At 44.7% G+C, this 121,896-nt stretch overlaps 1 protein-coding gene and 1 pseudogene across 2 annotated transcripts; one reads left to right on the forward strand and one right to left on the reverse strand.

Annotated features, from left to right (window-relative positions):
* Positions 1-23,205: 23,205 nt before the first annotated feature.
* On the reverse strand, positions 23,206-121,466 carry ccdc170 (coiled-coil domain containing 170). Of its 2 annotated transcripts, none has more exons than XM_068044452.1 (13): positions 121,267-121,466; positions 109,748-109,824; positions 103,533-103,560; positions 95,197-95,325; positions 89,250-89,506; positions 86,014-86,158; positions 75,462-75,647; positions 60,884-61,201; positions 42,488-42,688; positions 41,171-41,344; positions 39,311-39,553; positions 37,078-37,314; positions 23,206-30,392 (listed from the first exon to the last, which is right to left on the reverse strand). In XM_068044452.1, exons 1-13 carry the CDS (start codon positions 121,390-121,392, stop codon positions 30,111-30,113), a joined length of 2,403 nt encoding a protein of 800 aa, XP_067900553.1. In that variant the 5' UTR covers positions 121,393-121,466; the 3' UTR covers positions 23,206-30,110. The 2 variants fall into 2 exon arrangements, with proteins under 2 accessions (XP_067900553.1, XP_067900554.1); XM_068044453.1 differs by having other exon boundaries at positions 109,748-109,837; positions 121,267-121,318.
* On the forward strand, positions 38,027-38,203 carry LOC137376820 (U2 spliceosomal RNA; annotated as a pseudogene).
* Positions 121,467-121,896: the final 430 nt, after the last annotated feature.

The raw sequence follows: 121,896 nt of genomic DNA on the forward strand, positions 1-121,896 counted from the left end.
TGTCTATATGGACTTTAGTAAAAACTTTGACAAGGTCCCGCATGGCCGACTGGTGCAAAAGGTGAAGTCACATGGGATCAGAGGTGAGCTGGCAAGATGGCTACAGAACTGGCTCAGTCATAGAAGACAGAGGGTAGCAGTGGAAGGGTGCTTTTCTGAATGGAGGGATGTGACTAGTGGTGTTCCGCAGGGATCAGTGCTGGGACCTTTGCTGTTTGTAGTATATATAAATGATTTGGAGGAAAATGTAGCTGGTCTGATTAGTAAGTTTGCGGACGACACAAAGGTTGGTGGAGTTGCAGATAGTGATTAGGATTGTCAGAGGATACAGCAGGATATACATTGGTTGGAGACTTGGGCGGAGAAATGGCAGATGGAGTTTAATCTGGACAAATGTGAGGTAATGCATTTTGGAAGGTCTAATGCAGGTGGGGAGTATACAGTAAATGGCAGAACCCTTGGGAGTATTTTGACAGGCAGAGAGATCTGGTCCACAGGTCACTGAAAGTGGCAACGCAGGTGGATAAGGTAGTCAAGAAGGCATACGGTATGCTTGCCTTCATCAGTGAGGGCATAGAGTATAAAAATTGGCAAGTCATGCTGCAGCTGTACAGAACTTTAGTTAGGCCACAATTAGAATATTGCGTGCAATTCTGGTCTGCACACTACCAGAAGGACGTGGAGGCTTTGGAGAGGGTACAGAAGATGTTTACCAGGATGTTGCCTGGTCATGAGGGCATTAGCTATGAGGAGAGGTTGGATAAACTCGGATTGTTTTCACTGGAATGACGGAGGTGGAGGGGGCGACATGATAGAGGTTTACAAAGTTATGAGCAGCATGGACAGAGTGGATAGTCAGAAGCTTTTTCCCAGGGTGGAAGAGTCAGTTACTAGGGGACATAGGTTTAAGGTGAGAGGGGCAAAGTTTAGAGGGGATGTGCGAGGCAAGTTCTTTACACAGAGGGTGGTGAGTGCCTGGAACTTGCTGCCGGGGGAGGTGGTGGAAGCAGGTACAATAGTGACGTTTAAGAGGCATCTTGACAAATACATGAATAGGACGGGGATAGAGGGATACGGTCCCCGGAAGTGCAGAAGGTTTTAGTTTTGGCAGGCATCAAGATCGGCGCAGGCTTGGAGGGCCGAATAGCCTGTTCCTGTGCTGTACTGTTCTTTGTTCTTTGTTCGATGTACACTAATCTTTGATGGTGAATGGACAATTTGAGAAGGCTGTTAAAAGAGAATATGGGATCACTGGCTTTATTAATACGAATGCAAGGAAATTGTGCTTAACTTTTATAAAACACTAGTTAGGCCTCAGCTGGAGTATTGTGTTCAATTCCGGGTACTGCTCTTTAAGAAGGATGTCAAGGCCTTGCAGAGGATGCAGAAGAGATTTACTAGGGATGAGGATCTTCCGTTTTTTGGAGAGACTGGAGAAACTGGGGTTGTTCTCCTTACAGCAGAGAAGGTTAAGAGGAGAGTTCATAGAGCGATTCAAAATCATAAACTGTTTTGATGGAGTAAATAAGGACTAATTGTTTCCAGTGGCAGAAAGGTCAGTAACCAGAAGTCATAGATTTAAGGTGATTGGCAAAAGAACCAGAGGCGACATGAGGAAACATTTTTTCACACAGCGAGTTGTTGTGATTCGGAATGCTCTGCTTGAAAGGGTGATGGGAATAGATTCAATAGTAACTTTCAGAAGGGAATTGGATAATTATTTGAAGGGAAAAAACTTACAGGGCTATGGAGAAAGAGCAGGGAAGTGGGATTAATTGGATAGCTCTACCAAAGAGACAGCACAGGCAAGATGGGCCACATGGCCACTTCCTGTGCTGTATCATTGTATGATTCTTGCTCTCCGCATTAAGGCAAGCAGCATTTTCAGCAACATTTTTGCATAGCCTTCCAACCTGTTTTCAAGACATGAATGTCCTTCCATGTCCTTGGTGCAAATGATTCGGAACAAAATTAATAGGCACATGGACAAATGCGGGTTAATTAAAGAAAGCCAGCATAGATTTGTCAAGGTAATATCGTGTTTAACTAACTTGCAGCAGTTTTTTGATGAGGTAACATAGAGGATTGATGAGGGAAATGCTGTTGATGCGTTGTACATGGATTTTCAAAAGGCATTTGATATAGTGTCGCACAACAGACTTATGAGCAAAGTTATAGCTCATAGAATAAAACAGATGAAATTGGCTGTGTGACATGAAACAGAGAGTATGATTAATGGATGTTTTTCAGGCTGGAGAAAAGTTTATAGTGGAGTTCCCCAGGGGTCAGTGTTGGGACCCTTCTCTTCCTGATATATATTAATGACCTGGACCTTGGTGTACAGGGCACAATTTCAAAATTTGCAGATGATACAAAACTTGGAAGCATTGTGAACTGTGAGGAGGGTGTGTCGAATTTCAACAGGACATGGACAAGTTGGTGGAATGGGCGAGCAAGTGGTAGATAAAGTTCAATACGGAGAAATGTGAAGTGATTCATTTCGGTAGGAAGAACACGGAGAGAACACATGGAATGAGTTTCTTCACAACCTGCCTCCTGTAAGGACTCCATTCCTTTCTCCCAGTTTTTCCGTCTCCGACGCATGTGCTCTGATGATGCTACCTACCATGACAGCGCTTCTGATATGTCTTCCTTTTTCCTCAACCGAGGATTCCCCCCCACTGTGGTTGACAGGGCCCTCAACCATGTCCGGCCCATTTCCTGCACCTCTACCCTCACCCTTCCTCCCAGAACCGTGAAAGAGTTCCCCTTGTCCTCACTTTCCACCCCATCAGCCTCCATATCCAAAGGATCATCCTCTGCCATTTCCGCCACCTCCTGCGTGATGCCACTACCAAACGCATCTTCCCCTCCCTTCCCCTGTCAGCATTCCGATGGGATCGTTCCCTCTGTGACACCCTGGTCCACTCCTCCACTACCCCCACCACCTCATCCCCTTCCCACGGCACCTTCCCCTGCAATCGCAGGAGGTGTAATACCTGCCCATTTACCTCCTCTCTCCTCACTATTCCAGGCCCCAAACACTCCTTTCAGGTGCAGCAGTGATTTCCTTGCACTTCTTTCAATGTAGTATACTGTATTCGCTGCTCACGATGTGGTCTCCTCTACATTGGGGAGACCAAACGCAGACTGGGTGACCGCTTTGCGGAACATCTCCGCTCAGTCCGCAAGCAGGACCCCGAGCTTCTGGTTGCTTGCCATTTCAACACTCCCCCCTGCTCTCATGCTCACATCTCTGTCCTGGGATTGCTGCAGTGTTCCAGTGAACATCAACGCAAGCTCGAGGAACAGCATGTCATTTACCAATTAGTACACTACAGCCTGCCGGACTGAATATTGAGTTCACTAATTTCAGAGCATGACGGGCCCCCCATTTTACTTTTATTTTTAGTTATTTTTTCTTTTTTTGTGTGTTTATTTTATTTAATTTCATCTTAGTTTGTTCAGTTTGCCTACCCACTGTTTTTTTTCATGTTTGTACTTGTGGCTGTTCAGTTTTCAGTCTGTCCACACCTTATCTGTATTAATGCTTTGTCTTTCAACACACCATTAACATATTGTTTGCCTTTGCTCCATGAACTTCTGGTCAGTTATTCTCTGTGACCTTGTCCTATCTACACCTTCTCCTTTGTTATCTCTTGCCTCACCTCCACTTTACTTGCTTAAAACTGATCACATTTCTAATATTTGCCAGTTCTGAAGAAGGGTCACTGACCTGAAACGTTAACTCTGCTTCTCTCTCCACAGATGCCGCCAGACCTGCTGAGTATTTCCAGCATTTCTTGTTTTTATTTCAGTTTTCCAGCATCCGCAGTATTTTGCTTTAATATTAGAACATGGAGAGACATTGGCCGGGATTTTACCCTTGGCAGACGGGAGCCGTCCACTGACTGAAAAGTCGGTGGCGAACCTGCTTCCACCTGGCCTGGGAATCCAACCTGTATTTTGTGGGTCCCTAGCCTTTAATTGCTCTGAGGCAGGACTTCCACCTGCTTGAGGCAGGAAGTCCCGCCGAATAGAGCTGCCGGCCAATCAGTGGGTCGGCAGCTCTTAGTCCCAGCAGTGCCACCGGAAGCGGTGGCGACTGCTGGGACTGCAGCTCAGCTACCTGAAGAAGATGTCGGGGAGCCTGGAAACAAGGTAGGTTTTGGTTGCCTTGCCGGGGGTGATCGGTTGAGCCCTGGCGAGGCAAGGGTGGTCAACTGGGGGAACAGGGGGCGTATTGGGTTTTGGGGATGTTTGGGGCAGCAGGGACGGCCCGATCATGAGGGCACCCCCAGGCTGTCAGAGAGCCACCTGCTTTTGTCAGGCCTTGATTGGTCTGGGACAGGCGTGCTGGTTTTCGCCATCACCGTCCTGCGTAAAGTGGCGGCAAAGGTGGGAGTGGGTCGGGAAGGGCGCCCCCGAGCCTCCCGCTCCATTTTAGGCTCCTCCCCACCACCACCTTCTTGCTGTTTGGGGAGGAGGGTTGTAAAATTCAGCCCAATATAATATAAAGGGTACAATTCTAAAGGGAGTGCAGGAGCAGAGGGACCTGGGTGTATATGTGCATAAGTCATTGAAGGTGGCAGGACAGGTTGAGAGAGCAGTTAATAAAGCATACAATATCCTGGGCTTTATTAATAGGGGCTTAGAGTACAAGAGCAAGGAAATTATGTTGAACTTGTGTAAGCCACTAGTTCGGTCTCAGCTGGAGTACTGCGTCCTGTTCTGGATGCCGTGCTTCAGGAAAGATGTGAAAACTTTGGAGGGAGTACAGAAAGTATTTACAAGAATAGTTCCAGAGATGAGGAACTTCAGTTATGAAGATAGATTGGTGAAGTTAGGAGTGTTTTCTTTCGAGAAGAGAAGGCTGAGGAGATTTTATAGAGGTATTCAAAATCATGAGGGGTCTGGACAGAGTAGATAGGGGGAAACTGTTCCCACTCATGAAAGGATTGAGAACGAGAGGGCACAGATTTAAAGTATATAGCAAGAGAAGAAAAAGCAACATGAGGAAAAACTTGTTCATGCAGCGAGTGATTAAGGTCTGGAATGCGCTGCCAGAGAGTGTGGTGGAGGCAGGTTTACTTGAAGCATTCTACAGGGAATTAAACTGTTATCTGAAAAGGAAGAATGTGCAAGGTTACGGGGAGAAGGCAGGGGAATGGCACTAGGTGAATTGCTCATTCGGCGGGCCGGTGCAGACTTGATGGGCCGAATGGCCTTCTTCTGCACTGTAACGAGTCTATGATTTTGTGATTCACTGTTGCAATGGTCCAGCTGCCAGACACTTTTAGTGGGTAGCATGTGTACAGTAGCCGAGTATTTATAGTAGAGGATCAGCAGTCCAGTGATTGTGAGTTCAAATCCCACAAAGGCAAGTTATGAATTTGAATTCAATAAGCTGTTAATTTGCGGACTGGTGTTAGAAAAACCCAACTGGTTCACTAATGTCCTTTCAGGAAGAGAATCTGATCTGGCCTGCACATGACTAATTCCGTTTCTCTTATGCCAATTTTTCCTAAACGTATTAATATTAGCAACACTAGAAATTCAAGGGCAGGAATATGAAATTCCAATTACCCCTCACTGAGGCAGGAAAATGGAGTTCAGGCCACAATCAGATCAGCCATGATCTTACTGAATGGAGGAGCAGACTCGAGGGGCCGAATGGCCTACTCCTGCTCCTGTTTCTTATAAAGCTTTTACCCCTCCGCTCCCTGTTGAATTAGCAATCAATCCTTCCCCTTTGTGAATGATTCGATCAAGCTTGCATTCACTGCATTGAGTAACTGCCTATTCTATAAATTAACAAGTGTAACAAATTACTCCTCAAGTTACATTATAGCTGGCTCCTTGGTTCTCACATTCTGTTGGCTTCTCTACATCAGTTTGACTATATTGACTGAGAGCTTGGCTCAGGCAGTTTTGCTGCCCACCTAACCCAAGACATAAGGTTGTGGGTTCTAAGCCACACACAGGACTTAAACATAATCCAGGTGTTTTTAAAAAAAAATCATTCCCTGGATTTAGGCATCACTGGTGAGCCTGGTATTTACTGCCCAATCATAAGTGCCCTTTGAACAACTGAGTGGCTTACAAGGCCACTTCAAAGGGCACTTAAGAGTTAAACACTTTGGTGTTGAACTGGAGCCACATGTAGACTGGACCAAGTCAGGACGGCAGGTTTCCTTCCTCGGAAGACATTAGTGAACCAGCTGAGTTTTTCCGACAGTCTGACATCTTCAAGGTCACTTTTACTGTTACCAGCTTTTTATTTCCAGATTTTTCAAACTGTCTTTTTAAAACTTCAATGCACTATTTAGGGATTTGAATATCATCAGAGGTACTTCAGACAAGATATTTAGATAAGACATTAAACTGAAACTTCCATCTGTCTAGTTGTAGTTGGATGCAAAAGAAAACACAACTATTGCCTGTGGCTTATCTGGTAGCATTACTACTTCTTCATCCAAAGGTTGTGGATTTAAATCCCAAACCAGAGCTTGATCACAAAAATCAATGTTGACACCAAGGCCCTGTCTGCCGCCTCAGGTGAACATAAAAGATCCCATCGCAGTAATGCAAAGAAGAGCAGGGGAGTTCTCCCCAGTGTCCTGGCCAATGTTTATCCCTCAATCAACATCACAAAAAACACAGATTGTCTGGCCATTACCACATTGCTGTTTGTGGGAGCTTGCTGTGTACAAATTGACTGCCACGATTCCTACATTACAACAGTGACTACATTTCAAAAGTATTTCATTGGCTGCAAAGCGCTTTGGGATGCTCTGTGGTCACGAAAGGTGCTATATAAATGCAAGTCTTTCTTTCACTGTTTCAGGAAGAGCTGGGGAGATTGCATGGTCAACATTCATTACTCAATTAACACTATTTAAAACTAATTATTTGACCATTTATCCGATTTGCTGTGTGTGGGATCTTGATATGTGCAAATTGGTTGCTGTGTTTGAATGCAAAAGAAGAGACTAAACTTCCAAAGTAACATTGGGACATTCAGAGAAAGTGTAAAGCTCATTATAAAGTTCTCTCTTTACATCAGTTCTTTCAAATCCTTTTACAATGTTGTTGTAGAACTTCAAAAGGACATAGACAGGCTGGTGGAATGGGCGGACAAGTGGCAGATGAAATTTAATGCAGAGAAGTGTGGTGTGATTCATTTTGGTAGGAAGAACAGGGAGAGACAAGATAAAATAAATGGGGTTGCAGGAGCAGAGGGACCTGGGCGTTCATATGCATAAATCATCGAAGGTGGCAGGATAGGTTGAGAGCGGGGTTAAATAAAGCATACAGCGTCCTAGACTTTATCAATAGGGGCACAGAGTACAAAAGCAAGGAAGTTATGTTAAACTTGTATAGAACACTGGTTCAGCCTCAACTGGAGTTCTCTGCGCACACTTTAGGAAGGATGTGAAGGCATTAGAGTACAGAAAAGATTCACATGATTGGTTCTAGGAATGGGGAACTTTAGTTATGAAGATAGACTGGAGAAGTTGGAACTGTTTTCCTTGGAGAAAAGAAGGCTGAGAGGTGATTTGATAGAGGTATTCAAAATCATGAGGGTCTGAACAGAGTAGATAGGGACGCGACATAAGGAAAACCTTTTTCATGCAGCAAGTGGTTAGGATCTGGAATGCACTGCCTGTGAGTGTGCTGGAGGCAGGTTTAATCAAGGCATTCAAGAAGGAACTGGATAATTATCTGAAAAGAAAGAATGTGCAGGGCTATGGGAGAAGGCGTGCGAGTGGCACTAGGTAAATTGCTCCTTCAGAGACCCAGCGCAGATACAATGGGCCAAACGACCTCCTTCTGTGCTGTAACAATTCTGTGATTCTGAGATTTTCATTTTTAAAACTGGAGTCATGTTATTTTGCAGTCTGATTGTTTTCTCTCTGGATGAGAGTACTTTCCAGTAGCTCAGTGATCTACAACCTGCAAATATCTTTGCTGCTTTTTCTTGAACGTTTTCCAATGTCGAAATGTCTTTTGGTAAGTTCACTGAACAGATTTGAACCATAACACTCCATGGGTGGTCTCTCTAATGTTTTGTAGACAATCATCACCACTTGGAATGGCACTTTGAATCTTTGGTCATTATTTTGCTCCTATTTAATAAAACTGAAAATCCCCTGTCTACTTTTTAGACCTGTTTTCATTAACTTAAATTACTCAATGTATAGTCCCATCTCCTATTGATTAGCCAAGCTGTCAGTCTCAGTACATCTCTTTGAACTTGAGGCAATGCCTCGATGTTAAAATTTTCATTCTTGCTTTCAAATCACTCCATGACACTCCCTATCCCTGTCACCTTCTCCAGCCGTACAACCCTCTGAGATTTCCACCTTCCTCCAATTCTGGCCTCTTGCACATCTCCGATTTTCATCGCTCCACCATTGGCAGCAGTACCTTTAGCTGCCTGGACCCTAAGCTCTGGAACTAGCTCCCTAAACCTTTTCACCTGTTTCTTGTCGTTGGACGTTTGTTTAAACCCACAACTTTGACCACCCATCCTAATATCCTCTTTCGTGTCTTGGTGTCAAATTTTGCTTGTTAATCACTCCTTTGAAGAACTTTAGGATGTTTTACTACATTAAAGGCGCTACATAAATGTGAGTTGTTGTCATTGTCTCAAAGCACTTCACAATCAATGAAGTAATTTTGAAATGTAGCCACTGTTAAAATGTAGGAAACATTGCGCCCCTGAAATTCTGGCCTCTTGTGCATCCCCGATTACTTGGCTCCACGATTGACGTCCTTGCTGTGCTGTATAACTCTATGACTTTATGCCTAGGCCTAAGCTCTGAAAGTACTTGCCTAAACCTCCCCACTTCTTTCTCCTCCTTGGAGATGTTCCTTAAAACCTCTGCCCTAAGTTTGATAATTGGACTGATGAGAATTTACAATTTGCTGCACAGAGGATATGTTCTGATTGCTAGGACGTATTCCATGAATTAAATGTTTAGACTGCATTAGCTGAGCAATTAGAATATTAAGAACCAAACACAAATAGTTTAAAAAACAAATCAATCGGCAGACTGTGAACCAATTGGACGAAGATGGCTGGTGTACCTGAGAGAAATGGTGAGGGAGCTGTTCTCAAGGGTTCTAAGCTAACTGGGTTGGAAACAGACAAAAGAAAGATTTGCTTGTATTAAGTGCCTTTCACAACCTCAATGCATCCAAAGCACTTTACAATCAATAATATACTTTTGAAGTGTAGGAAACACTGCAGCCAATTTGCACACTGCAAGATCCCACAAACAGCAACATGATAATGACCAGATCATCTGTTTTAGTGATGTTGGTTGAGAGATAAACAATGGCCAGGACATCAGGAGAACTTCCCTGCTCTCTTCCAATAGTGCCATGGGACCTGTTACATTCATCTGAGAGGGCTGATGAGGCTATGGTTTGACGTCTCATCTGAATGGTAGCACCTTTGCCAGTATAGCACTCCCTCAGTACTGCCTTGAAGTGTTTTGTGCTCAATTCTCTGGAGTGGGGCTTGAACTCACAACCTTTCAGGCTCAGAGGTGAGGGTCCTATGGCGAACACCCACTTAATAGGCCACCTATGAAGTGGAGGACAATGCCTAACATTCAGGGGAAAGAATGAGAAACAGAGCCAATGGATAAGGCCTGGCAGGGAAAGGGACATCTGGTAGAAATCTTGATGGCATTCATTGCTTGACACAAAGAAATTCAAATCCAATTCAGACCCAAGTCTATATCTAAATCCAATTTCAAATCTAAGTTTAAGACTGCAAACTACCTCCTACACCCCCACCATAACTTCTCCAGAACTGCAATGGGAACGTCATTTAGGTGCAGAATTGGTAGTTTTCTTCTGCAGTTCTGCTGAAGCTTTGGCGGTGGTGAGAGGGGGGGGGGGGGGGGGGGGGTTGGGATAGGGAGTGGGGGTGAGGGGTGGTTGTGGGTGTAATTCCCAGTAGACCAACAGAAATTGTCCAATAGAAATTACTGACTCTGTTTTAGCCACATGCACCAATTTTAGTTAAAAAATGCCTTAAATAGTCACACGATATTGGTAAATATACTTCAGGTGTGTATATTTACATAACAAACATCTACCACCATTCAGTAACCAAGAAGTCAAGCACCCTCAATGATCAAAAAAACACTCACATACTCTGCTTTTTGTCTTACCATTTTACCAACAAACTCACAAAAAGGTTAAAGTACACAAGCACATGCTGTGTGAAAATGCACGTCTATTACTCATTTTTACTTTATTAATCAGAAATGCAATTCGCGACATGTGGATTCCTAGTTGCCCACATGCGGCTAGTGATTAATGTATTTGACAACACTGGTCTAGACTCAGTCAAAGTCTAGGCTAAGTCAAGTTTCAATATTAATCTAAGTCTTAAGGAGTAATGCTTATCAAACACAATGGATGGAAAATCATGCAGCCTGTGGACCAAGTACGATTCCCTTGCCCATGGTTGAATTCCCAGTATGCGTCCACCATGCCAAGCTCTGCACACAGGCACTAAAGTTGTGTCTAAATCTAGCATTGCAAACTCATGGATGAAATAATCTCTACAATATACTAAACCTATTTAATGTACATCAAGTGTACAAAATAATTGCTGGTCCAAAAAAGAACGAGTTAATAGCAAATGTGAGAAAACTATTGTTTCAGACTTTTAATCGAATACCCTCTCTTCCAATGATTAGTGATCTCACAACCAGCTCCACGCTCAGAAAGTAGCCTTTGAGTTTATTTCCTTTTGAGGTACAGCATGACTGGAATCTTTGTGAACTACAGAGAAACAAAAATCTTTGAACGTTTGATTTTTAAACCACGGAGAAATCAGTCTTTGAGACCACATGCAAAAGTAGCTCTTGCCCATAATGACCATCAAACATTAGTCCCAACAATAACATAGCACAGTCCAAGAAGAACAAACCTGCTTATAATAGCCACCTGCAGCCAAGATCACAAAAGTCTCTGTCCACACATCATTCTTCACAGTAATGGTAACCTGTTAAAAGTGATCACAGCCCATCAGGTTATCACTTCAAAGGAACCCGGGTGCCACTTTGCTTGGCACATCAGACGCTTTTGCATTCCAGCTGAACAAACAAAATGTACTGGACCCGAACTCTGTATGGTGTTACCATATAGAACACAGTGTACCGTACCTTACTGTACCATTTCCTACACGTAATGAAACAGACCAAGGCTGAGAAGATGGAGTCCATAGTGCAAATTCAGGGTTCCCATTCTAGAGTAGACTCCAATCCATGTGCACCAAACTTAATCAATGTTGATCTAATTTATCCTATAAAACATATATCTATTAAATAGGCATGCGCAGTAGAAATAATACACTATTTTGTAACAAATACCCCACCTAAGTCTTGGTCTTGTTTATCACATAAATTAAGGCACTCAGCTTGCCACGTATTACTGAGATTTGTCAAAAGGGAAACTATTTTGTGCTCTCAATGGTTGGAAGCAATTACTCAGCATACAATATGGCATCAAGCTAAACTAAGGCTTAAATAGACTCCAGCTGCCTGTGTTAGTGAGCTTTGAGTGGAGCGGAGTTCTTACGCAGAGCAGTTGCTTGTAACAATGATTCTTTGAATCGAGTTCTTAAAGATCTTGCTGAAAAATGAGATTGCAGAGATCGGCGAAGACAATGTCCTCTTCAGGGAGATAGTGTTGTCTTTCTCCCTCTTACTCTGCCGTCATTTTAACTGACTATCACGTAAAATGCTAATTATTTGAGAAATGTAATGTCTAGATAGCTGAAGGCACAGCTGCCAATGATGGGACGAGGGATGTTGGCCTGGGACGCACAAGAGGCCAGAGGCAGCGAATTGTTTTTTTCAGTGACCAAAATCTTGGTGCATTTAGATTTATGTATTGTTGCTTCAAAGGTTATTTTTTTTAAGATTTCCATATTTAGAAGATGGGTCTGTTATTTTGCAGGCTCTCTAACACAAGAGTTTTCCTCGTGGGATTTGTAACTTAATGAACTCCAGTAACGCGTGTGAGCTGACTCTCACCCTAGAGTGCTTTTCGTAACTGACTTTCAGTGATGAGATGCAAATTGTGAAGTGTGACATTTACAACCAGCACTATATGTGTTTTTCTATCGTGTTGGATCATTTTACTGCTGTTCATTACATAACAAACAAAAGCAGAAGAGGAAATTATTCACAACAATAAAGCAGTGTACAGCTCCTATTGCTCAGTACTTTTACACACGACATGACTGTACTAAAGCAAACTACATTGAAAAGAAATACTTGCATTTATAGGGGTGGATTTTACCAGCCCAATAGGGACAGGCTGGGAGGAGGCGGGCGGGGGGAGCCAGTACAATGGCAAGGGAAGGCGGAAGGGTGGGGGTGGAGTGCCTGTCACCTTCCCATCACCATGGCATTTTACCAGTGGTGGGCGGGCCCTCTTCTGTGTGGGATGACCACCTCATGAACTCTGGCAGCCTCCCTGGGGGTTCGGGAGAGGGGCCCTCCTAATTGGGCACTCTGTGGCCTATGGTGGGGCCCCTCCCCCCAGTGGCAATGGCTGCCCCCGCAGCAACAATCACCCCTCCACCAACCTCCCCACCCCGCCAACCCCACCTTACTGGGGCCTGCCGTACTAGCCCGAGTGACCTCCAACCCTAGTCATCTTGTGAGGGTGGTGTCCATCGCTTTGTCCTCTCAGCTGGTTGCAGTTCCAGCAGTGGACACCATGCTCAGTGGTGCTGCTGAGACTGAAGAGCTGCGGCCCTCTGATTGGCTCGCAGCTCTTGGCAGAGGCTCTTGTCCATTAAAGGGACGGAAGCCCTGACAGTAACTAATTACATCTGGATATCCCAGAAATAGCTGAGGTGTGGTTGCCCCTGGATTTCAGGCCCATCATTGGGGCCCATACTGCCCCGACAAAAATCAGGCCATACAGTGCTTTTCACTGTCTCAAGTGTCCCAAAGCACTTTAGAATTTAGAATCATAGAATAGTTACAGTGCAGAGGAGGCCATTTAGTCCATTGTGTCTGTGCCGGTTTCTGCAATAGCAATTCAGTTAGACCCACGCCCTACTTTTTTCCTGTAGCCCTGCAAATGTTTTCTCTTTAGGTGCTCAGCCAATTCCCTTTTGAAGGCCTCGATTTAATCTGCTTCCACCACACTTTCAGGTAATGCAGTCCAGATCCTAACCTCTCACTGCATAAGAACAATTTTCCTCACATCGCCTCTGGTTCTTTTGCCAATCACCTTAAATCGGTGTCCTCTGGTTCTCCATCCTTCCACCAATGGGAACAGTTTCTCCCTGTCCGGACCTCTCATGATTTTGAAAATGTCTGTCAAATTCCCTCTCAATCTTGTAGGATCGGAATCCCCTCCAACTGGGAAAATTTATGGACTGTAAAATTCAGACACACAGACATGCTTTGACCCCATGTTTGCATTACAGTACAAAAAGCCAAGCTTCAGCCAGCAGCACAGGCTGGGCAGAGAAGGGTTAATTTGGACATTCAGAAAGACAGTGGCCGGAATTTCATGTTGGGCGGACGGGAGCCGGCCACCAACTGGAAGGTTGGTGGTGAATCCGCTTCCACTACGCGATGTGTTTCAACCTTCGGCTACCTCGTCAAAGTCAAAGCCAACCTATTGTTTCTGCAGGAGTGTGGAATACCACACCTCAGCACCTACAGGCAATGGTTGCGATGGTGATCCCACGGGGCATCGATCTGGTCAGGGGGAAATGATTCCCGTTCCTCCAGCCTGGGTATTCTGCTGCGGGGAGGTAACTTCACCATCTCCGAAGTTAAGGAGATGGTGGGCGGTCGCCTCCTCGTAGCAGATGTAATGTACAACAATGCTCCGCTCTGGTTGATCAACGTGTACACCCCGGTACAACGCAGCGAGCGGCTGACCGTCTTCCAGCAGCTCCCACTGCTGCTGGCGACATCCAGGCCGGTCATCCTAGGCGGTGACTTCAACTGCATCATCGATGCAGCTGGACGATCCGGCAGTGACGACAGCAAACTGGACGCTACGTCCAGATTCCTAATAGAAACAGTTAAAAATTCCAAACTGCACGACGTCTTCAGCAAACCTGCAGACTGAGTGCAGCGTAGATACATATGGTCAAGACCGGACGGGTCTGCCCATTCCAGGATTGACTTCCTGTTTGTGTCCTGTGCTGTCACGGTCAGATCCACCGACGTCAAGCTGGTGTTCTTCTCCGACCATTGCCTCTGACTGGCCAACTGTCACTTACAGGACGACCAGCGGGTTGGCAGAGGGACGTGGAAGCTCAATGCTACACTGCTGACCCCAGAGAACGTTGAGGAACTCAAAAGGGATTACAAAGGTTGGAGAACTGTGAAACCCCTCTTTGAGTCTCTGGTTCACTGGTGGGAGGTGATCAAGGAGAACATCAAGAGGTTCTTCATCGACAAAGGTGTTGAGAGGGCAAGAGAGAGACAGAGGGAAATGTCCCGACTCCAGAAAAGAATGTAAAATCTGCTCCGGCTGCAGTCGATGGGGGTCGAGGTCGAGGAGGATCTCCAAGAGGTGAAGAGCCAGCAGGTTTCGCTCTTTGCCACGGAGGCCTCCAAGATCATCTTCCGGTCCAGAGTCCGCTCCGTTGAGCAGGATGAGACGTGCTCGCGTTACTTCTTCCAAAAGGTACACACAGAGAGCTCTGTTATCAGCAGCCTGAAGGAAGAGGATGGCTCGGTAACGTCTTCACAGTCCGACATACTAAGGATCAGCAAATCCTTTTATGCTGGGCTGTACGACGTGAAGCCCACGGACAGCGCGGCTTCATAGTCCCTCCTGTCATCTATCAAGGAGGTGTTAGATGACAGAATGAGGGTGAGACTGGACAAACCGCTAACTCTGGACGAGCTGACAAAGGCCGTCAGGTCCTTTGAGACGAGTAAAACTCCCAGGAGCGACGGCTTACCGATTGAGTTGTATTCGGCTCTATGGGACTGGCTCGGCCTAGACCTGCAAGATGTATACGAGAGTATGCTTCTGGCCGGCAGCATGTCAGAATCCATTAGGACAGGCATCATCAACCTCATCTTCAAGCGGAAGGGGGAGAGGGCGGAAATCAGAAATTGGCGGCCCATCTCACTGTTTAACATTGACTACATGATTCTGTCCAAAGTCATCGCCAGTCGGGTCAAGTCTGCTCTGGAGTTGGTGATTCACCCTGACCAGACCTGCACTGTACCCGGCAGGAAGATCTCTGATAGTCTCGCGCTACTCAGGGATACGATCGCCTATGTACAGGACAGGAGGGTGGACACCTGCTTCATCAGCTTGGACCAGGAGAAGGCTTTTGACAGGATATTGCACACATACATGATGGACGTGCTCTCCAAAATGGGGTTTGGGGAGGGAATCTGCAATTGGATCAAACTGCTCTACACAAACATCAGTTTGTTTCATCAGAGCAGGATGAGACGTGCTCACGTTACTTCTTCCATAAGGTACACAGAGTGAGCTCTGTGATCAGCAGCCTGAAGGAAGAGGATGGCTCGGTAACCTCTTCACTACCGCCATACTAAGGATCAGCAAATCCTTTTATGCTGGGCTGTACGACGTGAAGCCCACGGACAGCATGGCTTTGCAGTCCTTCCTGCCATCTATCACGGAGGTCTTAGATGATGGCACGAGGGAGAGACTGGATAAACCGCTAACTCTGGATGAGCTGACCTTTGAGACGAGTAGAACTCCCAGAAGTGATGGCTTACCAGTTGAGTTGTATTTGGCTTTGTGGGACTGGGTCGGTCCAGACCTGCTGGATGTGTACGAGAGTATGCTTCTGGCCGGCAACATGTCAGAATCCATTAGGAAAGGCATCATCACCCTCATCTACAAGCAGAAGGGGGAGAAGGCGGAAATCAGAAATTGCTGGCCCATCTCACTGCTTAATGTTGACTACGTGATTCTGTCCAAAGTCATCGCCAGTCGGGTCAAGTCTGCTCTGGAGTTGGTGATTCACCTGACCAGACCTGCACTGTACCCGGCAGGAAGTTCTCTGATAGTCTTGCGCTACTCAGGGATATGATTGCCGATGTACAGGACAGGAAGGTGGACACCTGCCTCATCTGCTTTGACCAGGAGAAGGCTTTTGACCGGATATCGCACACATACATGATAGATATGCTCTCCAAAATGGGGGTTGGGGAGGGAATCTGCAATTGGATCAAACTGCTCTACACAAACATCAGTAATGCAGTCTCAATCAATGGGTGGGAATCAGAAAGTTTCCCGATCCAATCTGGAGTCAGACAGATCTGTCCTCTCTCCCGTCTTGTTTTTTTGCTGTATCGAACCTTTTGCTGAGTCCATTAGGAAGGATGCTGGCTTACGAAGGGTGACAATCCCAGGCAGTGGAGGCACTCAAGTAAAACCCTTCCTGTACATGGATGACATCGCCGTCTTCTGTTCGGATCTGCTATCCGTTCACAGACTGATGAGCACCTGCGACCAGTTCGTACTGGCCTCGGGAGCCAAAATCAACCACGGCAAGAGTGAGGTCATGTTCTTTGGGAACTGGGCCAACCGATCCTTTGTCCCCTTCACCGTCAGGTCAGACTACCTGAAGGTGCTGGGAATATGGTTCGGAAGGGTCGGGGCATGCGCCAAAACCTGGAAGGAGCGAGTAGCCAGGGTACACCATAAACTGAGTATGTGGGAGCAGTGATCTCTCTCCATTGTGGGTAAGAACCTGGACATCAGGTGCGAGGCGCTCACGTTGTCGCTGTATGTGGCGCAAGTGTGGCACATACCCCACTCCTGCGCCGTGGTGGTCACCTGAGCCATTTTCCACTTTATCTGGAGATCTAAAATGGACCGGGTCTGGAGGGACACGATGTTCAAATCTCTGGATAAAGGTGGGAAAAATGTACCCAACGTCGCCCTCATCCTGATGACCACCTTCGTCTGTGGCTGCAGCAAGCTGAGCGTAGAGCCCCAGTACGCAAACACCAAATGTCACTACATGCTGAGGTTCTATCTGTCCCCGGTGTTGCAAAGGATGGGTCTGGTCACTTTGCCACGGAACGCTCCATCCAGTTGGACCGTGCCGTACCACCTATCCTTCGTGGGAAAGTTTCTGTGGAAAAACACCTTTGACCACCAATCCATCAGGCAGTGGTCTGCACGGAATGTCCTCAAGGCCCTACGGGAAAAGGAGATGGTGGATCCTGTCAGATGCTTCCCCGAGCAGACCGCCAAAGTCATTTGGCAGAATGCCTCATCACCAGAACTTTCAAACAAGCACCAAGACTTAGCTTGGCTGGTGGTGAGAAGGGCCCTCCCCGTCAGATCCTTCATGCACACCTGGGGCTGAGTTTAGTAAACCACTCCCGATGGTGCTGCTGGAACTGCTGGCCCTCTGTGGCTTAAAGGGCCAGGGACCCTTGGGGCCGGGCAGTTAATTGCTCGAGTGCAATTAAATACAGATGGGGTGTCCTCCAAAGGGCTGAGGCGGGGTTTTCCTTGTCTTTTGTGCCCAGTGCCTCCCCCCCACCAGCTGCATTAAATCCAGCCCAATAAAATTCTTCCTTTAATCTAATACTATTTTAACTTCTGTTGTTAGTCACATTCGTACCACATTTCCTTGGAGTTTTTATTCCTTAAGGGATTGTATAATCATTACAAATTATGAATTAATTCTTTAAATGTTTTCCATTACCTATCTACCATCATATCTTTTAATTGAGTTTCCCAATCTACTTTAGCCAACTTACTCTTCAAATCTACATTGTTTGTCTAGTTCAGATTTAAGACCCTGGTTTGGAATGAACTAAATTATTCCCAAACTCAACATAAAGTTCTATTACATCATGATTACTCATCCCCAGAGGTTCTTTTACTACATAGTTATTCATTAACCTTGTCTCATTGCACAATACTAGATCTAAAATAGCCTGTTCCCTAGTTGGCTCCTCGACATACTGATCTAGAAATCTATCTTGAATGTATTCTATGAAGTCATCCTCAACACTATTACTGCAAATTTGGCTTGTCCACTCTCTTGACTCCTCCACTGTTGCTAAATTATCAGACAACTTATCCAACAAGCTTTTTTAAAATTCATTCATGGGATGTGGGCGTCGCCGGCTAGGACAGCATTTATTGCCAATCCCTAATTGCCCTTGAGAAGGTGGTGAGCCGCCTTCTTGAACCGCTGCAGTGTGTGGGGTAGGAACACCCACAGTGCTGTTAGAAAGGGAGTTCCAGGATTTTGACCCAGTGACAGTGAAGGTACGGCGATATAGTTCCAATTCATTGGAACATAGGAGCAGGAGTAGGCCATTCAGCCTATCAAGCCTGATCCACCATTCAGTACGATCATGGCTGATCATCTACTTCAATGCCTTTTGCCCACACTATCCTCATATCTCCTTATGTCATTTGTATTTAGAAATCTGTCAATCTCTGCTTTAAACATACTCAATGACTGAGCTTACACAGCCTGCTGAGGTAGAGAATTCCAAAGATTCACAACCCTCTGAGTTAAGAAATTTCTCCTCATCTCTGTCCTAAGTGGCTTCCCCCTTATTCTGAAATTTTGTCCCCTGGTTCTAGACTCCCCAACCAGGAGAAACATCTTACCTGCATCTACCCTGTCTATCCCTTTAAATATTTTGTAGGTTTCAATGAGATCATCTCTCATTCTTCAAAACTCTAGAGAATACGGGCCCAGTTTCCCCAATCTCTCTTCATAGGACAGTCCCGTCATCCCAGGAACAAGTCTGGTGAACCTTCATTGCACTCCCTCTATGGCAACAATATCCTTCCTAAGGTAAGGGGACCAAAACTGCACACAGTACTCCAGGTGTGGTCTAACCAAGGTTCTATACAACTGAAGCAAGACTTCACTACTCCTGTACTCAAATCCTCTTGCAGTAAAGGATAATATACCATTAGCCTTCTTAATTGCTTGCTGCACCTGCATGTTAGCTTTCAGTGACTTATTGACAAGGACACCCAGGTCTCTTTGTACATCTATACTTTCTAATCTCTTACCAGTTAAGAAATACTCTGCACATCTATTCCTTCTACCAAAGTGGATAACCTCACATTTTTCCACATTATATTCCATCTGTCACATTCTTGCCCACTCACTAAGTCTTTCCAAATCCTCTTGAAGCCGCTTTGCATCTTCCTCACAACACATATTCCCACCTAATTCTGTGTCATCTGCGAACTTGGAAATACATTTGGTCCCCACATCCAAATCATTGATATATATTGTGAACATCTGGGACCCAAGCACTGATCCCTGCGGTACCCCACTAGTCACAGCCTGCCAACGTGAGAATGACCCGTTTATTCCTACTCTCTGTTTTCTGCCTGTTAACTAATCCTATTACCTCCTATCCCATGTGCTTTAATTTTGCTAACCAACCTCCTGTGGGGGACTTTATCAAAGGCCTTTTGAAAATCCAAGTATACCACGTCTATCGACTATTCTTTATCAATTTTGTTTGTGAGATCCTCAAAATACTCCAACAGGTTGGTCAGACATGATTTCCCATTCATAAATCCATGTTGATATGTGGCTTGGAGGGGAACTTGCGTCTGGTGTCATAGAGTCATATAGTTATACAGCACAGAAACAGGCCCTTTGGCCCATCGTGTCCATGTCGGTCATCAAGCTTATCCATTCTAATCCCATTTTCCAGCACTTGGTCCATAGCCTTGTATGCTATGAAGTTTCAAGCGCTCATCTAAATACTTCTTAAATGTTTTGAGGGTTCCTGCTTCTACCACCCCTTCAGGTAGTGTGTTCCAGATTCCAACCACCCTCTGGGTGAAAAGATTTTTCCTCAAATCCCCTCTAAACCTCCTGCCCCTTACCTTAAATCTATGCCCCATGGTTCTTGACTCCTCCGCTAAGGGAAAAAGTTTCTTCCTACCTACCCTATCTCTGTCCCTGATAATTTTGTATACCTCAATCAGGTCCTCCCTCAGCCTTCTCTGCTCTAAGGAAAACAACCCTGGCCTATCCAGTCTCTCTTCATAGCTGAAATGCTCCAGCCCAGGCAACATCCTGGTGAATCTCCTCTGCACCCTCTCCAGTGCAATCACGTCCTTCCCATAGTGTGGTGACCAGAACTGTACACAGTACTCCAGCTGTGGCCTAACTAGCATTTTATACAGTTCCATCATAACCTTCCTGCTCTTATATTCTATGCCTCGGCTAATAAAGGCAAGTATCCCATATGCCTTCCTAACCACCTTATCTATCTGTGCTGCTGCCTTCAGTGATCTCCGGACAAGTACACCAAGGTCCCTCTGACCCTCTGTACTTCATAGAGTCCTACCATCCATTGTATATTCCCTTGCCTTGTTAGTCCTCCCAAAACGCATCACCTTACACTTCTCAGGAATAAATTCAATTTGCCACTGCTCTGCCCATCTTACCAGCCCATCTATATCGTCCTGTAATCTAAGGCTTTCCTCCTCGCTATTTACGACACCACCAATCTTCGTGTCATCTGCAAACTTACTGATCATACCTCCTATATTCACGTCTAAATTATTAATGCACACTACAAACAGCAAGGGTCCCAGTACTGATCCCTGCGATACACCACTGGTCACAGGCTTCCAATCGCAAAAGCAATCCTCGACCATCACCCTCTGCCTCCTGCCACTAAGCCAATTTTAGATCCAATTTTCCAAATTGCCCTGGATCCCATGGGCTCTTACCTTCTTGACCAATCTCCCATGCAGGACCTTATCAAAAGCCTTACTGAAGCTCATGTAGACTACATCAACAGCTTTACCCTCAACTACATGCCTAGTCACCTCCTCGAAAAATTCAATCAAATTTGTTAGACATGATCTCATGCTGACAAAGCCATGCTGACTATCCTTGATTAATCCCTGCCTCTCCAAGTGGATATTAATCCTGTCCCTCAGAATTTTTTCCAATAGTTTCCCTACCACTGATGTTAGACTCATTGGCCTGTAATTACCTGGTTTATCCCTACTACCCTTCTTGAATAATGGTACCACATTCGCTGTCCTCCAGTCCTCTGGCACCTCTCCTGTGGCCAGAGAGGATTTGAAAATTTGTGTCAGAGCCCCTGAAATCTCCTCCCTTGCCTCAATAGCAGCCTGGCATACATCTCATCTGGGCCTGGGGATTTATTCACTTTTAAGACTGCTAATACCTCCTCCCTTTCAATGCTAATTTGTTCAAGTATATCACAATTCCCCTCCCTGATCTCTACACCTACATCATCCTTCTCCATAGTGAACACAGATGTAAAGTAATCATTTAAAACCTCATCTACGTCCTCCGGCTCCAGACACAAATTGTCACTTTGGTCCTTAATGGGCCCTACTCTTTCCCTGGTTATCCTCTTGCCCTTAATATACTTATAAAATGCCTTGGGATTTTCCTTTAGCTTGCCCGCCAGTGTTTTCTCATATCCTTCTGCGCTCTCCTAATTACTTTTTTAAGTACCCTCCTACATTTTCTATACTCCTCTAGGTCCTCTGCTGTTTTCAGCCCTCTGAATCTGCTATAAGCCTCCTTTTTTTTTCTTATCCAATCCTCCAGGGTTCCCTGGACTTATTGGTCCTACCCTTCAGCTTTACAGGAACATGTTGGCCTTGAACTCACACTGGTGGTGTTCCCATGCATCTGCTGCTCTTGTCCTTCTAGGTGGTAGAGTACTGCATGAGCAGAATTCCTTCAATTAAATATTGGGGAGACAGAAGGGCGGCACAGTGGTTAGCACCGCAGCCTCACAGCTCCAGCAACCCGGGTTCAATTCTGGGTACTGCCTGTGTGGAGTTTGCAAGTTCTCCCTGTGTCTGTGTGGCTTTTCTCCGGGTGCTCCGGTTTCCTCCCACAAGCCAAAAGACTTGCAGGTTGGTAGGTAAATTGGCCATTATAAATTGCCCCTAGTATAGGTAGGTGGTAGGGATGTTTGGTAGGAATATGGGATTAGTGTAGGATTAGTATAGATGGGTGGTTGATGGTCGGCACAGACTCGGTGGGCCGAAGGGCCTGTTTCAGTGCTGTATCTCTAAACTAAACTAAACTAAGAAGCCAAAGCTTTTAGTCCCCACTCCAAACTCCATTTCCTAGCTGCCAACTCCACTCCTCCCCTGGCAACAGTCTGAGATTAAGCTAATTTGTTCACAACCTTGCTGTCACATTTGACCCCGAGATGAGCTTCCAAGCTCATATTCGTGCCATTATTAAGACCGTTATTTAAACCTCCATAACATCATCCACCTTCACCTCAGCTCATCTGCTGCTGAAACCCGCATTTCTGTCTTCATTACCTCTAGATTTGACTACTCCAATGCACTCCTGACTAATCTCTCACATTCTACTCTCTGTAAGCTTGAGGCCATCCAAAACCCTGCTGCCTGTATCTTAACTCGCACCAAGTTCCGTTCCCCTATCACTCCTATCCTCACTGACCTACACTGGCTCCCAGTCAAGCAATGTCTTGCTTTTAAAATTCTCATCCTCATTTTCAAATCCCTCCATAGCCTCGCCCTTTCCTATCTCTGTAATCTCCTCCAGTCTCAAAACCCTCCAAGATATCTGCATTCCTCTAATTCTGGATTCTTGTGCTTTCTTTGCGGAGATGGGCTGGGTCCTGCATGAATTATATTTGCAGTCATGGGTGTAGAACCTCTCCAATGCTGAAGAAACGAATGATGATGAGCACCTTTCAAAAGAGGCCACGAATGCCCCAGGAAGAAGTATGTCCTCATGTCTAAGAAGACGTTGAAGGTCTATTTGCGTGTTTTTGAAAAGCACCGAAGCCTCCTCCTGGCCACATTCCTTGGAGAAATAGTTCTGAGTTACACAACAATGGTAGAGCATGTCCTTCAAAGTCAAATTATTACAACCGTTTCAAGGTCTTTCAAATTCCTACAGAGATACTCAACAAAACGGAAAGTGTTTCAGACATTAGGATGTAAATCTACCAATTGGAAGGGAACAGCCTTGTCTCTGATTTAACTTATTTTTTAAAATTACCTTTCAATGATTCAAGATTTCCAATTTCTTTCTCATTTGACAAGCCCACCCATTCGGTGATATATGCATATGAAGGTACCATATAATTTAATTAAATTCTCCACAAAAAATACATTTTAGATTCACAGATGAAAAACAATACTTTATCCTCATTTGTTTTAACATTCCCGTTCTCTGTATCTATCGATAACATGCTATTGTTGTGTTCGGATTGGAAATAATGTACCAGCACTTTTCATTAGAAATTTATGGGCGCAATGCAATATAATTACACCAATTACAGATGCCCTATTTGATTTATTTCATTATATTCACTTTTCAACTTTCAAATCCTATGTTACTTTGTTCACATTCAAAAATATTATAAATGAACTCCAAAATAAATTAAAACGTTATCACAAAAGTTATTTCACTATAGTACACAGTTCATTGTCTTGTTCACAAAGTTACATAAATGGCACTTCTGCATGGAAATTAAAAAGGGCTAAAATAAGTCCAGTTATTGAACTCCAGGTAGTGGCTGTGTACATTCTGCCGGGGGCACCTCCAGTGGAGGGGTCACATTTGGAGGGGTCAGTGCGTTGGAGAATAGGGCTATGCTCCATCTCCGACCTGCAACCCCTGGTTCTCAACCCCTGTCGGGAATGTCCCTCAGATGTTTTATGAAAGAAAAAACTGAAAATCATCTTTTAATTGCATCAAGTAAATAGTAGATGTCAGGATTATAAACAGAAATTAAGAAACTCAGGATTATTATATATAATCGAACAAATGAAAATCATTAAACAAACAGAAAAATCAAAATTCTATGGTAAATCTAAAATGCTGAATTTCTCCTCCAAACAAGCCATGTTTAATTACCAATATTCGCTGCTCTTGGATAACAGCGATTTTACAAGGCAGTAATGTAATGAAAAAACCCAAAGAATAAAGGAGTTTGAATTCCCTCTGTTTTTCTGGTGTTTCCACCAATCTTCCACCAAAGTCACAACAGAAGATCAGGAAAACCCTGTTAGAATTACTGGCACAGGAGTGGTGTACTTTCCACCATAAGGGTAAGAAAGTAATATTGATTTTCTGCCCAAAGTTAGAGATTAAACTGTGCCTAACACATGCAGCAGCATTGCATCAGCTACACAGGGTATCTACACTACTCTATAGTCATCCATTCTCTCCAACTACTGTCCCATCTCCAACCTTCACAATATTCTGGAACGTTCCGTTGCCTTGCAATGACATCCCATATCTCATCATTCCTTGTGTGAAGCACTCCAATTCTTCTCCATCCTGGACAAAGCAGTCCACTTGATTGCCAGCTCATCCACCATTTTAAACATGCACTCCCTCCACCACCAGTGCACCATTCCTGCAGTGTGTACTATCTACAGGTTACACTGCAGCAACTCACCAAGGCTTCTTCAGCAGCACCACCTTCCCCTGTGACTTCCACCACCTAGAACGACACGGGCAGCAGGAGCATGGGGACACCATCATTTCCAAGCTCTCCTTCAAGTCATACATCATTCTGATTTGGAAATATATTGCTGTACCTTCATTGTCGTTGGGTCAAAATACTGGAACTTTCTAGCTAACAGCACCGTGGTTGTACCTGCAACACACAGAGCGCTGTGGGTCAAGAAGAGGCCCACCATCACCTTCTCAGGGCAACTAAGGATGGGTAATAAATGCCAGCCTTGCCAGTGACTCTCACATTCCAAGAATGAATTTTTAAAAAAATTTAAAATTGGCAGCAGAACCAAACCCCCGTTTTGGTCCTTGCCAGTACCCACGAGGCTCTGGCCTTGACTCTATCAGTCTCCTTGGCTCCCATCTCAGCAGCTGTGCTGCTTACCCCTGAGCTCAGCTCCTTCCCCACACACACTTCATTATAAAGAGCACCTTCTTCCACCGCCGCAAATTATCTGCCTATCGTTTCCACACCACGGTCAAAACCCTAGTCCACTGGACAGAATTTCCTTGATGTGATTTGCCTTTATATCCACAACTGGCAAAGAGAGGGAGACATTTGCAAGTTTCCTAGCTATGCTTACTTGCATATCTAATAATATAAAAATTGGTGTAAAATGGTTGTAAGCCTCCAGGCAGTTACTGTGAAGTCTTTTCAAAGCACTGCTCAGCCTGCACTTTTCAGTAGCATTCCTGAGACATGCAGGTTGAGTCACAAACACTGCTTCTCTTTCATTCCTCTCTCAAATTACTTCCATTAATTTCTCAACAATATCGTGAACTGATTTTGGCGACATTATGACCAGTCAAATAGCAGCTGTGCCCAGAGGGCAAGACTACAACCAAGAGAAGTATCTAGAACATTTCTGATGAAGACCTCCTCATCCTCCTAGAATGAGATTGAAGCCAGGAGGGCACAGACTACTGGGTCTGCGACCCACTAAACTGACCCGAATGCCAGTCTTGCCACCCGGAAGGAGGTGACCCTGGCACTCACTACCAACTCCCTCACTGCAGAGAGAAGTTCAACAACTTGACCAAGGATGGAAAGGTAACGCATTCATCACACTTTCCCTTTCATCCTTGCCCACCCAGGGCACCACCAGTCTTAACTCTCGTCAAGCCACTTCAACCTTTCACATTTCACTTTGGTTAAGAGAACCTCTACCTCCCGATCCTGCACCATGGCTAGGTGGCTTCACACTCCCATCTATTTCCCATGCCTCTTCTATGCCACTTGCCACACACACATTAACTCCACAGCTTTGCTCTTATTTACTAATCTCTTTGTGGGAGAAGTCGGTGCACAATGCCTAGAAAAGGTAGTCCACTGGAGTGAGCATTCCCACTTTCAAACCCATCACCCTCTCCAAGGACAAAGCCAGCTCATGTGCACGAATATGGTTGTTGCTGTGACTGATATTGAGATCGATGGTGTCTTGCCAGTGCTGGCTTAAGAAATGAGCCACTATAACGTCACCCAGGCAGGCCTCTAGCACTGCACACACCCAGCCTTCTATCCCCTTCATCCCAAGGCCGTCATGATCACTCAATCTTACCTTCAGTCATCCAGCCCTGCAGATCCACCACAGCAATGGAGGATTCTGCTGGAGCAAGATCCTGCTGAGGAGGAGGAGGAGGAGGAGGAGGTGGAGAAACTGGGGCCTTTCTCTTTGTTGCATACGGACGTGATGATGATAAGGAGCAAGAGTAGCCCAGGCGGTACATCCACCTGACCCGACACACGTTGTCGACCTTCACCCAAACCCCTCCAAGTTACTCCTTGCGGAACTTGCTTCCTCATTCTACTGGAAATAGTGCGGGGATTCATCTCCTGTCAAGATCATCAGATCGAGATTCAACTTGTCCAACAGTCTTCCCAACCTTCATGTTGCAATTCATTCAGAATGTCAAAGCCCTGTGTCCTCACCCACACAAAGTCCCACAAGCCCATCATCTCCCTCTCCAAGCTCCAATGACTATGCAATTCGATATTTCAGCCAGACAGAAATGCCGCACCCCTAATGGGAACAGCCTATGTTTATACAGATTTTTTAATGAAGAAAAATGTCCCAAGGAGTAGCACAGAGGCGTAATCAGACAAAAATGGAGGCCAAGACAAAGAGGCAGATATTGGGGGAGGGGCGCAGGGAGGGAGTGAACAAAAGCTTAATAAAAGAGGTGGGTTTTAAGGACGGTCTTGAAGGAGGAAAGGGTGATGGAGAAGTTTAGGAAGGGAATTTCAGGTCAGACCGCTGAAGATTGATGATGGGGAGGGAAGGAAAATCCATGAGACCAAAGGAGGAGGAACAGAGAGATAGTAGGCAGCTTGTAGGACTGGAGGAGGAAACAAACAAGACCATAGAGGGATTTAAACACAAGGATGAGGATTTTAAACTTGAGGCATTGGAAGTCAAGCCAGGCAGCCTGATTCTTCAATAGAACCTGGTATTAAGCCTGGAATCCTTCCCACTCGAATCTAGTTAATTCTGCATCACCTAATAGGTAGCGGGGCCTGAGCTATATAAGCAGTTGCTAAGCTGTGCAGTCTTACCCAGTTGCACTGCTGCTGCAGACGCAGGTACTCGTGGGATCCTTACGCCCAGTCTCTTGCGTGAGTTCTATGGACTTTGGAAAGCAAAGGCTTCTTGGGTGAAGGGGAAGCATTTGAACTCCATATTGGGCAAAGAGAATGTCTAACTATACAGATTTCTCAGCTGTTTGCAGACTCCTTAGCATATCTTCCACAGCCTGCCCACGTTACCTTAGAAATCTCCTCCAAATACATATACCCCACATGTGCCCTCCAACTCATACAAGCATGCATACAAACATACAAATTAGGAGCAGGAATAGGCCATTCAGCCCCTCGAGCTGCTCTGCTATTTGATAAGATTATGGCTGATCTGATTGTGGCCTCAACTCTACTTTCCTGCCTACCCTCTATACCCTTTGACTCCCTTTCAATCAAGAATCTATCTTCCTCAGCCTTAAAAATCTTCAATGACCCTGCTTCCACTGCTCTCTGGGGAAGAGAATTCCACAGCCTAACAACCCTCTGAGAGAAAATATTTCTCCTCATCTCCATTTTAAATGGGATACCACTTATTTTTAAACTGCATCCCCTGGTTCTAGTCTTTCAGCATCCACCCTGTCAAGTCCCCTCAAGATCTTATATGTTTCAATAAGATACCTCCATTCTTCGAAATACTAATGGGTATAGGCACAACCTGGTCAACCTTTCCTCATAAGATAACCCTTTCATTCCAGGAATCAGTCGAGTGAACCTTTTCCGAACTACTCCTCATGCAATTATATCCTTTATCAAGTAAGGAGACCAAAACTGTACACAGTACTCCAGATGTGGTGTCACCAGCATCCTGTACAACGGTAGCAAAACTTCCCTATTTTTATATTCCATTTGTCTTGGAATAAATGACAACATTCCATTTGCCTTCCTAATCACTTGCTATACCTGCATACTAACCTTTTGTGATTCATGTACCAGGACACCCAGATCCCTCTGTACCACCGAGTTCTGAAATCCCTCTCCATTTAATACACTACTTTTCTATTCTTTCTGCCAAAGTGGACAAGTTGACATTTTCTCACATAATACTCCATCTGCCAAATATTTGCCCACGGAGGTAGTGGCATAGTGGTAATGTCACTCGATTAGCAATCCAGAGGCCCAGGCTAATGCTCTGGGGACATGGGTTCATGGCAGATGATGGAATTTGAATTCAATTAATAAAAATCTGTAATTAAAAAGCTAGTCTCTGTAATGGTGACCATGAAACCATTGTCAATTGCCATAAAAATCCATCTGGTTCACTAATGTCCTTTAATGAAGGAAATCTGCCGTCCCTACCTGGTCTGGCCTACACGTGACTCTAGACCCACAGCAATGTGGTTGATTTTTAAATGCCCTCTGAAATGGCCAAGCAAGTCACTAAGTTGTATCAAACCGCTGGAGAAAAGTCTAAAATGAGTGAAACCTGACAGACCACCCGGCATTGACCTAGGCACTGGAAATGACAACGATATACTTAGCCCTGCAAAGTCCTCCTTACTAACATCTGGGGGCTTGTGCCAAAGTTGGGAGAGCTGTCCCACAGACTAGTCAAGCAACAGCCTGACATAGTCATACTCACCGAATCATACCTTACAGACAGTATCCCAGACACGACCCTCACCATGCCCGGGTATGTACTGTCCCACCAATGGGACAGACCCAGCAGAGGTGGCAGCACAGTGGTGTACAGTTGGGAGGGAGTTGCCCTGGGAGTCCTCAACATTGAGTCTGGACCCCATGAAGTCTCACGGCATCAGGTCAAACATGGGCAAGGAAACCTCCTGCTGATTACCACCTATCGGCCTCCCTCAGCTGATGAGTCAGTGCTTCTCCATGTTGAACACCATTTGGAGGAAGCACTGAGGGTGGCAAGGGCACAGAATGTATTCTGGGTGGGAAACTTCAATGTCCTTACCAACAGTGGCTCAGTAGCACCACTACTGACCGAGCTGGCCGAGTCCTAAAGGATACATCTTTTAGACTGGGTCTGCGACAGTTGGTGAGGGAACCAACAAGAGGGAAAAACCTACTTGACCTCATCCTCGCCAATCTACCTGTCACAGATGCATCTGTCCATGTCAGTATTGGTAGGAGTGACCATCGCACAGTCCTTGTGGAGACAAAGTCCCGTCTTCACATTCAGGATACCCTCCATCGTGTTGTGTGGCACTATCACCATGCTAAATGGAACAGATTTTGAACAGATCTAGCAACGCAAAACTGGGCATCCATGAGGCCACCATTTTGCCTCTAACATCCTTCTGTGTGTGAGCGGCATGTTAGAAATATCATTTAGAAAGAAAAGAAACCTGCATTTATATAACATCTTGCACGACCTCAGGACTTCCCAAAGTGTTTCACAGTATAACTTCTAAAGTGTATTCACTTTTGTAATGTAGGAAATGCGGCAGCCAATTCACACATGGCAAAGTCTCACAGAAAGCAATGAGATAGTGACCAGATAATCTGTTTTAGTGACATTGGTTGAAGGATAAATATCAGCCAGGAGAATGTTCCTGTTCTTCTTTGCAATAGAGTCATAGAATTTTACAGCACAGAAACAGGCCCTTCAGCCCAACGCGCCTGCGCCGACCATCAAGCACCCGTCCTAACTAATCCCATTTCCCGCACTTGGCCCGTAGCCTTGTATGATGGCAATAGTGCCATGGGATCTTTTACATTCACGTGAGAGGGTAGATGGGGCCTCAGTTTAATATCACATCCGAAAGATAGCACCTCCAACCATGCACCACTCCCTCAGTACTGCATTATGAGTATCAGCCTAGATTATGTGTTCAAGTCTCTGGAGAGGGATTTGAACCCATGACCTTCTCACATAGGCGAGGGTGTCCTGCCTGTGCCATGGCTGACCATTTATGTTTATGGTTGCAAGATCATCATGGGAAAAGAGGGGTGCGGAGATATTTTGAAATAATCAATATGCACATTATTGGGACTTTGCTCACTAACATCCTTCTAATACCAGTATAACTCAGATCTATAGAGTTTGTAGGCCTTTCACGATGAGCCACTCTTCGGTCTTCGTGCTGGCAATGCAGTCACTGGCTTGGGGCGTGGATGGTTCAGACTGCCGGCCAACCTTTGCCTGGCCTCATATCCTGCTGCATAGCCCTGATGTAGGTTACCCAATGAGTTTTCGAGACACAGTGTAGTCACCGCGGAAGCATGGTGAGCCTGGGCCAGCTTTTCAAGTCGTTTGATTATTTCATAGTCAGGAAGTGCAAGAGCGTTAACGTTCAGGCCCAGTATCCGTGAGACAACTTCTCTGAAATCCAACAGCTGAAATAACAAATGTGCAGTGTTATGTTAATCACCTACTAAATACATACACACAGTTAAAGGTCTAACATTAGACCAAGACGCCACCAAAATTATCAGGGCACAATTGAAGTATATCCCAGTGAGAGATCCCTTTCAGAGCATATTGAAAAATACAGGTTAAAAAGTAAGTGGAAATAGCAAAACTACAACTTGCAATTATATAGCACCTTTCATGTAGTAAAACATCCCAAGGCACCTTACAGAAGTGTTATCAAACAAAATTTGATACAGAGCCATATAAGGAAAATATTAGGACAAGTTGGTCAAAGAGGTAGGTTATAAGAAGATTATGGACAAGACAGCTGAAGGCACGGCCCCCAGTGGTAGGCCGAATGAATTGGGGATGGACAAGAGGCCAGATTTGGAGGAAAACAGAGTTCTTGGTGGGCTGCAGGTGGTTACACAGATAGGGAGGGGCTAGGCCATGGGTAGATTTGGACAAGGATAAGAATTTTAAACTTGAGGCCTTGCTGGACCGGGAGCCACTGCAGGTTAGCGAGCACAGGAGTGAAAGGGACTTGGTGTGAGTTAGGAAAAGGGTGTCAAGAGTTTGGATGAGCTTAAGTTTACACAGGGTGGAAGAATGGAGGTCGGCCAGGAGACCAGACGTTCTCCTGCAAGAAGGTCCTGATGAAGAAATTTGTGAATATTTACTCAAACAGTAGGCAGAATGAAGTAAGACAGCAACGTGCAGAGATGTACAAGTCTCATTAAAAGATATAAGGCACGATTGAAGTTAGGAAGAAAGCATTTTCTCATTGTATCAGAGAAGGTTAAGGGGGAAGCTAATGGAGGTATACAATATGATGAAGGGCTTGAGACAGGAAACTGTTAAAGATTATTCCCACTGGTTTGTGAATCATTAACAAGGGTGTACACGCTCACTAGAGGAATGAAAGGAGTAGTAGAAATGTTTAGTTTAGAGATACTGCACTGAAACAGGCCCTTCGGCCCACCAAGTCTGTGCCGACCATCAACCACCCATTTATACTAATCCTACACTAATCCCATATTCCTACCACATCCCCACCTGTCCCTATATTTCCCCACCACCTCCCTATACTAGGGGCAATTTATAATGGCCAATTTACCTACCAACCTGCAAGTCTTTTGGCTTGTGGGAGGAAACCGGAGCACCCGGAGAAAACCCACGCAGACACAGGGAGAACTTGCAAACTCCACACAGGCAGTACCCAGAATTGAACCTGGGTCGCTGGAGCTGTGAGGCTGCGGTGCTAACCACTGCGCCACTGTGCCGCAGTGGTTTTGACACAGAGGGTTATTCGAACAAGGAAGACTTTAGCACAAGGAGAGACTAAAAGTATTTAAAAGAGAATTGTGTAAGTACTGGGAAAGAAAAAAAAATAAAGGTCAAGGAAAAGGGCAGAGCAATAGGGCTGAAGTAGACAGCTCCAGTTGAAGAACTAGCACTGGCACAGGGACGATGACCCGAATGGCCCCCATCTGTGAAATTTTGGCGATTCATCTTGCCCTAAGTAACCATATTAAGTCTGAAATGTTCATTGATATGTGAAATGGGCGGCAATACCCAGCAATACCAAAGATAGCAGGTCCTTACTGCTTGCCGTCACTATAATTGGAGATCAGTGGAATTCACAGAGAAAGGGTGTGGGTGGCCATTTGATGATGTGACGAGGGAAATTTGGGACAATCACCAATGAAAGTTCAGGGCACACAGGCCGGAACTAACAGCTGGTGATATAAGCGGGTGACACCTCAAAACAACGCAAATAGAGGAATGCTACTGGAAAGGTTTTCCAACTAATATCAACAGTGGTGATTTCTACTCTAGTGGTATTTCAAAGATCATATTTTGAGGAGTTGAGGAAAGTTGTGTTGAACACAATAAATACATCAGGAATCTAGAAAGAAACAGCGAGAAATATTTAACTGTCAGTTGGACACATACAGGACAGCTGAGGTTCATCACAGTGGAAATGGCAACCGAGGCCACTGTGGTTTAGGTAGGAATGCAAAACCATGCATAAGGGATAAGCATTCAAAGTATCTGGCGAGAAAAGGGAACGGGGAGATTATAAAAGCAAGCCGAAGGAAGATAAAGAAGCAGAGAAACATAAGGAACAAGCATCAAACTGCAGCAAATAACTCAAATCATGAATTTTGAATAGATTTCCAGTAACAAAATGGCAAATATTTTTGCATTTAAGCATGGCATTGCTATATTTTAATTTCTGGCCCACAGTCATAGAGCCATTGCGGCACAAGAGGCCATTCAGCTAATCGAGTCCATGCAAGCTCTCTGAAGGTCCTGAAATTCTATAGAGAATGTCCAGATCTCCCACTGTCACCTCTGCGCACTTAAAGTGTCTCTAAGAAGGTTAAGGGCAGATTCAATAGAGATGTTCAAAATCACAAAGGGTTTGGATAGAATAAATAAGGAAAAACTTTCCACTCGCCGAGAACACAGATTTAAGATAAGTAGGAAAAGAACTGGGGAGGGTGGGAGATGAAGGAGTTGCTGGGATGGGGAGGGTAAAAGCTGATGAGAATTTTTTTTGAAGTAATGAGTTGTTATGATCTGGAACGCGCTGCTTGAAAGGGTTGTGGAAGCAGATTCGATAGTAACTTTCAGAAGGGAATTGGGAATACAAGTACGCTTGAAAAGGAAAATTTGCAGAGGGGAGGGGGAACAATTGGATAGTCTTTCAAAGAGCTGGCACAGGCAAGGTGGGCCGAATGGCCTCCGTTGTGCTATATGATTCTGTGAAGTAAACTGAAAATACAGCACATGGAAATAGCAAGTCTGCTTAACTGTGGAGATAAGAGGGAAGAGATCACAAAGAGAGGCTTTATTAGGATTACATAAACGCTGTTGAAGAGTCACTTAACCATCTTTATAAATGAGGGGCAAGGTGCCCAAGGGTGGAGTTTGAGAGTGGAGTCTCCTGGGGTCGAGCCTTGATCGATGGGAGCACGGATCAGTGAATCGAGGATGGAGGTCCCTGTGTCCTAGTCATTAAAGTGACGCACCTGAAAATGGGGAACTGTGTGAATGGCAGGGGGGTTGGGTGGGGGAGGCAGCTGGGCCTGATTATGATCCTGAGCTCCTGCTGACCAACACACCTCACTACCAGTGGAGCTCGGCAACTCTATCTTGGACATCCATGTGTGGCAGAAATGAGGGAGGCAGCTGTTGGGAGGCTAGGCAACATATGGATAAGAATGGAAGGCTTGAAGCAGTCAGAATCTTAATCCCAAAGAAACAAATACTTGCATTTATACAGCATCTTCACAACCTCAGGACGCCTCAAAGTGCTTCACAGCCAATCAAGTAGTGTAGTGTAGTCACTGTTGTAATGTAGAAAATGTGGCAGCCAATTTTCACATAGCAAAGTCCCACAAACAGTAATGTGACAGTGTCTAGGTAATCTATTGTAGTGATATTGGTTGAGAGATAAATATTGGTCAGGACACCAGGGGAAACTGCCCTGCTCTTCTTTGAATGGAATCTTTTAAAACCACCGGAGGGGGAAGATGGGACCTTGGTTTAATGGGTCATCTGATACGTGGCACCTCTGACAGTGCAGCACTCCCTCAGTATTGTACTGGATGTGACAGCCTGGATTTTATAGCTAGGTGGGGATTAGAAAGGGGGAAAGTAACAAGTAGCAAATCCTTAAAGATACAGAAAGCAGAGAAGTCGAGTTGCAGTACAAAATATTGACCAGCCTCATTTTAAAATCGTTCTTTTTCTTTGATGCCTGCTAACTTGTTTGCAGCAGGGGTCAGTGTTATGTGAGCAATATCACATAGGGTGTGAAAGACATGGTGTATTGTCCAATTAGTGAGCACGATCGATTTCTCATCTTGCTACAGTGTTGGTGTACTAATGTTAATTGAAGAACAGAAAGAGCCTACAAGGAACATTTCAGACTGCTTAAGCTTTCTGTCTCTGTGAAACTTGGACCTCTTCTCTTTATTATGCCATTTTTCCCACGTACAGTTGAGCCTTTCCAGATTCCAGGCTTCAGAAGAACTGAACTCCCCCCTTTCAGACACGCATACAGGTTCACACACTCAGTCACTCATGCCCACATACACTCACACACATGGAGCTTATATAGAGAATAACCTATTACCAGGAGAGATGACACTGTATTAAGGAATTCAGGGCATGCCACCCGTTAAGCAAGGATTATTTTATCAAATTGCACCCCTGACATGAAGCCTCATCCACTGGGAGTACAACCTGGGAGTTCCAGCAGGTGATCGATCCCCAGCTGTATCTGATACACACTCCTGACAAACAAGGCTCTTTCCAGGAGCAGAACTTTGTGAAATTGCCCTTACTATTCCTTTCAAATCTCCCCACCGCCCCCATGCCCACCCCACCAATAACCAGTTAATTGTAGCTTACAGTGAATGGACTCTGAAGTAACTTCAGAGACAGTCATTTGAAAGTGGCTTGAATACCTAAGAGGATAACTTGCATTGAAGTAGTTTATTCCATCACTGGTGTCTGAAGTGCTTCAAATCAGGTGGGTGAAACTTGACCTGGTGGTGTTCATTTCCAGGTACACCCCAGTCCAAATTAGGAGCCAACCTCCTGAGCTCGAATATTATCAGATACACATCTTGATGCCATACTGATTCAGGCGCTGTAGAGGTATTCCTAGCAACCTCCTAAGACAGGCTTTGGCCCCATGATTCGGGGATTTACACCAGTTTCAGGGACCTGAACCAGAAACTGGTTTACCTTGATACAACAGGGGACTATCCCCCACCCGATTGCCTCCACCCCCCCCCCCCCCCCCTCCCAATTGCCTTCAACCTCAGGTCACCCAGGTTCTGCCTTGGCACAGAAAATACCCACACATCCCACTGATTCTCTAAAATGGCCTTAAAACATCAATCATCGCCACTGTCCCTCCTGTTCTCCTTTACAATATGCAGAGGAAGTTGTACAAATCCTCCCTCAAGGTGTGTCTGCAGGTTATCCTGCTTCACGGTAACACAGACCTATCATCTTGTAGTAAAACACTCCCTCTTCTGGGCAAATGAGACAGGAAAAGAACTACTAGTATCAACTCCAGCTCAGGAAAGGTCATCGATACAAGCCACATATATTGTTTTAGAACTAGCGTATTGGTTAAAGAAAGAAAAAACTTGCATTTATAAACTCTTCAGAGTTTAGATGTTGTTGATAAACTATTAAAAGGGCATTTTTTTTGTCTCTGCGATCCTGGAGTGTGTACAGGGATATTGGACGCATGGGGCGTACAGTGTGCCCATTACATAGTCGCCTGAGCCAACCTCCATTAAGAATATATCCTCATGGAAAACCCTGCCCTGTGCCAGGAATGGGGATAAGAACATAGGAACAGGAGGAGGCCATTCAGCCCCTCAGACCTGCTCCGCCATTCAATTAGATCATGACCTTAACACTGTTAACCCACCTTAACTCCACGTTCCTCAATTCCCTTACCCTATAAAAATCTATCTAGCTCAGCCTTAAAAATTTCAATTGATCCTCAGCCTTTTGAAGGGAGAGAGCCCCAGAATTCCACTATCCTTTGTGTGAAGAAGTGCTTCCTGACTTCACCCATGAATGGCCTGGCTCTCATTTTAAGATTGCCCCCTTGTTCTGGAATCTCAAACCAGAGGAAATAGTTTTCCCGCATCAATCAGAAGACCTTCTAAACGCAAGGCAATACAAGCGAAGATTATGCACCAGTCCCCACAATTTAACCCTTTAAGGATGGGGGAGGTAGACTCTACCAGAGAGGAGCCTTGCACAATGGCAGGGCAGAGTGGACAGTCAAGAAGAGGGTGCAGCAGTCAGTGTGAATAATTCAAGGCCCTCCTGATCTTCTGAGGAATTTTAAGCAAGAGAATTTGGAGGGTGGAGCCACATTGATCTTTGTATTTAATTGTTGGCCTGCCCTCCCACTGGGCTCCACTCTGGCAGCACAACCCAGTATTAGTTCCCACAAAATGCCGTTTGAGCCGTTTGAATGCACTTCTGCCTGTCATCTGGTTTTCCACATAAACGTAACTGTGAACACCACCACCATGCACCCAACCCCTGCCCACCACACAACTGGCAGCTGTGCTTCACCCCTAGTCTGTATTAAAGAAAGAAAAAACTTGCATTTATAAATATCCTTGCACAGCCACAGGCTCAGGACATCCCAAAGTACTTTACAGCCAATGAAGTATTTTTAAAGTCTAGTCATTGTTGTGATGTAGCAACCGCAACCAATTTGTGCACAACAAGATCCCACAAACAGCAATGAAATAATGACAGGATAACCTATTGGTTGAGGAATAAATGTTGATCACCACTCCAGGAGAACTCTCCTGCCCTTCTTCAAATAGTGCCATGGGATCTTTTTGCCCTGAGAGGGCTGATAGAACCTCAGTTTAACATCTCATCGAAAAGACATCATCTCTGACAATACAGCACTCCCTCATTACTGCACTGGAGTGGGTGTTGAACCAACAGCTAGCTGATTCAGAGGCAAGAGTATGACCACCGAGCCACTGCTTACACCTGCTAAACCTTGTATGGAACACTTCAGTGCTGCTGGAAATGGGAAATATTCCATTTTCCCATCATGTCACTCTTCACCTTGATAAGCACAAGTACGAATATCTCTACCTGTCTCTCTCTTTTGCCTACTTCCTCCAGGGTTTGTTTGAGCGTCTTAAGTTCACTACCCACAGCCTCCAGTATGTTCCGGGCACGATCTTTCTCCTCCTTTGCCTCAAATTCAGTGAAGTCAAGTTCTGATTTTGTGGAGTTTAACTTGACTAGAGCCTCCGCCTTCAACTTCTCCAGCTTCTTCACAGATTGATCCAGCTCCTCTATTGTTTTGCTTTGCTCCAGTGTTTTAATCTACAGAGATATTGGAGGGGAAGACAGTTCTATCAAATGGAATTGAGCACACTTTAGAGAGATTTACCCAACAATAAGACTTACTATTAACTTAAGAGAAGTGTGTAAATGCTCATCTGATGTGTAACTGTAGAGGCCGATTTGCATCTCAGCATCAACCAACCAATTAAGGCTAATGGTGCAGTGGTTATGTTACTAGACTATTAATCTAGAGAAAGTGAGTTCAAATCCAACCATGGCAGCTTGAAAATATGAATTCAGTTTCAGAAAACAGGCATCAGTAAAAGTGACTAGTTCATAAAATTCCAACTGGTTCACTAATGTCCTTTAGGCAAGGAAACCTGCTGTCCTTATCCAGTTTCATCTATAGATGACTTCAACGTGTTTGACTCCTAACTGTCCTCTGAAGTGGCTTCGCAAGCAATGCAGTTGTGTCATTACTTTCACAGAAATACTAGGGATGGGCCCTAGTTGCTCGTGTGTGCATTCTTTGCAATGGCTCAGCCAAAGCGAAAGGCTATGCTGCACTGCACCATGCTGCACTACGCAGCACATATGCCTTTCATCTTGGTTGCAAGTCCGAGCAACAAAATGATCTCTTGCTCAAAGACCGCCATCGGTTCTTCACACCTACGCTCAGCCACCCGCGGCTAGACTGACGTAGGGGCCAGAGGTCGAGCAAGACGGGCACAGGAGCCCAAGTTTACAGACTATTGCTTCTCAGCCTTTTGGCTAAGATCAAGTGTAGTATCTGTTCTTATCAGTTTAATTTGCTGTGGAATGCAAATGTACATTGTAGGTAAAATGGAATGGAAGGGTTGTGAGGCAACTCATGTTCTGTAATGAAGGAAACTGATTTCTTTTGCACTTACTGGAATGTCAACTTGGAACTGTTTTGAACTGTTTTGTAATTTTTTTTTTTACAGATTTTTATGAACAAAATATATTTTGGGGAAAAAAAAGGATTGGTCAATGAATGCTGCCCTTGCCAATAGCGTCCACAGCTTGAGAATGAAAAATTTTAAAAATGTCCTTGAACACTAAGATCAAGATTCTTTTTCAGATTTCTAGTTATCTCTGCCTACTTGATTTTAATAACATATACGATGCAAAGAGTCAATTCATTAATCCAATGGTCCCAGTGTGGATTCAACTGGGTCGAAATAAGGAGTACACAGTGCAACAATGATTCTTCACTGAAAGGGCAGTTCAGTGAAGTTACTAATAAAAACAGAAAATACTGGAAACCTCAGCACCCGGCAGCATCTGTGGAGAGAGAAACGGAGTTCATGTTCCAGGTCAATGACCCTTCGTCAGAACTGAGAAAGGTTAGAAATGTAATAGATTTTAAGTGGATCAAACGGGAGAGGGTGGAAAAAGAACAAAAGGGAAGATCTGTGATAGGGTGGTAAATGGGAGACATTAAATGACAAAAATGGCCCACCAACTCTTTTGTCATTTAACGTATTTTGTCTTTCACCTTATCACAGACCTTCCCTTTTGTTCTTTGTCCACCCTCCATTTGACATACTTAAAACCTATTACATTTCAAACTTTTCTCAGTTCTTACGAAGGGTCACTGACCTGAAATGTTAACTCTGTTTCACTCTCCACAGATGCTGCCAGACCTGCTGAGTATTTCCAGCACTTTCTATTTTTATTACCGATTTCCAGCATCTGCAGTATTTTTCTTTTGTATCAATGAAGATACTGTTCATGTTATAATTTATAACCTCACCCGGCCCTCTCTTCAACGTGAAGAGGAACTTGGCGGCAGGTACCGAACTAGTAAACATCCAACATCTACAGTGAACAGTCAAGTGGCAGTCAAACTCACATTGTCGAACTGCTGGAATTCCTATTCCGTATAACCTATCCAGTTGCAGTAACCCTCAAGGCTAATGGTTGTGAGATAGTAACTCCACAGGCAAATTATTAGAACAGAAGTCAATAGCACACGGATCAACGGTAAAAGGGCTGGGATTTTTGGAATTACCTTCAGTTCGTGAGTGTCGGAGAGCTTTGCTTTCAGATCCGTGCTGGAGGTGTGTGCTTTATGGAGTTCCTTCTCAAGGCGTTCCACCTTTTTCTGCAGCTTCCGCACAGTTAAGTTGGCCTCGTCCCTCTCCACTGCCAGCGCAGTTTGCGTCTGTTTCTCCACATCCAGTTGGGTAATTTTTCTCCTCAGCAGGTCCATGTGCAGCTCTTTGCTAACCAACTTCTCTTTCTGAGCTTTAAGCTGGAAGAGCAAAGAGCATTAGTCCTTTCACTTTTTGTATTCTCTCAGACTGAAAATGATTCACTCTTTAACGTGTCAGCCTTCAGTCAGTGTATAGTACTCTAGCCTTTGAGTTCAAAGGCTGTGGGTTCAAATCCCACTCCAGAGACTTAAGCATGCAATGCAGGCTGCACTTCAGTGCTGAGGGGGTACTGTGCTCAGAAGGTGCAATCATTTGGGTGAGAGGTGGCTGTAAAAGTTCCCATGGCATTTAACTCATTGCTGTTTGTGGGAGCTTGCTGTGTACAAACTGGCTGCCATGTTTCCTGCATTATAATAGTGATTATACTTCAAAAGTGCTTCAGTGGCTATAAAGTGCTTTGAGTCATCCTGGGGTTTTTCTTTTTTTCCAACTGAGTAGAGGGAGTTTTGTTGTACATCTATCTGTGCTGTTCCTAACCTGGGAGTGCTTGATACTGAAATGGGATGAATTCCATTCCCCAGCATCAGCATCCATTACCTTGATGAGCACAAACATTTTTTTAAAAAGAGAAAAAAAAGCCTGAGTTAAGCAGTTTGAATTAAGTAGCTCTGAAAAAGCCTCGAGTGAAAATGAATTTACAAGCCTTACTGAAACCCAGTGTAAATCAATTCCCATCCTGGCAGGCTCTTGATTACCATTTCCCCACATGTAGTTGTGTTGGATGAATTTTGCTGCAGATTTAGGTGTTAAATCCACATCAGCTGGATGTAACAGTAACTCGCAACTTCCTGTCCCTGTTAATGCCAAGTGAAACACACAAGAGGTGGCTTGGTGATTGTGGGGGGTGGTGAATCAGATACTATTTTCAATTCAAAATGTAAGCAATAATGAGTATCAGAGTACACTCAGCAGGAACTGTAGGTCAAGGTGCTGGGAATGCAACTAGACTTGGTTATGAAGTATTAGTTCCAATTCACACACAAAGGACTGATTATACATGCTCCCGCCTGGCATGAATGGGGTGGTCGCCACCTGAAAATGTACGCTCTCCCCACCACAGACTCTACTAACCCATTCAATCTCCTTCTGCTGGCCTTGTACACTCTACCCTATCATGAACTCTACCTACGCATTCAAATATTTAGATTGGAGCTTTATTCTTATCACTGTTCATGTGTGCTGTAAAGATATCGGAGTAGACTTTTGTCTTCACTGCCTGGTCAGTAATCTCCTGGAATGGATCACTCACACCCTCTGACTTTCATTCCACAGAAATCAATTAAGTGAAAATCATAGGGATTCTATGAAGGGGCAAGCAATCTACTTGCCAGATTACTGCCCTAGGATGTGAAGGTGAATATCTATCCCATAAACAGACAGAGAGACTGACAAATAAATAGGATCAAGACAGATAGGTTGGATAGAGCAAGGAAGTCCATGATAAAGTAGATTGTACTTGGGCTGTGGAAGGAGATTGAGTGTTAAGCAACTATGAGTGTTAGAGTGTAGAAGGATTGTGACTGATGAGTCATTTGGCCTTTTATTGTTCAGAACATAACTAATAATATACCACCTCACAGATTTCACCATTGTACTAGGAAATCAGTAAGATTGATTTGACAAGGCCGAGAATTGGATATTTCAGATTACTCTACCTTTCTCTTTAGGCTGTATGTAAGAGTTTTGTTCTCAATAATGGCCTCATTCTCCATTTTAACCAGCTGATCAGCTCGGGCAAGAATTGCATCCAGCTGCATATCGAAGCCAATCTCTGCTGTCATCCTCTCCAGCTTCATTTTCTCTGCTATGTCCTCCAAGAATTTGAGATACTTCATAGAAAATGAACATTTTTAAGAATTATTTTGTATACATTTTTACTATGTGTTTGCAAATCCTTTTTAACCTTCCAATGAAGATGCAAAAATATTAAGATAACTTGTCCCAAATTTAATTTTCACATTGAGATCAAATTACATCACATATATAGAATCTGGGCTCCTGACTGGCACTCACTCCTAAACCCAAATACTGAATCATAATGCATCCTCAAACCCAGCCTCAGGTCTCAGCACCTTTGCCACTTCACCAAAAGCAATGATTTCATGGTATGGAGTCGAGGTGAGGGCATGGCTTGTTTCATTCCCTTGTCTTGGCAGTCCAGTGAAGATGGTGCCTTCAAAGGAGGACCAGCCATCCTATGAGAAATGCATCCTTTGACTAGCAATCTAGGGGCTGAATTCTGCTTACCAATATACTTCTATATACCAATATATAATCTACCCAATGCCCACAGATTTTCCAGAATTAAGAACACAACTATCCCAAACAGAGAGGAAGCCAAGGACAGTCTGAGAGCTGTAGTAGTTGAACATTAGCATTGTGCTTGGGCCTCAGTTTTAATCCTGGCATTCAAATTTGCCTACTCTCTGTGGGTAAGTTTTAAGAAGACTTAGCTGAAGCAGGGAGAAGCAGTACTAGTGGACTCATGAGGAGGGGGATGCACTGGACATGACACCTATTCATTTAGGAAGAAGCGAGTGGTAATGACCTGGAACTTGATGCCCACGAGGATGGTGGAAGTGGAGATAATCAATGATTTCAAAAGGAAATTGGATGGGCAGTTGAAGGAAATAAACTTGCAGGGCCATGGGGATTGAGCAGGGGAGTGGGACTGACTGGAATGCTCCACAGAGAGCTGGCATGTACTTGATGAGCCGAATGGCCTCCTGCTCTGCTGTAAATGACTCTATCTGGTGCCTACAATGTCCTGCCCCTTGGCATTAAGGAGAAGACATTCTAATACTAGGGATGAAAGTGAACAGGTTGCAAGAAAACCATACGAAATAAAATAGTCCCATTCTGTTCCCTCACAGCAGATGGGACAAGTGCCAAGACTTTTCATTAGATGCTATAAAAGTAATTTAGCTGCTGAAATAATGAAAAAATAAACTTGATCCAGCTGTGCCCCATACTTGCTGTTTGTCTTGGCTCAGGCTATCACAAAGCACGTCTCCAGTTAGCAGATTTCCCTCCAAGCACCGAACCTTCTCCTGGAGCTCTGATAGCCTCTGCTCTGCCTTTGTGCAGCGCTGCAGTGCAGCTTGGTGCAGGTCCACCTGCTTCTCCAGCTGCTCCATTAGTTTGGTTGTGTTCTCTTCCAGCTGTGATGCTGTCTGGCAAAGACATTAGCAACGTACAATTAAAGCCGGTCATCGCTTTTTGCTACCGATGGTAGCAATTGGAAGTGACCATCTTTGTCCTGTGGTCAGAATGTGTCAGCATCACATTTTTACTGCATTCCAATGCATTACACCGGCAGTAAATTTTCATGTGATGTGTAAACTAACAAATACAATGGGGCTCTCAGGGAAAACACAAGTCAACTATTCTCACGTAAAACCTCAAGGCAAAAGTTGATGGAGACTCAAAACAGCACCCCAATACAAGTGCACACTAAACCAAATGTACAGAAAGAAAGATGGACTACAGGCCTACTCTAATTGTGTACCTCTTCAACTAAAATAGCTGCATATCAAATCCTCTTTCTGCTAAGTGGCAAAAGTAAGCAAACAGTGCACCTTGGGAACAATAGGAACAGGAGCCCCTTGCGTCTGTTCTGCCATTCAGCTAGATCGTGGCCGATCTGTACCTCAACGCAATTTACCCGCCTTGGTTCACGATCCCTTGAGACCCTCACCTAACAGAAATTTATCAACCTCAGTCTTGAAATTTTCAATTGACCCCAAGCATCCATGGCGTTTTGCAGGGGAGAGTTTCACATTTCTACTACCATTTTTGTGTGAAAAATTGCATCCTGATTTCACTCCTAAATGACCTAGCTCTAATTTTAATGCGCCCCCTTGTTCTGGATTCCCATATCAGAGGAAATAGTTTCTCGGTGTCTATCCTATCGAGTCCCTTTGTACTTTTAACACCTCAATTAGATCACCCTGGAATCTTCTAAACATAAGGGAATACAAGCCAAGGGTGTGCAACCTGTCATCCAAATTTAACCCTTTAAGGCTTGGCATCATTCTGGTGAATCTGCATTGGACCCCCTCCATGGCCAATATACCTGTTCTGGATTGCAGTACTACAGCTGGGGTATGATGGAATCAGTAAAGAGAAAGGTTAATGCTTCAGGTGTGTACCCATCATCAGAACCGAAGGCTGAAAGATAAACAGATATTTTAGTAAAGCTTGAAAAAATACAAAATAGAAAACATTTAATACACTCACACCCTCTGTGATTGGTATATCTGTGGATTCTCTCCTCTCCCTCTGCGCCATTTCTCTATTTTTACAGCCTTACTAAAATGCATGCTTATCTTTCAATCTTCAGTTCTGATGAAGGGCACACAACCAGCACATTAACCTGCCCTCTTCTCTTTACCCATCGACGCAGTGCATTTCCAGCATTTACTATTTTAGTTTCGGGTTTGCAGATTTTTCAGTTTTTCCTTTTTTATTTTGCTGTGGAATGTTTTAACAGCATTTATGAGCACTTAAGTGCTGTCTGGCTGAAGTGGGGGCCGTATCCAGATAATAACCTAGATCTGGGTTACTCCCACTTCCAACGTACTGAATAAATAAATTCAGCCCTCTTCAAACATTGTATCATAGTCACAAAATAATACTGAACATGTTTTCATTTCAGCGACCCCCTCATGGCTTCAATACGATCATTGTCCCAGACAATCAATAAAGATTTTCCAGCTGATAATGCCCAGCACATGCAAAGACAGCAAGGGGTACGGCAACCTTCTCTGGCTCATTTGTTTGTTTGGTCATTTTTGTGGTTGCCGGTGTCATTGGGTTGATTTTAAGAGCCCCACCCATTGAAAGGTTTTCTGGCTGGAGACTCAGGAGGAGTGTGTACCTGGATTCCCGACATCCGACCTCAGAGGGAAAGGGTCTGCACAGGTAACTCTGCCAGATCTATTGGGAGACCCATGCTGTTCAAACAAGTGAATGGCATAGAACTTTCGGCCTCAGTTGAACTTGATCTCTCAAAGGCTGATCATACGCCTGGACTCTCATCTTGCATTTTTAAACTACAGTGCATCATTAAACAAACTGTAACAAGACTATTCCTTTTCTAGACAAACACTGAGCTCCACAGATTGGCACCTGAGATTAGGAACTCAACGCCTACCCAGGAAAAAATAAAATCAGCTGGCATTCATAAGGGCCTGGCACCAAGGTATTAGTCTTGCAATTTCTGCCAAATACCGAACTTGTGCAATTGGTGAGGTTTGGCCCATTTAGAAGCTCCCTGCTTCATTTGTAGCTGTAGACCACTGAGAAGAAGGTGGAGGGGGAGGAAACTACGTCAGTATGCAACCTTTAAAGAGCTGCAGCAAAGGGAATGTGGCTAGTTAACGGTAAGTGGCCACACAGGGAGCCAAAATCATTTTCAAAAGTCGTAAACAATCTTCAAATATTTTTCAGTCTTTCCAAATCCTCCATAGAACTGTAGAAAAAGTACAGCACAGAAGGAGGCCTTTCAGCCCAATGTGTCTGCGCCGGCTGAATAAGTTATCCGCCGAAACTAATCCCACCTTCCAGCACCTGGTCCATAGCCCCGCAGATTACAGCACTTAAGGTACATGTCCAGGTACCTTTTAAAAGAATTGAGCATCTCTGCCTCCAACACCGTTCCTGGCAACGAATTCCAGTCACCCACCACCCTCTGGGTGAAAAAGTGTCCCCTGATGTCCACTCTAATCCTTCCACCAATCACCTTAATACTGTGCCCCCTGCTAACTGACCTCCCCACCAGGGGAAACAGGTCCTTCATGTCCACTCTATCTCGGCCCCTCACAATTTTGTACACCTGAATTAAGTCACCCCTCAGCCTCCTCAGTTCAGGGAAAACAACCCTAGCCTATCCAATCTTTCCTCATAGCTGCAACCTTCAAGCCCTGGCAACATTCTTGTAAATCTCCTCTGTACTCTCTCCACAACATTTATGTCCTTTCTGTAATGTGGTGACCAGAACTGCACGCACTACTCCAGCTGTGGTCTAACCAATGCTCAATACAGCTCCAGCATTACATCCCTGCTTTTGTACTCTATACCTCGGCCAATAAATGAAAGCAGTCCATATGCCTTCTTCACCACTCTATCCACCTGTCCTACCACCTTCAGGGACCCGTGGACGTGCACTCCAAGGTCTCTCACTTCTTCTACCCCACTCAATATCCTCCCATTTATTGTACATTCCCTCGCTTTATTTGCCCTCCCCAAATGCATTACCTCACACTTCTCTGGATTGAATTCCATTTGCCACTTTTCCACCCACTCAACCAAACCATTGATATCATTCTGGAGTCTACGGCTATCCTCCTCACTATTAACTACACGGCTAATTTTTGTGTCATCAGCAAATTTCCCAATCATGTCACCCACATTTAAGTCCAAATCATTAATATATACCACAAACAGCAAGGGACCCAACACTGCGACCTGTGGAACACCACTGGAAACTGCTTTCCATTCACAAATACATCCGTCGACTACTACCCTTTGTTTCCTATCACTGAGCCAATTCTGGATCCAACCTGCCACCTTCCCATGGGCTTTCATTTTACTGACCAGTCTGCCATGCGGGACCTTGTCAAATGCCTTACTAAAATCCATGTAAACCACATCCACTGCACTACCCTCATCAATCCTCCTTGCCACTTCCTCAAAAAAGTCAATCAAGTTAGTAAGACATGACCTTCCCCTAACAAATCCATGCTGACTATCCCTGATTAATCCATGCCTTTCTAAGTGACAGTTTATCCTGTCCCTCAGAATAGATTTTAACAATTTACCCACCACCGAGGTCAGACTGACTGGCCTATAATTACCTGGCTTATCCCTCTCACCCTTTTCAAACAATGGTACAACATTCACAGACCTCCAATCATCTGGTACCTCACCTGTATCTAGTGAGGATTTGAAGATGATCCTCAGCGCATCTGCTATTTCCTCCCTGGCTTCCTTTAACAACCTGGGATGCAAGCCACCTGGTCCTGGAGATTTATCCACTTTCAGGGATGTCAGACCCTCAAGTACTTCCTCTCTCACTATGCTTATCGTATCTAATATTTCACAGTCCTCCTTTTTAACTACAATGTCTGCATCAACCCTCTCCTTTGTGAAGAGAAAGGCAAAAAACTCATTAAGAACCCTGCCCACATCTTCTGCATCCATGTATAAGTTCCCCTGTACATCTCTGATAGGCCCTACCCTTTCCTTAGTTATCCTCTTGCTCTTCTTAATGTACTGCTAAAACATCTTCGGGTTTTCCTTGGTTTTACCTGCCAATAATTTTTCATGTCCTCTCTTTGCCTTTCTAATTTCCTTTTTTACTTCACCCCTGCACTTTCTATAGTCCTCTAGGCTCTCTAAAGTATTAAGCCATTGGTGATAGTCATAAGCTTTCTTTTTTGCTTTAACTTACCTTGTAAGCTTTTAGATAACCAGGGGGCTCTAGATTTGGCAGTATCACCCTTAATCTTTGTGGGCACATGTCTACACTATGACCGTAGTATCTCGCTCTTGAATGCCTCCCACTGGTTTGCTACTGATTTTCCTTCAACTAGCTGTATCCCAGTCCACTTTTGCCAGGTCACCTCTCAGTTTTGTAAAATTTGCCTTCCCCCAATTTAGGACCTTTTCTCCTGTTTTATCTTTGTCCTTTTCCATAATTATGCTAAAATTAACTGTATTATGGTCACTATCTCCAAAATGGTCACCCACTTTTACTTCATCCACTTGCCCAGCTTCATTACCGAAGACTAAATCTAGCATTGCACCTCCTCTCGTTGGGTTCCATGTGGGGAAGAAATAACTGGCAAAAATGTACAGATGGCCAAGTGAATCAGAAAACAACAAAGTTGGTAAGCATTTGAGCCCTTTTATCATGTCAGTATAAGTTAGATAAGACAGCCAGAATCTGTGATCTGCTGTGAAATGGACATGCATAGCATGCCCTCAAAGGGTTGTATGGCAGTCTGAGTGTGATACACAGGACAACTGTCAATGTGTAAAGTGATGTGAGCAATTAATATGCTATTTAATCTTTTTTTAGGGCTTGTGATGTTTCTTGGGACTGGAGTGAGGTTCAGCTGAGTTTAGTACGGTATAAGGCAGAGACAGAGAGACAGAGGCTGCAGCAGGCTGTTGAACATAAAGGCTTATTTTTTATTCTGTGTTTAGTTTCATTATCCCTTTGCTAGCATGTGTGCTCTACAGCAGCCTCTAGAGTACACAAAGCATAATGCAATTTCAAAACATTGCAAAACTACAGGGCTCATCAATGGCCCAGAATTGAGCCTGTCCCTGCCCTCATCCAACATGGGTTCAGCTGGAACAATCAGAGGCTTATCTGGCAGAACTGCTGATGGAACATGAAGAGGGAAAAGCTGGAGAATTGCTCAAGTCCACTGCGCCAACCAACTGCCCCCACCCCCAGACCTGAATTTGGTCCACTAGGGGAAATGGGCAGTAACCTGACAGACCCTTGTATTCCTCTCCCCTCTGAAAGCATGAGGGGACACTCGCTGGCCTTGTATAATACCAGTACACAGCAACTTTCCAGACCTACTGGGAGGTTCATTCAAGCATGGCATACAAAGCTTTCCCTTGAGTAGGATCAAGGTTTTCCAACAGAACTAAAATCTCCCAATAATAACACCATTGTTTGCAGTTTTAATGCAATACATCATCTCAACCCAAACAGGAATCAGTTCCTCCAGTCAAACTTACAAGGTCCCAGGTATTGTAAGAAAGCAAGGTTTTGTGTTTCTTTTGCCATTCTATATGTATAAACAAAGATCAAATTGGTCACAGTAACCTTTGAAACCATCGGAGCTGACAATTTAGCATGAAGAGAATGGTTTACATTTAAAGACATATGAAAATATTTTAGAGATTCTTTTCCACTGACATCAACACTTAGAGAATACTGTGCACAGTTCTGGTCTCCATATTTCAAAAGAATATTGAGCCACTGGAGAAGCTGCAGAAATAATTTAGAGGGATGATACCAGAATTGAGAGGTTATACCTATCAGAAAAGATTAAGAGGCTGAAGATCTTTTTTTCTGGAACAAAGAAGGCTGAGGGGTGACCAGATAGAAGTCTTTAAAATTATGAAGAGGTCTAATATGGTAAATGTAGAGAAGATATTTCTACTTGTGGGGTAGACCAAAACTAAGGGCCATAAATATAGGAGTCACTTATCAATCCGTTAAGGAATTCAGGAGAAACTTCTTTACCCAGAGAGTGGTTAGAATTGCTATCACAGGGAGTAATTGAAACCAATAGCATAGATGCAGTTAAGACATAGCCAGGTCAGAATGGAGGAAAATGGAGTAAAAGAATATGCTGATAGGGTGAGATGAACAGGGGTGGGAGGAGGATGGTTGGGAGTATAAACACTGGTATATCCCAGTTGGACCAAATGGCCTGTTTATGTGCTGTAAAATTCAATGTATTTCTATGTAACAGAAAAGAAAACGGGCATGGTGTAAAACAGGCTGCTGATTCGCTATCACCCATTTTTGCTACCACCGAAGACACTTTTCACAACCACTGACTCTTCCATACTGAGCGGCACATGCCACTGAAAACAGCCCCTTCATGGAGCTTTCAGATATAAAGATGTTGTTGTGAATTAACTATTTATGAGCACAAAGTTAGCAACACGAAAGAAGCCCACATGGGAAGGAGTTAACAAAATGGCAAATAGCACCTTTCAAATATTCATTGGGACCGGTGTGAAGTTGAAAGGTGTGCATTTATTGGGGCCCTTTAATATAAAAAAAATCCTGAGGCGCTTCACATGAAGGGGCAGGGAGAGAAAACAATAAACAGAAATAGGTAGCAGAAATAATGGACCCCAGGGTTGGGGAGAGATGGATAAGGAGTATTAAACTCAAGCCAGGTTGCATGAGGTAGATTTTGAGAAGAGATGGCTTTAAAAACATGGAAAGAGAGTTGGACGGGCAGAAGGATTTCAAGAGTCCCAGGATGTGGGAGAGAAACAGTTTTAGGCATTGCCAGCAATGGTGGGGAAAGAGAAAGAGAGGAGGCAAAAAGGGCCAGGGTTGGAGGACCGAAGTGTGTGGGAGGGGAATGTAAAGCTAGAGAAGGTTCCAGAGAAGATTAGGATGTGGGTGGACAGTAGAAAAACACATTTAAAAACAACCTTGATGCTATCTTGATGCGAGTCTGACAATGGGTCATCGACTTGAAATGTTAACTCTTGTTTCTCTCTCCACAGATGCTGCCAGACCTGCTAAGTGTTTCTAGCATTTTCTGTTTGTAATTTGGATACTAGGTTAGGTATACACATGAAAAGTGGAGCCAACTGGAATAATGGAACAATTGCTATTTTCAAAACTTCAAACTAAACTTGCCGAGTCCACTTTCTAAGCATGTTAAATCAAACAGTACAATTCCAAACAGTACCTTGTAACTATAAAGCAGTTTATAGATTGAAAGATGTTTGGTTTTGGTCAATAAATGGCAATCCCAGATTATTGACAATAATCTTACTATACAATCGTCAAGCTCCTGTGTTATTGCAAGCAGGATGTGAAAACCATGACGGTGGGGGTTGGGGGCGGTGGAGGTGTAATTCTTGACCTCGGGTAATAGTGTAAGACAGGTGATATTGGATATCAGCCATCCGATAGCCTTCTCTCCCAACTTTCATTAGCACTAAAGTCAAAAATACACCAGCACAAGCAGATGGAATTCAATCTGCCCTTATTTTTATATAATAATTCAATGTTAATATTATTCATAATTAAATAGAAAATCTTACTCTTCAAGTTTAGGAAACAGAAGTAGAGTTGGTTGGAGCGAGGAGTTTCTCTGTTGAGGAGCTGGAAGATGTAAAACTGAAACCCCACAGCACCACTACTGACAGGAGGGTGGAACCGCACCATGACGTTTACATAGGCAGTTTCCATAATAAATGTAGATGCAGGGATTTATAACGCGAAATGCTGCCATAGGAGAAATTAAAGTTTTGTAGACAGGAACTGCCTACAGATAGAATATTTTTAATATATGATAGATGACTTAGCATAAAACTGCGGAGGAAACCAAGCTCCATAAAATTATGGAAAATCTTTGTGGAGTTTGGAAAGTTAAATTGAAGATTTTTTTTTTTAAATTGTCCGTTTTCTAAACAAACCTGTTTTGGAGCGCGCACCCTTCTAAATGAGGACAGGTTGAAAATATAATTTGATGCTATAATTTTACAAGTGCTAACTACCACACTCATTCAAATACTTTTCTGGGCACTTGTTCAGTTTAGCACGCTTGCCTCTATGGCAGCAGGTAATGAGATACCAGCAGAGAATGTGGCATTGAGGAAGAGTAGCTCTACAAGAGACACTTGGATCATTTGGATGAGACATTAAACCGAGGCTCCACCTGCCAGTCTGGTTGGATGCAAAAGATCCCATGGCTATGTTTGAAGAAGAGCAAATGGAGTTCTCCTAGTGACCCGGCCAGCATTCCTCCCTCAACCAACACCACAACAACTGGGCGTTCATCCCATTCATTGCTTGTTAGACCTTGCTGAGCACAAATGGGCTGTCATATTTGCCTTTCTAACAAGACAGGCTGGACTTTAAAAACAACACACTGGTTGTGAAGGGCATTGAAAAATCCTTGATTAAATGCAATATAAATACAGATTCTTTCTTTCATACATTAGGCCACTGTGGATGCCATTGGGATATATTCCCGGAGACCCTTGCAAATGCTGACTCATTCCTGGGAATCCTTGCAAACACTGACCACTGCAAACGCTGGCTCACTCCCGGAGACCCCTGCAAACACTGAGTCACTGTCAGAAATGGCTGCAAACACTGACTCATTCCTGGGTAACCCTGCAAACACTGGGGGGGGGGGGGGGGCGGGTGGCACTGAAAACACTGACTCACTCCCAAAGACCTCTACAGACACTGACTCACTCCCAGGGAACTCTGCAAACACTGACTCACTCCCAGGTACCTTTACAATGACTCATTCCCAGGGTCCTCTACAAACACTGACTCATTCCCGCGAACATCTGCAAACACTGACTCACTCCCAGGGACTCCTGCAAACACTAAATCACTCTTGGGGAGCCCTGCAAAGACTGACCCACTCTCCGGACCCCTGCAAACACGAACTCACTCTCCGGACCCCTACAAACACTGACTCACTCCCAGGGATCCCTGCAAACACTAACTCACTCTGGGGACCTCTGCAAACACTGACTCACTCCCAGGAACCCCTGCAAACACTGACTCATTCTGGGGAACCCTGTAAACACCAACTCACTCCTGGGGACTGCTGCAAACACTGACTCACTCCTGAGGAACCCTGTAAACACCAACTCACTCCTGGGGACCCCTGCAAACACTGACTTACTCTCAGAGACCCCTACAAACACTGACTCACTCTCGGGGAGCCCTGCAAACACTGAATCACTCCTGGGGACCTCTACACACAGTGACTCATTCTTGGGGAGTCCTGCAAAGACTGACTCAATACCGGGACCACTGTAAACACTGGGCTGAATTTTACAGACCTCCCCACCACCCCCGACATCAGGGGTCGTCTTGGGGGGCCAGAAAATGCCTCCGGCAGAGGCCCGCCATCGACCTTGAAGCCAGGAAGGCTTGGCCTGATATTGCTGGCAGCAGCGAGGCCTCCTGGCAGCTCTCCCACACCAGCCACTCAACGATGGGATGAAAACATTAAATATGTTAATTTAGTAAAATAAATGAATTAGTTACTTACCCGCTACCGCCATCCCTTCCTGTGCCATATTGGTGCCGGTGGCCAGCAATCCCGCGTCTTCAGATCTCCGTCCGGAGATCTAAGGCGGAACACTGGTGGGCAGGGGGGAGCAGGTGAGTTTCTCAGTGCGGGGGTCGGGGAGTGGGGTAAAACTAATTTTATTGGTCTGGGGGTGGTGGGAAGGGGTAAAGTTTAAAGTTGATGAACTTTGGGGAGGGTAGGTCGGGAGCACAAGGTGTTTTGGCGGGGGGAGAGGGCAGGTTATTATTTCCATGGTTATTGGGGAGGGGGGGAGGTGGTTGGGAGAGGGTCAGGATAAATTTATTTCATTTTTTAAAAGCACTGTATCTTTAAAAATTTCAATTAAATGGAAGGGCACAAAGCCTTTAAAAATGGCATCAGTGCCTGCGCAAAGGCTGCTAACACCAATGCTGGGGACGGACCACCCACCCCCTCCACGTCATCGGGGGGGACGGAGGGGAGCAGTCCGCTCCGGCCATTTAAATGAGCCACTGTGCTGAATATCGCGGCGGCTTCACGACATGCGGCCCATGCGGGCGGAATCCAACCCATTGACTCACTCCCGGGACCACTGTAAACACAGACTCACTCCCTGTCCTATCTCCTGAAGAAAGGGTAAGTTATCCAAATGAAAATGCCTTTATTTATGTAAAGCTGACAATACCAAAAAATAGAGAAACTTTACGATTGAGAGACAGAAATTGGATGATAGAGGAACTAGGTTTTAAAATCTCTGCCGAGAATTCAAGTTAAAAAAAAATTCTCGTCGGAAATGGTTAATTTGGATTACCAGGAAATTTTAAATCCAGGATTATTGATGACTTCCGTTCACTCAACCTTTTTAAACCCCGTGACCAATTCATAAAAGTGAAGACAATCATTAATCGGAGCTGAATTACCAGGGACGTTTTTGCAGGAAAAAGGGTGTGTTACACGTTCTGTAGAACAGGTGAAATCCAGACTGAATAACAATGAAAGAATATTGCTACCTGGTGGCAGAATCCCGATGTTGCCTTAAACATGCATCGATTGAATTGAGGAAAATTCCCACCAGACGGAAACAGCAAAGAAAGAAACACTTGTATTTATACAGCGCCTTTCAGAACCTCAGAACGTCCCAAAGCACTTTACAACCATTATTGTTATTAGGGGGTGGGAAAGGGGCAGGCAACTTGTACACAGCAAGCTCCCACAAACAGCAATGAGATAACGACAAAATCATTTTTATTTTACTGACATTGGTTGAGAGATAAATATTGCCCAAGACACCGGGGAGAAGACCCCTTCTTTTTATCTGACAGTGACCAGGGGATCTTTTACGTCCACCTGAGGGGACAGACGGGGCTTCAGTTTAATATCTCATCTGAAAGACGGCACCTCTGACAGTGCAGCACTCCCTCAGTACTGTCCTGGAGAGTCAGTGGAGATTATGTGCTCAAGCCTTTGGAGTGAGATTTGAACCCACAATCTTGTGACCCAGAGGTGAGAGTGAAACCACTGAACCAAGGTCTTCATGGAATGAATTAGAAGTAAGAAAGAAAGAACTTCGAGTTATAGAGTTATACAGCACAGAAACAGGCCCTTCGGCCCATGGTGTCTGTGCCAGACATCAAGCACCTATCTATTCTAATCCCATTTTCCAGCACTTGGCCTGTAGCCTTGTATGTTATGGCATTTCAAGTGCTCATCTAAATACTTCTTAAATGTTGTGAGGGTTCCTGCCTCTACCATCCCTTCAGGCAGTGCGTTCCAGATTCCAACCACCCTCTGGGTGAAAAATTCTTTCCTCAAACCTCCTCCCCCTTACCTTAAATCCATGCCCCCTGGTTGTTGGCCCCTCCGCTAAGGGAAAAAGTTTCTTCCTATCTATCCTATCAATGCCCCTCATAATTTTTTATACCTCAATCAGGTCCCCCCTCAGCCTTCTCTGCTCTAAGGAAAACAACCATAGACTATCCAGTCGCTCTTCATAGCTGAAATGCTCCAGCCCAGGCAACATCCTGCTGAATCTCCTCTGCACCTTCTCCAGTGCAATCACATCCTTCCTATAAGGTGGTGCCCAGAACTGTACACAGTACTCCAGCTGTGGCCTAACTAGCGTTACCTCCCCATTAATATTGGGGCTCAAGATTTTGCAGTAAACAAAAATGCTGTTATTATACATAATAAATTACAAGTTCTTCTAAATTCAAAATGCTCGATTACATTCCACAAATACAACCTTTGTCATTCACTGAAGGTTATTCAGTCTCCATCTATCTGTTTATACTAAGATTGGCCGATGGGTCACAACATTTTATTTCAAAACACATTGAAAACCCCTATGCCAACGACTTTTTCATTTTTACAAGTGCCTACATTTACCTGCAATACCTGTTATACTACGATTGGAGGGGAGCTTTCCAAAATTAAGTGTTCTGCTATTAAACTAACGGTACATGAATTCGACCTCCCCCAAATCTCACAAATCAGGCAGCCTCCAAATCCCAGAAAGTGGAATGTCTTCTTAATCCAAGAGTTGGGACCTTTAAAAATGTGAGAAGAAACAAAACCAGTACAAACAACTTCTCCCCCACTGAAGTACTTTTCCTCCTATTCCCACTGCCAGTGTTTTCCACCACTCTGTTCATCCCCTAGTTTTCCTCCTGTCCCTTGTCCTCAGCCAAGATTGCCCCTTTCCATACCCTCCTTCTGCTGATACTGTTTTGCATGATCACCCAGTCCAGATTCCTCATTCCCCTGTTACTGAATTAGTTTCCCAACCCTCACACCCCTTTGACAAGGTAATGCACCGCAAGCTAATTTCCTGGACTCCTCTCTGTGCTGAGGTTATTTATCGTTCCCAACTCCCTACAAAAGAAGTCTATCTGAGGTGCAATCCTTCTATACCTTCTCTGAGTTGGTTTTATTACCTTCCCCGACTGAGGTAGTTTCCTTTCAGCCCTCCTCCTCACTAAGGTAGTTTCACTACAAATGCCCCTCCCCTGCTAAAATGGTATGTCTCTCTCTTCCCCATGCGCCACACCCCAAAGTAGTTTTTCAGCTCTCTCCCCTACACCACACCCCCTCCCCAACATCCCCACCCACCCCTCCCCAATCAGTGAACCAATTTTCTGGACTCTTTGTCACTGATGTTGTGTGGCATTACACCCCTTTGCCTCAGTTGAGGGAAACTTACTGAGATACTTTCCTTCCACCGATGATGTGTTCTTGCTCCCCTCCTTCCCTCTTGGTCCTTGGTCTTGCACCTTGGTCCAATTACCATTCCCCCTCTCCCATTAGTTAGTTACTTCTCAGGAGAATGAGTCAGTCTCTTCTTGATAGCATCTCTAACTCTCTCAGTCTCCAAGTTTCCCAGATTCAGTTCCCCCCTTTGACTCTTCCAGGCAGTCTGCCTGTTTTTCCAAGCTTCCTATATTCTTTCGCTCTACTCCTTCTCTGTCTCCCCTAAGCAGTCTCCTCTGTCCCAAAAGAGAGGAAGAGATCAGAAGTAGGAGGACCAGTCAAATATGCTTGTATAATAGTTGAAACACACTAGCAAGCAGTATAATCGGACACTTTCAAAAGCTAAAGGGGAATTGTCATGGTAGTGACATAATATTGCAACACCTTTTCATTTTCATTTCTTCTAGATAAGGCAAAGCCAAAGGCTACTGAGGAGCAAGAGGAAGAAAAAGAAGAGTGGCCTTCCACTCTTACCTAAACAGCCACAACCTCACCCATGCAATCATTTTCCCATTCTAACTTAGTCAGCAGTCCAGAGAACTCCACCTAGAGAGATATAGATCGCTCCATTAATGGTTCGTGAATCAAGAAATGAAAATGGGATCAGAAAATGGGGAGTCTGAAAATTCTAGAGTCCATTATCAAAGATTTTATAGCAGAGCACTTGGAAAACAGTGGTAGAATCGGACAGAGTCAGCATAGATTTACGAAAGGGAAATCATGCTCGACAAATCTACTAGAATTCTTCGAGGATGTAACTAGTAGAATTGATGAGGGGGAGCCAGTGGATGTGGTTTATTTGGACTTTCAGAAGGCTTTCGACAAAGTCCCACATAAGAGATTAGCATGTAAAATTAAAGCCCATGGGATTGGGGGTAGGGTATTGCGATGGATAGAAAATTGGTTGGCAGACAGGAAACAAAGAGTAGGAATAAACGGCTCTTTTTCTGAATGGCAAGCAGTAACTAGTGGGGTACCGCAGGGCTCGGTGCTAGGACCCCAGCTATTCACAATATATATTAATGATTTAGATGAGGGAACTAAATGTAATATCTACAAATTTGCAGATGACACAAAACTGGGTGGGAGGGTGAGTTGTGAGGAGGATGCAGAGAGGCTTCAGGATGATTTGGACAAGTTGAGTGAGTGGGCTAATGCATGGTAGATGCAGTATAATGTGGATAAATGTGAGGTTATCCACTTTAGTAGCAAAAACAGGAAGGCAGATTATTATCTGAACGGCTATAAACTGAGAGAGGGGAATATGCAGCAAGATCTGGGTGTTCTCGTACACCAGTCGCTGAAGGTAAGCCCCCCCACTACACCACAAATCTAAGTTCCCCCCTCCCCCACCACTGTGGCACCTGCTTTCCCCAGACAGGAAAGTGAAGGTACGAGTGCCGGCTGCCGCTCAGAAGATTGCGGCCCGATGGTAAGGTTGGAGTCAATTTTATTTAAATGTATGCATTCTGCTAATTTGAATATTTTAATCCAGGTCCCATCGCCCAGCGGCGAGGGCGCCACTGAGCCTCGCCACCGCCGAGAAGATCGGGCCCACCCCTCCCAGCATCGGGCTCCGTGGCAGGCTGCTGCCGGTACAATCTTCTGGCATCACCCCCCACCATCATGGAGCCCAATGTCAGGAACTTTGTAAAATCCCAGCCATTGACTGGGGGATAAATATTAGTCAGGACACTGGGGAGAACTTCCATGCTCTTCTTGAAAATGGGGCCATGGGTTGTTTAACGTCCACCTGGTTGGAAGTGAATGAACACCAATGTGGGACAGATACAATCGGCAAGTTACTTTTCCACTACACTCCGACGTCAGCCATGGCTCATTGGAAACACTGAGTCAGAAGGCTGTGGATTTAATCCCCATCGCCGAGGCTTGAGGACAAATTCCAGGTTGAAACTTCAGTACAGTACAGTCCTGAGGAAGTGCTGCACTGCTGGAGGTACCATATTTCATGAGATGAAGACCTGTCTTCCTTCTCAGGTTGATGTAAAAGATTCCATGGCACTATTCAAAGCAGTTCAAGGTAGTTGTCCCAAGTGTCCTGGTCAACATTTATCTCTCAAATAACATCATTATAACAGATTATCTTGTCATTTATCTCATCATTGAACCTTGCTATATACAAATTGGCTGCCACGCTTCCTGCATACAATAGTATCTACACTTCAAATTGTACTTCCCTTGTCTATGAAGTGCTTCTGGGGCATTTTGAGGTCATGAAAGGTACTGTCTCAGTCTTAATTTCTTTCTTTCCTGGTGCCCATGGAGTTTGGTGCTCAAGAAATGGTGAGTGTGGCCAATTGCAGCTCTGTTTGCAGTTTTCCACTTGGTGGAATTATTTACATTAATGTTAATGTTAGTGAAGAGTGCAAAAGAAGCCTGTCTTTTTCCCAGATACACTCGTTACACTCTATCAGTCCCTCCAGGGCTGAGTTGGAGTTACAGGCCCTGGTATTCCCTCTGTATAATTCTCCTGGAATGTTAAGCAGAGGAGAAAGGGACAGAGGCCCTTTATAGTGTGTCTCCACTCCATTTGCACTGGACGTACATTTTCTGGGGAGTCTGTTTCATGTTTTAACACCAAAATCAGATCGCCCCTCAATCTCCTAAATTCAAGGGAATATAAAACTAAGTTTGTACAACCTGTTCCAGTAAGCTCCAGTACCATTCTGGGGGTTCCCCAGACTGACTACCATAACAGTGGTGGAAATCTGGTTTACATGGTGTGCATAGGGTTCCTTCCAAGGTGTGTACCAATTGGGGGAACCGAGGAAAATTCTTAGATTAAGTGGTGAAGGTGCCACCTCAAGGATGAGACTGATATACCTAAGAATGTTCTGTTTCTCTCCACAATAGCTGTATAATAAGACATCGGAGAAAACCTCAGGCACTCACTCAAAGCAAATAATCCCCTGTGGCTGTTTTTGAAGAACCGTTGCCATAGAGACACACATGTCCTGGCTCAGAGATGGGTCTGCCACTGACATTATCCTCCCTATTCACTCTTGCTTCTTTTAAGCGCATGCTCAGGTTTAGCCATCTCACATTGCAGAAGGTCACTGAGTCGCTGAAGCCTCTGCCTCTCTGACCTTCCGTGAAAGCCACTGGAGACAGTAAGCATGACTGTCAGGAGAACATATAGGACTCCTGCAGCTGATGTAGAATTTCAAGCAAGGTTCAACATCGAGCAGCAAAGGACTTTCTTAATTGGCAGTGACACTGGAAAGAAAAAAGCTTTTGTTAAAGCAATTCTTCTGATGTGGTGATTGTAGATTCTCTCACAACTTAATTAACTCACATTGCAACTGATGTCCAAAACACTGAAGATAACCAACTGAGGATTACCTGGGGAGGAAAGGTCTGGATTGTGCTCAAAAGACTATTAAAGTTTAAGATTGTGCTTTGATTATTCAAGCTGACGTAAAGCTCATATCGAGTGTAAAATGAACAAAGCAAATTTCAGACTGGTATCTCTTAGCTCCAATGCTGGAATATGCCAGATTGAATTGTGGGAAAAGAACCAAGAAACACAGATTCAAACTAGTAGAATGTAATTTTATGACTGATATCGGGAAATACTTCTTTCTTCAGAGGGGGTAACTTTGACGTTTGTGTAGTAAATAGAATTAATGACCGTGTACATATTCGAGGTAATTTTGCTCATTCAAAGATATAATATCACAAGTATTGTGGGATTCTTTCGCATACATGAAAGAAATGCTGAATGCCCCAACACTGATGTATTATCTCAAGATTGTTTCCCGAATTGCCTTCCACCTTATTGCCTTCTACCTTAAGTTAATCAGACCCTAAACATAAGTATTGTAATCCATCAAACTGGTTATCTGTAAAGAGGAATATCTCTTAATTCGATAACACCAGTATGTCCAAAGTTGCATTTAAAGGAAGACTTTTTTAAAGAGCTCCTTTACCATGTTGGTAGTACATTAAAGCATTAGTCCAATACAGTCATTCACTTCTTACCTCTAGCTTCCAACCTCTCTCAATGCAGCACTCCCTCTGTACTGCACTGGAGATTATGCAATCAATCTTCTAGTCGCATTAAGTAAGTAAAACAAAAATAATAAATATATGCATGTAATTATATAACTAATGTTTATACAGATAAAGAAGTTGTGTTGTGTTACAGGGAGTTCTGGGAAATTTTTATGACACGGGAGGGGGACCTCAGGAGCAAAAAAGGTTGAATACCCTGATGTAAGCTATTCAGCAAGTCCAAGACATCGATTTACAACAAAACCTAATCACAGGAGCATGTGAGTCTGTGCAACAGGCTGGTACAAGGCCCTCACTGGCCTGCCCATATTCTAATCAAGCCAGGTAATCTGTTCAGTCCCAATCAACCTGAAGTGTGCTGTGCCTGGCCTCATCAAAGCATGTCTGGATTGCGGGCTCAGATTACAAACATGGCCCTCAGAAACCCATGGGGCAGGCCTGGTGTGCACTTCCCTATCCCTCCCACCCCACTCTCTAACTGTGGGGAGTGGGAGGGGAGGGGAAAGAGGGAGCCCACTTCTTCCAGTCACCCCTCAAGTCCTGCTTGTGATCCAACAGGAAAAAGAAACAGGAGGGGCACAACGCCCGCTCCTAATTCATGAACATGTCAGCCCCTAGCCTGCTGCTTTGTAGGTAGCAGCACTCTTCCCCCATTCCACTTCCCCTTTTCAGGAGCAAAGGTAACTTAGAAGGGAACTGACATCAGGTGTTATGGGTCTCCACACCCACTTCCTATGATTGGTGCCCAGGGTTTTGTATTTCACAAATGTGGTGTACATTTGAAGAATATAAAAACATAGGAATATTAGGACTAGGTGTAGGCCATTCAGCCCCTTGTGGCTGTTCCATCATTAAATTAAATCATGGCTGATCTGTACCTCAAATCCATTTCCCCCCTGAGGGATGAGGCCATGGAGAGATGAGAATTCTAAATATGAGGTGTTGCTGTACTGAGAGCCAATGTCGGTCAGCAAGCACAGGGCTGATGGATGAATGAGATGGTGTGAGTTAGGATATGTGCAGCAGAGTTTTGGATGAGCTCAAGTTTATTGAGGATGGAAGGTAGGAGGCCGACAAGGAGAGCATTGGAATCATCGGGTCTGAAGTATAGATGAGGATTTCAGCAGCAGATGCACTGAGGCAGGAGCCGAGATGGACAATATTATAGGGGTGGATCACCACCTCACCCCACTCTCCATCCATACAATTTCCTGGGTGCTACCAATTTCTACCACTTTATCTTTCACAACCTTTTTTGTCCCTCAATAATGTGTAGAAACCACTTACCCTTTTATTATTTTCCTCACTATTACAAATTTCACAGATTCTTTCTTTGATAGCCTCTTCAGTGGGTTGAACTATCACATTTGTTTTGCCAAGCAGTGACGCCAGTTGATGCTTGAATGCCTCCAGTTGACTATGAACTGCTTTGGCCTCACACACACTGGTCAGCAAACTCCCGTCCAGCTCTTTGGAACGCTGTTCCCAGCTCCCCATCTCTAACTTTGAGGCCTCCCAAGCTCTTTGGGTTGAGTCCAGCCTGTCCTGTAGGATTCTGTTCTCTCTTTCAAGCTGGTATTTAGCATGCAGTGTGTGGTCTAATTCCTGACAGAAACAGAAACAAATATACAAACAGTTATCAGAAGCAATTGTTTACAGTTACAGTCTGAGTAGGAAACAGGAACTAACATTTGGCAACCTTATTGGATGATTAAGGTGTAGGAAGGAGCTGTACCAATGGGACAGGCTCCACTTGAACTGGAGTGGGACCAGCACCCTAGTGGAAATGATATCTAGGGAGGTGGCAAAGGCTTTGAACTAGTAAAATGGGGGGAAGGATCTACAAGAAATGAAACATATAAATGAAATAAGTATAAATAAAACAGGAAAGGAGAGCATTGGACAGGCTAAACTAAGGGAGGGCATTAATGGCCAAATAATAGAGTTATAGAACAGGAGTTAAAAAGATCATTGGACAGACACCAAAGCAAGGTGTGAGCCGAATAAAAATGGCAGATACTAGTGAAATGAAACTCAAGAAATGAGAATATAAACACGAGAGGGGAGGTTTTTTCCACCCCTGCTGCCCAGTTACCCTACAACAGTGACCATAATAAAATAATAAATGAGGACATTAGGGTACAGACAACAATATTGGCAAACAATGATACAGAACAACAATGGAAACATTTAAAACAGTATAATACTCAAATTCTGTACTACCGAACGACTATTTAAAACAGTGTTCAACAGAGTGCAGGCAAAATATATTCCCCTAAAAAACAGGAACATTAATGAGATACCACGGATGAATAAAGACATAAGGGACAAACTGAGGGTGAGGAAAGTAACATACACTAAGTACATGGACAGCAGGGAAAAGCATGACAAGAGAAAATACAAAGAGATTAGAAAAGTCAAAAAATTAGGAAGGCGAAAGGCAATGAAATTAAATTAGCAAGGAACTTAAAACATAATATTAAAATAATCTACAGACACATAAATAAAAGAGGAAAGTCAGGATGGGAATAGAGCCACTAAGGGATGGACAGGATAAAATCACAGGCAGCAATAGTGAAATGTCAGAAATATTAAATAATTACTTCGCTTCACTATTTACCAAGGACACAGATCAGGTGGACATGATATCAGAAGATGAGATTAGAAAAGATATAACTATATCTAAAATAAAAAGAGGAACAATATTAAATAAACTAATCATACTCAATTGGCATAAAATTTCAGGTTCGGACAGATTACATCCACACATTTTAAAATAGGGGAGAGATAGCAGAAGCATTATTACACGTATTTAATAATTTGTTAGAAAAAGGTGGATACCTAACGTAATACCTATATTTAAGAAGAGAGATAAAACATGTCCAGGGAACATCGGTGGTAGGAAAAATAATGCAATACCAACTAAAGGGGAAAATAGAAAAACATCTACAAACCAAAAATTTAATCATGAATAGTCAGCATGGATTTCAAAAGGGAAAGTCTAGCTTGACCAACCTCATTGAATTCTTGAATGACGTAGCAAAGAGAGTAGACAAGGATAATATAGTAGATATAATTTATCTAGATTTCAAAAAAGCCTTGGATAAGGTGCCACATAATAGATTCATGACTAAGGTCAGAGAATGCGGAGTCAGGAGATACGTAGCCAAATCAGTAACTAGCTGGCTGCAATACAGAAAGCAGAGAGTAGAGGTAAACGGTATCTATTCAGAATGGGAAGAGGGTGGAAATTGGGGTCCCATAAAGACCAGTGCTGGGACTACTGTTGTTCACAATTTATATTAACAATTTAAACTTTGCAATTAAAACACAATTTCTAAATGTGTCTCTTCTTCTTCTTTGGCCTCCTTGTCTCGAGAGACAATGGGTAAGCGCCTGGAGGTGGTCAGTGGTGTAAGACACAAAATTTGGGAGGATGGATAGTAAATACTGAGAAGGACATTAATAAACTTGCAGAATGGGCATATAATTGGCAAATGAATTTCAACAGATATTACATTTTAGTAGAAGATCATATATTGGAAAAGAAGAATCTAAATTTGGTAGGGGAGCAAAGGGATCTTTGTAAACAAATCCCTCTTGTTGGAAATGGCCATTGACTCTCAATTATATGGCATGAATGTTACCTGCCACTTATTTGCTCAAACCTGGATGACGAGAAACTCAACTGAACCAGCCATGTAAAGGATACTAGAGCTGGGTATTCTGTTGTGAGTTCCTAACCTCCTGACTCTGAAAAGTCTCTCCACATCCTACAAGTCATATCATGAGTGTGATGCGATACATACTAAGGTTTTTTTGGTAGCACCTCCCAAATCTCTAACCTCCATCAACCAGAAGGACAAGGGCGGCAGATGCATTGGAACACAACCAACTCTAAATTCGCCTCCTTCATTGCTGCTGGGACAAAATCTTGGAATTCCCTACCAAACAGCACTGTGGAAGTATCTTCACAGCACTAGGTGTAGCATTTCAAGAAGAAGGCCCACCTTCTGAAGGGCAAGTAGAGATGGGCAATAAATGCCAGTCTTGAGAGTGATGCTCACATCCCAAGAATGAATTTTAAAAGAAAAATAAACAGAGCATATAGGATAAATTCAATGATCCCACACTCTTAATTCTTAATTTACAGCATTGGGAGTGCTACCTTTGATTCATATGCTCTTTGAGACTGAATGTATTCTCATCCAATTTTCACCCACGCCAATGGCTCAGTGCAGAACTGTGTTATGTCGAATGATTCTGAGATAAACAAGCCAGGGAGGCCCCTTGACTTATGCTCAAATAGACAATCTCAGCGGGAAAACAGATCTGTTTAGCAGTGTGGTACTTCAGTCACTAAAGAGAAAGAAAATGGGATTCTTCGTGGATGCTCCTCAGTCTGATGTACCTCAATCACACCCCAAAGCTACTCTTGCCCTCAGTGATCTCAAGTCAATTTGGTACTGAGGACTGAGGAAGCACTGGGAGTGAATGACATCTGACCTACATTGCCAAACACAATTGTTCTGAATGGAATCAAATGGGTCCATAAAATCAAGTCAGCTAATAGGGAAGAGGATTGGCACATTATAGGGTGGTTTCTTTTTTCAGAAAGGGCACTCCAGCACCATGGGAGACACTCTTCACAAGTTTGTAGAAAAGGTCTATGCCAAGATGGTAGAAAGCATGAGTCAAAAAGCCATGGCCTCAACTCTGCATCTCCTCTTGAAATATGATTAAGATCAAGAACCCTCTCCACTGAATTCCCCAGTAGCCCTTCCATTTCTTATGGTTCATTTATCCACACTGAGGGCTGGATTTTGTGGTGCCGCAGCAGAAAATGGTGGTCGTCCCGCACTGGGCCTGGGCCGCCACAATTTTACGGCAAACGGCCGCTTAAAATATTGACAGCGGCCGCTCCCCCCCAATCATGTGGTGGGGGCAGCATCAGCGACGCCGTAACTGGCGTCACCTGATGTGGGAGCAGTTGCTGGTGACATTTTGAAAAGGCTGCCAGCCTTGCAAACAAAATGCAGAGATGCCCCCATTCCCCCCCCCCCCAATCCAAACACAGAATGAAAAGTTGACCCCTTCACCCCCCCCATCTATATACAGAATGCAGAGTTGACCTTCCCCCACCCCATCAATACAAAGAATGCAGAGTTGACTCCTTCCTCCAATTTATACATAGAATGCAGAGTTGACCCTTTCCCCACCCCCATCTATACACAGATGCAGAGTTGACCCCTTCCCCCATCTATACACAGAGTGCAGAGTTGACCCTTTCCCTCAACCCCATCTATACACAGAATGCAGAGTTGACCCTTTTCCCCCATCTATACAAAGAATGCAGAGTTGACCCCTCCCCCATCTATACAAAGAATGCAGAGTTGATCCCTCCCCCATCTATAGAAAGAATGCAGAGTTGACCCTTTCACCCCCAATCTACACAAAGAATGCAGAGTTGAACGTTCCCCCATCTATTCACAGAATGCAGAGTTGACCCCTCCCCCATCTATACACAGAATGCAGAGTTGACCCTTTCACCCCCCCATCTATACAAAGAATGCAGAGTTGAACGTTCCCCCATCTATACACAGAATGCAGAGTTGACCCCTCCCCCATCTATACACAGAATGCAGAGTTGACCCCTCCCCCATCTATACACAGAATGCAGAGTTGACCCCTCTCCCCACCTATACAAAGAATGCAGAGTTGACCCCTCCCCCGTCTATACAAAGAATGCAGAGTTGACCCCTCTTCCCACCTATACAAAGAATGCAGAGTTGACCCCTCCCCCATCTACACAAAGAATGCAGTGTTGACCCCTCCCCCATCTATACAAAGAATGCAGTGTTGACCCCTTCATCCCCAATCTATACTCAGAATGCAGAGTTGACCCCTCCCCCATCTATAGAAAGAATGCAGAGTTGACCCCTCCCCCATCTATACAAAGAATGCAGTGTTGACCCCTTCATCCCCAATCTATACTCAGAATGCAGAGTTGACCCCTCCCCCATCTATAGAAAGAATGCAGAGTTGACCTTTTCACCCCCAATCTATACAAAGAATGCAGAGTTGAACGTTCCCCCATCTATACACAGAATGCAGAGTTGACCCCTTTCCCCCCATCTATACAAAGAATGCAGAGTTGACCCCTTTGCCCCCATCTATACAAAGAATGCAGAGTTGATCCCTCCCCCATCTATAGAAAGAATGCAGAGTTGACCCTTTCACCCCCCCATCTATACACAGAATGCAGAGTTGACCCCTCCCCCATCTATATACAGAATGCAGAGTTGACCCCTCCCCCATCTATACACAGAATGCAGAGTTGACCCCTCTCCCCACCTATACAAAGAATGCAGAGTTGTCCCCTTCCCCATTTAGACACAGAATGCAGAGTTGACCCCTTCCCCATCAATACAAAGAATGCAGAGTTGACTCCTTCCTCCAATTTATACATAGAATGCAGAGTTGACCCTTTCCCCACCCCCATCTATACACAGAATGCAGAGTTGAACGTTACCCAACCTATACACAGATGCAGAGTTGACCCCTTCCCCCATCTATACACAGAGTGCAGAGTTGACCCTTTCCCCCAACCCCATCTATACACAGAATGCAGAGTTGACCCCTTTCCCCCATCTATACAAAGAATGCAGAGTTGACCCCTTTCCCCCATCTATACAAAGAATGCAGAGTTGACCCCTTTCCCCCATCTATACAAAGAATGCAGAGTTGACCCTTTCACCCCCAATCTACACAAAGAATGCAGAGTTGAACGTTCCCCCATCTATTCACAGAATGCAGAGGTGACCCCTTTCCCCCCATCTATACAAAGAATGCAGAGTTGACCCCTTTGCCCCCATCTATACAAAGAATGCAGAGTTGATCCCTCCCCCATCTATAGAAAGAATGCAGAGTTGACCCTTTCACCCCCCCATCTATACAAAGAATGCAGAGTTGAACGTTCCCCCATCTATACACAGAATGCAGAGTTGACCCCCTCCCCCATCTATACACAGAATGCAGAGTTGACCCCCTCCCCCATCTATACACAGAATGCAGAGTTGACCCCTCCCCCATCTATACACAGAATGCAGAGTTGACCCCCTCCCCCATCTATACACAGAATGCAGAGTTGACCCCTCCCCCATCTATACACAGAATGCAGAGTTGACCCCTCTCCCCACCTATACAAAGAATGCAGAGTTGACCCCTCCCCCGTCTATACAAAGAATGCAGAGTTGACCCCTCTTCCCACCTATACAAAGAATGCAGAGTTGACCCCTCCCCCATCTACACAAAGAATGCAGTGTTGACCCCTCCCCCATCTATACAAAGAATGCAGTGTTGACCCCTTCATCCCCAATCTATACTCAGAATGCAGAGTTGACCCCTCCCCCATCTATAGAAAGAATGCAGAGTTGACCCCTCCCCCATCTATACACAGGATGCAGAGTTGACCCCTCCACCCCACCTATACAAAGAATGCAGTGTTGACCCCTCCCCCATCTATACAAAGAATGCAGTGTTGACCCCTTCATCCCCAATCTATACTCAGCATGCAGAGTTGACCCCTCCCCCATCTATAGAAAGAATGCAGAGTTGATCCCTCCCCCATCTATAGAAAGAATGCAGAGTTGACCCTTTCACCCCCCCATCTATACACAGAATGCAGAGTTGACCCCTCCCCCATCTATATACAGAATGCAGAGTTGACCCCTCCCCCATCTATACACAGAATGCAGAGTTGACCCCTCTCCCCACCTATACAAAGAATGCAAAGTTGACCCCTCCCCCGTCTATACAAAGAATGCAGAGTTGAACGTTCCCCCATCTATACAAAGAATGCAGAGTTGACCCCCTTGCCACCATCTATACAAAGAATGCAGAGTTGACCCCCTCCCCCGTCTATACAAAGAATGCAGAGTTGACCCCTCTTCCCACCTATACAAAGAATGCAGAGTTGACCCCTCCCCCATCTATACACAGGATGCAGAGTTGACCCCTCCACCCCACCTATACAAAAAATGCAGAGTTGACCCCTCCCCCATCTATACAAAGAATACAGTGTTGACCCCTCCCCCATCTATACAAAGAATGCAGTGTTGACCCCTTCATCCCCAATCTATACTCAGAATGCAGAGTTGACCCCTCCCCCATCTATAGAAAGAATGCAGAGTTGACCCTTTCACCCCCAATCTATACAAAGAATGCAGAGTTGAACGTTCCCCCATCTAAACACAGAATGCAGAGTTGACCCCTTTCCCCCCATCTATACAAAGAATGCAGAGTTGACCCCTTTGCCCCCATCTATACAAAGAATGCAGAGTTGATCCCTCCCCCGTCTATAGAAAGAATGCAGAGTTGACCCCTCTCCCCACCTATACAAAGAATGCAGAGTTGACCCCTCCCCCGTCTATACAAAGAATGCAGAGTTGACTCCTCTTCCCACCTATACAAAGAATGCAGAGTTGACCCCTCCCCCATCTATACACAGGATGCAGAGTTGACCCCTCCACCCCACCTATACAAAGAATGCAGAGTTGACCCCTCCCCCGTCTATACAAAGAATGCAGAGTTGACCCCTCTTCCCACCTATACAAAGAATGCAGAGTTGACCCCTCCCCCACCTATACACAGAATGCAGAGTTGACCCCTCCCCCATCTATACAAAGAATGCAGAGCTGACCCCTTCACCCCAACTACACAAAGAATGCAGAGTTGAGCGCTTCACCCCCATCTATACACAGGATGCGGAGTTGACCCCTCCACCCCACCTATACAAAAAATGCAGAGTTGACCCCTCCCCCATCTGTACAAAGAATGCAGTGTTGACCCCTCCCCCATCTCTACAAAGAATGCAGTGTTGACCCCTTCATCCCCAATCTATACACAGAATGCAGAGTTGACCCCTCCCCCATCTATACAAAGAATGCAGTTGAATGTTCCCCCATCTATACACAGAATGCAGATTTGACCCCTTTCCCACCACCTATACAAAGAATGCAAAGTTGACCCTTTCCCCCATCTATATACAGAATGCAGAGTTGACCCCTCCCCCATCAATACAAAGAATGCAGAGTTGACCCCTCCCCCATCTATACACAGAATGCAGAGTTGACCCCTTAACCCCCATCTACACAAAGAATGCAGAGTTGACCCCTCCCCCATCTATACACAGAATGCAGAGTTGACCCCTCCCCCATCTATACACAGAATGCAGAGTTGACCCCTCCCCCATCTATACAAAGAATGCAGAGTTGAGCACTTCACCCCCATCTATACAAAGAATGGAGTTGACCCCTTCACCCCATCAAAACAAAGACTGGAGTTGACCCCTTCATCCCCATCTACACACAAAATGCAAAATTTACCCCTCCCCCCATCTGTACACAGAATGCAGAGTTGACCCCTTTCCCCCCATCTATACACAGAATGCAGAGTTGACCCCTCCCCCCTATCTATACAGCAAATGCAGAGCTGACCCCCCCCATCTATACACAGAATGCAAAGTTGACCACTCCCCCATCGAAACACAGAATGCAGAGTTGACCCCCTCCCCCATCTATACACAGAATGCAGAGTTGACCCCTCCCCCATCTATACACAGAATGCAGAGTTGACCCCCTCCCCCATCTATACACAGAATGCAGAGTTGACCCCTCCCCCATCTATACACAGAATGCAGAGTTGACCCCTCTCCCCACCTATACAAAGAATGCAGAGTTGACCCCTCCCCCGTCTATACAAAGAATGCAGAGTTGACCCCTCTTCCCACCTATACAAAGAATGCAGAGTTGACCCCTCCCCCATCTACACAAAGAATGCAGTGTTGACCCCTCCCCCATCTATACAAAGAATGCAGTGTTGACCCCTTCATCCCCAATCTATACTCAGAATGCAGAGTTGACCCCTCCCCCATCTATAGAAAGAATGCAGAGTTGACCCCTCCCCCATCTATACACAGGATGCAGAGTTGACCCCTCCACCCCACCTATACAAAGAATGCAGTGTTGACCCCTCCCCCATCTATACAAAGAATGCAGTGTTGACCCCTTCATCCCCAATCTATACTCAGAATGCAGAGTTGACCCCTCCCCCATCTATAGAAAGAATGCAGAGTTGATCCCTCCCCCATCTATAGAAAGAATGCAGAGTTGACCCTTTCACCCCCCCATCTATACACAGAATGCAGAGTTGACCCCTCCCCCATCTATATACAGAATGCAGAGTTGACCCCTCCCCCATCTATACACAGAATGCAGAGTTGACCCCTCTCCCCACCTATACAAAGAATGCAAAGTTGACCCCTCCCCCGTCTATACAAAGAATGCAGAGTTGAACGTTCCCCCATCTATACAAAGAATGCAGAGTTGACCCCCTTGCCACCATCTATACAAAGAATGCAGAGTTGACCCCTCCCCCGTCTATACAAAGAATGCAGAGTTGACCCCTCTTCCCACCTATACAAAGAATGCAGAGTTGATCCCTCCCCCATCTATAGAAAGAATGCAGAGTTGACCCTTTCACCCCCCCATCTATACACAGAATGCAGAGTTGACCCCTCCCCCATCTATATACAGAATGCAGAGTTGACCCCTCCCCCATCTATACACAGAATGCAGAGTTGACCCCTCTCCCCACCTATACAAAGAATGCAAAGTTGACCCCTCCCCCGTCTATACAAAGAATGCAGAGTTGAACGTTCCCCCATCTATACAAAGAATGCAGAGTTGACCCCCTTGCCACCATCTATACAAAGAATGCAGAGTTGACCCCCTCCCCCGTCTATACAAAGAATGCAGAGTTGACCCCTCTTCCCACCTATACAAAGAATGCAGAGTTGACCCCTCCCCCATCTATACACAGGATGCAGAGTTGACCCCTCCACCCCACCTATACAAAAAATGCAGAGTTGACCCCTCCCCCATCTATACAAAGAATACAGTGTTGACCCCTCCCCCATCTATACAAAGAATGCAGTGTTGACCCCTTCATCCCCAATCTATACTCAGAATGCAGAGTTGACCCCTCCCCCATCTATAGAAAGAATGCAGAGTTGACCCTTTCACCCCCAATCTATACAAAGAATGCAGAGTTGAACGTTCCCCCATCTAAACACAGAATGCAGAGTTGACCCCTTTCCCCCCATCTATACAAAGAATGCAGAGTTGACCCCTTTGCCCCCATCTATACAAAGAATGCAGAGTTGATCCCTCCCCCGTCTATAGAAAGAATGCAGAGTTGACCCCTCTCCCCACCTATACAAAGAATGCAGAGTTGACCCCTCCCCCGTCTATACAAAGAATGCAGAGTTGACTCCTCTTCCCACCTATACAAAGAATGCAGAGTTGACCCCTCCCCCATCTATACACAGGATGCAGAGTTGACCCCTCCACCCCACCTATACAAAGAATGCAGAGTTGACCCCTCCCCCGTCTATACAAAGAATGCAGAGTTGACCCCTCTTCCCACCTATACAAAGAATGCAGAGTTGACCCCTCCCCCACCTATACACAGAATGCAGAGTTGACCCCTCCCCCATCTATACAAAGAATGCAGAGCTGACCCCTTCACCCCAACTACACAAAGAATGCAGAGTTGAGCGCTTCACCCCCATCTATACACAGGATGCGGAGTTGACCCCTCCACCCCACCTATACAAAAAATGCAGAGTTGACCCCTCCCCCATCTGTACAAAGAATGCAGTGTTGACCCCTCCCCCATCTCTACAAAGAATGCAGTGTTGACCCCTTCATCCCCAATCTATACACAGAATGCAGAGTTGACCCCTCCCCCATCTATACAAAGAATGCAGTTGAATGTTCCCCCATCTATACACAGAATGCAGATTTGACCCCTTTCCCACCACCTATACAAAGAATGCAAAGTTGACCCTTTCCCCCATCTATATACAGAATGCAGAGTTGACCCCTCCCCCATCAATACAAAGAATGCAGAGTTGACCCCTCCCCCATCTATACACAGAATGCAGAGTTGACCCCTTAACCCCCATCTACACAAAGAATGCAGAGTTGACCCCTCCCCCATCTATACACAGAATGCAGAGTTGACCCCTCCCCCATCTATACACAGAATGCAGAGTTGACCCCTCCCCCATCTATACAAAGAATGCAGAGTTGAGCACTTCACCCCCATCTATACAAAGAATGGAGTTGACCCCTTCACCCCATCAAAACAAAGACTGGAGTTGACCCCTTCATCCCCATCTACACACAAAATGCAAAATTTACCCCTCCCCCCATCTGTACACAGAATGCAGAGTTGACCCCTTTCCCCCCATCTATACACAGAATGCAGAGTTGACCCCTCCCCCCTATCTATACAGCAAATGCAGAGCTGACCCCCCCCATCTATACACAGAATGCAAAGTTGACCACTCCCCCATCGAAACACAGAATGCAGAGTTGACCCCCTCCCCCATCTATACACAGAATGCAGAGTTGACCCCTCCCCCATCTATACACAGAATGCAGAGTTGACCCCCTCCCCCATCTATACACAGAATGCAGAGTTGACCCCTCCCCCATCTATACACAGAATGCAGAGTTGACCCCTCTCCCCACCTATACAAAGAATGCAGAGTTGACCCCTCCCCCGTCTATACAAAGAATGCAGAGTTGACCCCTCTTCCCACCTATACAAAGAATGCAGAGTTGACCCCTCCCCCATCTACACAAAGAATGCAGTGTTGACCCCTCCCCCATCTATACAAAGAATGCAGTGTTGACCCCTTCATCCCCAATCTATACTCAGAATGCAGAGTTGACCCCTCCCCCATCTATAGAAAGAATGCAGAGTTGACCCCTCCCCCATCTATACACAGGATGCAGAGTTGACCCCTCCACCCCACCTATACAAAGAATGCAGTGTTGACCCCTCCCCCATCTATACAAAGAATGCAGTGTTGACCCCTTCATCCCCAATCTATACTCAGAATGCAGAGTTGACCCCTCCCCCATCTATAGAAAGAATGCAGAGTTGATCCCTCCCCCATCTATAGAAAGAATGCAGAGTTGACCCTTTCACCCCCCCATCTATACACAGAATGCAGAGTTGACCCCTCCCCCATCTATATACAGAATGCAGAGTTGACCCCTCCCCCATCTATACACAGAATGCAGAGTTGACCCCTCTCCCCACCTATACAAAGAATGCAAAGTTGACCCCTCCCCCGTCTATACAAAGAATGCAGAGTTGAACGTTCCCCCATCTATACAAAGAATGCAGAGTTGACCCCCTTGCCACCATCTATACAAAGAATGCAGAGTTGACCCCTCCCCCGTCTATACAAAGAATGCAGAGTTGACCCCTCTTCCCACCTATACAAAGAATGCAGAGTTGACCCCTCCCCCATCTATACACAGGATGCAGAGTTGACCCCTCCACCCCACCTATACAAAAAATGCAGAGTTGACCCCTCCCCCATCTATACAAAGAATACAGTGTTGACCCCTCCCCCATCTATACAAAGAATGCAGTGTTGACCCCTTCATCCCCAATCTATACTCAGAATGCAGAGTTGACCCCTCCCCCATCTATAGAAAGAATGCAGAGTTGACCCTTTCACCCCCAATCTATACAAAGAATGCAGAGTTGAACGTTCCCCCATCTAAACACAGAATGCAGAGTTGACCCCTTTCCCCCCATCTATACAAAGAATGCAGAGTTGACCCCTTTGCCCCCATCTATACAAAGAATGCAGAGTTGATCCCTCCCCCGTCTATAGAAAGAATGCAGAGTTGACCCCTCTCCCCACCTATACAAAGAATGCAGAGTTGACCCCTCCCCCGTCTATACAAAGAATGCAGAGTTGACCCCTCTTCCCACCTATACAAAGAATGCAGAGTTGACCCCTCCCCCATCTATACACAGGATGCAGAGTTGACCCCTCCACCCCACCTATACAAAGAATGCAGAGTTGACCCCTCCCCCGTCTATACAAAGAATGCAGAGTTGACCCCTCTTCCCACCTATACAAAGAATGCAGAGTTGACCCCTCCCCCACCTATACACAGAATGCAGAGTTGACCCCTCCCCCATCTATACAAAGAATGCAGAGTTGACCCCTTCACCCCAACTACACAAAGAATGCAGAGTTGAGCGCTTCACCCCCATCTATACACAGGATGCGGAGTTGACCCCTCCACCCCACCTATACAAAAAATGCAGAGTTGACCCCTCCCCCATCTGTACAAAGAATGCAGTGTTGACCCCTCCCCCATCTCTACAAAGAATGCAGTGTTGACCCCTTCATCCCCAATCTATACACAGAATGCAGAGTTGACCCCTCCCCCATCTATACAAAGAATGCAGTTGAATGTTCCCCCATCTATACACAGAATGCAGATTTGACCCCTTTCCCACCACCTATACAAAGAATGCAAAGTTGACCCTTTCCCCCATCTATATACAGAATGCAGAGTTGACCCCTCCCCCATCAATACAAAGAATGCAGAGTTGACCCCTCCCCCATCTATACACAGAATGCAGAGTTGACCCCTTAACCCCCATCTACACAAAGAATGCAGAGTTGACCCCTCCCCCATCTATACACAGAATGCAGAGTTGACCCCTCCCCCATCTATACACAGAATGCAGAGTTGACCCCTCCCCCATCTATACAAAGAATGCAGAGTTGAGCACTTCACCCCCATCTATACAAAGAATGGAGTTGACCCCTTCACCCCATCAAAACAAAGACTGGAGTTGACCCCTTCATCCCCATCTACACACAAAATGCAAAATTTACCCCTCCCCCCATCTGTACACAGAATGCAGAGTTGACCCCTTTCCCCCCATCTATACACAGAATGCAGAGTTGACCCCTCCCCCCTATCTATACAGCAAATGCAGAGCTGACCCCCCCCATCTATACACAGAATGCAAAGTTGACCACTCCCCCATCGAAACACAGAATGCAGAGATGACCCCTTTCCCCCCATCTACACACAGAATGCAGAGATGACCCCTTTCCCCCCATCTATACAAAGAATGCAGAGTTGACCCCTTCACCCCCCCGCCCATCTAAACACAGGATGTACGGTTGACCCCTCCCCCCCACCTATACAAAGAATGCAGAGTTGTCCCCTCCCCCCATCTTTACAAAGAATGCAGAGTTGACCCCTTCACCCCCAATCCATACAAAGAATGCAGAGTTGAATACTCCCCCATCTATACACAGAATGCAGAGTTGACCTCTCCCCCATCTATACAAAGAATGCAAAGTTGACCCCTTCACCCCCAATCTATACAAAGAATGCAGTGTTGAACGTTACCCCATCTATACAAAGAATGCAGAGTTGCCCACTCCCCCCATCTTTACAAAGAATGCAGAGTTGACCCCTTCACCCCCCATCTATACACAGAATGCAGAGTTCACCCCTCCCCCCATCTATACACAGAATGCAGAGTTGATCCCTTCCCATCCTCGGTGGCACCAGCTTCTCATGGACGGGAAAGTGAAGGCGCGTGAATGCCACACATCGAGCTCAAGATCGGGAACAGATGGTAAGATCACGGTGTATGACACTGAAATTTAGGCAGAGAGGTATTTTAAATATTTAAGCTTAGGGTTATGTCGCAAAGCGGCAGTGATACCACCGTGGAGCTTCCCTACCCCCGGGAAGATCAGGCTTGGCAATCCCGGTGTCGGGTTCCATTGCGGCCGCTGCCGCTCCAATTCACCAGCCTCTCCCCCACCACCACCCTAGCCATGGAACCCAATGTCAGGCCAAGCACAAGATCCAGCTCTCATTTTCCAATTATGATTTTACAAACATCTTATTATTCAGTCTAATTAATTAGACAAAGTCACTCATCTTCTCCATACCTTACGGAGGGTGTCCAATTCCTGCACATTGGAGGCGACAGCTTTCTGTTCCCTTCCCAACTCCGACACGAGTCTCATGATAGTTTCCCGGCTAGCCTTCGACTCCATGTCATGGGCACTGATAGTCTCCTCAAGGCTTCTAATCTGGAAATTTTTCCTGGTGTTCTCTTTGTACAACTCCCCGACCTAAGAAGGAAAATGCATCAAACAGAATCACAAAATTGTTACAGTGCAGAAGGAAGCCATTCGGCCCATTGTGTCTGCACCAGCTCTGAATGAGCAAATCACTTAATGCCATTCTCCCATCGTCTCCCCCATAACCCTGCTCATTCTTCCTTTTCAGATAACAGTCTTTTGAATGCCTCGATTGAAGTTGCCTCCACCACACTCACAGGCAGTGTAGCCTTGTTGTACCCTTTATGTAATAATATCGTTCCATGTTCTTCCTACCAAAATTAATCATTTCACATTTCTCCGCATTGAACTTCATCTGCCACTTGTCCGCCCATTCCACCAACTTGTCTATGTCCTTTTGAAATTCTACACAGTCCTCCACACAGTTCACAATTGTTCCAAGTTTCGTATCATCTGCAAATTCTGAAATTGTGCCCTGTACAACAAGGTCTAGATCATTCATATATATCTGGAACAGCAAGGATCCCAACATTGATCCCTGGGGAACTCCACTACAAACCTTCCTCCAGCCCCAAGTAGAGGTGTGCAAAGGAAACCCGACCCAAGTCTGAATGCTGGACCCGGAAGCCCGACCCGACCAACCCAATCCCGACACATGCCGTCGGATAGCAGGCCTTTACCCATGTACTGATGTAAAGTCCTGCCACCCGACCTGACCCTAACAGGTCCTGACGACATGTGTCGGGTTCAGGTCGGACTTCCGGGTCTGGAATTAGGGCTCGCGTTGGGTTTCCTTTGCACACCTCTAGCCCGAAGAACATCCATTAACCGCTACTCTCTGTTTCCTGTCACTCAGCCAATTTCGTATCCATGTTGCTACTGTCCCTTTTATTCCATAAGCTATAATTTTGCTCACAAGTCTGTTGTGTGGCACTGTTTTAAATGCCTTTTGGAAGTCCATGTACACCATATCAACAGCATTTCCCTCATCAACCCTCTGTTACCTCTTCAAAAAACTCCAGAAGTTAGTTAAACATGATTTTCCCTTAAAATTTCCACGCTGGTTTTCCATCATTAACCCACATTTGTCCATATGACTATTAGTTTGTCCCGAATTATTGTTTCTATAAGTTTCCCCACCACCGAAGTTAAACTGACAGGCCTGTAGTTGCTGAGCTTTTACACCCTTTTTTGAAAAAAGGTGTAACACTTGCAAATATCCAGTCCTCTGGCACCACCCCTGAGTCTAAGGAAGACTGCAAAGTTATGGCCAGTGCCTCTGCAATTTCCACTCTCACTTCCCTCAGTATCCTTGGATGCATCGCATCCAGCCCTGCTACTTTATCAACTTTAAGTATAGACAGCCTATCTGATAGCCCATCCTTATCAATTTTAAATCCTTCTAGTGTATTAATTACCTCCTCTTTCACTGTGGCCCGGGTTGCATCTTCTTCCTTGGTAAAGACAGATGCAAAGTATTCATTTAATACCTCAGTTATTCCCCCTGCATCCAAGCGTAAATCTCCCTTTTGGTCGTTAATTGGCCCTACTCCACCTTTTACCACCCTTTTACTATTTATATGCCTATAGAAGACTTTGGGATTCCCTTTTATGTTAGCTGCCAGTCTCTTTTCATACTCTCTCTTTGCTTCTGTTATTTGTTTTTTCACTTCCCCTCTGAACCTTCTGTAGTGAGCCTGGTTCTCCATTGTATTATCTACCTGACAACTGTCATAAGCACATTTTTTCATCTATTCTTCATCTCTATCACTTTTGTCATCCAGGGAGCTCTGGATTTATTTGTCCTACCTTGCCCCCTCAAGGTAGCCCATTGTTCAGTACCGTTTTTCCTGCCAACCCTTGATTCCAATTTATTCGACCCAGATCCATTCTTACCCCACTGAAGATGGTCTTCCCCCAGTTAATTATTCTTACTCTAGATTGTTCTTTGTTCTTTTCCATAACCAACCTAAACCTTATGATACAATGATCACTGTCCCCTAACTGTTCTAACATTGATATTTGATCCACTTGGCCCAGCTCATTCCCAAGAAACAAGTTCAGCAGTGCCTCCCCTCTCATTTGAATGGAAACATACGGCTGTAGAAAATTTTTCTGAACACACTCTAGGAGCTGTTGCATCTCTCCGTCCTTTACACGACACATGGATTGAGAACTGGTTAACAGACAGTAAACAGAGAGTAGGAATAAATGGGTCATTTTCGGATTGGCAGGCTGTGACTAGTGGAGTACCGCAAGGATCAGTGATTGGGCCCCAGCTATTCACAATCTATATCAATGATTTGGATGTGGGAACTAAATACAATATTTCCAAGTTTGCAGATGGCACAGAACTAGGTGGAAGTGTGAGTTGTGAGGAGGATGCAAAGACGCTGCAAAGGAATTTGGAGAGGCTAAGCAAGTGTGCAAAAATTTGGCAGATGGAATACAATGTGGAGAATGTGAGGTTATCCACTTTGGTAGGAAAAACAGAACTCGAGAGTATTTCTTAAACGGTGAGACTGGGAAGTGTTGAACTTCAAAGGGACTTGGCTGTCTTTGTTCGTGAGTCACTGAAAGCTAACATGCAGGTACAGAAAGCAATTAAGAAGGCAAATGGTATATTGACCTTTATTACAAGAGGATTTGAGTATACGAGTAAAGATGTCCTACTGCAATTATATAGAGCCTTGGTGAGACAGCACCTGGAGTGTTGTGTGCAGTTTTGGTCTCCTTACCTAAGGAAAGATATACTTGCCATAGAGGGAGTGCAACAAAGGTTCACCAAACTAATTCCCGGGATGGAGGGATTGTCCTAAGAGGGAAGATTAAATAGACTGGGCCTTTATTCTCTGGAGTTTAGAAGAATGAGAGGTGATCTCATTCAAGCATACAAAATTCTTACAGGGTTGATGCAGGATGCTTCCCTTGACTGGGGAGTCTAAAACCAGGGGACACAGTCTCAGAATAAGGGGCAGGCCATTTAGGACTGAGATAAGGAGGAATTTTTTCTCGCAGAAGATGGTGAATCTTTGGAATTCTCTGCCCGAGAGGACAGTGGAGGCTCAGTCATTGTGTATGTTCAAGACTGAGATCGATAGATTTCTACATATTAAAAACGTCAAAAGTTACGGGGATAGTACAGGAAATAGCGTTGAAGTAGAAGATCAGCCATGATGTCACTGAATGGTGGAGCGGGCTCGGAGGGCTGAGTGGCATACTCCTGCTCCTATTTCTTATGTTCTTATGTACAACTATCCCAGTCCCCGATTATAACTACTCTATAATTCTTGCATCTCTCTGTAATTTCCTTGCACATTTGTTCCTCTTCATCATTTCCACTTGTTGGTGGCCTATAGACTACACTGAACAATGTAATTGCACCTTTTTTGTTCCTTAGCTCTAGCCAAATAGATTCCGTCCCTGAGCCCTCAAGGATATTCTCTCTCCAGCACTGCAATGCTCTCCTGATTCAATACTGCCACTCCTCCCTCTTTTCTTCCTTTTCTATCTTTCCTGAACACCTTGTATCCATGAATATTTAACATCCAATCCTGCCCTTCTTTGAATCAGGTCTCTGTTATAGCCACACAACATCATATTTCCACATGGCAATCTGCACCTGTAACTCACCAATCTTATTAACAACACTCTGTGCATTCACATACATGCCCATTAACCCTGATTCAGACTTTATTACTTTCTCCCTTACTCTGACCCCACCTAATAACTTACTATCCATTACTCTAATGATATATATCTCTCCCAGAATTCTGTTCTTCTTGGTATTCCTCTCTGATATTTCTTCCTGGTTCCCACACCCCTGTCAAGTTTGTTGAAACCCTCCCAGGTAGTATCTGGCTTCATTACATATCTGACATCTCACCAAAGTCAGTGATAGTTTGAAGGAATTGCATGGCCCAGACTGAAAAAACATGACATTGTTTTGGAAAATGTACTGTTTGCACATATAGGTTTCTGCTGGTCAGGGTTTTGTACCTCATTTAAAAGATGGTTATCTTCTAAGCATGAGGTTATCTGCAGTCTCTTGGGTTTGTTGGGAATGATCTTGCAAGGTCAAACACTGCAGAAGTCCATGACCCAAGCTGTGCAGTTCTGCAAAACAGCTCTCTCTGTGGCATACATTGCAACTGTAGGGCTTCTTGAGTGAAGCCCATCACCACGGCACCCCGCCCTTCCATCCCACTCTCTGACTGACTCGAGATTCTCTGGCCCCGATATTTATCACAGGGTGCTGAGACAGCAGGGAAGAGAAACCTGAAGATCCCAGAAATAAATGCAGCTCCTGCCCAATTTAACTGCAGGACATCATTATAATTTTTTTACTCTCTTTACTGCCTGGCAGCCAACCAGCTTGACAGGGCGGCCTGCCGGCTGCCAGGAGGAAAGGCCAGCAATAGACAGCCGCAGCTGGGGAACATTAGTGATGGTCCCTGGCAACTGGAGAGGATCGGGTGCTGTTGCTGGAGGGGTAGGGGGATGTCGGATCGCCAATCTGGAGGAAGGGAGGACTGAGAGAGATCAAGGGGGTGGGAGTCAGACTGGAAATTAGGAGGGAGGGAGGAATGGTTGTGGGAGGTGGGATTAAAAATTACCCCCCCCCCCCACCCCCGCCAAATCTCTCACACTTTCAGACTGCCTTTCCAGAGAGAGAGAGAGACAACGATATCTTCTGACCTTCCAACTCTGGTGAAAAGGTTTGGTTCACTGAGCTGCCAATCAGAATTACCCCCTTAGTGTGGAAGTTTGTGCCACCTTTATGTCTGTTCAGCTAAGCCCACAGCAAGATATACTGAATCAAAAGCATTCCATGATAATGGCGCGAGGTACTTAATCCAGTCCTTTAATGCATGGGATAACTCCAAGCTGACCCTTAGGACCAAGCTGATGTTTTATAAGGCCTGTGTTCTCAGCACCTTGCTGAATGGCTGTGAAACATGGGTGACTTACAGCTACCAGGAAAAGAAGCTCAATAATTTCCATCTTCGCTGTCTGCGGCACATTATGGGTATATCCTGGCAGGACAAAATCACAAATGTGGCAGCCCGGTCAAAGGCTGTGTGCTGGCACTAATCGACTTCGGTTGATCGAACTAGTCCGCAGGATGGAAGACGGTCGCATACTCAAGGACCGCCTCTATGGTGCCACCTTTATGTCTGTTAAGCTAAGCCCACAGGCTGGCTGGGCCTGACAACCAGTGGGGCACCCAAAGCTTTGCTTCAAGGATGCTTGGAAGCGTGACATGAAGGCACTAAATGTCGACCATCACACTTGGGAGTCACTAGCTGGCAAAAGAGGGAAATGGCAACACATCCTGTGGACTGGTGTGCACTACCACGATGACCAGTTGCAACAGCAACTTGGCAACAGGCGACATCATCAAAAACAACAACAAAAACAACAAAAGCATCAGTTGGCAATTTTCACATGCAGCACTCGTGGCAGAACCTACTTCTCAAGGATTGGCCGTCACAGCCATCAAAAAGGATGCACCAAGAGAAGACACGCCAACTAAATGGATTGTTTGCTGCGTGTCCATCATCTTTCGTGGATGGAAAGATGCCAACCAACCAAGAGCTCTCATTGTTTCATAGCTAATCTAGCATTTGGAAGTAATCAAACTGATGTCAGAGATGCCTGTTCCACCCCAGGCCCCACTCAGAAACCATCCTAATCCACACACTAAATGGCTTGTGTTATCTCTTTGGAAACTAAATCTGAAATTATATCAAAATCATAAATTCAAATAAAATCCTTCCTGAGCCTTATCTATAAAAGTTCAAAAATGTTACAATTGTGGTAGCCTATGTAGTGCAGTGGGCAATGTCAGACCACAACACAGTGCCCTTGTGCACACAATTCTTATTAATGGGCAGGTCCGCCACTTAGGAGAACCTAGGGTGTGTCTATTGCTGTCCGCAAAGGTGTTTAACTGGGAATCTCTTCCAGGTCAAAGCAAGTCCTGCATTGCCCTTGGGGTAACTAAGCATATGGGCCTCCTCCTCCAACTATTCCTCAGTGAGGTTTCACTGGATGGCAAAGTTGTGCTGCATGTGTTATTCCCCATTCATTACTATTGCCATATTATTTTGTTCAACCCATATAAACCAAATAAGACTGATATCATAAAGTCACTGGAAAGGCTGGCCTTTATCTCAAAAGGAGCAAATATTGGGCTGAATTTTGTGTTCAGGGTGAAGGTCACAGATGAGGCACGGGAAGCAGGTGCCATTTATGCTTGGTCGTTAAGCAGCCGGCCGCATGTGATCTCACAGCGGCCAGCCAGTTAAGTAACGCGAGGCATGGAGCTCGTCCAATTCAGGGCCCAAGGCAGAAAGTCAGGTGGTGAGGACAGCGTCAGATGATGCCACAGCAGGTGCTAGCGCCATATTTAAAGGGCTGCCAGCCCTGCATTCACTGCTGCCTAAACAAAGGAGTTCTTCCCTTGACTGAAGCCTCAACCAGCTAGGTGCTGCTGCTGCTCTTGACTGCAGCCTCCAACCAACCAAGCAGCTGGCCTGACGGCTAAACCACAAATGGCAGAATGAAGACCCCGAGTGGCTCCACAGTTCAATGATGCCTCCGTGCAGCTTCTCCTGGCTGCAAGGACAAAGCGGGAGGTCCTCTTCTCCAGGGACGGGAGGAGGAGAGGGCCCTGTTTAACTAAGCAAGCCTGCACCGAGATGGCAGAGACGTTCTGCAGTCAAGGGGTCATCACCATCACCCCCGCCCCCGAACCTGAATATAGTGCCGCAAGCACGTCAATGACCTAATCCGGTCTGCCAAGGTGAGTACGTCACCCTCTTTTTCTTTTGGGGCTTGCATGTTGCAACACGAGAGGGTGTGTTTGATGACAAGGGGTCAGGGATGTTAAGAATCTGAAGTTCTGTTAATGGATGATAAATACCTGGTGGTTCAAGATAATAGGGTAACAGGTGTTGGGTTTTAATTAGTTAATTGTATTCAAGTGTGTATATATAAAGAGCCAGCCAGCAATGGCTGCTGGTGCTGTTTGGTGAGTAGAGGGTGCATCTGGCACACATGAGGCATAGTGCTCATGTGACCAATGTTGGACACATGGAGTGCCACAGCAAACATAGTTGAGATGAGGAAATGGGAAGCACTTAACTCTTAAATATTTATGTTCTCTCACGCAGGTCCAGGTCAAGCTGAGACACAGAGTTCCAGAAACCAGGGGCCAGCTGTACACTTCCGAGGGTGCAGCGTCACATCAGCCCCCCGCACCCTCCACCAGCACAGATACACTCACATCGGTGGCTATGCATTCGCAAGTAGATTCAGTGTCACAAGCTGGTGAGCACAACAGACTAACCCGAGCAGCTGCCGAAGGCTGTGCCAGCCGAGGCCACTGAGAGTCAGAGGACTGTGGGAGGACAGGCCCAATGTGAGCCCCAGGATAATGTGCTTTTGGAGTCAGCTGCCAGAAAGGAACTGCGGCAGCTGCAGTGAAGAAACATCTGTTGGGTGTTCCAGAGGCAATGCTCATCCTTGTGTGGACGACGGAGGAGTGCATCCAGGCCAAGAGTGCTGACATGTCTCTGGCATGTGTGTACATGGCTTCCTCCATGGAGAGATTGGCAAACCTCATGGAAAGCCTGATCCAGCAGACCACTCAGTGGATGCTGGAGATGTGTGCAGATCTGCATGCCATCGCCTTGTGCTTGAGCTCAATGCAGCAGTGGCAAAGCAAAGGGGGAATGAGGTGCCTGGATTCTCCACCAGGTCCTCATCCTTTTCAGGTTAGCAGGGAGATACAAGTGTGCCTTGTAAGGAAGGAGGAGAGGCTGTCTTCTGCTTCTGCGGGCTCCTCTCAGGAAGCTCCTGGTGTGGGTAGCGGCTCCTCAGTTCCTCAGTCAGTGACACTATCGCCTCAAGAAGCCACACCAAAAGAGGTGGGTCCTGCACCTGTGCAGGATCCCCTCAGTATTCAGGAACCCTGCAGGTCTCGAGCAGCCAGAGGACACCCACCAAAGTCATCCCAAGCCACAGGGCAGCACGATCAGTAGCCTGCCTTCACCTCAGCTTCCAGTGCAGAGGTAGCCCATCGTAGAAGCACTCGTAAGAGTTAAAAAGATAATCTAGGGTAAAAAGGTCACAGGAAACAGCTCTGTATTCGGGATTCCAAGCCTCCTTTGCATGTATCTCATTGCACCTTGCCTGTGGTCCAAGGGATCCTATCATCTTGCAACACCTGGTTAGCTGGCCCCTCCACATCCTCATCGGTGGAGGAGGTATTGCTATTAAAGGCCTGCTACCCGACCCGAACCTGACGGGACCCGACGACATGTGTCGGGTTTGGGTCGGGTCGCTCTTCCTGGTCCGGCTTCCAGACTCTGGTCAGGTCCGAGTTGGACGCACAAAGTAAGTATTGCTGGTAAGTGTTAAAAGTAAAAAAACCTACCTGAGCTTGGAGTCTGGAACGTCAAGGAGGGGAACTCTGAGTCTGCGCAGTGAGAGTCTCTATGATGTCATCACGCTCATGCTGCAGCTTCCTGCAGATTCGGAGTCGCAAGGTAGGTAAAGGGAACATTCCGGTGGTCAGGTCGGGTCGGGCTTGGATCCATTGTGGTTCTGTCGGGTTCGGGTCAGATTTTTTTCGTGACCTGAGCAGGCCTTTAATCACGATCAGCGATGTCCTCATTGTTCAATGCCTCCCCCCTCTATAGTGTTAAGTTGTGCAGTGCACAACCACAACACACGCAAAACCCTCGCCGGGCACGTAATGAACGGCTCCACCGGATCAGTTTAGGCATTTGAATCGCATATTCAGAAGTCCAATCGCCTGCTCGATGGTCGCACTGGTTGACCCGTGGCAGGTGTTGTGCCTCTCCTCTGCACCTGTGCATAGGGTCTTCACAGGTGTCAGCAGCCATGTCTTTAATGGGTAGCTCCTGTCTCCAGGTATGCATCCCTGAAGGCACATGGGTGGGCAGAGGAGCTCTGCACCGAGGACTGCCAAAGTATGTAGGCATCGTGGCTACTTCACAGGAACAGTGCACACACCTGAAAGATCCACTTTCAGTGGTTGCAATCTAGTTGGACATTGATGGAATAGAAGCCTTCCTATTGGTGAAGGCTGCTGTTTGTTCTGGGGGAGTGTTAATGGCCACATGCGAGCAGCTGAGGACACCTTGCACCTGGGAGAATCCAGAGACTGCCCTGATAGGCATCTCCGCCTGATTTTATGGATCGGAGCGGTGGGGTACATAGTCACTGGTCCTCTTGAAAATTGCATTGATCACCTCCTTAATGCACCAATGGGCTGTAGACTGGCAGATCCCACACGACCTCAGTATATCCCTGGAAAGAGCCAGAGGTGTAGAATTTGACAGCCATGGTGATCTTCAGCGCCACTGGCATTGGATGTCCACTAAACTCTATGGGTCTCCATTCACCCTGTAGCATGGCGCATAAGTCAGTGACGGCCTCCCCGGAAAGCCGCATCCTTGCTGACACTGCTGCTCCAACGTTTGGAGAAAGTTCAGTCTCGGGTGGTATACTCTTTTCTGGGGATAGCTTCTTGTGCACGCAGGTGCCTATTGGTGTGTCCATCTGCGCACTTCTGCGTCAGGCCCACTCCAAGGCTGGCCCTCTTGCTGCTCCTGAGGTTACTGATGTGCCCCCGCCAGTGCCTGGACCTCCCTCCCGGTAAGCTGCCCCTCCTCCTGAATGGGGGCCCCCCAAGGCCTGGCTGGATGAGGCCCATGGAAAGTGGCCTCTCTCTTAGGCCAAGCCTTCAATCCAGATGGCCCCTCCACCCCACAAACCTGCCCCCGAGTGCTTTCCTTGGAGCAAGTACCACTGCCCCTATGTGACCCTGGTAACATGCCTCCATAGTCCTGGCACCATCTCCTCCTTCTGCCGATGTCTGGCAGTGCCTTCTGTGCGCCACCCTTCCTGCCACTGCATGCTGGCTCCCAATGGCTTCCTGAGACAGCCAGCATTTGGCCCCCACTTTCTATAAGGGAGCTGCTAATCCTTTACTTCTCAATGAATTAATTAAAAAGAAATGTTATTGCTGATAAACAACAGACTTGATCTCATACTTTTTTTATTCCAAATGAACATGGAAATCTCTGAGCCTTGAGTGAGACAGAATGTTCCAGTTGATTGATATCAGGCTTTGGTTGTTCATTATAACCTGCTGGAAGTCCTTGTGATGTGAGGAATAGGATGTTATCAATCTTCTAAAATAAACTTCAGCAGTTTGCCAAAGAGTAAAAAGTTAAAACACCCGTTTTGTTTTTTTTCTGTTCATTATTCTGTTCCTATTCAGTTAGTTTCCTGGACAGGATGTGAATTTTGGCTCATGACGTGGTGTGATTAATCATTATTTGGGATATTGTCCCTTTGCAGTAAAGTATGATCGATATACCTGTGACACAAGCAAATCCAGATGGTGTTCTGCTCCTCTACAATCCACATTAATGGCAAGGGTGAGCTTCTCCAAAAATTCATCATGCTCTTTCATTCTTCTCGTGTCTTCCTGCTTGGCCTCATCCCATTCTGTTGAACATTTCCTGACAAGTCAAATATTAAAAAAGACAGAACGTTAAATGTTAAGTTTGTTAATGTTTTTAAATCAAGTCTGTGGCAATTTAAATATCATAATTCTAATGTCAACTGATAATTTCACTGAACATGACAATTATTATGTCATCTACATCATATATATATATATATATACATATATATATATATGTCCTTTTTTTCTCTATACATATCTGTGATATCTGCAGTTTTAATGGCTCATATGGTAAGTCAGAGAATATCTTTGCACTCTTAGTATCTGTTGCTCTTCATTTTTCTCTTTGTCGCTCTCCTTCTGGCTCAGTCTCTCTCTTCTGCTTCTTTCCCCTTAACACGCCCCTCCTCTTCTGCTGTCCTTTTCTGCTTTTCTCTTCTATCTTTTTCTCTCTTTCCTTTCAGGCGGGAGGTAGTGGGTAGCGTGGTATGGAAAGGCTGTATTTTCCAGTAGTGAATTGCAGGGCTAACGCAGCTCTTAGCTGCTCCATTCCCAACCTCTTGCAACACATGCTTCCCCTCACTTGCATCACGTCCCTATCCCTTTACTTATCTACTACCCCTTCTCCTTCTACCATTCTCTTACTTCCACTGCTTCCCTGTTCATGCACATTGTTATCTCTACCTTTTTCCTTTTCAACTACCTGCTCAAACCCAGTGTTTTGCCATTGCTGCACTGTCATTCATCTCATACTTATCTCTCTATCCACGCCCACACCTTATTCACAGACATTCCCACAAGAGGTCAGTGGTTACCTCACCCTGTTCCCACTCCCTCCTATCAGTTTCCATAAAAATTTAATTTATCCACTTTCTTAAAAAAAAAAAATTAGAATGAGGAAAGATGCTAGGTATGTCTGTCTCCTTCGCTTCCCACAGGTGAGTTACGAGAATGTTTACACTGTCTACGTGTCAGCAAAGCGCAGCTGACAAAATCTGAGGCATTCAGCTTTCTTCAAAATTTATATTGTGCTTTTTTAAAAAACCTAACTAAAGTTAGGACAAGGAAAGGCATTGTCTTGCGCGAGCTCTCTCAATTTAATGGGGGTTAAATTGTACAGCCCCCATAAACAACAATTACTCCATACCTTTATAATGTAATGCAGGCAGCATGCCAACATCGTGCTGCCTGCCCATTACCATGACTGTAGCAAATAGCCAGCGCTAGTTGTGATGTTGAGTGGCTGTACAGCAGTGAGTCCAAAATTGTGAGGCTAGCATGAGTTAAAGCTACCACCCCTCCTGCCTCCCAGCCCATCTCCAATGGACTGGTATAATTCCGGCCTATGACTCTAAGGCAGTGTCCTAGGCCCAACTATCTTCAGCTGAATTATCAATATCCTTCCCTCCAACAGAAGATCAGAAGTGAGGATGTTCGCTAATGATTGCAGTGTTTAGTTCCATTCAAACCTTCTCAGTAATGAAGCTGTCCGTGCCCGCATGCAGCAAGACAATGTTCAGGTTTGAGCTGATAACTGTCAAGTAACATTTGTGCCATACAAATGACCATCTCCAACAGCGAGTATCTAACCATTTCCCCTTGATATTCAACGGCAGTACCATCATTGAATCTTGCACTATCAACATCCTTGGGGGGGGGGGGCGGTACAGCATCTACAAGGCACAAATCAGGAGTGTGATGGAATACTGTCCACTTGCGTGGATGGGTGCAGCTCCAACAACACTCAAGAAGCTCAACACCATCCAGGACAAAGCAGCCCTTCACTGTTCCTTCACTGTCACTGGGCCAAAATCCTGGAACTCCCTTCCGAACAGCACTGTTGGTATACCTACACCCCAAGGACTGCAGCGGTTCAAGAAGGCAGCTCACCACCACCTTCTCAGGAGCAATTAGGGATGGGTAATAAATGCTGGCCTAGTCAGCGACACCCAAATCCCATGAACAAATTAAAATTAAAAAGCCCTCTTGATCAGCACCCCATCCACCACCTTAAACATTCACTCCCTCCATCACCAGTGCACAGTGGCAGCAGTGTGTACCATCTACAAGATGCAGTGCACCAGCTTGCCAAGGCTTCTTAGAAAGCACCTTCCAAACCTGTGACCTCTACCACCTAGAAATAGAAGGGCAGCAGAGGCATGGAAACACCACCATCCTGCAAGTTCCCCTCCAAGCCACACACCATCCTGACTTGGAAATACGTCATCACTGGTTCAAAATCCTGAAGCTCCCTACACAACAGCACTGTGGGTATATAAACAACACACATACTGCAATGGTTCAAAGAAGTGGCTGACCACCATCTTCTCGAGGGAAATTTGGGATGGGCAATAATGCTGGCCTTGGCAGCGATGCCCATATTCAATCTATGAATAAAGTAGTACCACTCCCTGTAGACTATAGCAGCTTTAAAGAGCTCTAGAAAGCACGAAACACGTACAATTGTGGCAATAGCCAGTAGAAATTAATCAACAACTAACATGTAAGTAACTGATGTTCCCTTTAAATAGCATTGGTGGGTGGGGGGTGGAATTCTTCCTCCTGCTGAATGTGTGGTCAGTCGTGTGTGAGTAAGAGAGGACTGTCACTGCTGGCAACAAATCAGTGTTACATTCTGGGAAGTCATGATATGTCTACGCTGCATACTTCCGGCAACGCTCACTGCACACAAGCTAACGCCCTCACTGACATAACGTCCAGTGCAACTCGCACCAGAAGTGTGCACGCATCACGGATGTTATTTTGGACTTCCAAGGGCACTTGCAGCACCCAAAAAACGGGCATGAGAGATTGGAATTTTGTGCTGAAAGTGTTTTCTAAAATATAAAGAACACAAAAGATGAAACAGCCTTTTATTTTCTGATCATTTAATTTTAAATAAGCCCCAAGCTAAATTCTCTCATCCACGCTCCTGTCAGGCAAGACGCTACACTGTCAACAGAGGCTCAGAAAATCTAACTGATTATGACAGGGTGTTGTTTCACTGCATATAGAAAGAATGACAGCTGTAGAGTCTGAAATGCAGTATGTGTCTGGTTACATATGGATAAATTTATTATTTGGAGTTTTCAAAAAATAACACTGCAAATGTAAAGTCAGTGTTCTAAGATCAGGAAGAGTCCTACCTGAGTTTGCTCTCTAATTCTGTATTCCTCAGTTGGAGTTCCCTGCTCTCATTTTGTAAGACCTGCAGAGTTACTTCTGCTTCAGTCTTTGATGTAAGAAGTGCTCCAGACTTCTCCTCAAATTCCAGAATCCTTTCCCTCAAGCAACCGATAAGAGATTGCTGTCTTGCGTTGTCTACCTTGTAGTTGTCAACTTCTGCCTTTAGCTCCTGGATACAGCCCTCTCGGGATGCAAGCCTCATACAAGTATCTGTAAGCTATGAAGAAAATATGTCAGCATTGTTACACATTTGCACAGGATGCAAAGTAGTAATAATTTCTGTTGACAATATTATCCAGTGTAAAGTAACGATTGCCATCTTATTTTGGCCAAGATTAATATTACAGCCACGTGGTGTGACATGGGTGGTTCCCACTGCTCAACTCCCCACCTGACCGCTGCAAGTGTATTTGGTTAGACTCTGTCTTTTATTTTTCAAATAAACAGACAGCGACAGGTTTTCTTGTAAGTTTTTAAAAACAGAAAGTCAATTGTTTATTGATCACTATGCCTTATCCTGAAATTGTCACAACCTCATTCAATCACATATTCACTCACGCACACACATACAAGAAGAAACAGATAGAGAAGGGAAAGAGGGAGGTGGGTTTTTGTGGGGTGAAGGGATACAATAAACCTGTTGAATTCTCTTGAGACTCAAAGTCCAAATAGTCGCAGTCCTGTGGTGATTGTAGATTTCTCTCTTGATTGAAGGTTCTGTTGTAGTTGGTGGGTCACTTCCAGCTCTCTCTCTCTCTGTGCTGTATGATGTAGAGGTCGGATCTTCTCCAGTAGGACATGTGCTTTCTGGCTTCCTGGAATGCCAGTAGTTACAAGTAGCTTCACCTTCTGAGTCAGTCTCTCTCGCTCTCTCTCTCTCTTTCTGCCCGTCCTATTTTAAAGGTAAAACTGTCACTTCTCACCTCCTGTTTGGAGATATTCTGGTTCTTTCCCATGGTGATCGCATAATGGCCCAGGACGTGGCTACTTCACACCTCCTTTGTTTTAGAAAAAGACATTCAATTCTGGAATGTTTCTATGATAGGTGTGAGATTGGTTTCATTATCACTTTTGCTTTGCAAATTTGTCTTTTGTCTTTATCAGACTCTTTGAATATACGAAAGGTTAATCCCCTTTGCTTCGGCGTCCATTTCAGACCATTGTTCACTTTTTTAAAATAAAGGTTCATTTTTAAAGTCGAAGTCCACTTTTTCATAACTCTTCAGAGTTACTCTGTGAATGTTGTATCATCACACCTCCGATGAGCATGACACCTCCCCCAAATGGGAAAAAATTAAATTCCTTGGATTTCATTTTTGTATTGTTTTTTGGGTTTAGAAAGAGGGAAAAGAAACAGTATGACAGTCCAGGGTCAGATCACTTCTCACATACATTTCATTCACTCCTCAGGCTCCCAGTTTATGTTTCTTCCATCATCCTTTCAATGAGGTACCACCAAAAAAATTGCCCTTCTTTTGGTTATGTGTTGTCAAATGGGGTTGTAGCTCCTCTCACACTAGTTTATACTACTTTAGGAATGTTAATCTTCAGGATCTTGTGATTGTTGCTGAAGCTTGTAGTATGCAAATTTCTGTTACTGCTTGTGGCAAGATTCTCTGTTTGTACAAGCTAAAACCCCTTATCTACGGTTTCCACAATACATGGCATTAACCATTCAGGTTCTGGCACATTGATAGTTGTTATTTCTTGGGTGATACATTGTTTTTTAGCCCCTGCGAGGCATCTGGGATGTCTTCCTGCACCTTGTTCTGGCTGGGTTCTGACTCTAAATTGTTGCATTTGATTAGTTTTAGATTTGGAACCTGAGCATGTGATTCTTCAGTGGTTAGATCCATGCTGACCTCACTTTTAGTTCTCTTGTGATTTTCACAAGTGCGGTTCACTTTAGGGTATGTTACCTTCCCTTTTCCTTTTACTTCAGAGGTAGGTGTTTCCCTAATCTGCCTCATGTCCTCTGGGATACTACTGCTCACAAGTGGTTGTCCAGCTTCCACTGCACTCCCCTGTAGCACTTCAACCAGGTGAGGAATCTCCATCACGCTTGGCTTTCTTCATCCCTATTTAAATCTTTAAAAAAAAGTTTCAGCTAACCATATCTTGGTTGCTTTTCTTTCAGTTTTTTCGGATTTCATCGTAGCTTGTTTAAATCTTTTTGGCTCTATCTGGGCCCTTTTAAATTCTTCTGGCTCTATCGTCCCCTGTGGGATTTTTGGGACTTCTCCAGGCCTCTGCAATTGTACAGAGTTTTGTTTTCTCCCCTCAGTTTCTACAGTCTTCGTGGACTGCTCTGGACCCTCAATACTGTCCTTCCTGACAAGTCTACCCATCCCTGCTCTCCTTTTCTCACAAGCCCATTTCTGCTTCCTCTGCATCCCTGCTATTTCTCCCTAGCTTGAACAAGTTACTAGACCCAAATTTATTCTGAGTTAGGGATTTATGTATTAATTCATAGTTGTCGGCCATTTTTGCGGCTTCCCTTACTCTTGTGACTCTTTGTTCATTGATGGGGGTTCTTGTGCTACTTGGGATGCTATTTTTAAACTCTTCCAGCAACATCACTTCTCTCAAATTTTTATATGTGGGTTCTAGCTTGGGAGTCTTTATCCAGTGATCAAAAGCCATATGTTTGATTCTTTTGAATTCAAGGTAAGTTTGTGTGGGTATTTTCCGAGTGTGCTGGAATTTCTGTCTATATGCTTCCGGTACTAGCTCATATGGATTTAGATTTTCAGTTTTAGTTTATTCATAATCAGAGGAACTTTCTTCTGATAACAGGGAAAAGGTTTCATAAGTCCTACCCACAAACTTGCCTTGTAAGAGGAGAGTCCAAATTCTTTTGGCCACTTTAGCCTTTTAGCTATTTTCTCAAATGATATAAAGTATGATTCAACCTCTTCCTCATTATATTTTGGCCCTAGTCATGAGTGTGTTACAACCAGGTGAGAAAGAGGTCTAGGGTTCCCTTTCAGCTTTCACCTGGTCTTACTGTAACAGGGTTTTTATTTTTATACACTGTGTTTTGAGCACCCCCTTGGTGAATCCTTGATCACCGCTTTCCAATTATAAGGCAAAGAAATTAGCACAAACAGGCTTTCTTAGGTGTAAAGAGGAAAGGTGAAATTTTATTAAAACTTAAACTCATTCAGTTGATGCCTACAAATACACGATGTGCCCACGCTAGTATACACTGTGCGAAACACACATGCAGAAAGGGACAGAAAAAAAAGAAAAATAAAGTGAAAAAGTTTGAGGCAATCTCTGCAGAGGGCTTTTTTGTTACTGTGCTTCGGGCTCGCTGTAGTCCTTGATTGTAGGTAGATCTGGCTATTCGTTTGGGCCAAGTATTCTTCTTAAACGTTGTTCACTGTAGGAGACTTTTCTCTCTCTTGGGCTTCACATGTCTTCAGTGGGTTTCAGTTCCATGAGAAAGAGATGGGAGCAGACAGGCAGAGAGGAGGTCTGCTTCAGTCCTGGAGCATTCAGCTTTCTGTCAGTTCAAACACTGTTTCTATAATTTAAAAACTCTCAGTTCAAACTCTGTAACAGCCAGTTAGCTATGTGACTAACTGGTCTGACCATGTCTGTTTGTGGACTGAACTGGAGCAGGGAGTGGCTCCTTTTTCTGCAAGTCTGTCTGTTAATATTCAAAAATGTCTTTCCAACCAGTGGCCTGGCAACCCCTTGTATCAGGCCTTCTCTTCTTCACAGCAACAATTTGAAACTTAATTTCCATGTGGTGAAATTAATATGCCTCATTCTTGGCAGGTGGGGGCCTGCATGACAAGTGTCTCATCACATCACAGGTTTGCTCTGAATTGGAAATAAGGTTTGAGTGACGAGCAGCATTTTCATTTTGGGTTTGCAGTCTCTGTAACTAAAACCTTCTTGCTGCTTCCTCTCTTTGCATCTCCCTTGCTCCCTGGCAGCATCTGCGCAGAGAGAAACAGAGCTAACGTTTCAGGTCTGTGACCCTTCATCAGAACATGTAGGTTTCTGATTGGAGCAGATGTCGTCTTTTGGGTAAGGTCCTAAACCAAGGGCCCGTCTACCCTCTCAGGTGGATGTAAATGATTATTTGAAAAGCGCAGTGGAGTTGCTCTGGGCAACATTTACCACTCAGTTCCCACGATTCTCCTTGTGAGAGCTTACTTTGTGCAAATTGGCTGTTGTGTTTCCCAAATTACAACAGCGACTACACTTCAAAATATTTCACTGACTGTGAAGCCATTTGGGATGACCTGGCCTCGTAAAAGACTCCATATAAATGCATGTTCATTCGTTGCTTTACAATGCTTTAGTCAAACTAAACACTGAAACACTGCAATCAAATCGGATAAGCAAGACACAAGGGAAACTGCAAAGCCCACAAGTGGTGCAGAGAAATTTGATGAGGCTGATCCTGGGTGTCAGAGGTTATGAGAAAAGGTTTTAAATATTTGCACTCTCCAGCCTTGAACAGAGGTGCAGGAAAGGGAGCCTTACGGAGACAGTTATGCTGTTAATTGGCAGTGAAATGTGTTACGACCAGGTGAGAAAGGTGTCTAGGGGTCTTTTCATCCTTCGCCTGATCTTATTGTAACAGGGTTTAATTTTAAACACACTGTGTTTTGAGCTCCCCCTTGGTGAATCCTTGTTCACAGCTTTCCAATTATAAGGCACAGAAATGAGCAAACCAGGTTTTCTCAGGTTTAAAGAAGAAAAGAGAAATTTATTCAACTTACTTAAACTCTAATTCGGTCAACGCCTACAGATATACGACACTCACATGCAAACAAGGACAGAAAAGAGCAGAAGAAAAATAGAGAGGTTTGAGGTAGTCCCTGAAGGGGGTTTTTTGTTACTGTTTCTGTGTTTCCAGCTTGCCGCAGAATCTTTGATTGTAGACAGCTCTTACTTTTCATCGGGGCCCAGTATGCTTCTTAAACCTTGTTCGCGTAGGAGACCTTTCTCTCTTTGAGTTCACCTGTCTTCAATGGGTCTTGAGTTCTGTGAGAAAGAAATGGGAGCAGACAGGAGAGAGATGTTCTCAGTCCAGGAGCAAACAGCTTTCTGAGTTTCTTTCTCTCAGTAAGTTCAAATTCAAAAAAACTCCAACAGTCAGTTAGTCATGTGACTAAACTGGTTTGACCACTTCTTCTGTGTACCGGGGAAGCAAGGGCTGGGTCCCTTGTTCCAACACTGTCTGCTAGCATGCAAATGTCTTTCCAGTCATGAGCTTGGCTATTCCTTGTGATAGGCCCTCTTTTTTTCCCAGCCGCAATTTTAAGTTTTAATGTTCATGTGGCGAAATAATGTGTGCCTCAGTCTTGGCAGGTGGGGGCCTGCATGACAAATGGTTAATGCCACACACTGTTTCAAGTTAAACCATGACTGCAGGATAAAGGGGACACAGGTATGCACCGGAAAAAGGATAGTCCAAGACTGACATCAGAAAATACATCTGCACAGAGAAAAGTTGATCAATTCCTGCAGTGGGCGCTGAGTGGGAGAGTGAAGGCAAAACCTTGGGTTTCATTCAAAAGACAGAGAGATGCTGTGATGGGGGAGTTGTAGGTTTTTGTTGAAGGATGAGTCTGACTGGTCCAATAGCCTCCCTAACTTATCCTTGAAGTACACTCAAAAATATCTGAATAAAATTAAATTCTGATGAAACTGTCCTCAGATTATTCATGATTTCCTCTCCCATTTACGTTCCACCAATACTGACGGCAGGAAAAATAACAGCCTGGCAGTGTTTGCGTTTGTAGCTTATGAAACAATAGGTTTTTTAAAAAAAGAAATAAAGGTCTGTGATTTAATTATTAAACTTTATACCTGTCTGAAAATTAAAAATATTTTGACACTTTCTGCAATCTGAAAGCAGGTCTCTTCCTGCCTCAGTATTACCTCAGCCTGACTGCTCTTATATTTGACCTGCAGTGCTGCCAGTTCACTGCGAGCTGTTTCAGATGCCACCCGATAGTGATTCAGTTGTTCACGTAAGACTGGAATTTCCACCAATGGTTCACAGGTTCCCTAGAGGATGAATGAAAAACAGACTGCATGAGCTTTCCTTACTGCATATAGTACACACCTACAGATGAATGCCCAGTGCTACTAAACGGTTCAGCTCATACTTACTTTGACGTCCAGTAGCCTTAGCTCTAAACTTTTGTTCCCCATTTCGAACCCTATTTGTGGTTTGCATCCCAGCCTCCTACTGTGCTCTGTTCCGTGGCCCAGAATGGGAACATGGCTCACCAGCCCCACGTTGGGCTCTATTCCAAGACCCAGAATATGACCGTGCCCCACTTCAGACCCAACTACTCATCAACAACAGCACAGGACTGATCCCTAGAGGTCACAGCTCTGTTATAGCTCTGCTGTAAGTTTCTATGACTGTAATCATTAATCAATGAAGTTACTGCACTGTAGTCATTCCACAGCTCTTTATTTAATTGTTATGCTGATTGCATTTAACAGTCCCTCACTGTTGGCAGCTGTCAATGGTCATACTGTTAAGTAAGTAGTCCTTTATTGCTTCTTTAGTTTGTTGGTAAGTCAGATACATTCTAAAATGATACAATATATTTGGTGTCAAGTTAGACATTGAAATTTTGACACTGAAACATTAATCATCATGTTGATATGAATACACCATGGCTACAGGGATCGAGCGGGGCAGTGGGACTGACTGGATAGCTCTGTGGAGAGCCGGCATGGGCTTGATGGGCCAAATGGCCTCCTTCTGTGCTATATATCATCATCTTTCTATGTCATAAGAGCTCTGGGAGGTTCTCATCTGCATCCTCGCTCCTACCATGTAGATGCTTGGCTTCCTGCTGAGTGCATGGACAGCAGCCCTATATCTGAAGTGGGATCCCTGGAAGTGTCGCTCCCCACTGGAAGAGCATAAACAGCCCAACACTAAGTGGTGAATGAGTTTGTAACCTGCTCAGTCAGTAAACATGGAATGTTGTTCACAAAATAATTCCTGATGCTTGAAGCTGGAGAATGATTGCTACTAAAACGACGTAAGTGTTCATCTCAAACACCTTCCAGTTCTGATGAAAGGTCATCGACCTGAAACATTAACTCTTTTTCTCTCTCCACAGAACTGCTGAGTGTCTCCAGCACTTTTGTTTTTTGTTTCAGATTTCCAGCATCCCCAGCATTTTGCTTTTTGTTCTAACGCCAGTTTTCAAAGTTATTGAACCTTACTGACAACTTGAGCCTCTACTCCAGCAAAAATCTTTGGAATTGGCAAGCGTGCTAAACACCCATAAACATCACAACAATGAGTCCATGTTGTGTGTTGAGTTCAGGTAACAGTGGAAGGCTGCTGTACTCCCTTGATTAGAATATAGCTGTTTTAACATCGTGAAACATCTCAATGTGCTTCCCTGGAGCATTATCAAACAAAATTAGACACTGAGCCACATAAGGAGATATTCGGCTAGATGACCAAAAGCTTGGTCAAAGCAGTTGATTTTAGGGAGCATCTTAAAGAAGGAGCAGAGAGAGGGCGAAATGCAGAGAAATTTAGGGAGGGAATTCCAGAGTTTAGGACACCAGTGCTGAAAGCACCACTGCCAATGGTGGAGCAATGAAAACTAGGGATGCACAAGATACCAGCATTGGAGGAGCATAGAGATCTTGGAGCATCAAAGGGCTGGAGAGGTTACAGAGATAGGGAGGAGTGCAGCCATGGAGGGGTTTGAAATAAGGATGAGAATTTTAATATTGTAGCTTGATCAGGAGTCAATGTAGGTCAGCGAATACAGGGTGATCAGGGTGAATGGGACTTGGTGCGAGTTAGATTTCTTTTAATTCATTTGTGGGATGTAGGCATCACCAGGCTGGCCAGAATTTATTGTCCATCCCTAATAGCTCATGAAAAAGTGGTGGTGAGCTGCCTTCTTGAACCGCTGCAGTCCATGTGGGGTCGGTACACCCACAGTGCTATTAGGAAGGGAGTTCCAGGATTTTGAGCCAGCAACAGTGAAGAAACAGTGATATAGTTCCAATTCAGGATGGTGTGTGGCTTGGAGGAGAACTTGCAGGTGGTGGTGTTCTCATGCATCTGCTGCCCTTGTCCTTCTAGGTGGTAGAAGTCGCGGGTTTGGAAGGTGCTGTCAGAAGAGCCTTAGTGAGTTCCTGCAGTGCATCTTGTATCTGGTACACACTGCTACCACTGTGCGTCTGTGGTGGAGGGAGTGAATGTTGAAGGTGGTGGATGGGGTGCCACTCAAGCGGGTTGCTTTGTCCTGCATGATGTCGAGTTTCTTGAGTGTTGTTGCACACACCCAGGCAAGTGGAAAGTTTTCCATCACACTCCCGACCTAGATGTTATCCCGGTCTTGCTGAATCTGGGCATGGGCTTCTTCAGTATCTGAAGAGTCACGAATGGTGCTGAACATTGTGCAATCAGCAAACATCCCACTATTTATTGCCCATCCCTAACTGCCCTTGAAAAGGTGGTGCTGAGCTGCCTTCTTGAACTGCTGCAGTCCATGGGAGGTAAGTACACCCACACTGCTGTTAGGAAGGGAGTTCCAGGATTTTGACCCAGCAACAGTGAAGGAACAGCGATATAGTTCCACATCAGGATGGTGTGTGGCTTGGAGGGGAACTTGCAGGTAGTGGTGTTCCATGCATCTGCTGCCTTTGTCCTTCTAGGTGGTAGAGGTTTGGAAGGTGCTGCCTGAGTAGCTTTGATGCGTTGCTTCAGTGCATCTTGTAGATGGTACACACTGCTGCCACTGTGTGTTGGTGGTGGAGGGAGTGAATGTTTGTGGATGGGGTGCCAATCAAGCAGGCTGCTTTGTCCTGGATGCTGTCAAGCTTCTTGAGTGTTGTTGGAGCTGCACCCATCCAGGTAAGTGGAGAGTATTCCATCACACTCCTGACTTGTGCCTTGTAGATGGTGGACAGGCTTTGGGGAGTCAGGAGCTGAGTTACTCGCTGCAGGCTTGCTAGCCTCTGACCTGCTCATGTAGCCATAGCACTTATGTGGCTACTCCAGTTCAGTTTCTGATCAATGGTAACCTCCAGGATGTTGATACTGGGGATTCAGCGATTGTAATGCCGTTGAATGTCAAGGGGAGATGGTTAGATTCTCTCTCGTTGGAGATAGTCAATGCCTGGCACTTGTGTGACGCAAATGTTACTTGCCACTTATCAGCCCAAGCCTGGATATTGTTCAGGTCTTGCTGCATTTCTACACAGACTGCTTCAGTATCTGAGGAGTCGCGAATGGTGCTGAACATTGTGCAATTATCAGCAAACATCCCCACTTCTGACCTTATGATTGAAGGAAGGTCATTGATGAAGCAGCTGAAGATGGTTGGGCCTAGTACACTACCCTGAGGAACTCCTGCAGTGATGTCCTGGAGCTCAGATGATTGACCTCCAACAACCACAACCATCTTCCTTTATGCTAGGTACAATTCCAACCAGCAGAGAGTTTTCCCCGATTCCCATTGACTTCAGCTTTGCTAGGGCTCCTTGACGCCATACTCGGTCAAATGCTGCCTTGATGTCAGGGGCAGTCACTCTCATCTCACCTGATGTGTGGCTTGGAGGGGAAATTGCAGGTGGTGGTGTCCCATGTATCTGCTGCCCTTGTCCTTCTAGGTGGCAGAGGTCACGGGTTTGGAAGGTACTGTCTAAGGAGCCTTGTTGCGTTGCTACAGTGCATCTTGTAGATGGTACACACTGCTGCCACTGTGCATCGGTGGTGGAGGGAGCGAATGTTTGATTTTGCTTTTTGTGCACAGGACATACCTGGGCAATTTTCCACATTGCTGGGTAGATGCCAATGTTGTAGCTGTACTGGAACAGCTTGGCTAGGGGCGGGGCAAGTTCTGGAGCACAAGTCTTCAGTACTATTGCTGGAATGTTGTCAGGGCTGACAGTCTTTGCAGTGTCCAATGCCTTCAGCCGTTCCTTGATATCATGTGGAGTGAATCGGATTGGCTGAAGACTGGCATCTGTGATGCTGGGGACCTCAGGAGGAGGCCGAGATGGATCATCCACTCCACACTTCTGGCTGAAGATGGATGCAAATGCTTCAGTCTTGTCTTTTGCACTGATGAGCTGGGCTCCCCCATCATTGAGGATGGGGATATTTGTGAAGCCTCTTCCTCCTATCAGTTCTTTAATTGTCCACCACCATTCGCGACTGGATGTGGCAGGACTACTGAGCTTAGATCTGATCCACTGGTTCTGGGATTGCTTAGCCCTATCGCATGATGCTTATGCTGTTTGGCATGCATGTAATAGCTTCACCAGGCTGACAACTCATTCTTAGGTATGTCTGGTGCTGCTCCTGGTATGCCCTCCTACACTTTTCATTGAACCAGGGTTGGTCGCCCAGCTCAATGGTAATGGTAGAGTGGGGGATATGCCAAGCCATGAGGTTACAGATTGTGGTTGAATACAATTTTGCTGCTGCTGATGGCCCACAGCACTTATAGGTGCCTAGATTTAAGTTCCTAGATCTTTTTGAAATCTATCCCATTTAGCACAGTGCTAGTGCCACACAACACGATGGTGGGTACCCTCAATGTGAAGACGGGACTTCATCTCCACAAGGACTGTGCGGTGATCACTCCTACCAATAACTGTAATGGACAGATGCATCTGCTACAGGTAGATTGGTGAGGACGAGGCCAAGTAGGTTTTTCCCTCTTGTTGGTTCCCTCACCACCTGCCGCAGACCCAGTCTAGAAACATAGAAAATAGCATTCGCCCATTCGGCCCTTCAGTCTAGCAGATGTGTCCTTTAGGACTTGGCCAGCTTGGTCAGTAGTGGTGCTACCAATCTGCTCTTGGTGATAGACATTGAAGTCCCCCACTCAGAGTACATTCTGTGCCCTTGCCACCCTCAGTGCTTCTTCCAATTGGTGTTCAACATGGAGAAGCACTGATTCATCAGCCGAGAGGGGACGGTAGATGGTGATTCGCAGGACGTTTCCTTGTCCATGTTTGACCTGATGTTATGAGATGTCATCGGGTGAGACAATGTTGAGGAGGGCAACTCCCCCCTGACGGTATACCACTGTGCCGCCACTTCTGGTGGGTCTGTTCTGCCGGTGGGACAGTACATACCCAGGGATGGTGATGGTGGTGTCTGGGACATTGTCTGTAAAGTATGATTCCGTGAGTATGACTCTGTCAGGCTGTTGCTTGACTAGTCTGTGGGACAGCTCTCCCAATTTTGGCACAAGCCCCTAGATGTTAGTGAGGAGGACTTTGCAGGGTCAACAGGGCTGGGTTTGCCATTGTCATTTCCAGTACCTAGGTCGATACTGGGTAGTCTGTCCGGTTTCATTCCTTCTCTTAGACGTTGTAGCGGTTTGATATAACTGGGTAGCTTGCTAGGCCATTTCATAGGGCATTTAAGAGTTAACCACATTGCTGTGGGTCTGGAGTCATATGTAGGCCTGACCATTTAAGGACGGCAGATTTCCTTTCCTAAAGGACATTAGTTAACCAGATGGGTTTTTACAACAATCGACAATGGTTTCATGGTCACCATCAGACTAGCTTTTAATTCTAGATTTATTAATTGAATTCAGTTCGAACCCATATCCCCAGAGCATTAGCTTGGGGCTCTGGGTTATTAATCTAGTGACATTACCACTGTGCCACTGGGGGCAAAGTTTTGAACGACGTCAAGTTTACAGAGGGTGGAAGGCCAGCCAGCAATGTATTGGAATGGTCGAGTCTGGAGAGTAACAAAGGCAGAGATAAGGATTTCAGCAGCAGATGTGTTTGGGCAGGTCCGGAGATGGGCAATGTTACGGAGATAGAAGTATGATATATCCTTCATGTGTGTTATCTGATGATTTACATTAGGGAAATAAGGTCCAGGCTAGATTTACAAAATAGTAGACAAGCAAACCTGAACAACAGTTTGAAAGGAGTACATTTAAAGAAAACCAAGGAGAGGGCAGGCAAACTTTTATGGCTGCCAATTAGATTGGCGTGATTGTTGGAAGGGTAGGAAAGTCTGGAGACACTTTTATTCATTCAATTTATGCTGGGTAATTTTCAGCTACAGTGCTGCCACACAGAGCTTTACATTACAGGTCTGAAAATTTAGTACAGTCACTGGCTGATCGTCAGAGGAGTTGCTCATGGACAAAAGGAAAAGTGAAGCATTTTTTGCCTTTCTTCCTATACCTGTCTCTCTGAGAAAAGTAAAGTTGGAGGGTCTGTTACCCAGGATCAGGGGGAAGCACCCAGATCTACTTCAGGGTAATGTGAGCCAGGATCAAACGTTACCTGCTCCGGGCCATGATATGTTTAATCAGTGAAATAACTAGAGTAATAAAAGGTATCCGATCCACTATACAAAATGAAGTATTTTTAAAAACAGCACCACTGCACTACATGTATCTGAAAGTTGCTGAGTACATCAAATCATTGAATAGAATAGTTTGGTATAAAAGGTCCAGTAGGTCAGGAGTGCCAAGTACATGATGGGTAGTGTGTGATCATTGTGCACAGTGGCAATGAAAGATTAATCATAGGATGGGGATTCTACATCAATCGGTCCTGCAGCCCAGAGCTAATGCAACATGTTGGGTAGTTCCCAATCATCCTAATCCTTGACAGTTTTGAGAATTTTAATAACTGTAACAAGGGGGACATGCCTTTGTATTTAATTATTTCCCCTTGGAAAACTCCTCCTCTATAAAACTGCTATTCCCCGATGGGGTGCCAGAAGCCACCGGCCCCGAAAATCCCTGGGAGCAATTCTGACCGTTATTCCAGGATCATTTCGTCCTGGCGCCACTGGTCTTTCTGGTGTCAGTGGGAAGGTCCCAAATTTGCATGGGTCATCGCGTCCATTACCAGCACTCACTGTCTAATGCAGCCAGATGAACCAGCACTCGTCACAATGGGCGAGTCTTACTTCCTCCCGTCACTGACCCCACCGAGTCGTCAGGGGTGCTGTCCTCTTCCTTGGTCCGTAAAGCCCCATACATCTGATCTTGCTCTGCATACCAGCCTCCAACACTACGCTGAATCCCAACTGACCCAGGCATTTCGAAATCTCCCATTGCAATGTGACTCCACATGTGGCTCCTCCCTCCTGACATTTGCCTTGTGTGGGGCAGACAGAGGTCGCACCCTTTACTGGGAATGTCAGCAAATGCCAGAAACAGCAAAGCTCTGACACAACCTGATGGGTACCATCCACCAGAGTTATGGCAGGAGATTAATAAAACCTACAAGGACGTTTGAAGCCACCCCCTTTACTCATTTGATGTTATAGTATTTCCTTCTTTCTGCGTCCTCTGGCAGATCAATATAAATAATTGTAAATTAATCTAAGGCAGCAATAGGTGATGAGCATTTATTCAGATTGCTTCATTGTTAGTTTAAACCTTATGGAAAATCTTAAATGTACTGTGCACAGCTCTGGTCTCCATATTTCAAGAAGTATATTGAGGCACTCGGGAAGGTGCAAAAAAGATTTACAAAGTTGATAATAAAACTGAGAGGTTATAACTATGAGGAAAGATTGAACAGGCTGGGGCTCTTTTCTCTAGAAAAAGGTTTGAGGGGTGACCAGACGGGATCTTTAAAATTATGAAGGCGGTTAGATAGGGTTGGCATTGTGGGGGAATCCAAAACAAGGAGCCATAAATATAAGATAGTCCCTATAAATCCAATAGGGAATTTAAGAGAAACTTCTTTACCCAGAGAATGGTGAGAATGTGAAACTTGCTACTGGATGGAGTAGTTGAGTCAAAATGCATCGATGCATTTAAGGGGAATCTAGGTAAGTACATGAGGGAGAAAGAAATAGAAGATTATGCTGATAGAGTGAAATGAAGAAAGGTGGGAGGAGGCTTGTGTGGCACAGACCAGTTGGGTTGAATGGTCTGTTTCTGTGCTATTAATTTTATGTAATTCTATGTAAATCAACTACAAAACACACAAACATGTAGGAATACTGTAAGTGGGGCTCAAGATCAGTTTCTCAAAGCACCTTACATTCGTTACCCCAAGAATTACTGTTATTAGTATCGGCATACAAACAGGTTTGAGATGTTCATATGACATTCCCCCTGTGCATTAAATGATAGGAGTGTTAACTTGTTTCTTTTGGAGGGGTTAAAATCTCTGCCAAAATATTGGGAAGAGTATTGTCACACAAACATGTTAACATGTTAAAAGATCATCTACTAACATCACCAATTGTGATTTTCAACCAAAACACAAACCTTTTGAGCTTCCAATCTGCTCCGGCTCCTGCAGTGAGATAAGGGGAAAAAAGCATATGTAAATACACATTAAATAACTGGTACTTATATTGGACTGATGCCAAAATTAGATTGAAAGAAACATGGCACTTTTTACAAAGCCTTTTTTTTAAAAAGAAAAACTTTAAAGATAAATGAGTAGAAGTATGTCAGTTGGAGAAGTCAAGAAATCTTGCAGATACTGTCTAACAAGAAATGGTGCACACCACACAGGCCCTATTGTGGCACAGGGGCTAGCCAAGGGGAGGGAACCAGGTGCACGACACACGGGGTCAAAATGTCATAATGTTGAAGTTCCAGGCCGACTTTAACAGTTTTATCTATTTGGCCTTGGAGGCTGTTACAAATTTTGTTTCTATCCTAGTCATTCTCTCAGTTTCCAGTTGATCTCTCCTGTAGGCAGAGCTGTATCCATCATGATCAGGAGTTTCAATTTGCAACCCAATATCTAGCCTGACTCAAGGGTGTAAAAATGAGACCCTTTTGCTACAAGGATTGGATAGCAGAATTGCCTTTAGCTGTCTTTCTGCATACCTCTCCACCTTCTGAAAGGTAGAACTGATGAATACTCTGGTGACACAAGGTCATTGTAAAATCAAGAAGCTGGCTATTTGTTGAACAAGTAGCAGGTCCCTCTACCTTCCCAATGGAAACTAAGGATGAGCAATAAATGCCAGTCCTGCTCACATCCTGAGAATGAAGATTTTGAAAACTTCAGGCTCTGTAATTCCTCCTGTGACAACAACAAAACACATTGCACAATCCCTATTAGTTAGCTAAATCTTCACTGTTTATTCTCTTTTTGTCCAACTCTAATTACTTTCCAGCACTGGCTTGGCTCCTCATCACAGGCTTCACAATTGACTAAGAATATGTGATCTTGTCTTCTTTGTGTAGCTTGTGTGTAGAGAAAACTGTTTGACCTCCACCTCCTTCCCTGTCCAGGGGTTGGCCTCTTCCTCCGGGGTGCAGGCCTTGTCAATTAACTCTTGCTGTGTATGCATGAACTCAGTTATCCCAATTTCTCAAGTGTGAATGCCTACTGCAAGCATCTGAAACATGGTAGTGAACCATGAAGGACAGCAGTTTCAATGGTCAGTCTAGAAAGCTTATCAGTGTGTCAATCCCACCTTTATCCCAGAGGCTCAAGCACATGACACTCCTGTGAATCTAACCATCCCCACCCCCACATACAACCATAACAAAATGTTCAAAAACTCTAAAGCACAATAGAGGGGTTTCCAGTTAATTTATATTATGTTGCACTTTTATGTTAAATTCAGATGACAAGGGGTTAACTTCTGTTTGGGATGCAGATGAGAGCCACTGTATGTGTCAAGATGATGTAGATAACAGAATTGTGTTTCACGCATATCATATCAGTTTGAGACAATGGGTTCATTAGTACATATTCTAGTCTGTAATATTAGAATTTATTTATTGAGTTCAGTGGGAACTCTAATATTTTCCAAAAGTATTAGGAAATATAGCAAGTTTAACTGAAAACTGCTTCTATTTAATCATGTTTTGTCTGTAAATTAAACCAATTTGTTGTTTCTTTTTTATGCATTCTGAGGATGTGAGCATCACCAGCAGAATCAGCATTTATTGCCCATTCCTAGCTGCTCCCGAGATGGGTGGTGGTTTACCTTCTTGAACTGCTGCAGTTCGTGTAGTCAAGATAATCCCACAATTAGAGTTCCACAATTTTGAACCAGCGACCATGAAGGAACAGCAATATATGTCCAAGACAGGAAGGTGTGTACCATGGAGGCGACCTTTGAAGTGATGGTGTTCCCATGTACCTGCTGTCCTTGTTCTTCCAAGTGGTGGAGATTGCAGGTTTGGGTAGCCCTACCACCAACTGGCCTTGTCTCATTAGACTGCCAATCAGACCACCTTCCAGAGAAATGCACATGCAGCACGTGTTATAGCCCTCAGGTCACACTATCGTAAGAACAGTCAGTCAGCAGTAAGGGTAAACTCCTGATCAGAGGGGATTTGGGCATATGGGAATGATCCATGATGCTTAATTCAATAGTACAGACATGAAATTTATAACAATTGCAATGCAATTTTGTTGTTACCTGCATTAGTTTTTGTTTCTTTAAATCAAGTATTAATATGGATAATTATCACCATGGATGTGGAATGTTACTCAACAGATTCCAGATACTGGACCCAACGATTCACTGCTAAGATTTACTGCAGCCCAGCAAAGCATGGTATCACACCGGGTCCACTGCATAAAAATATTTACTTCAAATATATTTTATATATACTATAGTGAAAAAAGCACATACTTAAATATACTTTCAAAAACCAACCTAACGAGCAGATTAAAAACTTCATCTCACACACATCTCCTTGAAGTATTCATCTTATAACACTCGTATTATCAATTACATTGTATTAAGTGTCAGATTGACTCACTCCTGCCTCTGAGTCAAAGGGTTGTAGGTTTGAGCTGGACTCCAGAAACTTAAGCACATTTCAGTGTGGTACTGAGGCGTGCTGTCTTTCAGATATTATGTTAAACTTTGTCCAATCTGCCTGTTCAGGTGGATGCAAAAGATCCAATGACATGATTTGAATAAGAAAAGGGAGTTCACCCTCAATTTACGCTACCAAAAACAGATTAATTGGTCATTCATTTCAGGTGCTGTTTATGGGACTTTGCTTTGTGCAATTGGTTGCTGTTTACCTACATAGCAACAGGAGTGCTTTTCAAAAGTAACTATAAAACAACAATTTGCATTGCTATAGCGCCTTTACAAGTTGAGATATGGCACTATACATATGCAAGCTCTTTGTGTGCATTTCATATAGATTGAAAAGAAATTAACCTTTGAAGCAAGGTCACTGTTCTATTGTGACATTATGAATGTAGAAATATGATCACCTCCCTCCAATTCTGAGATCATATGTATGTTAAAATTGTGCCTGTAAAATGCACTTCAGAATCTATTTTTGACCTGTAGAAATCAAATAAACAAAGCAACCATGACTGGCAATCCTATGTTAAGTCAGTTCAGACATTTCTGCATTGTACAAAAAATACAACAACATACGGTTAACATACAAAGATGTTCCAAGGCACTTTTTAGAGGTGTAAGCGGACAAAAATAGATGCCAAGCCAAAGAAGCTGATAATAAAAGGGAGAAACCTAAAGTCTGGTCAAAGATTTGGGTTTTAAGGAGGGTTTTAAAGACTTAAATAATAATATAGTCTATAATTTTATGATTATAGGGTCCTTTTTGGTCAACAAAGTGTCTTAACAAATGATCCTCAAGCCAAGTGATACTGAGCAAATTATTGAAGTCCCCGGGTCCTGATAGACTTCATCCTACGGTCTTAAAAGAAGTCACTAGTGATATAATTGATGCGTTGGTTTTAATTTTCCAAAATTCTATAGATTCTGGGAAGATTCCTTTAGGTTGGAAAGTAGCCAATGTAACTCCTTTATTCAAAAAGGGAAAAAGACAGAAAGCGGGAAACTACAGGCCAGTTCGCTTAACATCTGTCATTGGGAAAATGTTAGAAGCTATTATTAAAGACGTGATAGTGGGCACTTCGAAAAATTCCAGGTAATCGGGCAGAGTCAACATGGTTTTGTGGAAAGGAAGTCATGTTTAACCAATTTATTGGAGTTCTTTGAAGAAGTAACATGTGCCATGGATAAAAGGGAACCGGTGGATATACTGTACTTAGATTTCCAGAAGGCATTTGATAAGGTGTCACATCAAAGGTTATTGCACAAAATAAAAACTCAAGGGGTAAGGGGGTAACATTTTGCATGGATAGACGATGGGCTAGCTAACAGGAAACAGAGAGTAGGCATAAATGAGTCATTTTCTGGTTAGCGAGATGCAACGAGTGGTGTGACACAGGGATCAGTGCTGGGACTTCAACATTTTACAATTTATATAAATTACTTGAATGAAGGGACCAAAGGTGTGGTTGCTAAATTTGCTGACAACATAAAGATAGGTGGGAAAGTAAGTTGTGAAGAGGACATAAGGAAGCTACAAAGGGATATAGATAGGTTAAGTGACTGGGCAAACATCTGGCAAATTGAGTATAATGTGGGAAAATGTGAAATTGTCTATTTTGTCAGGAAGAATAAAAAAGAAGCACATTATCTAAATGGTGAGAGATTGCAGAGGGATCTGGGTATCCTAGTGCATAAATCACAAAAAGTTAGTATGCAGACACAGCAAGTAATTAGGAAAGATAATAGAATGTTATCATTTATTGCAAGGGGAATTGAAGGGAGGTTATGCTTCAGTTATACAGGGCATTGGTGAGACCACATCTGGAGTACTGTGTACAGTGCTGGTCTCCTTATTTAGGAAGGATGTAAATGCGTTGGAGGCAATACAGAGAAGTTTTACCAGACTAATACTTGGAATGGGCGGGCTGTCTTGAGGAAAGATTGGACAGGCTAAGCTTCTACCCGCTGGAATTTAGGAGAGTAAGAGGCGACTTGATTGAAACATATAAGATCCTGAGAGGTCTTGACAGGGTGGATGTGGAAAGGATGTTTTCCCTTGTGGGAGAATCTAGAACTAGGGGTCACTGTTTAAAAATAAGGGGTTGTCCATTTAAGACAGAGATGAGGAGAAATTTTTTCTCTCAGAGGGTCGTGAGTCTTTGGAATTCTCTTCCCCAAAAGGCAGTGGAAGCAGAGTCTTTGAATATTTTAAAGACAGAGGTAGATAGATTCTTGATAAGCAAGGGGGTGGAAGGTTATCGGGGGTAGGTGGAAATGTGGAGTAATCAGTTCAGCCATAAACTTATTGAATGGCGGAGCAGACACGAAGGGCCGAGTGGCCTACTCCTGCTCCTAATTCGTATGTTCGTATGTCCTTCTTGAACTGACTGCAGCCTTTGACAACGTTGGCCACACCATCTTCCTCCAACGTCTCTCCACTGTTGTCCAGCTGGATGGGACTGCTCCCACCTGGTTCCATTCTTATCTATCCAGCTGTAGCCAGAGAATCACCAGCAATGGCTTCTCTTCCTGCTCCCACACCATTACCTCTGCTGTCCCCCGAGGATCTCTTTTTAGCCTCCTCCTATTTCTCATCTACATGCTGCCTCCGGTGACATCATCCAAAAACACAGCATTCGTGCATTGACAACATCCAGCTTTACCTCACCACCAGCTCTCTTGACCCCTCCACTGTCTCCAAATTGTCAGACTACTCGTCTGACATCCACTATTGGATGAGTTAAATGTTCCTCCACTGAATATTGGGAAGACTGTAACCATTGCCTTTGGTCTCCAACCCAAGCTCTGTTCCCTAGCCACCAACTCCATCCCTCTCCCTGTAAACTGTCTGGCTGCAAACCAGATTGTTCGCAACCTTGGTGACATATCAGACCTCAAGATGAGCTTCTGACCACATATCTGTGCCATCACTAATACTGCCTATTTCCACCTCCCTAACATTGCCCGACTCTGCCCCTGCCTTAGCTCATCTGTAACTGAAACCTTCATTATGTCTTTGTTACCTCTAGACTTGACTATTCCAATGCTCTCCTGGTTGGTCTCCCACATTCTATCCTCCATAAATTTGATGTAATCTAAAACTCTGCTGCCCATGTCCTACCTCACACCAAGTCCCATTCACTTTGTCAGTGTTCACTGACCTACATTGGCTCCTGGTTAAGAAACGCCTCGATTTTAAAATTCTATCCTTATTTTCAAATCCTTCCATGGCCTCACCCCTCCTTATCTCTGTAATCTCCTCCAGCCCCACAACCATCCAAAATATCTGGGGACCTTGAATTCTGGTCTCTTGAGCACCCCTGATTTTAATTGCTCCAGCATTGGTGGCTATGCCTTCAGCTGCCCTAGACTCTGGAATTCCCTCCATAAACCTCTTCACCTCTCTTTCCTCCTTTAGGATGCTCCTTAAAACCTATCTCTTTGATCAAGCTTTTGGCCATCTGCCCTAATATCTCCTCAAGTGACTTGGTGCCAAATTTTGTTTGGTAACACTCCTGCAATGTACCGTGGGATGTTTTACTACATTAAAGGTGCTGTATAAATACAGATGGTTGTTGTTGCTTCTTTTTCTTTAAATAAATGCTGTCTTAGAATGTACACACACTTGGATACAAGCAAATACACACACTGGTAATATGCCTCTCAGTACTACACTCTTACCTTCCAGTAGTCAGGGTGGCAATTAACTCTTCTTTCTCGGTCAGCTGCCGCTTCATTGCGTTAAGTTGCTCTTGAAGCTGGAACATTAATCTGGTAGTTATAAAGGTAGGCAGGTGCACCTTTCATAGTTCAATAACCAATTTCTGTATCATGGCCACAAAATGCAGCTGTAACCCTAGGTTAAATCAGTTGAGATGCAATAATTACAATAACTATGGTTGTAATGGCTAACTGAGTTTGATTTGTGGGGAACAGTAACTATTCTACTAACCAGCGTGTGAGGAATGGTCACAATCTACACTAATAAGGGACTGGGGCATTCCTGATTTGCCTGTTATAGCAACAAAATCTCCCTTGCTCGTATTGAAATTAAAATAAAAGCTTATATTATAAAGCTTGTAAAGCTTGTGGGATATGGCAAGCGGGTGGGAAAGTGGAGTTGAATCCTAAGATCATCCATGATCATTTTGAATGGCGGAGCAGGGTCGATGGGCCATATGGTCCAAAGGCCCGCTACCCGACCCGAACACGACGAGGCCCGATGACATGTGTCGGGTTTGGGTCGGGTCGCTCTTCTGGGTCTGGCCTCCAGGCTCGGGTCGGACACACAAAGTAAGTATTGCTGGTAAGTGTTAAAAGTAAAAAGCCTGCCTGAGCTGCGAGTCCGGAACGTCAAGGAGGGAAACTCTGAGTCTGCGCAGTGAGCGTCTCTATAATGTCATCACGCTCATGCTGCAGCTTCCTGCAGATTCAGAGTCGCAAGGTAGGTAAAGGGAACATTCCGATGGTCGGATTGGGAAAAAATGGAGGGACTCGGGCCGGGTCGGGCTTGGGTCCGATGTGATTCTGTCGGGTTCGGGTTGGTTTTTTTTCCCCTGACCTGAGCAGGCCTTTAATATGGTCTACCCCTGCTCCTATTTCTTGTGTTCTTGTGTAATGATATGCAAGGCCAGGGGCAGAGACAAGTGTTCAGTTAGTTTGTACTTTGTTAAGGTGCAATTACCTTGTATATTTAATCACCTCTAAATAGTGTCGAGATACACCTTGCACTGCTCAAGTTTATTTTGCGTGGAACATTGTTTTTCACCACTTCAGTGATGAGAATCCACCTTACAAGCTGAGCAGATATTCAAATAGTTCCTTACACAACAGTGTATACTTAAATAAGTGTTGAGTATTAAATATGCTTTCATATTACAGGTAGATAAACTAGTTAATGTTCCAGAGGTGACAGCTCGTATTGAGCTAGATTAAGCGTGAACCCTCATTCCAACAAGCCCAAATATGTCCACTGCTTCCCCTTAAAACCAACCCCTGCATATAGTGGGCAAATCATGTTACCCTTTCTTTAACTATCCTTTGATACATTTATAAAATCCTTTACTGTTTCACTGTATGTTACCAGTCTTTCTACACCCCTCCCTTTAGCCTTTCCACCTTTTTTTGCTTCCCCTCTATATTTCCCATACTCTGCTTAATATTTCCCATATCATTAGCCCTAGATTTTAAATGTGCTCCTCTCTTATGTTTTATTTAAAATTTTATATTTCTTACTATCCAGCTGCACCCCCTTCATTTCTTACGAGAATATCACCGATCTGTACCCTAATCAGCTCCTGTCAGGAAGTTTCCCATTCTTTGAGGGTCATTTTGACTTTGGTGATAGCATATAATAGCTGACATCAGATCAGCCATCCATAAGACATAGCACCTGATTTGACTTCAATGGCAATAATAATAATTAGGACAAAGAAAGAACACAGGAAAAGGCGGAGGCCATTCAGCCCTTCAAGCCTGTTCCACCATTCAATGATATCATGGCTGATCTGTATCTTAACGCCATCTGGCCGCCTTGGTTCCATAACCCTTGATACCCTTGCCTAACAAAAAGATATCAATCTCGCTTTTGAAATTTTCAATTGGCATAGCCTCAATGGTTTTTGGGAGAGAATGTTCCAGAGTTCCACTACCCTTTCTGTAAAGACGTGCTTTCTGATAATACCCTGAAATGCCTATCTCTACTTGTAAGGTTTTGCCTCTTTTTCTGGACTCCCCCAACACAGGAAATTATTTCTCTCTAACTATCCTTTCAAATCCTTTAATCACTTTAAACACCACAATTAGATCACTCCTTAATCTTCTATACGTAAGGGAATATAAGCCTAGAGTTTTTTTTTTTTAAGAGATACAGCACTGAAACAGGCCCTTCGGCCCACTGAGTCTGTGCCGACCATCAACCACCCATTTATACTAATCCTACATTAATCCCATTACCCTCTCACATCCCCACCTTCCCTCAATTCCCCTACCACCTACCTATACTAGGATCAATTTATAACAGCCAATTTACCTATCAACCTGCAAGTCTTTGGCTGTGGGAGGAAACCGGAGCACCCGGCGAAAACCCACGCGGTCACAGGGAGAACTTTCAAACTCCGCACAGGCAGTACCCAGAATCGAACCCGGGTCGCTGGAGCTGTGAGGCTGTGGTGCTAACCAATGTGCCACTGTGCCGCCCATGTTGGCCTTGCAAAATTTAATTCCATGTTAGGATGGTGTGCGACCTGGAGGCGATGGTGTTCCCACGTGCCCGCTACACCCGTCCTCTAGATGGTAGAGTCCATGGGTTTGGGAGGCGGTGCTGAAGAAGCCCTGGTGAGCTGCTGCAGTACATCTTGTATTAAATTTCATTTTTTTAAAAAGATGTACAGATTCAAATTCATTGTCTCAGTAATTCCCTGTGGCAAAGGACCTCATACTTGAATAAGAGATTTCCTGAATAAATTTCTCCTAACCCCTTTTCTCATCTTCTTGTTTCACAATTTAAAATTATAAATACTCATCATTGACTTTGCAAGCAGAGGAGTAAGCCTTTGTTTTCTATAATTCAGTGCTCAAAATTGCGCACAATATTCTTAAGTATTGCCTACCTTTGCCTAAAATGCTTAAACTTTATGCTTTTAATTAGAAAACCTATAATTACCATTGGCTCTTTCTATGGCTTTATCAACATTCCCTCACTCTATCAAGGGATTATCTATTAAACCTCTGGTCTCTCTGTTCCTCCACACCCTTTAGTTCTTTTCCATGGAGTTTATACTTCCATTCTTCATTTTCCTTCCAAAATTCACTGTCGTTTTTCTCTGCTTTAAATTACATCTACCACCTGACTGCCCATTCCCCGAATCTGTTTTTCACGAATCCAGTATTTCACGGCCCCACTGCTATTTGTCAAAACCCCTACTTTTGTGTCATCAGCAAATGTTGGTTTTGTGCTGCTTACACCCAAATCTATAACACACACACAAACAACTTTCAATAACAAAAGTTACCTCAGCATTGACCCCTGGGGTACACTACTTTTTACCTTTCTCCAATCCAAGCAACATTCATTAACTCCATTCCTTTGCTTCCTGTCCATCATCAAATAATTTTCTATCCAAGTTGCTATATTTCTTCGCATTTATTAAACTTGTTAAACAAGATTTGCCTTTAACAAATCCAGGATGGCTATCCTCAGTTAATCCATGCACTCTAAATGCTCACTAATTGGATCCTGAATTCTAGATTCCAAGTGTTTTGCAGAAACTGACTTAATATTAGCTCGTGAATAGATAATCATTATATCTTTCTCATTAATACAAAATAAAAATACTGCAGTTGCTGGAAATCTGAAATAAAAACAGAAAATGCTGGAAATGTTCAGTAGGTGTAGCAGCATCTGTGGAGAAAGAAACAGAATTCATGTTTCAAGTCAATGACCTGTCATTAGGAGACCATCAACCTGAAATGTTAACTCTGTTTCTGTCTCCACAGATGCTGCCAGACCTGCTGAGCATTTCCAGTTTTTGTATCTTTCTCATTAACTCGTCTATAGTACACAATGTTCTGAAATCATCCAGTTATACTGGAAGCAGGACACAGGCCTTGATAAAAAGTTAATGATATGTGTCTTTGAAGGGGGAAATACATATGCAATACACAATTTTAGAGCAGGTTAATTGGTACTCTAATGTGCTGACAGAACTCAGTTGGGATGGAGGACAATACATTGTAAAGCAATGCAAAGGTATTTCAGGATCTTGATTCATGGATGGGGCACTGCTTTATAAGGCCATGGTATTGGACACATGCAGATTATTGCTGTACATTGGATACTTCAGGTGTTTTGCTAATTTGAGTCTGCCATGAAATTCTTGTTGAGTCACAAAACCTGTCTTCTGACCAGGGTTTTCTTCCTTTGGTTCTTGCTCTCTGTATCCTCCTGCCTGTTCCATGGCAAGGCTCCTTTGTTGGACAAAGTTGCATAACAGATAGTAGATAACAATAATTTTGGACACCTTGGCTGGCTTGTATTGCAATACTCTCTTTGATCAGTGCAGGCCTCTTTTGCTTTAGGATGCAGATCTACTGTTTCACCAGAGCCCTGTTGCCATAATTTTCCTTATTGCATCACCTTTCAGGTCTTCTTGTTGGATATCTTAAAGCAGCAAGCAACTATGGCGGTCGTCATAGCCCCAAAGTTCCCTTGTGGTCTTTCTGGTCCTCAAAATAATTGTGTTGCAAGCTATTCGCCTAATTTAAACCCTTTAGCCTGGATATCATTCTGGTGAATCTGCACTGCACCCTCTTCAAGATCACTATATCCTTCTTGAGTTATGGTGCCAAAAAATGAATGAAGTATTCCAGATGGAGTCTAATTGGAACTCTACAATTGTAACATAACATCTACCACTTTATATTCCAGCCCTCTCGGGAGAAAGGCCATCATTCTGTTAAGCACGTTTAATTTTTTTTTTGTACCAGTCTATTCATGATTTCTGTACTTGGACCTCTAAATATATTTGCTCATCCACAATTCCTAGCTTCGTGCCACTTATAAAATAGGCTGACCTGTTTCTTAGGTCCAAAGTTGATGACCTAACACTTTCCTACATTAAACTCCAGCTGCCACAGCTTTGCCCACTCACCTAATCTACCAATGCTCCTTTACAACTTTTTGCTTCGATCTACACTATTTACTGGACCATCTAAATTTGGGTTACCAGCAAATTTAGATGTACAACTCTCTATACTTATAAATGACTTGGATGAAAGAATAATGAAAAGCTGAGACCGCAGTACAGATCCCTGGGGGATACCACTAATTACATCCTGCCAAATGGAGTACATACACATTATCTTTACTCTTTGACAGCTATCTCCTAACCAATACCCTATCCAAGCCAATAGGTTGCCTCCATTTCAACATGTTCTCATTTGTTAACAAAAAAATCTTGTTGAATGCCTTCTGAAAGTCCATATAATATTCACAGACGCTCCCTTATCTACTACATTTGTTATCTTCTCAAACTAGATTTGACTTACCCTTTACAAATCTATGCTGGCTTTCTCTGATCAATTCACATTTGTCCAAATGCTCAGTCACTGTCCCTAATAACAGTAACTTCCTCACAGCTGACTGATTATCTAGTTTTTCTCTCCTACCGTCTCAAATAATGGAATGACATTGACAGTTTTCCAATCCAAGCAAAAATTCCTGAAGTGAGTGTTTTGGAAGATCATGACTAACACCTCACCAATTTCCTCACGTACTTCTTTTTATACCCTGGGGTGGGAGAGATGTAAAACAGGTCACCGACTCGCCATTACTCGTTTTACACTATCGCACAAATTCAAGATATACTCCATTGTGTCATATCCTTCTCCTTTGCTTTCTAGTTAATCTGGGCTAATTTCCTTTACCTCATTGAAATTGTCTGTTTTCCAATCCAGTATCAATGTTTGACTTCCTCTCTTTTTCAATTTTGGTATCAAATCTAATTATGTTGTGGTCACTGCTTACTACAGGTTCCCCTTCCCTCACATTCCCTATTTGCCCCATTCCATTTCGTAGCAATAGATTCAGCATGGCCTCTCGCTTTGTTGGACTAAAAATAGCAGTCCTGGCAAACACATGTTCGTCTTTGTCACTTGTATTATTCATACCCCATTCTATCTATGGATAACTAAAATCATCCATTTTCATGTTCCTGTTGTTTATGGATTTTTCGAATGTATCTATAAATTTCTTCCACTATCTCATGTTCACCATGTCAGTCTGTAATATACCCCCAACAGTTCCCTCTTGTCGCAAAACAGATTCAGCATCTATGGAGAGAGAAACAGAGCTAACATTTCCGGTCTGTCATGTTTCAATTCTGCCGAAAGGTTACTGACCTGAACTTTTAACTCAGTTTCCCTCTCCACAGATGCTGTCAGACCTACTGAGTATTTTCAGCATTTTCTATTTTTATTTCTGACTTCCAGCATCCACAGTATTTTCGTCTTGCAAACAGATTCAGCATTTTGCACCAACCCCCTTTATAATTGTGTTCTGGAGCTGCAGTGGAGGCTTTGACTAACAATGTCAACCATTCTCAGTTCTGTCCAAGAAATCTGAATTCTTTCCCCTTTACATCATCTCTCCAGTCCCTGTCCATCCTGTACAGGCCTCCCTTGTCCTAAAACTGCTCCCAATATTCCAGGAGTCTCAACCCCTTCTGCCTACACACCATCTCTCCAGCCGCACAGTTAATTCCCTTATCTTCTTAACCCTACACTGACTCATACACAGCACAGGGACTAATCTTGAGATTACTATCCTAGGGTCCTGCTCTTTAATCTGTTTCCTCATTGTTAAAATGTCTCCAGTTCTGTTCCTTTCTATGTCAGTAGTTCCAACGTGAACTATGTGAGACTCCTCAAGTCTGTCATGCCATTCAGTTAGATTATGGCTGATCTGTACCTCAAGCTCATTTACCTACTATTTAATTGTTAATTAAATAATTTCTAATTGCAGAAATCCAAGATCACTTGAGTTTTTTTTCATTTTTGCATGTATCATTGGCAAGACCAGCATTTATTGCCCATCCCTGAGAATGTGGTGGGAGACCTTCTTCTCGAGCAGTTTGATACAACTGGGTGGCTTGGCTAGGCAACCTTAGAGAGGGCAGTTTATAGTCAACTACATTTGATGTGGGACTAGTTTGTTCAGTTTGCTTACCCACTGTTTTTTTTCATGTTTGCACTTGCTGCTGTTCAATCTTCAGTCCGTTAACACCCTATCTGTACTAGTGCTTTGTCTTTCAACACACCATTAACATATTGTTTGCCTTTTCTCCATGCCCTTTTGGTGAGCTATGTGGCCTTGTCCAATCTATACCTTCTCCTTTGTTATCTCTTGCCCCACCCCTGCCTCACTTGCTTATAACCTTTGACATTTCTAATATCTAATTTCTAATTTCGGGGCGGCACAGTGGCGCAGTGGTTAGCACCGCAGCCTCACAGCTCCAGCGACCCGGGTTCAATTCTGGGTACTGCCTGTGTGGAGTTTGCAAGTTCTCCCTGTGTCTGCGTGGGTTTCCTCCGGGTGCTCCGGTTTCCTCCCACAGCCAAAAAGACTTGCAGGTTGATAGGTAAATTGGCCATTATAAATTGCCCCTAGTATAGGTAGGTGGTAGGGGAATATAGGGACAGGTGAGGATGTGGTAGGAATATGGGATTAGTGTAGGATTAGTATAAATGGGTGGTTAATGGTCGGCACAGACTTGGTGGGCCGAAGGGCCTGTTTCAGTGTTGTATCTCTAAATCTAAATCTAAATCTAAAATCTAATATTTGCCAGTTCCGAAGAAGGGTCACTGACCCGAAACGTTAACTCTACTTCTCTTTCCACAGATGCTGCCAGACCTGCTGAGTGGTTCCAGCATTTCTTGTTTTCATTTCAGATTTCCAGCATCTGCAGTATTTTGCTTTCATTTTAGTGTTTAATTCACTGCCACTTCTCTTCCAGGAATGCCTACCTTGAAGAAGTTCTGCTCTTCTCTCCGACGGGATTTTCGTTTGTCTCTTTTTTACCTTGTTCACCTTCATTGCTTTCTATTTCCCTCCTGGTGTTTGATAAAGTGTCTACCAAAACTCGTTTTCACAGCCACATCTTCCTCAGTGACTGTCTCCGGCTCCAACTTATTCCACATGGATTCCAACTGCAGTTTCACCCATCATGTTTTGAATCCGCCCAGGATTACAGGTATCTCCGAGAAATACAACGTTCCTCGGCCTGCTACTCTCGCCGCATCCTGACATCCACATTCAGTGCTATGCGCTGCCACATGCACACACTGAACCTCTCTCTCCAGCAGCACCGCCTCACCTTATCTCAGAGCTGTTCTACTCTGCAGTTTCATTTCATCCTTCGTCTCATCCCACGCATTAACAAAAAACTTTTTCTCTTCCTTTCAGGTGTCAAGGAACACAAGCTCCAGCAGCTGATGGGGACGAATGCTACTCCAGATCCTCCTTCCGCTTCACTTCCCTCTGATCCCATCCCTTCTGATCTGACCCCTTGCCGTGTATTCACAATACCCTCTGACCTCCCCCTCTCTGATACTGAACGTTCTGTACTCAGCAAAGGTCTCTGTTTTATCCCCTTACGTCCCCACCTCAATGAATTTCGCGCTCGGCATGACGTTGAGCTCTTCTTCCGTCGCCTCCGCCTCCGGGCTCACTTCTTTGACCAGGAGTCCCCCCCCGCCTGACCACCAGACCCATTCACCCGCCTCCAGCATTCTCCCTCTACCTGGACCCCTCCCCCTGGCCTCTTACCCGCTCTTGATCTCTTCATTGAAAACTGTCGGCAAGACATTGGTCATCTCAATTTCTCTGCCCCCCTCACTCACTCTAACTTGTCCCCCTCTGAACTTGAGGCACTCCGTTCTCTCAGGTCTCACCCCGACATGCAGACAAGGGTGGTGCTGTTGTTGTATGGCGTACCGAACTCTATCTTGCAGAAGCTCAACGCCAACTCACAGACACTTCTTCCTACCTCCCTCTGCACCACCGAACATCTAGCCACTATGCAAAGGACTGTCATTGACCTCATCTCCTCTGGAGATCTTCCCTCTACAGCTTCCAACCTCATAGTCCCGCAACCCCGGACAGCCCGCTTCTACCTCCTTCCCAAAATCCACAAACGGGACCCATTGTGTCAGCCTGCTCCTGCCCCACTGAACGTATTTCTTCCTATCTTGACTCGATCTTTTCTCCGCTGGTCCAGTCTCTTCCCACCTACATCTGTGACTCTTCTGACGCCCTACTTGATTTTGACAATTTCCAGTTTCCTGGTCCCAACCGCCTCCTCTTCACTATGGACGTCCAATCGCTCTACACCTCCATCCCCCATCAGGGTGGTTTAAGGGCTCTCCGCTTCTTCCTTGAACAGAGGCCCAACCAGTCCCCATCCACCACCACCCTCCTCCGCCTGCCTGAACTTGTTCTCACATTGAACAACTTCTCCTTCAAGTCCACTCACTTCCTTCAAGTAAAAGGTGTTGCTATGGGTACCCACATGGGTCCTAGTTATGCCTGTCTTTTTGTGGGATATGTCGAGCATTCTTTGTTCCAGTCCTACTCAGGCCCCCTCCCCCAACTCTTTTTCCGGTACATTGATGACTGTATCGGTGCTGCTCCCGCCTCGAACTGGAAAACTTTATCAACTTTGCTTCCAATTTCCACCCTTCTCTCACCTTGACATGGTCCATCTCTGACACTTCCCTTCCCTTCCTCGACTTCTCTGTCTCCATCTCTGGGGATAGGTTGTCTACTAATATCCATTATAAGCCCACCGACTCCCACAGCTACCTCAACTACACTTCTTCACACCCTACCTCCTGTAAGGACTCCATTCCATTCTCCCAGTTTCTCCGTCTCCGACGCATATGCTCTGATGATGCCAACTTCCATGATGGTGCTTCTGATATGACTTCCTTTTTCCTCAACCGAGGATTCCCCCCCACTGTTGTTGACAGGGCCCTCAACCGTGTCCGGCCCATTTCCTGCACCTCTATCCTCACCCCTTCCCCTCCCTCCCAGAACCGTGACAGAGTTCTCCTTGTCCTCACTTTCCACCCCATCAGCCTCCATATCCAAAGGATCATCCTCCACCATTTCCGCCACCTCCAGCGTGATGCCACTACCAAACGCATCTTCCCCTCCCTTCCCCAGTCAGCATTCCGAAGGGATCGTTCCCTCCACGACACCCTGGTCCACTCCTCCATTACCCCCACCACCTCGTCCCCGTCCCATGGCACCTTCCCCTGCAATCGCAGGAGGTGTAATACCTGCCCATTTACCTCCTTTCTCCTCACTATCCCAGGCCCCAAACACTCCTTTCAGGTGAAGCAGCGATTTACTTGTACTTCTTTCAATCTAGTATACTGTATTCGCTGCTCACAGTGTGGTCTCCTCTACATTGGAGAAACCAAACGCAGACTGGGTGACCGTTTTGCGGAACACCTCCGCTCAGTCCGCAAGCAGGACCCTGAGCTTCCAGTTGCTTGCCATTTCAACACTCCCCCCTGCTCACATCTCTGTCCTGGGATTGCTGCAGTGTTCCAGTGAACATCAACGCAAGCTCGAGGAACAGAATCTCATTTACCGATTAGGCACACTACAGCCTGCCAGACTGAACATTGAGTTCAATCATTTCAGAGCATGACGGGCCGCCCATTTTACTTTTATTTTTAGTTATTTTTTCTCTTTTTTTTCTTTTTTACATTTTTTACAATTTTTTTTTGTGTTTATTTCATTTCATCTTAGTTTGTTCAGTTTGCTTACCCACTGTTTTTTTTCACGTTTGTACTTGCTTCTGTTCAATCTTCAGTCCTTTAACACCCTATCTGTACTAATGCTTTGAATTTCAACACACCATTAACATATTGTTTGCCTTTGCTCCGTGACCTTCTGGTCAGCTATGTGGCCTTGTCCAATCTGCACCTTCTCCTTTGTTATCTCTTGACCCACCCCTGCCACACTTGCTTATAACCTTTGACATTTCTAATATTTGCTAGTTCCGAAGAAGGGTCACTGACCCGAAATGTTAACTTTGCTTCTCTTTCCACAGATGCTGCCAGACCTGCTGAGTGGTACCAGCATTTCTTGTTTTTATTTTATATTTGATGTGGGACTGGAGGCACATATACATCAGAGCAGGTAAGGTCAGCAGGTTTTCTTGACTAACCTCAAGAAAGTACTTAATTGGTTACAAAGCACTTTGGTACATCTTGAGCCTGTTGAAGGTGCTATATAAATGTCAGTTCTCTCTCCAAAGGATATTAGTCAACAAGTTCGGTTTTTAGGAAAAGGGACAGGTTCATGGTCACACAAGGTGGGATCTGAACTCAGGTTCTCTGGATTTGTTGTTCAGTAACATATCCACAACAATACTGTACCCGGACCCCCAGGGTCGAATTGCCACTCCAGTTTTTTTCAGTGTTTTAAGGGGTCTGCACTGTCATGCTTAAGAAGTGGTTTGGTGGCCCAGACATAAAACCCTAATTTCCCAAGTGGTCTCCCACCACCCAACCGCGCCTCCCCCCCCCCCCCCCCGCCCCACCCCACCCCCGGCCTCCCTCACACTGTAGTCCGAGGCTGCAGCGCCGAGAGAGGTTGGTGTTGAGTGAAGGTCACTTGGCTCACTCACCTCGGACACTCGGTGGCCGGCAGCTGCGGAGCTCATCCGTCCCAGCGAGCGCAACGCACGGTTACTGTTGACATCGATTAGCTCCGGGACCGGGGAGCCCGAATCCGCCCCTCTGCAGCTGGACATTGGGAAATGAGCCAGCAACAACCCCACTGGGAGCTCGGGAACTGACGGGCTGGAAGTGCAGACTTGTCGCCGGCGCCAATCCCGCCCAGCTCCACTGTTACCAGGGTTTCCTGGGGCAACGGTTTGCAACAGCAGCTGGAGGAGGCGCAATGGCATGATTGACATGCAGAGTTACCATCACACAGGTTGGGATTGAAGGGGATTGCTGGAAATCTGAAATTAATAGAGAAAATGCTGCAAAGGAGTCCATTCGGCTTATTGTGTCCGTGCTAGCTTTTTTTTTGAGAGAGCAACCCATATCCAATCAGCTCGGTCAAGTTCCTTATTCAAAGTTGGAGGGTTACCAGCGATGCACTTGTGACCTTGCTGTGCACAAACTTACTGCTGCGTTTTCGGCATTACAACAGTGCTTGCATTTCAAAAGTGTCTCCTTGGTTGTAAAGTGCACTGGGATGTCCTGAGGTTATGAAAGGCACTATATAAAAGCAAGTATTTCTTTCAACC

Source organism: Heterodontus francisci, chromosome 13 (genome assembly GCF_036365525.1).
Source record: "Heterodontus francisci isolate sHetFra1 chromosome 13, sHetFra1.hap1, whole genome shotgun sequence".
Classification (NCBI taxonomy): Eukaryota; Metazoa; Chordata; class Chondrichthyes; order Heterodontiformes; family Heterodontidae; genus Heterodontus; species Heterodontus francisci.

Coding starts and splice junctions, on each gene's coding strand:
- ccdc170 (XM_068044452.1), bottom strand. CDS start 121,392: ATGTCCAGCTGCAGAGGGGCGGATTCGGGCTCCCCGGTCCCGGAGCTA. Junction 103,561..109,747: donor GCCACCCTGACTACTGGAAG/GTAAGAGTGTAG, acceptor ATCTCACTGCAG/GAGCCGGAGCAGATTGGAAG. Junction 42,689..60,883: donor GTGAGGAAAATAATAAAAGG/GTAAGTGGTTTC, acceptor TGTCTTTGCCAG/ACAGCATCACAGCTGGAAGA.